General features: G+C 38.7%; 2 protein-coding genes and 1 long non-coding RNA gene across 3 annotated transcripts; 1 reads left to right on the top strand and 2 right to left on the bottom strand.

The window, feature by feature from the left end:
* Window positions 1-12,040: 12,040 nt before the first annotated feature.
* On the top strand, window positions 12,041-20,546 carry LMOD2 (leiomodin 2). Its single transcript, XM_040472088.1, has 3 exons — window positions 12,041-12,466; window positions 17,833-19,173; window positions 20,180-20,546. Exons 1-3 carry the CDS (start codon window positions 12,194-12,196, stop codon window positions 20,204-20,206), a joined length of 1,641 nt encoding a protein of 546 aa, XP_040328022.1. The 5' UTR covers window positions 12,041-12,193; the 3' UTR covers window positions 20,207-20,546.
* A 17,420-nt stretch (window positions 20,547-37,966) lies between these two features.
* WASL (WASP like actin nucleation promoting factor) lies at window positions 37,967-101,659 on the bottom strand. The gene is made up of 11 exons (XM_040472083.1): window positions 101,413-101,659; window positions 69,443-69,577; window positions 67,559-67,645; window positions 66,235-66,331; window positions 62,883-62,906; window positions 56,131-56,299; window positions 54,821-54,863; window positions 53,655-53,808; window positions 47,506-48,026; window positions 43,052-43,160; window positions 37,967-40,612 (listed from the first exon to the last, which is right to left on the bottom strand). Exons 1-11 carry the CDS (start codon window positions 101,527-101,529, stop codon window positions 40,551-40,553), a joined length of 1,518 nt encoding a protein of 505 aa, XP_040328017.1. The 5' UTR covers window positions 101,530-101,659; the 3' UTR covers window positions 37,967-40,550.
* LOC121028404 (uncharacterized) lies at window positions 95,006-99,032 on the bottom strand. Its single transcript, XR_005789216.1, has 2 exons — window positions 96,189-99,032; window positions 95,006-95,956 (listed from the first exon to the last, which is right to left on the bottom strand). It is a non-coding gene; the product is annotated as an uncharacterized LOC121028404 (long non-coding RNA).
* Window positions 101,660-144,179: the final 42,520 nt, after the last annotated feature.

Here is a 144,179-nt window from a genome sequence, read left to right as displayed (position 1 = left end):
TTGAGTGGCCTGGGTGGTAAGGGGAACTAATTTCTATCTAATTAGGACTCTGTTTCTCCTAGGATATGTCACTTTATCTGGAAGAGGGCAACAGCTGCTTCTCCCTGCTGAGGCTTAAGAGAAGACAAACATTCTACAGTGGTGCCTGTTGAACCACTGTGGAATTGACATGATAGAGTTTTGATGACATCGCCCCATGCTGCCAAGATGTACATGGTTGTTTTGGTCACTGTGGATTTTGTTTTGTGTTCTACAGGGAGCCTGGAGGGAAAGGAGCAGCTCTGATCTCTCATTTGAGTGTGTTTTCTTTAGTTTCTCAGTAGGCAATCCTTGAAGAGTATTTCCATTTCTGACTTAAAATAATTGTATGAGCACATGGAAACCAAGTGCTTGCTGAAGAATGTGGTTCAGTCATTTTCGCTGGTCACAGGACATGTTTCTAGGCAATAGGATGACCGCGTAAAAGACGTGAGAAGGATTGCATTCATGTTGTACAGCAGATATTCATAGGTAACCCTCCCTTTGATGCAGGCTTTCAAAAAATCCGTATCTGTAGGTCAGACAGCATGGAGACTACAAAACAAAAAAAATGGGGTCTTTTATGACACAGAGAACACGCTTTAGCCTCGTCATTGACCTCTTGCCCCACATTCCGATCCACGTTTTGGTTTCAAGTCACATTACTCTCATGCGTATAGTCACCTTCCAAATCAGAAATTACTAAGGACATGTAAAAACTCTAAGCTGCTTCAAGTTTTTTGTGGGTCAAAATGAAACACTGCATGCATATATCTATACTTACATACAAACAGTACATATATATGACATATACACATATGATATACACACATAGATACATACATACATATGTTGTGGTGTGGGATTTTAACAGTGCCATATGTACAGGAGTTAAGAATATATACTTTGTAATCCCACAAACCTCATTTTGAACCAGGCTCCACCAATTATTAGCTGCTTGATTTTGAACAAGCCATGAGATAAGTATATAAACACTACACCTAACCTAGAGTAAGAGCATGTGCAACTCAAACTGTCAGCATTATCACTACATAGTGGGAGAGCCAGAGCCAATGCTGCAAAAGCCAGGAACCTTGGTCTCATGATATGAGTGCAGTTCGTCATGCTTACGCGTGAAAATATGAAAAATAAGGTTAGAGATGTGTATGGCATCTCACTACCATCTATAAATACTTTGAGAAAATTCACAGAATGAAAACAACAGAGGATTGGCCCAAGCACGCAGAACCCCTTCTCCGCTTTTTACTCGTAAATCCCTGATCATCAATTGTTGGGAAAGAAAGACTCCTCGGGGGAGAAGATGTGTAGAAAGAGTACTTATTTGACCTCAGTGGCCTGTGTTTTGCAACCTCAGGGAGTGCTAGAGATGTCTGGGGATTTGCTGTTTTTGGAAGGGGACAGTCTAGTAATTTGAATCTGGATACTGGGAGCGCCTGAGTTCTAATATCAGACTGGCCAGTGATTCCACCAGAGGCACTTGACGGGTACTCACATTCTGTGCTTGAGATTCCAGTAAACTGGGAACAGCCGTTTCTCCGGCCTTGGAGGTCTTCCATCCCAGATCTCCCAAAGGATTGGAGACAAAACTTCTTGGAAGCAGCCCATAGTGTTGAATAAGGTAGAAGGTGTGGAGGGTGCTAAATGTGGTACTTACCTTGGGATTGAGTGGGTGTGAGACACCAGTATCTGGTTCTTTCTGTTTGAGGCACAGTCCATACTGCCTTCTCAAGGAAAGTAATTTTTTTTATGCCTTATAGAAGTCAAATACCTAGACATGACATTCAGCGGTCAACATTCCATATATTCCTGAATGTCTGAATTCCCCTGATGGTCTAGTTACCCCAATTGGTTTAGTGTTGTTTCAATGAAGCGACAAGTTTAATCACCTTTGACTGGAGGATGGTAACATTTTCTTAGGTTTGGCTCATTGGAAGCCCCTCAACCTGGCTCAGCTCTGCACCCAGACCCTCCATCAGGGTTCTGCCCTTCACAGTCACCCGAGGTGCCCAAGAGGCTAAATTGAATTTGTGCATTGGAGGATTCCCTGATTAAATCTGAACTTCAACTTTACTGAGTCTTACTTCCTACAGTGATTCTAGGATACCTGAAGACCCTCTCTTCAACAGGAAACAAAATCTTTTACTTGACAATCAAAAGTAAGGTTTAGAGTGCAAGTAAATTTAAAAGAAGTGGAATGACACTAAAACCTTACTAAATAACAGTCTTCAAAAAGGAAACGGTGGTGAGAACCCCAAGTCTGTAGAAGGAAACCGGTAAATATTTCCTATTGATCGAAAGTTTAATCATTTGTTGTATGAAAGTAGAAAGAATCTTGAGAAACACCTAATTTATTTTAATACATTCTAGAAAGGCAACATCAATAACAATGCCTTTTATTTGTCCCATGTTTTAGAGTTCACAAAGCATTCCACGTACATCATCTTACTTGATTTTTACAACTGTTTTGAGGAGCAGGTCAGGGAATGTGTTAATTATCGGCACTCTATAGATAGGGAAAGCAATCTTTTTTTTTTTTTTTTAATTTTTTTTCAACGTTTATTTATTTATTTTTGGGACAGAGAGAGACAGAGCATGAACGAGGGAGGGGCAGAGAGAGAGGGAGACACAGAATCAGAAACAGGCTCCAGGCTCTGAGCCATCGGCCCAGAGCCTGACGCGGGGCTCGAACTCACGGACCCCGCGAGATCGTGACCTGGCTGAAGTCGACCGCTTAACCGACTGCGCCACCCAGGCGCCCCATAGATAGGGAAAGCAATCTTACAGTTAACTGAGGTAGTCAATACCAGAGCTAGGACTCAACGGGAAACTCCCGACTCCAAATCCCAAACTCTCACCACCCCATCATTTTTAGTTCAGATTAGGAGGGCCTTGTTCATAATAGCCAAAAAGCGGAAACAATCTGAATGTCCATAAACTGGTGGACGAATAAACACAGCATGGTTTACTATTTAGCAACACGCTACAACATGGATGAACCTGAAAAGCATCACATTAGGTGAAAGAAATCTGACACAAAAGAATACTATTGTATGAGTTCATGTATATAAAATGTCAAATATACAAAACAAATATATTGAGACAGAAAACAGATCAGTGGTTGCCTGGGGTTGGGTGTGGGAACAAAAGTTGACTGAGTGGGATCTCTGTGGGGCACCGGAAATGGTCTAACTTTACAATTTGGTGAATGTACTGAAAATAATCACTGAGCTTCACACTGACAGTGAGTGAATTTTATGGTATATAAATTAATCTGAATAAATTGCTTTAAAAAAACAGGAGGTGCCTGCCTCTCACTGACAGGTGATGCCATGTTTACAGCTTCACTGAGATAGCTCAGCTAAACAATGGAATCATCTGGCTCCGAGAAAAGCACTTGGTTCTTGTGCTCGGGGCACATGATTTATTAGTTTTGCTCTGCTGATAAGACCATTAGAAGCAGATGACACAGCATTCAAGGGCAGCGCCATGTTCACTGCCTTCACCAGTCTTACTGGCTCTCAACCCAGGCAAACATAGCCTTTCTGCCAACGTCTGACACTTTCATGCTTGTTGTAATATAGCTTTCCCACTTCTTGTTGTTGTTGTTGTTGTTGTTGTTGTTGTTGCTATTTATAAAACATACAGAAACGTACAGATTGGAGAGCTCAAAAAATGAAGATTTCCTGTGCTATTAAGGGTATGAATTGGCAAAGAATCAGGTTACCAGTGGGTTGGGGCTTTTGTAACATCCTTGAAAACTAGCTCCGATTCTCTGGGGATGGGGGTGGGGGTGCAGTGAAAAGGAAAACAAGGAGGGGGGGTGGCATTTGGAAATGAGTGCCTGGGGAAAATGAGAGAAGGCAAACATTCAAAAGGCTCTGAATCTCACGAACACAGACTAATCATGGAAGTAAAAGTCAGTGAGGAACTGCGAGTCTGTGTGAGAAGACAGTGCCTTTGATTTTCATGAGAAAATTGCAAAAAAAAAAAAGCTCAGTAACCAGATTATTGGGTACCATTATTGGGTACACCGAGTTTCTATATTCCTCTACTTTCACACTGAATTTACCTTTCTGGCCCCTTTTCATAGCAGGGGGTCAATTTTTTTCTGCCACTTCCCTGCAGGACTTGGAGTTTTCTAAAGTGACATCTGTCACGCACCTGAGTGGAGAGCCATCCCAAGGAAAAGATCCACGTATTGGGAGCTGACCTTTCACATTATTCTTCCCGATACCACAGTGAGCAAATCTGTCCAAAATGGTAATATCAACCTTCAAGGTTACAAATATCTAGCTGCTGAAATGAATGGAAGAGTCAGCCCTTCCAGATACCCCAAGCAAATTCCCTTTATTAGAACTTCATACAATACACATCAACTCTGTTCTTGTTGCCCAAGTAGAATTCCATACTCACGATCTGCCGTATAAAACGAAAGACCTGACTGATGAAGTTCAGCTATTCATTCCTCACTTGGGAGGTTTTTTTCTGGAAATCTTTTTTTTTTTTTTTTGTCTTTATCGTTTTAACATTATCAGTGTGTCTTTCTATTTGCTTGCATAGAACTCATTTTTACATGTTTGAATTAGTTCAACAAATGAAAATCGAACCTACTCTACATAAGGCGAAGCATCAGATGCTCTATTAAAAATTTCTTTCATCCATCTGTCTTTTGTTTCAGTACATTTTGAAATGACAAACGAGTAAATCTCAAAATGAGAAGCAGCTTGGACTTCTGATACATAACTACAATTATCACTTACTAACTGGGTATACTTGAGGAGATTTTTTTAAATCTCTCAGAACCTCAGAACCCATCATCCTTTGTAAAATTAAAGTAATAGTATCTATTTCACCAAGTGTTGCCTTCCACGCAGTAAATGGTAGCTGCTCACAATTAAACGGAGATCGTATTCGTACGCAAGACTGGCACATAGTATGCAAAAGCAGTTTGTAAACTACGAATGTTATTCGATTACAAGATATTATTTTTATAAATAGCTCTAATAATTTTAAATTTGACTCATGCTCACTACCGTAAGCTGGCATAGCTTGGAGATTTGTTTGGCCACCGGGCTTCAGAGCGAAGACTTGATAAGGGTATTGCCAGCTCTCATCTGGACCCTGGGGCCTGTTTGGTTGTTGTCTGTGCAGAGCCTGACCTTTGCCTGACATTCCCCCCGGGAGCCATCTGAGAGGCTCCCAGCAGACACACAGAGAAGTCGGAAGCTTAACTTCCTAAGGGGTCATTACATTAGTTCTGCAGCCTGATGACAAGCCATCCGTAGGAAATGTTGAAAATCCAAATCCTTCTGTGTAAGTGGGAAATATGTTAGACTTAGCTCAGGAAGCAATCTTGCACCTGTACATTGAAAAAGATTAGATAAGCCTTCAAAAAAAAAAAAGAGGCAAGGATAGAGGGAGAGTAAAAGTGAGGAACAACTTGTTAACAATTGAAAGACGATTGACATTTGTGAGAATAAGAGAATTTCCAGTTTCCCAGTTCTGCAAATCATGTTATCGCATATGATTTCTGTTTCCTCATCAGCCAATTGAAGATACTTTCAATAAGCAAGGTCTCCACGAAATGAACAAGAATGCCATCATGAGACAGGAACACTTCAGTGGGCAGTTGGGCTTGTTCATTAGTTGGAGGCCACGCTCAGAAGCTTCTGGGCCCCTGTGAGTATTGGGGTTCACTAGAGTAGTGGGGTGTCGATGGTGTGGGGGGTGGGTAGAGAAGCTGGGTTACAAATACACAGCTCTTCTCTGTAAGCAGTTTCGGTAACCCGCTTAAGGCAAGCTCAGAAAAAAGAAGCTCAAATCACCTATTCTATTATTCTTTGAATAATTCTATTCTATTATTGCTTTGAATGCAGTCTCACCTTCATAACTAATTGTGTGTTTATAATGTCATATTGTTATTCTTAAAGAGGGCCTCAGCACTGTATAATCTTCAGGCTCTATAAAACTTGGATCCACTCCTGCCTACAATGCAATGTATCTCGTTTGGTTTTGTTTTTAGCCATACTTCTTGAACACCTAATAACTGTGCTAAGCCTTGGTGACAGTCAGTGGGGCAGGCACGGCCCCTGCCCTTGGAGAAAACGCCTGTATGGCAAAGATGTCTTGAAACAAGACATCCCGGGTGGGATGCTGCATGGAATGCAGTTTGTGGGAGCTGGGACAACTAAGCTGGCCTCGGGCATCGGGAGAAGCCCCTCCCTAAGTGTTACTTAAGATCTGAGCCTGTAGAAGAGAAAAAGGCATTCCAGGCACAGGGAGGAGGGAGGACAATGGCTTGATAATGACGGAGCAAGGGTGGTGAGTTCAGGAGCCCAGTGTGGCTTGGGTGTGAGAGTGGCAGGGAGTGACCCCAGTTGAAAGATGGAGGGGTCAACAAGGCTTGATCCTGGTGGGGGGGCTAGAAGGCATGTCAAAGATTCTGTCTCAAGGATAATGAGAGACATTCAAGGATTTTAAGCAGAGAATGACCCAATGAGATTTGTGTTTTTAAAAAGTTACTCTGTTAGGGCGCCTGGCTGGCTCAGTCGGTTGGGCTTGGGCATCTGACTTCAGCTCAGGTCATGATCTCACCGTTCATGAGTTAGAGCCCCGCACTGGGCTCTCCACTCTCAGTGAGGAGCCCGCTTCAGATCCTCTGTCTCCCTCTCCCTCTGCTCCCTTCCCCTGCTCGCTCTTTCTCTCAAAAATAAACTTTAAACAAAATTTCTTGAAGTTACTCTGTGAAGAGTACACTTATCTTGATGAGCACTGAGTAACATATAAAAGTGTTGAATCGCTATTGCACACCTGAAACTAATATCACACTCATGTTAAATATACAGGATTTGAAAAAAACAAAAAAAAAGTTACTCTGGCTATATCGTGAAAAGGGGAAAATGTCAGTCTTCCAAGAAAACGAGGACAGCAGCTTAGATTCAAATGGAGATAAGGGGGAATAGTCAAAAATGAAGCAGGAATTCAAGAGCTGTTTGAAATCCAGGAGTCCAGGCCTTGTGATGGAATATGACCGTGCTGGTGAGAGGGAGCCAAAGGTAACACTCAGGCTCCAGCAACGGGATGGACGAGGAAGCCACTTTCGGAAATGTGGAAGGCTGGGTGTGGGGGAGGAGAGGCAGGAAAAGGGAAATCAGGATACTGGTTTGGGGCAGGTTGCATTTTAGGTGCCAGTGAGACACCTGGATACAGATTTTCTAGGAAGTTTCATGAAACATTCTTGACCTTGAAGTTACAAATTTTAGCTCAGTAAAATAACATGTCATTGGGGTCCTTTCACAGCACTGAAACTACTCATATTAAATCTGTGGCTGACAAAGGCCTATTGTAGAATGAAGCAGAGGACTAGGGGAATCTATTTTATTAAATAGATTCATACAGGGGCTCCTGGATGGCTCAGTAGGTTAAGTGTTTGGCTTCGGATCAGGTCATGATCTCACGGTTTCTGAGTTCGAGCCCCTCTTCAGGTTCTGTGCTAACAGCTCAGAGCCGAGAGCCTGCTTCAGATTCAGTGTCTTCCCCTCTCTCTGCCCCTCCCCTCTTGGGCTCTGTCTGTCTGTCTGTCTCTCTCTCTCAAAAATAAATAAACATTAAAGAAAATAATAAAAGGGCAAACTATAGCTATGGGATACTGTTGAAGACTTCCATTTAACAGTAGACGATAATAAAGTCCAAATTCCTTGACACGGCCTTTCAGATAGAAAGTATTCAACATCTATATGCGTCTACCATGATGGTGATGGCTGCTGAAAAAAAAAAAAGAATTGAGGCTGGGCGGCAAGATACCAAGGCATTGTATTGGAAATAGTAGATGAGCCAGGGTCTGTTTCTACCCATCTCTACCTCCTCTCCATCCCTTTATGGAATAATGCATGAGTTTTTGTTTTTATTTTTGCTTTCATACTCCCATGTATTTGCTCAGAGGCTGCTATCTCTGCCTGGAAAGCTCTTTATCAGCTTCTGTGCCTTCTCCAACTCCACCCACGTGGCCGCACTGCTTCTTCATCTGTACCCCACTTCTGTCCTTTTGCTGGCACCATGGATGAGCTGTCCCTGTGCTGTGTTACTGTCAGCTGTCTGCCTTCTCCCAGGAGTGTGAGCTCCTGAGGGCAGGGACTAGCTCAATTTCTATTTTTCTGTTCGTAATCCTAGCTTCCAACACAGTACCTGTCCACCCAGCAGGCACTTGGGTAAATGTGTGTTGAATAAACAAACAAATGATAGTATTTTCAGGGGGAAACCAAAAGAGAAAAAAGAATGAAAAAGGAAACTCTGTTTTCACTAAAAAGGAAATTGCCAATATAATGTAAAATCATGTGTATGCAATTATGAATTGAGAACCATGGAAATAATTCTCCCCGTGATAGATATTTTTTTTAACAAAAGATGCTAATTGTCAAAAGGCTTGTAGTATTATTGACTCTAAAAGCAATTCTATTCAAAAACACAATGTAATCAAGCAAAAACCCTGAAATAGAAAATGTTGATGCCTGGAACACATTTGATTTGATCTTTTTCCTCAAAGAGAAAGTTTTGTGGGTTTTTTTTTTTTTCCCTCAAGGTTGACAGGGTTGCAAAGCAATCTAAACTATTCATCATACTGTTAAGTCTGGCCAGGGTGAGGTGGCCATGTTTAATTGCTCAACAGAATTTCATCCAATGGATTTAAATTTTGTGGAGATTACCCAGAGGGGGATCCAGTGAACTAAGATCATCTGTGAGCTGTGATTATTACAGCAATCAGAGTGATTAGTAGCATATACACAAAGATATCTAAGGACCATTGTTCTTAAGGTATTGTCCTTAAGACGCCCTAATTTTTTTTCCAGTGATGCTGTCATAGAGCAACACTCTTCCAGATTCATTTCCAAAGTCATTCATCAGCCATCCAAGATTTGGGAGAAGAAACTCACATGAGACTAAATTTATTCTGGATTGTTCCAGTGAGAAAACGAAAATATATGGGGTGACTTTTTTCAAGAGACCAGTTACAACACAATAGAAAACCATTGTTTTTAATGATTTGAGCCATCCAACAATGAAATGAATTTTTGCTAATGTATAATTATACATTATCACTGAAAGTGTTCAAGCAAACTCTAGGTGACCACTTAGGCAGTGATAGAGTACTTATGTATTTCAAAGTCCCTTTGAAAGCCTAGAATCTGATTCCAAGAATATCTCAGTAATTATTTTATAGTCACATAAAATATATATTAAAATCTGCATGCATCAAGCCTTTACTTCTCCAGGTGTGTGCTCAAATGTCACCTTATTATAGAGATCTTACCTGCATGCAATATTATCCCCACAACCTTCTCTCTTCCCTGTTACCCTGTTCTATTTCTCTCCATAGAGCTGCAGGATATGGTTTGTGTTTATTTGTTTATTTATATTATGTCTGTTTCCTCCAACTAAAGAATGTAAACTCCACAAAGGAAGGGATTTTGTTGGTTCTCTTCACTACTCTAACCCCAGCACCTAAATAGGAATCTGGCATAAAGTGTGTGTTTAATCAACTGTCAAATAAAAATAATATTAAAATGTTACAGAAAAATTAAACAAGGGAGGGGGGTGGACAGGAGAAAGAGGAAAAACACAATTCCACAATTTTTTTTGTACATAATTACATACCCCTTGTATTTTCTTCTCATCTCTTTGCTTTCAAAAAACACCTAGGTTTTTATACAGCTATAGTCATTATTTTACCTAACATGTGTTATACAGCTGAATAACTCTCATCTCATTCACCAAATCTGGCTATTGTGATTTGATGTCATTCCCAAAAATCAAACCCATTTTCACATAAAAAAAAAGTGTGTGACCAGTGAGGCTACACAAAAGGTATATGCTACAGCCCATAAAAAACCAACGAACTCACCATTTCTAATTTCATAATCATCGCTCTCATCAGTATCATTGAAGAGTCATAGTTATTTTTGGAGGCAGAATACCATCATGAGTGAGTTAAGATCATATTAGCCAAAACATTCTTGCAAAAAAAAAAAAAAAAGTTGGAGAACTTACAACGGGCACTACAAGTCCATAGCAATTAAGACAAGGTGGTATCTCATAAGAAATAGACATATAGATCCATAGAACAGAACTGACTCTCCAAGAAACTAATCCTTACATTTATGGCCAATAAATTTTCCACAAAGGCACCAATGCAATTCAATAGGGGAAAGTATAGTCTTTTCCAAAAAAGTTGCTAAGCCAATCAGATATCTGTATGCAAAAAGATGAACTTAGACCCTCACCTTATACATATGCAAATGTAAATTGAAATGAGTAACAGCCCTAAATATAAACACCTAAAACTATAGAACACTCAGAAAGAAAACATAAGAATGAGAATCTCTGATCTGGGGTTAGGAACCATTTCTTAGATAACACCAAGAATTCAAGCAGTAGACTCTTCAAAAGACACCAGTGGGAAGAAAATATCTGCAAACCATACACTTGCTGAAGTCCTGAAAATGTTATAGAACTCTTACAGACCAATAGTAACAAGGCGACCCAACTTAGAATGACTGTAAGATTTGTCCCCAAAAATACTTTATCGAGGTAAAAATAAACGCATGTAATGGTGCTCAACATTACTAGTAATAAGAAGAATGAAAATTAAAACTTCAGTGAGACCTACTTAATACCCACTGAAATGGCTATAATCAGAAAGATGGGCAGGAACGAATTAGGAGGTAGAGAGACTGGAACTCACATCATGGCTGATGGGAATGTAACTGGAGGCAGCCATTTTGGAAAATAACTGCATTTTCTTGAAAAGTTAAATGTAAATATGCCATATAAGTCAGCAATTCTACTGCTACTATATACCCAAGAAAAATTAAAACATATGACTGCACAAAGACTTGCACATACATGTTCACAGCATTATTTACAACAGCCTAAACCTGGAAGTAACCCAAATACTCACCAATTGCAGAACGCAATAAACAAAGTATGGCATATTATGCATGTATTAATAAGTGTATATTTCTATGCATACACATTTTAACAGCTCTTTATATATATGTATGCTAAAATGATATATTGATGAACTCCTATAAAGTATGTATATATTTTTTCACACTCATAAGAATATGGACAAATATATAGATATAATTTCATGTTAGCATCCCTTCAGCTTTCAGCCCACGCACCAATCTGGGTTCAAATTCTAGTTTCACCACTTTTTTAGCTCTGTGGCTGTGGGCTAGTTACTTAACCTCTCTGTGGCTGTACTGGTAAAATATGGATGACAAAATACACCTGACAGGACTGTGGGGTTAAATGAGATAAAAACATATAAAGTGCTTAGCACTAATAAACTATACCCAGCATTGTTATTTGTCTTTTTGGAGTTTTATTTGCAGATCTAGTTATGTACTAATACTTCTGGTTGAAGAGAAAGAAGCCATTTTGTGCAGTAGAGAAAGCCACTTCTGTACTTCTAGCTTCCAAGTTTTCACTTAATCTCTCAGAGCCTCAGTTGCCAAAATCTGTAAAGGAGGGTAATCTTCTCATGGGACTTGTTATGCTTAGTGGCTTGTAAACTGCAAAAACACAATGAAAGTTTAAGCCTCTATATTATTATAGCCTTCTGTTACCATCAACGCCACCCACGATATGATTTTAGAAGAACCTGAATAACTACTTATAGAGTGATGTATAGTCATTTCTCAACCTCTGAGATTGTAACCAAAGAATCTTTTCATGGCCATGGTGGTGGGAGCAAGTCATTGTCAAAATAAATTTCATTCTCCTGTTGTCTGAATACAAAGTGAGGACTGTGTTACTCCCTATCTGCAACACTCCCTGCCTGTCCTCATGAGCTATCAGGCTCAGCTAAATATGTCCCTGGCCAGTATGTTAATAATCCCCGCTGGTTCTGAGACCTCCGTCCACCACCGATGTGACATTCTTTGTGTTCAAATGTCTAGCTGACGTCTGCTGCTTAAAACAGCCCATGCTTTCACCCCCTCTCTGCATTGTCACGGCCCTGTATCACTGCTCTTAAAAGGCCACTCTGAGCTCCAGTTGCTGACCAGCCTGCCTACTTGCCTCTCTGCCTGCTGCCGGCTGCCTTGAATGCCTGGTTCTCCAAGCTCCTTGTGGGTCTGACAAAGCAGGGACCATGTCTACCTTTGGCTACAGGAGAGGACTTAGCAAATATGAATCCATCGATGAGGATGAACTTCTCGCTTCCCTGTCAGCTGAGGAGCTGAAGGAGCTAGAGAGGGAGTTGGAAGACATTGAACCTGACCACAGCCTTCCCGTGGGGCTAAGGCAAAAGAGTCTGACCGAGAAAACCCCCACGGGGACATTCAGCAGAGAGGCACTGATGGCCTATTGGGAAAAGGAGTCCCAAAAACTCTTGGAGAAGGAGAGGCTGGGGGAGTGTGGAAAGGTAGGCTCTCGGGTTTTTTCCTTAGCTACTCCTACCCCCGACCCCCACCCCCAACCCGGGAACCTGTTTTCTCTAACTTTTTAGTCCTCTTCACTTTTCTTTCCTCATAACCCATTTGCACCTGCTACTGAACAATTCCTCAGGCCACCCAGGGGAACATAATATGTAAAATTCTTAGCTGGGATCCTTCGATTGACTTTTAGTCAATCAAGATGGCATTTTCAAGAGGAAAATAATTCACAAGCAAGGCATGGGTTTAGATATATTGCCAGACATAAGTCTAATTTCAGTTACAAGTTGCTGATGTGGCATAGTGTGTGTGACATTACATATATATTGCAGTTAGGTAGATTTACTCCCTTCTATAAAGACAGAAGTGGGTACTCTGGTTGCTTTGACTGTAATGGTGACTACAGTAAAAATGATTCTTTTTTTTTTTTTTTTTTCCAACACCGAAAAGTGAGCAGTGGTGGGAAATACGCAGGACTGAGAGCCAGGGGGCCTTATTTCGAGTCCCTGTGCTGTCCCTAAGTTGTTAGACCTTGAACAGATAGTCCATCTCTGCAGGCTTCTCTTTCCCACCTGTCCATTGAGGGAGTTGAATCTAGGGTTTCTTTTGTAAATCAAGAACCCCTTTGAGATTTTGATAAGTTACAAAACTTCTCCTGCAGATACTGTCCGTGTCTTGTGCATACACACACAACCTTTTACATGGCATTTCAAAATGACGACCTGCATCCCGAAACCCACCTGGGGACCCAAGTTAAACATGCCTGAGTAGATAACCTCTAAGATTCCTTCCTGCTTTGTAATGGTGATCCTGAGACTGGGAAATGTGCTTATATTAGAGCTCGGGTCTTTTAAGCTCTTGTGTTCTGCCCAGTAAACAGTTACTTCGGATTTGCCTTACAGATCGTTAAGAGAGGAAAGCTCAAAAGACTATGCTCTGGGAAAATAGCAATTTGAATACAGTATAATAAATTCCTGAACCTGTGGAATAATACAGGTCAGGAGCAACAGTTTAAAACCTGTGGGCTACACTAGAATCATCTGAAATCAAAATGGCCTGAATCCAATGGCAAAGACTTCCACAGTACTAATCTAGGCACTGTTAGATGATCTTGATGATAGGGTGTGTGGGCCACATTTGTAGCAAGATATGTGTGAGTCTTGTTCATGTCAATCATTGCGGGAAGGGCCACTGGGATCAAGCCAGGGTCTGCCAAGGCCACGGTGTCTGCCTGCACTGAGGGGTGGAAGGGGAAAGTGAGGCCAGGATTGGGCTGGTCAGTTTCTCCACAACTATGATTTTCAGAGATCCTTTTCCCCTCCTGATGTGGGATTATGTGTCAAAAATCTGATAAAATATATAAACTATAACATTTTGATTATAGTTCTTAAAGAATTTCCTTGATAAAAAGATGAAAACTGCCACAGAATATCCAGGACAGATAGCCATCACAGCAGTAACCCAACAAAGGCATTTTCATGTCAGAATGTCTTTATATCTGTAGGAATCAAAGGGCAAAGCCTGTTGTCCGTTATGATGGAACCCGTCCTGATCCTGCCAAAGGTTTTGCTGATCCCTGCCAGTGGCTTATCAGCTCAATTAGAGAGGCTGTGTGTTGATGAACTTCGATTCCCTTCCGGGTAGTTAACTTTTCTGCCACTGCACTTTCCCAGCCGGCCAGCTGTCTCTGTAGTCACAAGGGGGGTTGAGCAGAAGCCTCGGAGCCTGTAAATTCATTCCCACACAGGACAAAGTTCAAGGCAGCTGGCAGGTGGGTAGGGGAGGGAGTGGCCATGTAAGTGAAGAACAGTGCAATATGGACCACAAGAAGGAGATGGGGGTCTTGGTTATGAGGCCATTGGCTTTGAAAGGCTTATGAAAACCATGTTCAACTCCTATTGAATGACAGCCTCTGTCCACTTGGGTTCACACAAACTTAGGCTGCATTAAGCTCCAAGGGGCCTTGGAGGCCAGAGGGTCTAGCCCCCCTAATTTGAGTATCTGCTGGGTCTCAGGCATAGGTGCCAATAAATTCACTCATATTATTTAGTTGAATTCTTACTCTTGCACATGAGAATTGAGACTAGGAGAGGTTAAGAAATTCAGTTGAAGTTAACAGTTTATTAGGAGAGCTGACATTCAGACCGAGGTCTGCTGATGCCAAGACCACGATTCTCAAATTGTGAGTGCCCAACCCATCGGCATTACCTGGGAATTTCTTAGAACTGCTCATTCTAGGGCTCCCCCAGATCTCCTGGGAGTGGGGCCCAGCATTTTGTGGTCTCACAAGGCCCTCAGGTGATTATGGCACACACCACAGTTGAGGACCGCTCAACTGTACTGAGACCTCTCAGAGATTTACTGATTTGACTACAGTCAGCCAGCTCTTTAGGGGTAGACCCAGAACCAGAACCGAAAACCAAGCCTCTTGCCTCTCTTGTTCATGTAAAGATGCCAGGGAGGTGATCAGGAGACATGGTTGGCCACTACCTTCTTGTTGCCTTATTTATTCCCCGAGAGTGCCAACATTCATGTTCTCTCTACTAGCCCTCATGCCTCACCCCATCCCCACCTTCCCACCCCCCATTCTCACAAGGATCAAGGTTAACTCCAGAGTACTGGCAGATAGCAGACCTGGAACAGTGCAGTCAGTCCAAAAGCCAGATAACATAGGAAGTAGGCAAAGATTATTTTTTCATATCCTCTTAACTCCGTCTCCAGACACTTTTCTCCCTTCTGGTGTCTTTGTTTTAGGTGTCCCCCACCTAGGGTGGCTAACCATCTCAGATTGTCTGGGACTATCTAGATTTAAGAACTGAAAATCCTGCGTCCTGGGAAACCTCTCAGTTCCAGGTGACTGGGGACAGTCACCCGCTGAGCACTGGACCCATCCTGTCAGCGGCTGGTAGCCAATGTCAATTTAGATCGTTCAGCCAACAGATATTTATTGAACTCCTACTATATGCTAAACACTGCACTAGGTAAACAAAAGAGACAGGATCCCTGTCCTTACCCAGTTAACAGTCTTTTGGGAAAAATGACAAACAAGTAATTAAAATAGGTACTTGGGGTGCCTGGGTGGCTCAGTCAGTTAAACTTCCGACTCTTGACTTTGGCTCAGGTCATGATCTCACGGTTCATAAACTGACGGCAGGGAACCTACTTGGGATTCCCTCTCTCTCTCTCTCTCTCTCTCCTTCTCTCTCTGCCCCTTCCCCGCTCTGCTCTGCCTCTCTAAATAAATAAATAAATAAATAAATAAATAAGTACTTCACTGAGGGAAGTACAGTGCCCTATATGGCAAGGATAATATGAGGGGATAATATGAGGAAGTGTCAAAGAAGGCTTTCTGGAAAAAGTGTCATTTAGATGTTACATTAAGACTCATTGCTGGATAACAGTTTCAGATATTGTCTCTCAGACACATTTTTGCTTGTTTGTTTTTATTTATTTATTTTTGGGACAGCACAAGCAGGGGAGGGGCAGAGAGAGGAGGACAGAGGATCTAAAGCTGGCTTTGCACCGACAGCAGTGAGCCCACCGCCAGACTCGAACACAGGAGCTGTGAGATCATGCCTGAGTGGAAGTCGGACAGTCCACCAACTGAGCCACCCAGGTCCCCCTCTCAGATACATCTTGAGGGGAAAACATCTCTTGCAGATAAGAGCCTGAAGGTCTTCCAGGGGATAGGGGATAACATGTAAGGCTGGCATGAAGGGCAGTTTACCTTACATTTTGAGAAGGTCCCTTTCCTCCAAATACCGAAACAGCTAAAACTTCACACAAACACACACACACACACACACACACACACACACACACACACGCACCTAGTATTCCCCATCCTCCTGCTCCTGAAGAAGTAAGTAAATAAAGACCGGATAACCATCCCAGGAGTGGCTGACCCCTTCCCCAGGCCATCGCTTGGTGCCTGCCACTCCAAAGAAGTGGATAACTGGAGGCTATTTTGTGGTAGCAACTGGGCAAACAAACCTGGAGACGTGCACAGTGTTTTGCAAAGCTCATTCCACATGCCTCAGGCGGCAGGAGCCCTGGGGGGAAAGGGAGGGCTTGGGGCCTTAGAAGAGATAAAAGAAAGGACTAAAAAGATAGCATTCGGGGAAATCAGACTCTGTTAGCAATTCCCAGAATTTTTGATTTTTTTAATCAGAAAAGATAGCAAGAAAAAGAGAAAGAAGGGGTCATTCAGGCTTCTTAGTACAGAGTCTTGTAAGCAGGAAAGACAAAGATAGCATTGAGACTGTGTTTGCCTGAAAGTCTTTCATAATTGATACATGGTAAATAATTTAAGACCATGAGGCCGGGGCAATGGCTTGCTTCAAGATTTTCTACTGTTCTCTGCTGTGTCACGTGATGGTTGGAATCCAGTTAGGGCCAGGGGCCATTATCTTTCCCACCTGCTGTCTTCCGCAGCCCATCTCATTTAACCCTGCCCCAGCGTGAGATTTCAAGTTGATTTGCTGCAAAGGGTGACCTGAATGTTTTTCTGCATCGAGCTAGGTTTTGACCTGCAGCTAGGAACAGCAGCCCTGCCCCCTCGGCTTCTCTTCCCCACAGCAGCAACAGGGACAGCGGCCACTCTCAGGTGGTGCGGGGCCTCTGAGACCCTGTGCCAGTCCCTACCCCAGAGGTAGGTTCTCGCTGGAGAAGCAAAGGATGCCGCTGCCTCTGGCTTCACTGAGACAAGCCGGGGCACAGAGCACTCCGCGGCTGTCGCAGCTGCTTCTGGAGGCAAATCGGGGGAAGAATTTTTGAGCGTTCAGAAAGGGAATCCATTAACATGTGTATTTTCGTTGTCATTTGTTTCTTCGGGATGGAGAAATAAGGAAGGGCAGAGGAGTGATTCCAGAAGGGAGGGTTGAATTTGCTAAATTCTAAGTAAACAAGGAGTCACATAGTTCAGAGCAAGTTGTTAAAGAGAATGAGAAACGCATCAAGGGTTTTCCAGAGCTGAAGTTCTGACTCATTTATTCAAATTGACAAAATGATAGTCAATTTTAATACAGTGTATTGAATTCTAGATATTTATGCTGCAGAAAACAAATGAAATGTTTGTTTATAAAAGCTCTTGAAAGATATGCAATGAAAGGTTAACCCTGATCACCCCAACTAGAGAGGTCAGAAGCAGCAGAGTGGTCTTTTTTCCTTACATGCTTTTGTATTACTTGCCGTGTGTTATTTCCCTTTTTTACTTACTGAGATATAATTGACATATAACATTGTTTTGCTTTTAGATGTACAACATAGTGATTTGATCTATTGCAAAACCATGTGTTACTTTTGTAAATTTTTTTAAAATGTGCTGACAAATGACCAATTTACTGATGCTCTTCAGGTTGCAGAAGAAGACAAGGAAGAGAGTGAGGAAGAGCTTGTTTTCACTGGAAGTAACAGTGAGATTTCTGAGGAGGTGTATACAGAAGAGGAGGAGGAGGAGGAGGAAGAGGAGGAGGAGGAAGAGGAGGAAGAGGAAGGAACAGCTGATAAGGAGAAAGGTATTAATGGAACTGTAAACTATGATAGCACCGATTCTGATAACTCTAAGCCAAAGACATTTAAAAGTCAAATCGAAAACATAAATTTGACCAATGGCCACAGTGGAAGGAACACAGAGTCGCCAGCTGCCATTCACCCTTGCGGAAATCCTACCGTGATTGAGGATGCCTTGGAAAAGATAAGGAACGACGACCCTGACACCACAGAGGTCAACTTGAACAACATCGAGAACATCACATCGCAGACCCTCGCCCGCTTCGCCGAGGCACTCAAGGGCAACACGGTGGTGAAGACCTTCAGTCTGGCCAACACACGCGCGGACGACAGCGCGGCCATGGCCATTGCGGAAATGCTCAAAGTCAACCGGCACATCACCAACGTCAACGTGGAGTCCAACTTTATCACGGGCAAGGGGATCCTGGCCATCATGCGGGCTCTGCAGCACAACACGGTGCTCACGGAGCTCCGCTTCCACAACCAGAGGCACATCATGGGCAGCCAGGTGGAGATGGAGATCGTCAAGCTGCTCAGGGAGAACACCACGCTGCTGAGACTGGGTTACCATTTTGAGCTCCCAGGACCAAGAATGAGCATGACGAGCCTCTTAACGAGAAATATGGATAAACAGAGGCAGAAGCGGATGCAGGAACAAAAACAGCAAGAGGGCTGTGATGGAGGAGCCAATCTTAGGACCAAAGTCTGGCAGAGAGGAACACCTGGCTCTTCCCCTCATGCATCTCCCAGGCACTCTCCCTGGTCATCCCCCAAACTCCCCAAGAAAGTCCAAACTGTGAGGAGGAGCCGCCCTCCATCTCCTGTGGTCCCACCCCCTCCTCCTCCCCCCCCTCCCCCCCCTCCCCCTCCTCCCCAAACGCTGCCACCTCCTCCCCCACCCCCCCCTCCTCCACTCCCAGAGAGAAAACTCATCACTCGAAACATTGCAGAAGTCATCAAACAACAGGAGAGTGCCCAGCGGGCATTACAAAATGGACGGAAGAAGAAAAAAGGGAAAAAGGTTAAGAAACAGCCAAACAATATCCTAAAGGAAATTAAAAATTCCCTGAGGTCAGTGCAAGAGAAGAAAATGGAAGACACTTCCCGACCTTCTACCCCACTGAGATCAGCTCATGAGAATCTCATGGAAGCTATTCGGGGAAGCAGCATAAAACAGCTAAGGCGGGTAAGTAACCCAAGAGCAGATTTGGGGCACGGATGTGGTAAGTGAGGGGGCCCCTATGACACGATGGTACCAAAATCACCTCTCAACATATTTATTTAAAAAAAAAAATTTTTTTTTCTTTCAACGTTTTTATTTATTTTTGGGACAGAGAGAGACAGAGCATGAACGGGGGAGGGGCAGAGAGAGAGGGAGACACAGAATCGGAAACAGGCTCCAGGCTCCGAGCCATCAGCCCAGAGCCTGCCGCGGGGCTCGAACTCACGGACCGCGAGATCGCGACCTGGCTGAAGCCGGACGCTTAACCGACTGCGCCACCCAGGCGCCCCTCAACATATTTATTAATGTTTAAAATATTGCAGCGTGCAAGAGCAAGCATCCACATTCGGAATACCAGGAGCAGGTGACCAGTGGGCACATTTCCACTGGAGAATGAGCCTGGGCCACCTTCTTAGCATCTCGGTTCCAGAAGGGCCAGGCCTATTTTAAGGCACTCCAATATATAAAAATCCTGATTTCCTTAATAAGAAAATCAGGGAATATAATCTATATTCCAAAAAAGATTATCACTTGTCAAAATTTTTACCACAAAGTTTCAGGTGATTTAAAACCTAATTTACAATATAGAGGCACCTGGGTGGCTCTGTAGGTTGAGCATCTGACTCTTGGTTCCGGCTCAGGTCATGATCTCACGGTTTGTGGCGTCGAGCTCCACGTCAGACTCTGTGCTGACAACTCGGAGCCTGCTTGGGATTCTCTCTCTGCCCCTCCCCAACTCGCGCGCATGAGCCCTCTCTCTCAAAATAAATAAACTTCAAAAAATAATGAAAATACAAATAAATGTTAAAAATAAAACCTAATGTATCATATAAAATTTGAATATCACACAAAAATAATCAATCTATATCTGAGGTAGTTTCAGAGAACACTGCTCGAGACGTGCCCTACAGATAGTTTTCGTTTTATCATTTGTGTTGTTTTATTGAAAGAAAATTCCCCATTCTTCTAGGTGGAAGTTCCAGAAGCTCTGCGATAAAAACATGATCTTGAGAAGAGGATGCAGAATCATTCAGCGGTATTAAATCGAATGCATTGTGACCTGTTTCTAAAGTACCTTCTTCAGTTTGAAATGTTTCCTGACTTTAAAAATAGCCTCACCCATTAATTCCAAAAAGAATTTTAAGAAACAATCAGCATGTTTCTTCTGTAAATATGAAAATAAACTACTTTTTTATGTTATGAGATTTGTATTGGCAAGAAGCAGTTTATTTAAAGATGCTCTTATATCCCTGGATGTGTTGGTAACTCCGAGCTGTTGTGAGTTAATGAAATGTGCTGTTATTTTTGTAATCCCAATAAATTTGGATTGAAGTTTTTGGGTTTTTTTAAAACAAACTAATTTTTGTGTGTTTGAGTTGATGCATATGTGAGGTGTGTATGTAACATTGCTAAATATTAAAAATATGACATTCTTACCCAAAAAGGGCTTGGGTCCTTAGCATTTTCCTTTCTTTGTTTTCTCACATCCAAGAAAATTCGATCAGAGCTCTTTCTAAAATGTCTGAAATCAAAAATTTTCTTCAAAGTCTTCTTGGTAGTGAGATAAAAGCTGTAGGAAACTTCCTGAAGTGGCCATCACCATCCTGGACGCACTGATGTTAGACCCATTCCCAAAAGGCTGATAGGTACCCAGGAGTCAATTCAATCATTTACAATTAAAGTCAACTATTTCCGGAGGAAAGAAAAAAAGTGAAGGAAAGCTTCTTGATAGAGGAAATCGTGTTAGGGGAATTCCTGGAAAATAAGCCCTGAACGCAGAGTTATCTTGTAGCCGACACTGAAGATTCACCTCTCAAAACTCCCTTTGAACTTTCCTTAGATGAGCCTTAGTCCAGTGGACCTCAGCCTTTGTGTGCCCTCCACAAACGGTGACGTTGACGTCCTCGACACACATCCGGGGACAAAGGCACATGTATTTCTAATCCCCAAATATCACCTCCCCGTCACTCAAGGAAGACCTGAAATCAAATTAGAGAAAGACATATCCGAGACTTCCTTCATCTGGCTCCAGTGCTCCACTCCAACTTACAAAAGCTATAAATCTCTTCTAAAGTCCTTTGTCTTAACTATGATTAGCAGCGTTTCCTTTGTGTCCTACAGAGTCTAACAGTGGTCCTGGCAAAACTCTCTGGGCCACTCATTCAATAATTGTTTGCTCTACCTACAAAGCTTTGGATTATCTTCAATCAAGCGGATTTTGTTTCACTAGAATATTTCTCCAATAGTTCTTGGGTCCGTTTCTTTTAGTCTGTTTCTATTGTTCTGCCATTGTCTTACTCAGAGAGAACGGCCTATATAACCTCTGAAGGTGGGTGCCAGCGACCTCCGAGGTAGCTGGCTCCATGTGGGGAGCGGCTGACATCTTCTGAACTATCCACATTGTCTCATGAATACATTTCACGAAAACGTCACAAGGGGCTGTCCCCATTTTAGAGATGAGGAAACCATTCCGGGAGGCAGCGGGCTCAAAGAAGTCAAGTTTGCATGTGACCATGCGTATCTCTGACTGTACAGCCTGGTCCCTTTGTACGTGACATCACCTCCCTGCTTCTCTCCAGACTCAAACCTCCTAAAGGGTCCCTGTTCTCACAACAGTGATGGGGATTTCAGTTTCTACTTTCAGTGACTTCACTGTTTTTATTAGTGTTCACAATCATGCCCATTATTAATATGCAAACAAACAGAAAGCTAAAACGCAGGTTCTTAAAAGACGTGTGTCTGTGTGCGTGCGCACGTACATGTGTGTTTATTTAGAACAGAAAGCCAAGGCCAAACCTCTTTTCCCATCCCCCTTGTATATGCATGAGAACAGGGCTCCTCTAAATTGGAAATACTTCCGACTTCATCATGATGAGGCCGAGGGGCAAACAGTTGCTGATAAATCAGGGTTGACAAAACCACACATGAATCCCAGAAAGCCGGTGTGGAGAAATTCTCTGGAGTGAGGAGAAGAGGTTAGTGATCTGGGCGGCCGAGAGCCATATGGCTGGGGACACGGGCCAGGCCTTCTCACCAGAAGTGAGTGATTGGCAAACAGATATGCTGACCTTTGCATTTAAAAGTCTATGTTGCTAGGGATGCCTGAGTGGTTCAGTCAGCTGAGCATCCGACTTCAGCTCGGGTCACGATCTCACGGTTCCGTGCGTTCAAGCCCTGCATTGGACTTTGTGTTGATAGCATGGAGTCTGCTTGAGATTCTCTCTCTCTCTTTCTGCCCCTCTCCCACTTGTGCTCTCTCTCTCTCTCTCAAATAAATAAACATTTAAAAACAAATAAATAATAAACAAACAAACAAACAAACAAATAAAATCTACCTTGCTGGAAATGTCTGGGCCCGAGGAGAGAGCGGCATGCACTTCCTGGGAACTTCACAAAATGTAAATAAAGACATGGACCCTCAGACTCAATCTACAAAACAAAATGTTATAAAGCCCACCACAACACAGGTGTGACAGGATCAGAAACTGAGTGGGTATATTTAGCATTCAGGAAAACCCTTTCTAGAATGTTGTTTCGGAATATAGCACTGTGAACATTTGTGGTGTTAGGACTCTCTCCATTCAGCACAGGAGAGGGATTCTTAGTTTACCCTTCCTGCAAACTCATACAGTTTGAATGAACACTAATTAGTTCATCCTCTAACAAGAGCTTTCAGCTCACTGGGAGAAGACCGTCCAAGGCCAGATGAAGTGTTTAGGCTATGATTTATATTTGCACGTTAATCTCCTGAGGTACACATCATCCCGATTTGAAACAGAGCCAGGATGCTGCGTCTCACTCTGCTTCGAGAGCCGTGCTGCCACAGGTATTTAATAACTCAGTGTCAGCAGGATGTTGATTTAATACCTGCCCTGACGTAGTTGCTCTGAGTGAAAGGAGGAGGTACCAGGCTGCAAAAAGCCTATATTGAGATGCACCGAGGAGTAGGGTAGATCCACTGGTTCTTGAGAAGGCCTCTTAGCCGCTTCCTTCCGGGACAAACTTAACACTCGTTTCTCTGTTTCTCTGAGGGTTGGGAAGTGGAGTTTTATTCTCATTAATGATCAAATAGCATGGTCTGAAAGGCTAAGAATTGATCTAAGAACTAGAAAACTCAGAAATATGGGGCCAACATTACTGTACTTAACGACTTCCACAAATATTTTCCACGTGCCTACCACGTTCCGGATGCTTTTCTGGATGCTGAGGATACCCAGAGATAAAATCCCTGTCCTCATGTACCTTACATTCCTTTTTAAAAAAATTTTTTTTAAATGTTTTTAATTTAGTTTTGAGGAAGAGAGAGAGACAGAGTGCAAGCGGAAGAAGAGCAGACAGAGGGAGACACAGAGCCCGAAGCAGGCTCCAGGCTCTGAGCTGTCAGCACAGAGACGGACGCGGGGCTCAAACTTGTGAACCGCGAGATCATGACCTGAGTGTAAGTCAGATGCTTAACCAACTGAGCCGCCCATCATGTACCTTACCTTCCAATCGAGGGAGTTTAGTTTAACGCCGTTCCTGCAAGCATCATGCATTTCCTTACCAGATGCTTCCTGTGTTTGAGACCCTGTGCTCAATGCTGGGGAGACCAGGTTCAATTAGAAAGTGTCCTCCACCTCAAAGCGATGGGAATGCTGAGAAAACCATCCCTTCCCGAATCTGCGGCAAGAACAGAGTTAGAGGCAGGTGTAGGGTCCTGGGCGGGCACTGAGGAAGCCTAATCATCTAAAGTCAGTGTCAGCGAACTTTTTCTGTAAAGAACTAAGGAGTAAATATTTTATTTCTGGGCCATTAGGTATCTGCCAAAAGTATTCAACCCTGCCCTGTGGGGCAAAAACAGCCACAGGCAATACAGAAGTGAGCAAAGCAGGTCTGTCTTCTAATAGGACTTTATTTATAGACACTCACATTTAAATTTCAGATAACATTCATGAGTTGTGAACTTTCCTCTTTTGATTTTTTCAACCAGTGAAAAATGAAAACACTCTTCTTAGGTCACGGGCTGTACAAAAATAGACGTTAGGTGGATTTAACTTGTAAGCCACAGTTCACCATAGACCCTTGACCAAAAGCAGAGAAAGGGTCAAGAAGAGCTTCTTAAGGAAGGTGACACATGAATTGGACTTTTAAAGAAGAGAGAAGGGGGCGCCTGAGTTGCTCAGTCGGTTAAGCGGCCGACTTCGGCTCAGGTCATGATCTCGCGGTCCGTGAGTTCGAGCCGTGCGTCGGGCTCTGTGCTGACAGCTCGGAGCCTGGAGACTGCTTCTGTTTCTGTGTCTCCATCTCTCTCTCTCTGCCCCTCCCCCATTCGTGCTCTGTTTCTCTCTGCCTTTCAAAAATGAATAAATGCTAAATACATACATATATATTATACATACATATTATAGATATTATAGATATTAATATGTATTATGTAGATACATATATATATATTATACATATTATATATATAAGAGAGAGAAGATGCCAGGCTAAAAAAAAGGGTCACATGATGAAGTCAGGGAACAAGGAAGGATATTTAAGTTTGTGGAAACAGAGCAATCTAGAAAATAGTTGAAAATCACAGGGTTTAATGTGATTCTGTAAAAACAAGGATTTGGTCAAGAGTTAATATTTCAGTCTTTTTTTTATAGTATTGATGATTTTGGTGAATTGAAAATATAACTATTGTATAGTTTCTGCATGGCCTAGGTTTTTACAAAAATAGTCTGTGATCATCAAGAAAAATCAGAGTATACAGATAAGCAAAAGAACCTAAAGAATCCCCATAATCCTGCCCACACAGAACAACCACTGATGACCCGTTAGTGTATATGCTTTTAGGTTCTCCTTGAAGCATATTTAAATATACATATTACTTTGTTTTTTTACAAAAAGGGGAAGATAGCATACATACCTTTATATAACCCACCATATTTTATGTAAGAAAGTTCAGTGACTGTTGGATAATTAGGTTATTTTGATTAGTCCTCTGATGTTGGATATATAGTTTGTTTTAACCCATCCCTTTGAGTTATTCTGACTTGCAGCTCTTCCAAAAAGCCCTTACAAGAACTGATTGACTGAATGATTGGCAGCTAAAAAGCCATCTCCCAGATAGACTGGGGTTGTGACCCATCATTGTGGTACACCCAAACTGGAAATTAGGTTTCAACCAAATTATCATGTTTACCAACTTTTTCGTGGCCAAATTATATGCCTATCTGAACCGCAGAGGCATGCATTAGTAAGATGTCTTTCAAAAACTTCATACTATTTTCTACTTATGAATAAAAAAAGCTGGGATGAACTGAGAGTTACAGGAGCCCAATCTGAGTGACTTAGTGCAAGCTAAGGAATGTGGACTTAATTATGAAAGTCTTGGGAGCATCAAAGAATTTCAAGAGGAGGAATGACATGATGTTTATAAAGGTTTTGAAAATATGACCTGTGTAACCAAGAGAAGGATGGATTCCGTGAGGTCCAGGCTTGTGGTAGGAAGACCAGTCGGGAGACCATTGCTATCATTTAAGAACAAAATGATACAGGGGCGCCTGGGTGGTTCAGTTGGTTAAGCGTCCGACTCTTGACTTTGTCTCAGGTCATGATTTCACAGTCTGTGAGTTCGAGCCCCATGTCAGGCTCTGTGCTGACAGTGCAGAGCCGGCTTAGAATTCCCTCTCTCTCTCTCTCTCTACCTCTCTCTGGCCTTCTCTCTCTCTCTTTCAAAACAAATAAATAAACCAAAAAAAAAAAAAAAAAGAATGAAACGACACAAATTTGAACTATGAACTCTGTGCAAGTGTAAAGGAGTCAAAACAGAGCAGAGACTAAGGAAGCACATATTCCACAGAATTTAGTAACGGGCTACACGTAGGGGGCAGGGAGCAACAAAAGAGAGGAGTCTGTGTCGACACTTGTGTTCCTGGCCGGGCCATTTGGGTGGATAGCAGTGCCACAGAGTGGGACAGGAATGCAGTCGAACAGGTGCTGGAGGAAGAAAATGACTTCAGTTTTAAATACATTGTGACTGAAGTGCCTGTCCGTTTGACTGTGTGGGCGGGTCTAGAATGATGGGGATGAGATTCCTACTGGAAATGGGAGCTTGGGGGTCACATGGTATGAGTGGCATTTAGAGATGGCAGTTTGGGTGAGGACGGTCAGCGAGTGTGGAGAATGCAGAAGCATTCTGAGTGTAACCGGTCAGAAGGAGAGGAGAATTGTGTGGCAGAGCACAGAGTTGCCCCAAGGAAGGTGCTGTCAGTGCCGTAAAATGTCTCAGCAAGTTTTGTCTCAGCCTGAAGGGGGTCACTTGAACTGGTGGTCTTGATGAGAGCAAATTCATGGGAGCAGTGGAGATGGAAATCGATTGTAGGGCTAGGGTGGGACATTCTCCAAGATGAGTGTAGTTCGGTGTTTCACTAAAGGGTCTACTGCTGGTGGACGGCCAGAGGGTCCCCAGACCTCAGAAGAGAAAAGGCACATCCTCCTGGTATGTCATTTTCACTTGACATGAGAAATTAAAATTATATTTTAGACACACACACATACACACACACGTAATCATTTTTACTTGATATGAAAAAATATTTATATTATTTACATACTTATATATAAATTTATAGATATATGTCAAGTAAAAATGACGTATGTGTATGTAGATATATATATATATATCTATACACCCTGATTTTTGAAAGTTTGCATTATACCTCTTCACTTTTATGAAAGACCTATGTTAGTACCCATTTCCATCGACCAAAAGGAATCCAAAGAGGATTTTCCTCTTTGAAAAAACCCCAAAAACCCAAAACCGAGAATAGCATTCAGTGTTTGTTTTGCAGTGAGCTAGTTAAGGGGTAAAGCACACCTCAGGCTGCGAGAGGGCCCAGCCAAGACCCCTCACCAGGACCTGTGCTCAGCATCTCAGCACCAAGCCTCCATAGCTTTGAACCACGTCTGTGAGCATCTGTGCTTTATCTCAATTTATTTCGTGCATTTGTTAGGAAGTTGTGTGCCAGAAAAAACTAGGAGAGGTTATTTTTTGGATCTGGGAATACTCACAAATTTTTCCATACAAATTAAGTCATTGCTTCTTTGCTTTATGCCATTTCTGCTTATGGAAGTTTTTATAGGAACACTCTAGGATAACTTTAGGGGGAAACTGCATGTATGTTCTAGATAAAGTCAGTTGGAAATCTCATTCCATCTCTGTGACAGGCCACGGTCTTCTGCAAGATTTCAGAGAATTCCTGGGATGGAGGAGAATTCCTCCTCATAGTTGTCTCTGGGTCCCTGCTCCGAGCCTGCATCTACCAAACCTATGATTTAATGGCCCTGGTGCAAATTATACTGACCTAATGTGGCGACTGACCCATGGCAATCAGCCCTCCTTCTTGATTTCCAAATCCCCAACATTGCATGAAAATTGGGGAAGCGAAGGAAGGTTGATATTAGAGCAACACAAACGACTTCAAACCAAACAGGAGACCTTACTGTTGTGAGAAGTCCTCTGTCTAACTTACCGTCAGAGATTCCCTCCCCCCGCACGCCCCTGGCTATTTCATCCCACTTAATAGTCTGTGTTTTCTTGCTAGCGTATCACTTCCTTCCTCTTCTGTCATGCTTCTGCATCACTACTGTCCCCCCTACATTACTTTCGGGAATTCAAGATTTGTTTCTCTCTGGTATGCACAGCAAATTCAGCTCTCTCTGGTCCCATCCCAACAAGAAGTTCGGGTCTACCTTTGCACCTCCAAGCTAATTAGTGTGATGCAGATCCCATGAGCCCTTTATCTAACAGGAGCCACCCTAAAGTTATGGCTGTGAATAGAATTTCTCCCCCCTGGAAGATGCTATATGTTCTCCCAGAACAACACAAAAACCCTCATATAGTCACTCACAATCTATTATCTGGACTGTCACTTCTGAACTGGTTTCTTCCTGACTGGTCGCTCTGCTTCCATTCCCACTCACCCCAACTTGTCTTTAACATGCTAGAGTGATTGACATTTGTCCAAAATGCAGTTCGGATCACAGCAGCCACCTTTTGAAATTCTTCAGGGGTAGCTCATATTCTACAGAATAAAATTCAAATCCCTTTGCCTGGCAGACATGGCCCTGATGATCTCTCTGCCTCATTTCCACCGCTTGTCCACATGTGCTAACGCCGTCCTGAGCAACCTGCAGCTCCCTGAACAGGCGGTGGCCCCTCTTGACACACCCCTTTTCGCATACTTCTTACCTGCCTGGAATTCCCCTCCCACTCTTTAAATCTGGATAGCACCTAATTCATCCTGCAAGAGACCTTGAAAGACAAGTAGCTTATTGACCCAAGGAGATGGGAAAAAGGGCATCCTGCAGAAGAGCCTTGTTCTCCACAGTCTCCCTGGGTGACCTCATCCAAGCTGCTATCTTTAAATACTACTCATATCACATGACCTCCAAATCCTTACTGCCAGCACAAATAAACGCCCCCCGTGATTCTGAGCCCACACATTCACATTCAGACATGATGTATTTAAAACTGAACTCCTCTTCCTCCTTCCATACCCACTCCTGTTATATTTCATTTTCCACAGTCTCACAATATATTTCGCTTTGCGCTGCGTACTATTTGTGTACATGTCTTAATCTTCCCACTGTCCTCCTGGACTATATATCCTGGAGACCAGAGACTATATCTTATCTTTATGCCTAATAAACAGCTAGCACTCAATACACGTATTTGAATAGATGGAGATATCAGCTACTCAGGGACAATGAGGAAGCAACGTGACAGTGTCTTCCCATCGTTCCTCCCGGAGTGGCCAACAGTGGGATGGGATCAAAAAGGAACATGGTTGGGAAATGAAGTTCTAGAGGAAGATTGGTCCCAGGTTTTAAGACAAGTCAGGACCTACACATGGAGGCTTAGGGGCTCCAAGGAGCACCCAATGATACCATTTCTTTGTGAATATTGTAAGGCCAGAATTCTAAGAATATTAGCATCCTCTCTTGATGCCCCTCCTCCCTCAAAGCCCCCATCCCTTTTCTCTGTGTGATCTGGGAGCAGAGGTCAGGCTACGGTCACGAGTGGCCGTGCAAGCTATTGTCAGGAGAGCACTGGGGCCAGCCAGGGACTGACACTGGAAAATGAAAAGCCCTGCTCTCTAAAAGGACCATCTTGAGGTAAAATTAGTATAATCTTTAAAACCCTAAAGACAAATTTGCAGTCTAAAGTGGAGGGTTTTACTCTGATACATTCTCTGTTTGCATATTAGCTATTCTGCAGTAATTTTCAGACGACTAACCACGTGTTCCGGATGGAAACATTGTGCAATTAGCTATATAACCTTTATTATAAACTAAACAGTTTCTTAGCAACACAGCTGTCATGGGGTTATATATTTTGGATTTTTAAAAATTAGATGTGTCATTGACAAACATACAAGCTGTGGTCCAAATACTGCTGTCACGAGCACAGACCGCTAAATTTCCTCTCCTCCTGAATGAAATCTCAGATGATCCATCTGAGTGATCACTGTTATATAAACACAAAAACAGACGATCAAAAGTCAGTCTCAGGTTGCACTTTGCAAACTGCCCTCCCTGAATTTATCTGGGATTAACTCCTCTTCCAGCCCAGGGCTTGGTGGTGGCGGCACGCAGATTAAAAACCCGTGAATCCACGTAAGCGAATAAGCCGACGAGTGGCCGCTCAGAGGAACCCTTTGCAAACCCTTCAGCAAAACTGGGAACGTTAAACAACATTTTTTGGACACTTGGGGTTTTTTTTTTGAAGGAAGAGTCGGGGGGGGGGACTGCATGTATTTATACATATTTATGATGGTCTTTTTAGAAAGTTTACCCTGGTTTTCTGCAGCTTTTGGTTCATCCACATGACAGCAGTGGGGGTTGTGGCTCCTACCCAGGACCAGCACAAAGCTGGAAATACCACATTCAGGAGGAGCAAGGTAATACATACCAACCCCCTCACTTATTTTTCTCTAAATGCTGCCAAGAATTTCTGGTGACTCTTTTCAGAGACACTCGTAGGACGTTTAACAGGAATCTTGATTTGTTAGGATGGAGAGCTATGCTTGTACTCAGAAGCTATCAGTGGTGAACGTTGTTTTTAACGGCATGCAAATTTTTTTAACATAAGCCAAAAAAAAAAAAAGACAAAACAAAACCAGTTTTGCCTCCACATACGATATTCATAAGTTGGAAGTCACCGTTGGGGTGGTAAAAATATGAAATACATGGAAAATGCGTAAGGAAAGGAGACGCACTGGCACAGGTCACTTCAAGTTCAGAGAGAGGACTCTGAGGTAATTCCAAATAAATCCTTATGTCATCACTTATTAAGCATTTGGGATTACTCAAACGTGTTAGTTACCTAATCTAATATTTCAAATGGAAAAAAAAATATTTTAGTGCCGGTGGAAGGGGGGAAATGGGGGTTGGGGATGAGCAAACCAAAGATGAATTATAAAAATACTATATTCTATCCACTGAATACTCCCAAAATATGAGACTGCACTGATCTCACAACGTGCCTTGGCTTGCTTTAGTGGCTGCTGGTTGAGCTGCATGATTATAACATATTTTCCTTTTGTTGAATTTTGTGTGTGTGTGTGTGTGTGTATGTGTTTTCCTGGAAAACAGAATGAAACAGTTCCCTTTGGGCTTTTGCATGTGCATAAGCAGAACAATCCCAAGCTTTCTACTTTTGAAATGAAGCTATTGGAATAATATTTTTATTTTTTACCCAGACTATCACTGGTGACTTAATACACGTGGGAGGCAGGGAACTCTAGTGGTTAAAGACACAGCCTCTGTATTAAGACAGACTTAAGTCTGTGACTCAGCTCTGACAGTTAACAGCTTTTTAACTTTGTGCAAACTGTTTAACGTGTCTCATTTGCCTTAGTTGAAAAATTGGGACAACTTCCTGAAGCAAAATATTTCATGCAGTGTCCAACACTTAGTAAGTGTCCTAATAAATACTGGTGAGTATTAAAATGGATGCTTTTAAACATGACTATTCTCAAAGGAAAAACATCTCAAAAGAAAAATTATCTGGGGATGGAGTAAGCATGGCCATGAGGCTTTTGGAAGATCCCTTAGATGGCTTCGTTATCAAAAAGTAGCCCAGTCTGCAACTGGATGAGTGCCCACATTACAGTTCCCTCTGCAGAAGGGGACAGGGCTGGGCGTGAATCCTTGAGGAAGTCAGAGAACTCTGGACACCAGGAAATGCAAACTAAGTGATCAGGTGTTTGCTGTGCCCTCTGGGAAAAGTGCTTATGAGAAAAGCGTTCGTAACAATACTGGAATTAAAATTAAAACTTAATTTTAAAAAGTGAAAATAAAACAAAAACAAAAACAAAAACACTTGTATGGGCTGGTAAATGTATTGCCAATATTTGAAGGTGTTCTTGCTATTACTTCCATGAAGTTCCTGGGATCTTTGCTGGACTCCCTATTTCCCAATATCAACTCACAAGTTTCAAGAACACAAACATGCAAACCCAATCCTCTTCTGTGCATTGTGTATTCCCAGCTCTCTTAATTACCTGTCAATTACTGTTCATTTCAGTTTCCGGGGAGGAAAGTAGCAGGGAATGACAGAAACCATAGAACAAAAAATTGTATTGGGTAATTTCTAGGAGGGGTGAGCCCAAGGGAGATTGTTGCCACAATATTAAGACAAAGAGTAAAGCTGGAGAGTGATTGAAGGGGACGATGCTTTCAAGAGAAACAGTACCTCAGATGGGGAAACAATCTCCGTAATTTTCTGAAAATTGTTTCTTCTGCCTTCCTGTTCAACATGGTGCAGTGGTTTCTATCTTTGAGGTAGATGTTGTGAAAAATTGCCAATGGGAATTTAAGTCTGGAAAGCAAGTAACTTGAGAACAAATTTTCTACATTTTGAACTGGACATATTATTTTCGTTCCTCCAGAAGACTTGCCAGAACAGCTCTGCTAAGTCAATTAATACCACTGTCAAGGTCACATTAATTCAGGCCAGTTATTTTTGAAGGAACAGATAATAGTCTTAAGTATTGCTAGCACCTACACATCACTGAATAGCATGTTGGATATTGAGTCTACATGCCCAAAATTCCATGCCTAAGGCCTGGTTCTTTTTCCCAATTGTGAGGGGAAAAACAGCCATGGAGAAATCTTAACTTAGCACTGACAACTCTTGAAGGGTCAGTGATTTATTCAAACTCTTGCCATATGTATAAATTATACAGTAGTCCAAATTAACAACCCTGCTTTCATCAGCCTGTAGTCACCAAATCTTGAAACCAGCCCAGTCGAATCTTGAAACCATTCGACCCATTGCCAGTCTTGTGGATAATGATTATAAACATAAATCTTTTCCTTATCTTTTTGTTTCTCCCACATTTTCTCATTAGATGCATTAATGTAAACTTTCTAAGAATCATGATGGCTTCACGATGGCTAAAATGCTATTTCTCCACCTAAATGGAGCCAGCCAAGTACTTGTGCACTAATTTCTCCTCCTTGTACCTGGGCAGGTTGTTTCTAATTTCCACAGGTCAGGGTGGTTCCATAAATATATTTGTATACATCAATATACGTAAATGTTCCTGCTCATGCACACCCATACAAAGACAATTTCTTTTTTTTTAATCTTTATTTTTGAGAGAGAGAGAGAGAGAGAGCAAGTAGGGGAGGAACAGAGAGAGAGGGAGACAGAATCTGAAGCAGGCTTCAGGCTCCCAACTGTCAGCACAGAGCCCGACGCAGGGCTTGAACTCAGGAACCACGAGTTCTTGATCTGAGTTGAAGTCAGTCGCTTAACCAACAGAGCCACCCAGGCGCCCCCAAGGACAATTTCTTAAATGACATTAATAATGTGGCTCCAAGGCTGCATCTCCAGTGACCTGCTAGAACAGACCTTGTATTTTTAGACAGGTCTGGAAGTGGTTCACATGGCCTCAACCATTGGTAGCCACACATATGTATCTCCAACATTTAATGTCAAGGTTTTTCCAGTCTCCTTTTCTGTTTCACCAATGTGTGACTTTTGGCCACTCTTTTGTTATCAGTCATGAGCATACCTTCTATTCATTCCTAAGCTGTTCCTAAGTGTCAAGGTAACTTAATAAACTACAAAAACCTGTTCAAAGCCGGCAGGGGAGGTGGAGAGCCTGATTTCTCAATGGGTCTTAGCATTATGTGGCCACATGAATTTTTATTATCTTAATCTAGAGATATATTAGTACAGAACAACAGATTTGTTTTATTCTGGGGTCTACTTCCAACTTACAGTAACAGTTTTTTTTTTTAATGTTTATTTTTGAGAGAGAGAGAGAGAGGGAGAGAGAGAGAGAGAAGAGTGCAAATGGGGGAAGGGCAGAGAGGGAGACACAGAATCCAAAGCAGGCTCCAAGCTCCAAGCTGTCAGCACAGAGCCCGACATGGGGCTCGAACTCACAAACCGTGAGATCATGACCTGAGCTGAAGTCGGACGCTTAACTGACTGAGCCACCCAGGCATCCTCAACTTACAGTAACAATAATCATTTTAAGTAGTTTGGCTAAGTATTAGGATAATGATGCTTGCATTCAAGTGCACTCACCTAGTCGTTCCAAAAATATGATGCCTGGGGATTTTTGAAGAGCCAGGAACTTGAGACAGGAGAACATTTCTTTCTGTTCCTGTTCCTACTTGCTTTATTCACCAATTAATATTTTAGATTAATGTTTTAATTTAATATTCATTAAAGTTTAATTTAAAAACACAAGTTTAATTTAAAAACTTATGTATTTGAAAGCTTTCTGGGAAAAACTCTCAAAAAATTCCTTTAGTTTTTATACTGCCCATCCCTATCTTCAATTTTGTGGTGTATCTTATCAACGTGAAGATACAGCAATGGTTTCCAAGTGTGGAAAGATACTTGCTTTACTATGTCAACCGGTTTGTGTGTGGGGTCATTACTGCAATTCTAACTTAACACACATCACAAGCTAAGACCAAGATACGAAGGCACTGCTACATCTCAGTGTTAACCAGCCATGCAGTGGACAGAATACAACCACATTTCCCCCCTACAAGTTACCCTAGCTTCTCCAATGACCCACCAAATCCCATCTGTGTTAAGATGTCCATTAATGATTACAAGTAAGCTTTACAGAGTCAAAACTAAACTCAAACGCAAAATGTACTTGTGTCTCCCTACCCTTCTCAGCGGCATGATGTTTGGCTCTATTTAGATAGTTGGGAAATGAAGATCTGGAAAACCAAGTGATGGAAGTGGAAAGTGAGAGGAGGATACTGGGAGGGCTCAGTGGTGCACAGAGCTCTGTGCATGGTCTCGTGGCACAAACCACATCAGGCTGACCCAGGGATAGTGGTTGTAAACTTTAGGGCTCTGGTGCTGGCCTGAAGCTATCATTCGGCTCAGAATCAACTCAAATTTCCTAAACGTTTTTAGGCAGCAGGTCCTAATAAACATGTTCTGTAGCGTCCAGCCATTCAACCAGGGGCAAACAAGGCCACCTAAATAGAAGCATAATGTGCTCCATTTACCGGTGGCTTGGTAAGAAAATGGTTGCAATCTAGGACTATGCTTATTAAATCAGACTCTCTCATAATCACTTACCTGTTAATGTTAACTACACCACAACTTTTGTCAAATGTCCACAGCAAAGTTCAGAAAAGTCTTTTAAAAAAGAAAAAAAAAAGCAATTGAATTTTCCATTTGAAAAGGCTGGTATAGATTTGTAGCTGAATATACAACTCAGAAAAAGCTGGCCCTTCTACATTTATACCTTTGCTTAATAAAACCAAATATCCTATTTTATCAACTTCTTTTTAACTGGGTATCACTCTCCAAAATGGAGATTTTAACACATTTAATTGCACTTGCTGAATGTTTACGCAATCCCAATCTTGAAACAAAAATCTGCTTGCAAACACTCTCCTTTCTATTTTCTGTCTCCTTAGACTCCCGCCCTAAAATGATAAAATAAATAAAAGTTGTCTCTTTTTAGGTTCAGAAGTGGAGTTAAGGAGCTAGAGTTCTTCACAGATCACTACAGAACTGAGACATTGTGAACACCTTTGTTTGTTTCCCTATAGTTAACTGGACCTGCTGATGCCTTTTCCTTTCACTTGTCTCCTTCAACACCACAAACACCGGAATACAAGCTTTACTTCCCTGCCTCTTTTCCGGGAAGGGTGAAGTATATGCCACTAAATTAGAATCTCCCCTGTCTCACTAATAAGAAAACCAGGAAGTTGGATTTAAAGTGTCCAGTTTGTCCTTGTCCTCTTGGAAGAACTCCCGGTCTTTAAATTGACAGTGCAGCTGTTGACTGAAAATTATACAGAAAGATTAATACATTCTCAAGCTAATTTTTTGTCAGGCAAGTTCAGTGTTAAGGGTTTACAAAATACTTACGTCTAGATACAGTCAATAGCTTTTACACCCATAAGAAACTAACAAAAATAAGTTGGATGTAGAATAAAAAGCTCATTTTTTTTTTAACCCAGTACGAAACGACAGGAGTGTCCTGTGATGACCGAATGCTTGGACAATGTAGGGTGGCCACCATCACTGAGCCAAAATATGATCACATGCTTCAGAGTCAGAGGCCGGCTCCTCAAAGCAAGCCAGCTTTCCCAGGCAGAGACGGGAACAGGATGCTGGTAGCTTCTATCAACACCCAGATGACATGTGAGAAAGGGTAAAATCTGTAGCCATAAATCTTTCAGAAACAAAGTAAATCTGCAATTTATTCATAATCTAAGAAAAATACAGAAGAATAAAACAGCATTAAGGCGCATGGAAAAGAGCAACTGAACTGGCAGCCTGATCGGAATTCCACTATTAGCTCCTTCTAACAGACCTCAGGCGAGCCCCCACTTTGATGAGACTTGGCTTCATGGAACTCGATGGTCTCCAGCTGTCTTTCAGTTGTGAAATAAGTAGTTCAGATTGAAGGAGGGAGGGGATCTACTTCACCGCAATCATATTTTAATGTCCATCACCTGTTTAGTCTTAATAAACAATTGCTTAAATATGGTGATATTGATGCTTACGAATTCTTAGACTTAACGCTTTGATGAAAATCTTCACACATGTAGCCATGACCAAGATAAAACTGAATTTAGGTCAAGACATGCCATCCAGGCCAAGATAGAAAGTAATGTCAATATGACACCTGGAACTTCCAGTTCCATAATGCAATCTGATACTGTTAAGATTAACTTCCTCTTGAGTAGAAAAATTCTTTAAAATCCTTACTAAAGTTAAGTGTAAGAAATTTTTGTGGTTGTTACAAAATTAAGGGACTTCAAATTTACTGGAAATACCCCAATACACGAAATGATTGTGTGTTATCCATATCCTGATTAGTCAATCTTGGTGGTACATATGACCAGTTAAGACTTACACTGGATGTGTGTGAAATTAAATACTGCCTCAGTAGTTAGGATGACCACTGATGTATGTTAAAAAAAAAAAAAAAAAAAAAAAGGAACGGCTGATTTATGTAGACATGTTTTGTAATAAAGCCAAAATTTTTAGTGGTCTCCTTCACGCAATGGAGGATACCATGTTATCATATGTAGAAGCAAAGGCAGTCTTAGCATTAACAGCAAAGTATGTCCCCAAATTTTCATAACAGCCACTTTATTACACCTTTTCCCAGTGGTTTCACTACAAAGCAAAGGTTAAAAAACATCCACCAATGAGGGGCACCTGGGTGGCTCAGTCATGATCTCACGGTTCGTGGGTTCAAGCCCCGTGTCGGGGCTATCTGTTGTCAGCACAGCACCAGCTTTGGATTCTCCCTCTGTCCCCCTCTCTCTCTGCCTCTCCTCTGCTTGTGAGCTCTCTTTCAAAAATAAATATTAAAAAAAAAAAATCACCAATGAAAGCCCAAGAGATTATGAGAATGCTGTGTTTAAGGAGGTAAGATTTAACAATAAAATAAGTGTGCCAAGTAAAATTTTTCTTTTCCATAGAGTTTTCTATTGTACTATAAATAGACTTTATCTCTATACTTGTCCTTTAAGAACTCCATTTCTAAAGGGCAGTAAGTTATTTCAGGAATTTCTCCTTTGATTAGATAAATATAATGTGACAAGCCCAATTCTGAGGCATTTGTCTCTTAAAAATCTGTTTTAAAGTTTGGTTAATACTTTCCTAAGTATTCACATTGTACAACAGAAAGGAATTTTTAATAGAACATATAAATTTGGCTAAAGCTCTTAGAAGGCATTTTGCAGCATCCTACACACTAGATTCCATAGCTCAGTTTAATCTTCAGACACCCACTTGTGCTAGAGTCAGAACAGAAAATTCTATTTATCAAAACTGAGGTTCCTGTTTAAAGTGCCATCTTGATACCATTTATGAAGAACCATTGAAGTCCCACGTGAACTGCTACATTTGGCTTCCACTGAAATTAGCGGTAAGCTTCAGCATCATTCTGATTTTAGGGAACCTCAACATTCTTGGTGTGCAAAAGAGCTGCGGTGTGACCCTGCGATGTGACTGCTCTGTGCCGCACAGCGGTGGCTTCCCGGGAGCTGCTGAGCAGCTGCCACGTTTCCCGGCAGAACAGGGAGGAACATTCTTTTGCCCACCGGTGTTTACTTCACGGCACACTCTCTCAGGGCATGCGGTCTGCTGAACACTTCGACCGTCATCACTCACTGCGCCATACCCTTACTCTAATCTACGGTTAAAATTTCTTTTTACCCATTTTAATCTCTTAACATAAATAAAGAAAAACGCTTTTTTCGCCTATTTGGGTCAAATTAATTTTATTATGCTCCATGATGAATTGCCACCAGTGCAATATCCTATCACTATACATTTCGAAAAAATTCACATACTAAACAAAATTTCAGTTGATAAATGGAAACGAATGATTGAAAAGTCTTTATGAATCTCACACATACAATATGTGGCTAGCTGAAATTGTCTATCACATAGCACTTAGATATAAAAAGCCTCATGCTAGTCTGTTAAATGCGAAGGCTGTCAGACAATCGTTTAGCTGCGGTGACCGTGGGAGGCTCTCAGACAAAGCACAGGTGTGGTGCCGCCCACAGAGAAGCTGGTGAACAAGCTGGTGGCTGGAACATGCGGCCTGCACACCCGCAGTGGGTTCAGTCTTCATGCCGGGACTGGACCCCACAGCTGCTGTGTTTCAGCCAATGGGAATTTAGACTTTGGGCAACAACAACAGAAAGCCTTTTTTTTTTCTTTAAGAAGAATGAACCTGATTACGTTTGGCAAATTTTATACCCATCTTACACGTTAAAAGTTGTGTTTCCAACTCAAGGAACTGATATCCTTTACTCAGAGCAGCTCCTGATAAATATAGATCACACCAAAGTTTGCCGGAAAACCCTGAATTCCTGGGCCAAAAGTTAAGAGAGATCTTAAATTGGCATTACCTTAAAGACATTTCCAGGATGTTTAAAATGTTTTTTTCAATAATGTCACAAAGAAAAAAAAAATGAAAAATGTTGAAAATTACTTAAAATAATTATAATGCTCTATTTACCATTTGCACAAATTCCTAATTCTATTGGTTAGTAGCTGTCCAGCCTCATCCACAGCAGACTCGGCGTCACTGAGCTCAAGCCACAGTAAAAATGAGAGTAAGCAGAAAAAGGTTTCCAGCAGCAGAGGGCACTGTTTTTGCAAGAAACAAAAAAGTCTAGAGTCTTTCCCGTGTTTAAATTACTCTTGCAAGAAAGGTAACATTCTTTGAATAACTTAACTATTTTACTGCACCACTTACTGCTTTCAGCAACAAAACCTTTTAAATTATTTCTTACGATAACTAGATGCATGATCACTAGAGATGATGTGATAACTGGTTAAAATTCAAGCCATATCTTGCAGGTCCAGCCTGTCAAGATCATGCCAATACTAGATTTTGGTCGGTACAATTCTAGAGAGCTTAATTTTTAGTTGGATATTGTGATTATAGTAATGAAATACATTTGGAACTACATTCTGCATATGACTCAATGTGAGAAAAATACGTGTCTGTATTTAAATCAGATCATTTTTCTACCTAAAATTTAAAATAGGTAGGTATGATAATTAGCACTATAAATATGAAAAAAACAACACCTTTAGGCAGATTAGTGTATTGTAGAGAGGCAAGGAAACCCTAATTTTAAGACATCATTTAGTATACATAACAAATGTGCAGGTTGTAAAGTTTTATTTATTTATTTATTTATTTTAAATCTAGCATTCGGTTATGTCTCTCAAGAAATTTGACGTTGGGACCACCAATCTTTTAAGAAAAATGTAACTGTTCACCTGACAGTTGACAAAAACCTTGAGAAATTATAAAAGAGAAAAATTTAAATAGTGTACTAAGTTCAGCATTACAGTGTTTACCTTGGCCAATTACATTTGTATGGTTGGTATTTCTGAATACCTCAACCCATACAGACTACCCGATAATTCCACATCATTTCCATCATGTTCTGATTTTATAGCGTACTTAACCAAAACTGAAGTGACCATTATGTATTGCCTCCTTCAGTTCATGGAGAATATTACCCCTAAAATCCCCAAACTGCAAAAACTTAAATAACCATCGAAGATTGATACCAAAAATATTTTTAAATTTTTGCCAAAAAGAGCCTGCCACATTTGCTATAGCATAAGAATAATCTCAGTCAAGTACAGGTAAGCAAGGTCTCCTTAGGATCCCAGCCTCCACATACCCCTCTGTACAGGAACAGGCAATACTGCCGGAAGAGGAGTGTTACGGGTTTTCCCGACTAGGGCCTCTGTAGTGGTCTTCCGTAGAGCATCCTGCTACAATTTGAGAACCTGCATCGGTGTAGTGATGTCTAGAGAACCGTGCAATGTGTCTGCTTCAACATTCATGTAGCATGGTGTTCAAAATGGAGGGGCTAAATAAACTAAGGTCTGCATCACTTAAAAAAGAATGTAGTGCTATACTAGATTTTAATAAGAAAATTTAGGTACAGAAAAAGTAGGGTATGAAAATAGTGTTTTCCTTCTGGCATTATAACTAAATTACATTAAGGTTTTTGTCAGTCTCACATATAATATTTAAACTCCCTTGTTGATGGAATGACAAATATTCACAAATTTAAGTGAGCATCCTGGTGTAAACTTGCACACATGACAGGGAGTAGCTTTGTAGAGGATTTTGACAAACCTTTACAGATTAAATGAGGTATTGCACAGATTAATAAAAAAAAAAAGCAAAAAGGCAACAAAAATATACAGCAAATTGGTAGAACATTTACATGATAATTTTACAGAATCCATAGACAGAAAGTAGTGTTTAGTATTTCACCTTAAAAATATATATATAATATATAGATCAGTCTTCCCATTCATCATCGTCCTCAAAATCTTCTTCATCATCTTCATCCTCATCTTCATCTAAAAGAAAATCATCAAGTCAAACAATCAAAATATATGTATAAATAAAATACCATTACAGAATTCTTGGGTGATTTCTCCAATCGTTTAACTTCTGACACACAAACCATTCCATTGACACACAAACCAATAGAGTGACTAGGGTAATTTAAAAGGAATCAAATACAATACATATAAAGGGTATGATGGTCAGTTGAAGATTAGAACAGGAGTTAAGAAGTAAGTCCCTTAGTATCTATGTAAGGAATTTCAACTAGTGCTTCTTTATGTGTAAACCCTCATTTGGGTTGGCCTCTCTGAATTTTAACAGATCTCAAATCTAAGAAAGGCCCATTTAATTGACTACCTTTAAAGAAAAGTTGTAAAACCAACAAACAAAAAAACCCCACCTGACTGAACAGACTGTTCGGCTAGCAATTCCACTTATAACTCCAGTGATAGGCAGGAAACTCACTGACACTGAGCCACTAAGGAAACAGAGCAGGTAGTCCAAATACTCAGCATCCCTTTCTACCCTCCTATTCTCGCCTGAACTCAGTAACATTGCTTTTTCCAGATCACCAATGACCGACCATTGCTAAAACTAAAGCTTGACTTCCTGTTCTCATTTTCTTGACCGATCATACTTTTGACCCATATCCTGACTCCTTCCTCCTTCAAACACTTCATGTGGCTTCTAAGATACTGCACTCTCCAGCCTTCAGAGCCTACTATAATCTCTTCTTCTCTATTTACATGCACTTCTTTAAGGATCCCAGCCAGTTCTGTAACTTTAAATACCATGCCTGTCTCAATGACATGCAAATTTCTATTACCAGTCCAGACCTCCTCCCTCAACTTCAGGCTCATAATCAAATGCCTGCACAACATCTACATTTGAATTTTTAGTAGGTATCTCAAATTTAGTATTTACAAAAACCAAACTCCCGATCTTTCCTCTCAAACCTGCTCCTCCTAAGTCTCATCCCACTCCATTAATGAAAATTTCACCCCTTTCATACTCAAGTCAAAAATCTTGGGAGTCATCCCTCACTTTCTTTTTTCTAAACTTCACTTCCAATCCATCGGCAAACCCAATTATTTCCTCATTCACAATATACCTAGTATCCAATCTCTGCTCACTGGGGCTAACAATCTCATTCAAACCTCTACTATCTCTTGCTTTGGATCATTGCCATCCCTCTGCTAAGGACCTTCCAATGACTTCCCATCACATTCATGGCCTCCAAAGCCTTACTACTGGCCTCCTGTACCTCTTGTACTTCAATGCCTTACTATTCTTTCCCCCTCTTCCTTACTCAGCCATACTGACCTCATCATTATTCATCAACCTCAGGAACTTTGCACTTGCTGTTCTTTCTACCGGAATGAACACACTTTCCCCAATTTTCTACATGGTTTACTCCTTGAACTCCTTTTGGTCTTTTCTCCAATGTCACTTCAGTTAGGCTCATCCTATTTCAAAATGAACTTCCCTCCTACAGCTACAAGTCCCTAGATCTCCCTTTTCTGATTTATTTTTGCCCTTAGCACATATCACCGTTTAATATCTGTTTTTCTAATTTATTTTATTGTTGTCTCTCCCTGAAATGCATGCTCCATGGAGGTGGGGATTTTTATTGTTTTTTAATTATTATCCTACAATAAATACCTACAGAATGAACTAGCCTATTCTATCTCTGTAACAGTGTTGGAATAAATATGTCTATTTAAAGAAAATAAATATTAGTAATAGATCTTAGATATGACTCATGAATTCCCTCCATAAAACAAATAAAAAAATTGAGGTCCACAGTGAATAAATAATAATTCAATAAGAACAAAGATCAGATTCTAGTACAGCATACTGGGGAAGCTCTTTAGTAAACCTCAAGCACTACATCAGCTAGACCAATTGCTTTCTCTTTTGAAAGTAACATCCATTTATATGGTGGTGTACATATGCTTAATAATGGCCTCAAAATAGAACTAGTTTATTCAAATAAACCTTTTAGAAAATGACGAAAAAGAGGACACAAAACACTTCAGGATTCTTTAGCAAACCCCAGAAAACCTAATTTCTCAGCTCAAATTCTTACAAATCAGGGAAACCTGAATTTCTCATGTCACAAGAATGTCACAGGAATGGGATCCAGAATCTCAAGCTTTGTTTAGAGGTTTGACAGGCATTCTATTAGTATTCCCAGCATAGGAAATGAAACTGCTACTTTTCTGAAGTTGTTCTTCCAATTTATGCTTATGGCTATGGTGTACTAGAATCCATTAAACATCAGATAGACTAATCATGGTGGCAAAAACTTTTAAAAATTTGCCCTAATATCCACATCAGTGTTATTCAATAGCAGGGGGAAAGCGAGCAAAGTCTACCATAAAATAAAAAGAAAACAGAACTTCAAATATTAAAATTAAATATAAATGCACTCATATAAATAAACATACCTGAAGAATGAATGGCTTTGCTCCTTTTCTGCATCACTTCCATTAATGCACCCACAATTCCTGAAGTGGGTGCAGGTGTTGGTGGTGTAGACTCTTGGCCATCAGATACCTTGGAAAAGAAAGTGAGCAAAATTTAGAACTAAATCCTTAGCAAACACTTTTTGTCTCCAGAAAGTCTTACTTTTTTAGAATCACTTCCTTTTTAAAAAAAGAAAGGGGGGGGAGGGGTGGAGAGCAAATAAGCCCAGGACAGGATTAACTAATTTAAGAAGAAATAAATTGTGCCTTAAAATAATTATTCAAAATATACGTCCTCTCCTTAATGTATAAAGCCATCAACACATTTCCAAATTTAAAATAACAAACCTTTTCCTAAATAATACTTGCCTTTGCAGTTGGATTACTTCTGTTCATTCTAGAACATAAAGCCTTAGCTGATGAAACTTTAAAACTATTATCAAGGATCAGCATTTTATAAAAAATTAAGGTATATTCAGATTCTTAGAGTTGTTAGGTGAGAAGGACACTTAAGATATCTAAGAGCAACCGAAGAAACTTCTAATCTCCTAGAAAAACTCAGCTTCGCTAATAAACTTATAACTTTGTATACTATATTTATAGTTCATATGGTACAAACTTATAAATATGTGTAATATATGTATATATATTATTATAACTCAAAATGAACTTTCCTTCTCATAGCATATAACTTCTCTTCAAGGAGCTCGGCCAGGTAACTTTCAAAATGTACCTACCTCACAAGGCAACCACTATCCCTAACTAAAATACTTCTATCTAGTATCAACTACTTTTGGGGCGGGGGAAACAATATCAAGGGGTCTCATTAAAGTCTAGTACCTATACAAAATACTCCAATTCCAACTCTCATTAAAAAAGAGAAAATACAGGAAATCTGTAGAGATTCAGGAAAAAAATACATAATTTGGAAATTACTGCTCTAAGTGTACTTTGACTAAAATGAGAGGTCATTTATCCAAAATAACTCATTTTGTTAATTTTGTCTCTGGACTTCCATGACCCATGTAAAGGTAGGATATTAGTATACTTAAAAATGAAATTGTACAGCTCTTTTACTTGGATTCTTATCATTTCCCAAAGAAAAACTACTTTTTTAGGACAAACTTTTTATTTTGGCCTTTACAGCTCTTCTCCTAATACTACTTGTCTTTCTGGAGACTTAATAGGTCTTTTTCTTTTAAAAATATTCAAAGTAATTCCCCCATAAGATACTGATTCATTCATTAGTATTTAGGTTTGGGGAGGCTGGGTATTAACTACTCCTGGTATAGAAGTGCCACAAATGAAAAAGACAACAGAAACAGTTTCTGAGGTTTGAAGGTCAGCATGAGGCTCTGAAAGAAGTGTAGCAGCAGTAAGAAGAAACACTTAAGACACCCTTGAAGCAATGTGAGAATACACGGCACAGACCACAGGAGCACAACACTGACACAAACACGTTTTTGAAGGTACTTACTTGGATGGTGCTATCCAAGGTACTATGAACATGGAACTCAAAATCTATGTAAGTGAATAGTTACACCCTTCCTGCCAACTGTGATCTTATGTTAGTCATATTCATCTGTGAATAAGTGATTTACATAGACTGTTTAAAGAAACATAGCTGGAGAAATTTCAACCACAGAATGGTTTTCTTAAAAAACGAGGTAAAGCTATGGACTCAGATCACATACAACATGCCAATAATTCACTGATTTATTCCTCTAGGATAATACTCTAAAATTAATTTTAAAAAGTGATTATTTAGGGGAAGAATGACCTACATTTAGAATAAAACATACTTTTCTCTCTAAAAGAAATGTAGAGAATGAAGAGAGTTGGGATGGGACGGGGAAGAAATGATGATGGGGAAAATAGGGAACTTAACTCAGTAATTTTTTTAATTAAGAAAAGAGGACAGACAAGGAGTGGGATTAAAAAAAATGAGAACACAATTTAATTTATTAAAAATAACCCCTTATGGGGCGCCTGGGTGGCGCAGTTGGTTAAGCGTCCGACTTCAGCCAGGTCACGATCTCGCGGTCCGTGAGTTCGAGCCTTGCATCAGGCTCTGGGCTGATGGCTCGGAGCCTGGAGCCTGTTTCCGATTCTGTGTCTCCCTCTCTCTCTGCCCCTCCCCTGTTCATGCTCTGTCTCTCCCGGTCCCAAAAATAAATAAAAAACGTTGAAAAAAAATTAAAAAAAAAAAAACAAACCCTTATTAGTAACAGCAAATGAGAGAAAGCAATAAAAGTTGATTGTGCAAGAGAGAGGAAATAGACAAGAGAAACAAAAAGAGAAGTTATGAGTGGCAGATGCAGGAATGAGTGACCCTGAGTCTGAGGTAAAGTCCATTAAAGCCTGCTACTCACCTGGGCTGTGGTCTTTTTTTTTTACATAAATGTTTATTTATTTTTGAGAAAGAGAGAGAGAGAAAAGGTGCGTGAGAGAACGTGAGTGGGAAGTGGCAGAGAGAAAGGGAGACCGAGAATCCAAAGTGGGCGGCTCTGTGCTGACAGCAGAGAACTCCATGCAGGGCTTGAACTCCTGAACTGTGAGATCATGACCTGAGCCGAAGTTTGATGCTTAACTGACTGTGAGCTACCCAGGCACCCCTTTAATTTTGCCACTAATTCCTCCCACTAACAACTATTTGAAATTCTTCAACTGTTCCTGAGAACCCTTTAGTCTAAACTAAATGGGGAAAGGGAGCAGAGACAACTGCTCACAGGTTGATCACATGGCAAGCAAAGACCTAGATACATTTTAAAGATCAGAGTTTTTAAAATCTGTGCTATGCCAATGTTCAAGCGTTTCCATTCAGTCAGCTGTGTTCCCTATCCATCGTTCTCCTCCTAACCAAGCGTCGGAGATTTAGTTACCATAATTCCCTACATCACAAAATCATTTTCAATTAGAATCTCCTTTCACCTTCATTTACTGCACAGAAAAATCCACCACCCTCACCAACCCAAAGCCCTGGAGAGCAAATGTTCCTCTTGGAACTGAGAGACCATAAGTAAAAGCTCGGGAGTATGTGATGTAGGCAATTCAGATTCTAGAAAAGGGGTGAGCAAACTATTGCCCATGGGTCAAATCTAGCTCATCCTGTTTTTGTAGAACTTTTTTTTCTTTAATTTTTTTTATCGTTTATTGATTTTTGAGACAGAGAGAGACAGAGCATGAACGGGGGAGGGGCAGAGAGAGAGGGAGACACAGAATCGGAAACAGGCTCCAGGCTCTGAGCCATCAGCCCAGAGCCCAACGCGGGGCTGGAACTCACGGACCGCGAGATCGTGACCTGGCCGAAGTCGGACGCTTAACCGACTGAGCCACCCAGGCGCCCCTTTGTAGAACTTTTAAAGTGAAAAACGATTGTTTATAGAACACAATCACGCCCAATTTTGCATCATGTATGCTGCTGCATTTGTAATACAAGGGCAAAGCTGAGTAGTTGTGACAGAGACCATACGGCCTGCAAGTCTAAAATATTTACCATTTGGTCAGTCCTTTAAAAAAAACCAGTTTGCCAACCTCTGCTCTAGAAGACTATATGATCACCTCTTCCAATACACAGGATCCAAAATTCTCTACCAACATTATCCAAAATTCTATTAGAACTCTTTCAAGTTTCGGGGCGCCTGGGTGGCGCAGTCGGTTAAGCGTCCGACTTCAGCCAGGTCACGATCTCGCGGTCCGTGAGTTCGAGCCCCGCGTCAGGCTCTGGGCTGATGGCTCGGAGCCTGGAGCCTGTTTCCGATTCTGTGTCTCCGTCTCTCTCTGCCCCTCCCCCGTTCATGCTCTGTCTCTCTCTGTCCCAAAAAATAAATAAAAAACGTTGAAAAAAAAAATTTAGAAAGAACTCTTTCAAGTTTCTGCAGAGTCGGATTGTCTACGAATCTAAATTTCAGAACACAGAAACTTTACAATATCGTTTAGTTTTCATAGTTAATGGTATGAACTTACCAAGATGATTATAATTGGTTACAAGCAGGGCTTTTACTTCTCCACAGTTTAAAGATTTATCTTTAAGTTCAAATAAATTTTATTCAGAAGTGAAGTCTAGAACACAGCAAACATACTATATATAATACCCCACTTACATGAAGTTCTAAGAACAGGCAACACTAATCTACAGTGATTAAAAATCAGATTAGTGATTTTTTTTTTTTTTTTTTTTTGAGAGGGAGACAAATGGAAAGAGGCGTGAGGGAACTTTTTCTGGGGTGACATCCTAATTATAGAAGTATGGGCTACACAGGTATAGGGTATAAATGTGTGTGGTTCTAGTTTGTAAAAACATCAGAAATTCAATGGGTTAAACACCTGAATACCAAGGGAAGAGCAAAAAATAAAGATTTTCCAAGTTGTCTCATAAATTACTTTAAAATTCCGTTAGGACAGAGCGTCTAAACTGAAACGAACAGATTACTTACAGATTTCAGCTGAATACCCTGTCGTATCTGGTCTAAAAGTGCATCCCTTCCGGAGCAGGACACAGGTCGACTGTTCTGTTCCACCTTTTTTAGCTGAGCACCCTCTCTAATTTGATCCAAAAGAGCTGCTTTGCTTCCTGCAGGAGGTGGAACCTGATGGTCACCGTCAGAAGGGAGGCCAGGCGGAGGTGGCGGCCCCGGGGGAGGCGGGGGCGGAGGTGGCGGGGGCGGTGCCGCTGAGCCGGCCAACGACAGAGGTGGAGGTGGCGGTGGAGGCCCCGACGGTGCTGAGGAGGGAAGGGCTGGAGGCGGAGGAGGGTACATCCTATTTGGTGGCGGTGGAGGGGCTCCCACACCTGGCCTGGACGGAGGCGGTGGCGGAGGCGCGGCGGTGGGAGCTCTAGAAGGTGGTGGAGGAGGAGCGCCTCTCCCCCTGGCGGGAGGGGGCGGGGGGCCTGAGCTGTGCGGGGGTGGGGGGGGAGGAGGCGGCCCTCCCCTAGACGGCGGTGGCGGCGGTGGCGCTGAAATAAAAACAGAAAAAAGAAACCGTGCTTTTCTCCGCCCCAAACATCACACTGAAGAAAAACTTACTTCAACACGTGTGAAAAGACATACGAGGGGGAAAAAAGGCCTCGTCTTTGTATTTTATTTTACAAGGACATGTGAGCACGGATGATATAATCCTATTTGGGAATACTCCTCTTTTCCTGTTTTTCTTGAAAAATATTAGCTGAAACTGTAGAATCTAGTTTTGAGGAATCAGCACCACTTCTGAAGGTACAGGAATAAACACTTCCTTATATAATAAAAACATCACAAAATCAAATACTGTGGTCAATTAGCATTATTTAGCATTTCAATAAAAATTAATGGATACCTTCCCTCTTTAAAAAATTGAGTTTATTTAATTTATAAAATTACTTTACATTCGGAATAAAATAGCTGGTGTTGCATAACCTATCAGAATTTATTCAAGTTAATCTGAGTTAAACCCAAATTGAATACTTTTTCTTTTAAAATTTAAAACTTTGTCACCTTACATTTATATTATATGGTCTGTATTTTCTAAAAATATAGTATATGTTATAATGAAATATACTATAATATGTAATAATATATATAATATTCTATATTTCCAGAAGATGGTCATTAACTCTAGTGATGGCAGTAAAGGGAGGCTGGTTGCTCAAGTGAAATGTTCAACTACTTATTCAGGAGATGCAACCAACTATTAATAAATTAACTGAGAATTTCTACATTGAAACACTGGACTAAGTTATTGATAAAATATTAATATTATTCTAGTATTAATGATTTTCCCATTCTTATTCTACTTAAATAAAAATAAGGAAATAAATTCAAAGTACACATTTATTATTTTTGGAAGTATGATTTTACTAACAGTATGTACAAATTTACATAATAATGAACTTTATTATTTCTCCATTCCAAGACTGAAGAGGCAAATTAACTATTTTTAGGAGTAGAGAAATCCTAGAATTCATAAAAACTCTTTGTGTTTACTGATAATAAACTATATCACTGATGGACAGTTCTATAATCTTACAAAATACAAATACCGATCTTAATTACAAATAACAACAAGCATCTTTAGATGTTCAATAATATGATGATACGGGGCAGGGGGTGGGGGAGCTGGGGGCCTCACTTCAAAGGAGATAAAATGGTATCTTTCAAATTAATTTGAGACGAACATGGGAAACATGCTATAAAAATATGCTATCAAATATAATCATAAATATTAGATAAAATATGCAGAAAGACCAATACTCACATTGTAAATGAGTAATACAATACTGTCTCCTTGTATACAAACTTTTACAAGTGAAATAATACATAGCTGCAAACAGGAGAGTTACCCTATTCAGGTGTCGGCCACCACAGAGGGAAGTTCCTATGATTTACATCAAGGCACCCTGGAGGTCTGAGTGTTGCAGGTTCATCCAATTTTCTCACTGGATCCAAAGTGAGGACACTTACACTAACCTTGCTAAAAGCAAAGTCTTTTTCTAACATATTTTGTAATAAAAGAACAAAACCAGGAGGATATGATATATATGTAATCTGTGTACTCTCTGCATAAGACAGTACCTCAAATCCTTCAAGCAATTTTAATCAGGCTAAGGTTTATATTTCAAATAGCTATGATTTACTTGTTTGCTAATCAAGAGGAAAATACCCACCCTATTCTACTTTAAAAAGTATTAGTAAATCATTTCTCATAGTCTCTTTGAGGACTCTGGATCCACAATCTTTTATATGTAAAATGATGTATTTCTTCAATAGAGAGAATAAAAGTTCTTTCAAACTTGCAGTAAGTACATTTATTGGAATAATATGGAGTCCAGCTATTACTCATTTAAACAGACACTAAATCACTGCCTAGGAAAAGGAAGCGTGAATTGATTGGGAGTAAATTATTATCTGGGTATAGCACAAGTTCAGCATCTCTACTGTCTTGAAAAGTGATGGAAAATGTCTCTATATTTTTGTGAGGAAAACATCTATTACCAACTTTGTTTTTTTATAGTCTGTATTATTTTTACATAAAAAGGTAAGTATGCAAAAGACATGCCATATCCTGATGTAAGAATATGAAAGAATTAAGAGGGAAGTACGGATGGCACAATAGGAGTTAGGTTTAGATGCACAAAAATGTCTAAGCAGACATCACGCACCATCAAGAGAAAATCGGATGGCTTACAGATTTGCAAAACTCTGAAAAGTCACCACAAACACCAGAATCAGAATGATAACAGTACTTAGATTTCTAAAAAATAAATAAAGTGAAACATATGAAACAAGTTACAACAAATAAAACTGTTCTTACTATCAGAGTTTAGTTAAAAAGGAAGAAAGACATGGAAAAAAATCTTGTCTTGATTGTATACTACAAAGAAAAGCTCCTATACTTAAAAATAATTATTATTGCAGATCAATATTAAGAATAATAGGTTAACTAATTTTCTAGATATGTGATATTTATAGGATTGGGAAGCAGAAATTATAAAATATAAATATAACTAAGGTTTAAAAGAAATATAGTATTATATAAAATTCAGGAAACATTCAAGAACTTCTCTCATGCACCCTCACCAAAGGAAAGCAAATAGAAAACTGCTATCTATTCAACACAAATTTAAATAACTCTGACTAGGCACATATAGAACTGTGTGTTTATGTTTAGCACCCCCTCCTTGACTCAAATTAATGTAAAAATCTAAGTACATTTCATATAGTTTACTGAAATGATGCTAAGTGTGAAAGGCAACCACTAGGAATGAGTATAATAAGCGACAATAAAAACAACAATGGTGCTGTGGTTAAGAGGTGTTTTTTAAAAATCCACAGAATTTCATTAGAATTGTCTAAACTATAGATGAAATATGAGCTCTGACTCATACAGAAATATATTTTTTTTTATTTTACCATCTATGTGCCCAAAACATTAGTTTGAGTGAAGGGCAAAAAAACCTCATTGTATGTTTAGATTTGGAAGCAGGATAAATGAACTCTAGCTTCTCTGAAAATAAACATATCGAAGCATGCATAATTTAGAGCACTGGGTCAAATAACATCCCACATATATACATACCACTGCATTGTGGTGGACCTACACAGCAGATTATTATGAGTTAATGGCCTTCAAAGAATTGCACAGATACACACAAAATACATTGGAAATCACAAGTCTACTACTTTTTATAAACCTGATTACATAATTTTATAAAATAAGTTTCAAGAGATTTGATTCAGTAGGTTTTACAAAATATATTTTTAAGACAACTTCATAGATTTCTCCTCTAATTTTTTATACTTCTGAACACATTATATGTTCTGCCTGAAAACATTTCCCTAACAAATCATTAATTTTTATTTTTTTATTATTTTTTTATTTTTTTATTTTTTTATTCTTTCTTTGAAAAATTTATCTTCCATAAAATCATTCTTTGGTGTCTAAAAGGTTCCCCACTGGGAGTTAGGTTCTTAAGTATGACAAGAATTTAACTTTGTTCCCAAAGCATGTTTTGTTTTTGTTTTGTTTTTTGTTTATTTTTATTTTTGAGAGAAAGAGAGAGAGAGCGAGCAAGCTCGTGCGAGCATGAGCAGGGGAGGGGCAGAGAGCGAGGGAGACACAGAATCTGAAGCAGGCTCCAGGCTCCAAGCTGTCAGCTGTCAGCACAGAGCACGACATGGGGCTCAAACACACAAACTGGAAGATCATGACCTGAGCCGAAGTTGGATGCTTCTTGACTCAGCCACCCAGGCGGCCCACCCAAAGCATGTTTTTTAATGTCTGTGTATTTCTTTGGTTTTAAGTAATTCAATTAAGGAAAGATCTTGCCTAATTTGATGCTTTAAAAGCAGCTAGAATAATAAGCAGTCATAATAAAGTTTAAAAACCAAATCAGGAGTTGGGGGGTGGGGAAAATGGGAAATGGGCATTGAGGAAGGCACTTGGGATGAGCACTGGGTGTTGTATGTAAGTGATGAATCATGGGCATCTACTCCCGAAGCAAAGACTACACTGTATACACTGTATGTTAGCTAACTTGAAAATAAATTATTTAAAATAAACAAAGATTGATATTTGTAACTTAAAAAAAAAAAAAATCCAATCAAGTTAATCTAGACAACCCTCAGTCACAGGTATTCAGGTGTGAGGGGACATATATGGGTAGCCCAGTAAAAGTCAAGAGTCATTTATAAATTTATAAATTCAGAGAGCTCAGAGAGATGCCAAGCAAAATTTGGTAATGTGAGGGTATGTGATAACCATGGAAAAAGAGAGTTGGGAAACACACTACCAGTAAACGTGACTTATTCTGGGAGCATTTAAAAACAATAACGGTGCTATGCCCAAGATGTTTTTATTAAAAATCCATAGAGCCTGGAAATGTAATTTTTTCAAAAACTAAAACAAATTAGCATCATACTAATTTCAATGAAACTAACATTGTGTTTCTGCAATAGCAATTTCTGACTATATACTTGTTTAAATATCTATTTCCACACTAGACTACGAGATTTCGGAGGGCAGAAACCTTTTATTTAATAAACATCTAAATATCCTGAGTGGAAATGAGTGCTGGCATAATGTTTACTGAATATATGAATGAATGAAAGATTGAATGAACATCAGTACTGAAAAAGATACAAGTAAGTCAAATACCTAATTTAAAACGACAGTGAAATTCCTCAGAATACTTTGATAAAATGGAACTTTTGCTCCGTACACAAAAGCTAGATAGAAGAAAAGCAATCTCAAATGAATAAGGTGGCAAAGAGATGATTGTCATATTGGAAAATTCAGTTATTGAATTTACACTTTATTGTTCAATTAACATACAACTAAAACAGAAGGTGCTTTAAATATCAGATCTTAAAAGGATGCAAATTAGTATACTCAAAGTACTAAATGATAAATTTTATTCTTTACCAAGAAAAAAATGTTTGTATTTCAAAATAAATAATTTTCATTATTTATATCCTTGAAAATGCTTATATATTACTGATTAAACAATGATTATTTTTAAATTACTACTTCTGAGTTGTAATAAAAACAACTTTAATGGTGGTTTCTAAGATTTGTTAAATAAGATATTACGCAACTATAAATTTTTATTCTAAGATAGAATAGCCAGAAGATTTTGTACGGATATTCATGAATATAAGACTTTTTAGTAAGAAAAACCTTACCAAATGTTTGATTTTTTTTTCTATTTTTTTTTTCATGTTTATTTACTTTTGAGAGAGATAGAGACAAAGCACAAGTGGCGGAGGGGCAGAGATAGAAGGAGAAACAGAATCCGAAGCAGGCTCCAGGCTCTGAGCTGTCAGCACAGAGCCCGATGCGATGCGAAGCTCGAACTCACAAACTGTGAGATCATGACCTGAGCCGAAGTCGGATGCTTAACCGACTGAGCCACCCAGGTGCCCCACCAAATGTTTTAGTTACATCAAAATAATGTAAAACAATACCCGGTCGAGTTAGTTATCTATAAATTCAAATATTCTGCTTACGGAAGGTTCACAGGAATGTGTATAGCTGTCTTCCATGAAACTGACCTCAAAATAGTCAAAAGAAAAAAAAAGGATTACAATGCTTAAATGAAAAAATAAATTACCTTGCCTTCGTAGTTCATTTTTAACAGCTTCCACACCTCCTGTTTTTTCAATGAAGTCATATATAACTTTCGATGTTTCTCGGTCTTTAAGTTGTGCCTCTGAGATTCCACACATATCAAAAAGATTCTTCAATTCTGGATCCAAATTATTCAGCTAAAACAAATAAAGTAACTAACTGTAAAATCGATCCCAATTTTTAAAAATAAGCATGATCAAATTTGATCCTCATCTTTGCCCTTTATGAAATTATTTTAAGTTGAAATATGGTTATTTATATTCCAACTAAACTTTCTTATTTAAATAAAACAGAAAAGGTAAGAACAAAGAATACATTTTTATTTTGTTTTGTTCCCTTCCTTCAAAAAGGGCATCTCATTTAGAGTTTTACTAACCCATTTATGATTCAAACATTTCCAATGTTCACCTATTCCTAAATAAAATTTAGATACATCACAAATAAACAAAAGAAGTAAATCAATTTGAAAATCTGAGGACAAGGACCTCCTTATAACCTCAGCACCCTGTACAGTGCCCAACACAAAGAAGCATTCAATAAATGTTGTAGAGTTAACACTGTAGTTATAACAAAAATAAACAGAAGGATTTTTGACCCCAATCAGAAGTATTTCTCTTCAAAATAATTTTTCCAAATCCTGATCATCTGGTCAACTGTGAAATACGTATTAATACGTAAGCAACCAAAAATACAGGTAAAATGTTAAAAACACATATTTTTGCCAGCAGTTTAACCTACCTTGCTCAGTGCTGTAAATTAAATAATGACGAAATTGCCAAGAAGAATAGAATGAAAAGACCTAGACAATTTAACAACTGGATAATTCAGAAATTGATTATTCTCCAGTAATTTGGCATACATTCCCCAAAAACGATCAGCTAGCAGAAATAGTTTCTTTCTCTTGCTGTCAACACACAAGAATTTCACATTACAGTATGTAAATCCAAGGAGTATAAAACCTTTGTCTTTAGAGACATAGCCGTAAATGACTGAAGAATACGAAGGTTTCAAACCTCAGTAGTATATGTGCATAAACACATTCAAATAAACGCCAGAATTCACAAAAATGAATAATAAAAATCAACACACAGGCCATTGCATTCCCACTTATTTAGAGCAATAATGTTTATGACTTGCAAAGATACTTACATCAAAGCCAGTATTTGGATCCCAACCAACATGTCCAATGTGCCTGAAGAAGTAGACAAAAATAAAATAAAAAATAGAAAATGCATAAAGAGCATTTAAAACATAACATACATCAAATCCAAACCACCCAATAAATTTTGGCCCTGAACTAATAGTTCTCACAGACATAACCATATTCAGGGGAAAACTGTATGATTCCAGCCCTGGCTATGCTACTGAGTCTTAACACCTTTGCACAATCTTTCTGAGCATCCATTTCCTCAACTGTCAAACTGTCATTAAGAATACAGGCATTTTATGGGGCGCCTGGGTGGGTCAGTCAGTTGAGCATCCAACTCTTCATTTTGGCTCAGGTCATGATCCCAGGGTTGTGGGACCAAGCCCCGCATCATTGGGCTCTGTAATGAGCGTGGAGCCTGCTTAGCATTCGCTCTCTCTTTTCCTCTGCCTCTCTCCCTAGCTGGAGCTCTCTCAAAAAAAGAAAAACAAACAAAAACAAAAACAAAACAACAAAAAAACCCCAAGAATTATATATATGAGAATATAAGAGTTTTGTCACGACCTAATGAAATGATGTATATGAAAATGCTTAAAATACATCAAAGAAATAGGGAAGGTTTGATGCCTACTATAGACTACATGTCTGTGTCCCCTAAAAATTCCTTTGTTGAAACCTAATTCCTAATGTGATGATATGTGGACCTGAGGATTTTAGGAGGTGATTATATTTTGAGGGTAGATCCCTCAAGAATGGGATTAGCACCCTTAGATAAAAGGCCCAAGAAGGCTTCCTTGCCCTCTTCCAAAATGTGAGGAAGACAGCTACAAGGCCACGCACGGTCTATGAACCAGGAAGAAGAATCTCACCAGACACTACATTTCGCCTGCCTCTTCCCAGTCTCCAGAGCTGTGAGAAATAAATTTCTGTTACTTATCAGCTACTCAGTCTATAGTATTCTTTTACAGCAGCCCAAATGGACTGAGACAGTGCCTTCCGGCAATTTCAAATACCATTTATAGAGAAAAAGTGAGAAATCACTATGTCCAACAATTATTTAAAGAAACAACTTCATCTAATTTTTCTTTACTGATGGGTAGAAAAGTAAATAAACGGTTAAGATACAGAGAAAGTCTACTGAGCCTTAAAAAACAAACAAACACCTCCCAACAAAATCTATAGCTAAAAAGGTACACAAATGATAAATGTAAGGGTCCCCCACCAATAAGAAAACTAAATTTTCTAACAAGTTAAAAATCAAGAGCAGTAATGAGTAAATCAAAAGATAAGAAAAACAAAAGAACTCTCTTACTGGAAATTGCTTGGTGTTCCAATATCTGCCTTGGTTAATCTCTTCTTTTTTGTTTTTCCTTTTTTCTTTTCTTTGGTATGGGAGATGTTGTTGACTTGTGGACCATAAAATCTATTGGTTGTGATTTCTGGATTTTTTATGTCAACTGTTGCCATGGGTAGATTAGGACCTGCAAAACAATATGAAAGGAATAAAACTTGAGATAACAATTATTACATTCCGATTATTTATAATTTGAATATCTTTCTCTGAAGTAGGACCACTTCATTAATATAAATTATTTAAAATTTAAACTTGCATGTTAGTCTTTTATAAATAAAAGATAAAGTACTTCCTAAATTTCAAAAGCCTATAATAAATTCTTTAAACACATTAGCATAGATGTTATTTGAAAGCAAACTTGTATTTTTATAATATTAAATCCCTTGGGAAACACATATTTTCAATAAGAATTTATATTTAATTGATCTAATCCCTTGAATTTGGACTACAATAGCCTGATACACATCACATCACTCCTTGGTAAAATGGTATATATCACATAACAAGGCTAATAAAAGTAAAAAAAAAAAAAAAAAAAAAAAGTACATACTTCATTTTAAATCTGACAAAGAAATCCAGTCATACTTCTTTGTTTCAACTTTATTAGCCCATGAGGGAACAAAGTAGTTTTACAATTATTAGTATTTTTTCCAAAACTACCATATTTAAATCCGGTAATATTTTCCCTATCATACATACACTTTGATTAACAGAAGTACAGGGCTCAAAAACAAAATGGGAACATTCGCAAAACACTCATCTTCCACAAGAATCAATAAAAATATCTCGGGCATCTTCAGATACTATTAATAGCATCTTTAGGAGTGACACTAAATATAGCATACAAAACCTGTCTGAAAATTCACAAAAATATTGTGGCCTTAAAAGCACGATAGTCTAAATGAAATGTATTCAATTTTAAAATTCCTTATAAATTTAACTAAAGAGCTTCACATGTTCCTTAGAGAGTCCATTTTAATATATGATACTCTGACGAAACCACTTATCAGACTTAATTCCTTTGAGATGAGTAATGACAACTTTCAAAATGTTGTCTACAATGTAACCACTACTGTGCAGAGAAAGAGTTGACACAGTAGGCCTGAGCCTGCCACTCTTAGAGTGACCTACTTGCAAGGTTGACACTCAGCTGGCATCTGGAAACTGGGATTCCAAGAGGGTTCTTACCATTTCCTGATAGGATGGGCTCCTTGTGCCTCAACTATTTGTGCTGACAATGTGCTTAATGCTAAACACCTGCTTTCCTCCTGGGAGTCCAGAATCTCGGTATGTGCTAGACAGAGGATGACTACGTGAGTAGCGCCAGATAAACCCCAGGCACTGATCCCTAATCAGTTTCTCCTTTAGTCAACATTTCACATGTGCTGTAACAATTTTTACTGGAGGAATGATGTGCATCCCCTGTGACTCCAGTAGGAGAAGACGATCACAAAGTTGGGTGTGCTTTCCCTCAGACCTAACCCCATGTGTCTTTCTCTTTGCTGATTTTGTTTTATATCCTTTCACTGTGTGCTTGGTCCCGCTGAGTCCTTCTAGTAAATCAACTAGGCTTTGATCTTGAGGATCCCCAACACCATCATAGAAGAGCAACTGGAAATCCCAAGAAATTACAGGCTAATGTATATTAGGTAACAACTAATTGCCAATTTGACTCTAATTCTTCACTTGCAGTAAACAGCTCAAATGTATCCTATTCATTAAAGTTACCTGAAAGAACAATGTTCATCTAAGTGGGTAAATTATATATAACCCATTTTCTCTCTCTCAACTCTACTATTAAAGATAAAATACAGTTAAAATAAATTTATGAAAGCCATCTGCCACCTTATCAGACAAGGAGACAATCTGGAAAGATGCGTATTTTTAACGTCACCAAAATTCAGCTATTTTTCCCTCCATATTCAAGGTCTACTTACATTTAGGTGTCTAAAAGTTCTACTTATATTTTCATATAAAATTCCATGGGAAGTTGCCCATAGTGGCAAGAAATAAATAACTTCTTATTTGAAAAAAATAAAAGCTAGTGAGTAAAATGGATAAAACCATGAAAATAAGCTGATTCAGTGTCAAGGAATAATCTAAAATAGCTGGATCAAAAATTAAAAGTTAGTTAAGCAATTAGGCTTATTAATAGTAGCTAAAGACTTAGGTTTTCAAATTTGTTCAGATAGCAGATTTCACAAAGTTTCACAAGTAGTTTCACAAAGGGACTAATCGAGAATGACCAGAATTTAAGTATTAGAGGTTAAATTGGTGTCATACACAAAGGCTTATCTAATGATCTGTTTTTACTTCTCATCCTTCTCTTTCTGCCTTCCCTCTTATAATTTGTCTTTACAAGTCAGTATCAGCAATACCATCCATGAGAAGCTGTGGCAAAGCACTATTTATTCTATCTTTATACTTAATACAATTCAAGACGTGACTTAAGACAGATTTAGGAGTATCAGAGTGAGGCACTCTCTTTAAAAATACCACCCCTCCCTGGGGCACCTGGGTAGCTCAGTCAGTTGAGCATCTGACTTCGGCTCAGGTCAGGATCTCATAGTTCATGGGTTCGAGCCCCGCGTCGGGCTCTGTGCTGACAGCTTGCTCAGAGCCTGGAGCCTGCTTCGGATTCTGCATCTCCTTCTCTCTGCCCCTCCCCTGCTCACACTCTGTCTCTCAAAAATAAAATAAATGTTTAAAAAAATTTTTTTTAGAATACCACCCCTCCTGAAATAGGTGTTCAAATAGTAACTATAAAGGAACAGCCAGATTCACCATTAAAAAACAACAACAAAACTATTATTAGTTTTTGGAAAAAAACAAAAATAACAATATTTTTATGCTGCTTTGGGTTATATAAAAGTTATTATTATTTTGTGGATATTCTAAACAGTAAGTAGAGTTGGCTAAAGGGAAGTTTAATAGCTTAAATTAGCTAATAAATTCTTCTCTGGGAATTTTTTAAAAGTTAAGATTCTTGTAAGCCTGATGCGTAAGTCGCTAGAGAAAATAATTCAGCCATCTCTGAAGAAAGTTCAAGGATAAAGAAGACAGGAAAAAAATATAAGTGGTATGTAGAATGAAAAAGTTTAACTCCTACTGTAGTCAGGCTGTGTTTCCCCTCCTCTCTCTACCCCAAAATGAGATGTGGATATACTGTTATATGTCTGCCAAGCAGTTTATAAAGCCTTTGAATTAGCTATTTAGAATCATTACACGTGAATTTGATTAGTACCAGTTAAAATATTATTTAGTTAAGTCTACACAGGAAAATCTAAATTATAGCAATGTATAGAAAATTAGTATTAGCTAGGAAATTAGACTGTTTTCCTAAACTTTTCCTTTTATAGATGGAAAATTAAGGTGAAGAGTCAGGTGACCTATCAAAAGTCACACAACTGTGACAAAGGCAAAGGTGAACTCTGCAATCTTGGTTCCTGGTCCACTACCCTTTCTATTAACTACTATTGTACTTCCTACACTAATGTCAAACCATAAGGTGATTGATAATGCTAACTTTACAAATGTCACCGTATATAATTTCCTTACCAATTTATTAGCTCTCTTAGTTTATAAACAGTTTATTATTTAATAAATATTCACTAGTAACTTTCAAAATTTAGAAAAAAGCTTCCTACGTATTCAAGGGAATGGGTACTTGGTTCTTTCTGTTGATAATAGTCATTTAGAGTTAGAAGGTGTTCAGAAATAAGTTTAAAATAGCATTCTAAAGCCCAATTAAATATTTGTTTCAAAAGTGACAGACTAAAAAAAGTAAAAACCTGTACAAGGCACAGAGTCATTTTTTAATAAAGTAAGGTTTATGGGAGATTTGGTAAGAGATTACAGAGATACTCTTAAATCACTTCTAGTAAAAAGTAATTTAATTCTTCCACTTACGAAATTATACTCATCCTAAGAACATATACTAAGTAAATATATAATGGAGGAGGCTGTTTCCGTTCTTTTTTTCAAAAAACAGTCAAATGATAAATTACCTTCTTCTGATTAAAGACAACTGTCACAGAAAAGGCTTTTTAATATTCTCACTGAACAGCATTTCTAGTTAATTTTAAAACTAAAAGAACAAACTAAAGTCCTCCCCTTAATTTCATAAAAAGCAGAGAACTCTCACCAAGGTAAAATAGTTGAGAAACAGGTGGCCCAGAGGCCTCTGATGTCAAGCAGTCATGAAGCTGAGAACAAATCATTGGAAAGCGTCTAAGCTAAAAGGTGAGACTGACCAATAAAGAAAAAAGAAAGATGTACGGATTAGGAGTTAGTGAAGAAGACACTGAATTGCATTTCAGGAATATACGTTACTTGTACATAAAGTGTCTTTTTAATAGTTACAATTCGAGAAAAGCCTGCTAAACTGATAATCTAAACGAGGGTGGAAGTCAAAGCACCAGCATGGACATCGCAAGGTGGTTATGTGTCCACTGCATCTGCTGGTCGGGCACCAAATGCAGAAAAGCAATATGCTGCCTCCAAAACAGCGGTCTCCACATGGAGAGCAAGTCTCCACAGCGGTCTCCACAGTGGGGAGAGCAAGACAAGGACTGCACATCAGGAAAAAACATGAAAACTTCTATTAATTATTATTTCATCCTTTATTATGTAATATATTAATACCATATTATATGTACATTTTATAAAGAAATATACAAATATTGGTTAGTGCAATTTTGCCTTTTAATGGTACTATTTTTATAACTGTCATTTAATGAAAACAAGTTTGGGATCACTGCACCTAAGGGTAAAAACTACAGGTCTAAAGATTTCAAAGCAAGAGCAACTGCAGAGAAAGAAACTGTATTTAATTATGAGTATCCTAACTAGAAGTAAGAAAATGGTGAGATACCACTGTCACATAAGGAACATCCAAATTCTTTGTATTCATGGATTAGGTGCCTTTTCGGAAGTATATTTTAAATGTACTGAAAAGATTAAAATTTTTAAAACCCCGTAAGGTATTTACACCCTTAACTTATATTACTTGTACAACGTCTACACTTTAAAATCTCAGGTTACTTTCCCCAAAGATGCCACTGTTAGGAAGCCTTCCCCCTGTATTCATACAAGCAGAATGCAGAATGCAGAATCACAGAATGCAGAATAATAAGTGCAAAAAGATTAAAATACTGAGGACACCAACAAGGGAGAGAATTCCAACACTGACGTAAAAGTTCACGGATGAAGGACTTCGGACTCGGCGGCTTCTGCCTCCCTTTGCCTCTGCCACATATTAGCCCCAGGACCTGGGGTACTGATTTACTCGGGCTAAGTCTCAGTTTCTCTTTCAAAATCTTCTGGACATGGCACAGTGGTTCAGGGGGTGGGCTGTGGAGTTAGACTGACTGCTTGAGACTGAATCCTGCCCTAGCACTTAACTAGTTCTGTGCCCTTGAGAAAGTTACTCACCTGTGCCCCTGCTGCTCTCCTATAAAATGGAAATAACAGCAGCTACTTCGTAAGATTGCTGACAGTGCCTGGCTGGGAGTAAGTAGTCAGTAAATAGGAGCTGCTATGATTATTGTTGTTATTGTCTTCATCGTGATAACTAATATTTACTAAGTACTATGCTAAGTACTTTGATTACTTCATTTAATCTCCACAGAAGTCCTATAAATTAAGATTTCCATTTAAAAGACAAAGTATATAATATTTGGCACAAGATAAGCCCTAAGGCTACCTAAGGCAGCCATTTTTTTTTATTACAATAAGGTAAATGATCCAAACGGTCATACAGCAGTATTTCATTCATGTTTTTATATCAGGAAAACAAATTTAAGGATAAATTCAGAAAGCAATATATGTGTTTAAAAGAAACAAACCCTAACAATCACCAGTAGTTGTCATATATTAAGAACTCTGTATTATTTGTTTCCCTGAATAATCTATCTAAACTCTGATGAGAGGATGTGAGATGCTTTTAAAAGGAAAAAGCAGCATTCTCCATTATATTGAAGGTTCCTAGAGCAATGGTTCTTTACCTTCACAGGATCGGGGACCCCATTTAAAGGTGACGAAAGCCCTGCATCCTCTCTCCCCAGAGAAAATATATACACTTAAAAATTTAACACACTATTTCAGAGACGCTTTATGGAGTCAAGGATGAGAATCTCTACCCTAAAGATCTGGGACTTTGTCCTTTTTATTTTAGTATTCTGCTTTTACTTTCTGGTATACATGTTTTGTTTGTTTTTTAAATGAAATCCACAACACTTCAAGTGTTCCCTATCAAACTAAGGAGGGTTAGATACAACTACTATTAGCTCTAAACATACCATTAAAGTCAGTGTTCATTCTCCCAGGGGCTAATTTTGCATTACAAGCGTGAAATTGTATTTTGAAATTAAAAGAAAAGACACATCTTAAAGTACGCAGACTGAATTTATCTTCCTTCTCTTCAAAGAAGATACTAAGTCAAGATTATAGTTTCTCAACTTAATCAGTTGTGAATACAGAATGAAGATATAATATTGACTGTCACCCTATGGAGACTTCCTTCATGCTACAAAAAAGTCACAGAATAGTACATTTCTAAGACTCATCTTTGTTGTTTTAAAATAACACAATAAACTACAGTAGTTGATCACAGATACTAAACATTAAGTATTAATGTATGATATGTTTCTAAAAAGATTAAACTTTAACCTAAAATCTTCTTGATCAATAATTTGTATCAAAGAGCTTACCATTTGGGGGATCTCGTCTTTTCTCTGTTAGAAAATAAATTAAAATAACATTATTAGGCATATGTAATATAAAAATCAACATAAAATATTAATTCACCTAAACTCTGTCTTAATTCCTAAGTCAACGTACAGGTAGCTAAGAAAGATTTCTCTGAGGAACTGACATCTGAATAAACTAAGAGAGGGAACAACATATTTAAAGGCCCTAAGGAAAGAATAGCATGAAGGAACATCATGAAGCCTGGACTGGAATGAACCAAGAGAAGAGTAAAAGGAGAGAAGTCAAAAGGAGACGGAGGGACTGGATCATGTAGGGTCCCACAGGCCAAGGTAAGGAATGTAGATTGTATTTTAGATATGAGAGAAAGCTCTTATAGGGTTTCCAATAGGGCAAGTGACATAACCTAATCTATGTTTTTAAGTTAACTTTGGCTACTACGTGGAAAAGAGATCATAAGGGGCACTGGGTGGTAGTAGAAAGGCCAGTGAGGGAGTCAGGGTAGTCTAGATGACAGAAGGTAGTGGCTTAGATTAGGGAGGCAGCAGCAGAGGTGGTGAGAAACAGATCCAGATTCTGTGTTTGAAGGAAGAGACAATGGACTCATGGATAGGATTTACAAGGGACCATGGTAAGCCAGAGTGGAACATTTTACCAAGTTGAGGAAGACTAGGAGAGGAGTCAGAATAGGTCTAATTGGGGTCAGGGAACATGGATCAAATGCTCTACTCAGATATGTTATGTTTGAAAGCTATTCTGATGTCCAACTGAAGTAAATTAGTCTGAAGGTTGGGGGGAGGGGTCAGTAATACAGATAAAACTTTAGAAGGTTTCAGCATACGGACAGTTTTCAAGCTGCAGGACTGAGTGAAAGCATAAGGGTAATGAAAATACACAGCGATAACTGAGCACCGGGACAAACCAAAATAATAACAAAGAGCTACAGCAGATTAGGAAGGAGTAAAACCAGGAGAACTACCAATCCTTTGTATTCATACTCTTACATACGAGGTCTGATATCATTTTAGATTTAAGAAATTCAAAAGTGGTTGAAGAATTTTAAACAAATAGAATTTCCAGGGATTTTCTAATATAGAGTTGTCCAAAATTATAAGCGAAATACCCATAAATGATGATATAATAAAAATAATTAGCTTATAAATAGCCATAAACTAAAATTAATAGGATTTAACTGGAGGACAAGTGAGAAAATCCTGGCAATGGGAAACATAAATGTATTACTCCATCTGGTGGTCTGATGAAGTAACTTTTTGAAACATTTGACGTAATCAAATTCTGTCTGTATCAATGAATGTCAATCTCCCATTTCCCAGGTGATGTCACCTCTGCAACCAGAGGAAATACTTCTTAAAGTGATGACAACACAGATATGGAAATATACTGAGATAAATATAAAGTTCAGAGTGTATATTCTAAAAAGTAACTTAAAAATAAGACGGTATCCTGGCTTGAAAGCCACACATATGAAAAAAAGGATGGCTTGGCTGAACAATGAATGGGAGGTACTAATGTGAGGTATTTGCTAAAACATTAGCAGGACAGTATTTAATCAAATCAAGAGATGTGTTTTAGTATCATGGAACCAGTGAAACTACTTTTGGAGTACTGTGTTCAAATCTGAACCATCTGAAGAAGACAAAAATCTACAGTGGATTCAGAGCTCAGTACTCAGGATGAGTCTATAAACTACATCATGTGATGAGTAAAAAACTGGAACTGGTTAAACTAAAGAAGTGAAGGCGTAAGAACACGATAGATGGCTTCCATTATTAAATGGCTACTGGGAGGAAAAGAAAACAGACTAATTTTTTGTTGCTCCAAAAGTCAAACTCCATGCATCTAAGTTAAAGAGAGGTGAAGCTGGAGTTTGACTTAGCATGAAGGACTACCCAAAGATGAATCAGCTGACTCCCTAATGTTGGGGTCTTTCTGCTTGTGAAACACCATGCTTAAATGCTTAGGAACTGCGTAAAAAGAAATTCCTATACCAGCTGAAAGACACCTTTAAGTGACCTTCCTATTTCAAAGTCAATTAGTCTATATTTTAAGAAACATTTTTTACTCACTTTGATTTGGAAATGCCACATATTTTGGCTAAAAGGAACGCCAGAAAGCTCCTGGCCAAGCACCACATGTCCCTGAAATAAGGTACTAAACCATAAATCATTCCATAGCTTTAAATTCTTCCCTAGCATGGAATCAAGTGGTAAATGTCCTTGATCCCAAAAAGAAGTAACAAAAAATAGGTCCCTAACAATTCTCCTATGTGCTCATTACAGTTAAGATATAATAAGAAGGCAATAGTGAGCAACAGCTTACTTCATTTTATTCTCGTTTTTACCTCACTTCCCTCTTGAAAATACATTAAAATACTAATGGAGAAGTATAAAATGGAGTACATGATTTTACACTCCAGTTTTCCAGATCCAATGTCTTATTTTTTTCATGGCTTAGTCCCTCTTATTGGTAAAGCACATCCCTGAATACAGTGGTAACATGTACCCCCAGATATACAGAAAACTTTCAAGGAGCATATGGCATAGTTTTAAGGATATCTATTTGCTGATCTCGATACCCATATGTTATTTCTCCTAAAACTGATTTGCATAAAACGATGATTTTGGAGAGGTTCACCTTTCCTAATCACCCTTCTCCCACTTCCTAACAGAAACAGTAGACTGTTAACAAATATTTCTATACCAATAAATTTAAAGTTCTACACTATCTTGCATCATTCTCTAATTATCTTAACGTGTATTAAAGTCTCATGAATTACACTGCGTTTCTCATGGTTTAATAATAGATAACATTAGGGACAAAATAGAGACAAAACAGTGTTTACAGATTATATTTGCAACGTGGCTTATTTGCTTCTAGGCTTGCCTAAAAAGTCTTTGTTCACAAAGTATTAAATATTCTAAGAATGTAAGAACAATGCCATAAAACTGCAAATTTAAGAGTCAGTATATATGGAATATTACCAACAAAAAAAGGTTATCAGAATGAGTTCTTCAGTAAACTGAAAAAAACTAGTTCTTAATATGCCTCTTAAGTAAGGATCATCACCTTTTTTATTTTTATTTTTTCTAGAGGGGCAGAGAATACACATTTTAGATTTTGTGTGTCATACAGTCTTTGTTGTAACTATCCAACTATTGTTGTGGCAAAAAGGCAGCCGCAGACACACTATACAGACAGTATGTAAGCGAATAAACATAGCTGTGTCTCACTAAAACTTCAGGTGGTAGGCCAGATCTGTCCCATAAGCCTTAGTTTGCTAGCTCCTGTTTCAAAGGATTAAAAAAAAAAAAAAAAAAAAAAAAAAAGGTTTACCAGATTTTCTTTGTCGCCGGCCCAACAAGTCTGTAACTGCTTTTCGGAATTTTTTTGCTTCTTCTTCATTGGCAAAATTAAGAGCAACTTGACAAGTCTGAAATATTTTTTTTTTTTTTTTTAGCAAAAAAGGTAAACAGCAAAACACATGAATTTAGCTTTATTTAATGAAAATGTTGATAGCCAACAAAGTACATTTCTGAAGAAGGAAAGCTGACTTTACTAACAAAGATTCAGTTTACCTTAAAGTTTTAATTTTACTTGAAAAACCTAAGAATGCTAAAAGCACAGAAAAAGCAAAGTAAAAGACTACATTTAGAAAAGCTGCCTATCACAGTGGACACTCAAAATTAAACTGAATACTTTATCTTCAACAACAACAAGAAAAGAAACAAAAAAATTTGATCCTTCAACAGAGCTCTATAAAATAATTTGGATTTTAGAAAAAGCAAATACCAGAAAAGTTGGTCAAATGCAGGCCAGCTCTATCTTTACTAGGGAATGTTTTTATTTTACAGCTTAACTGTAGGTATTATTTAAATTATAACTTTAATTCAGGTAAATTATTTAAAATCGTGGAAACACACTGACATTATTGATTATGGTACTTAATGCATACTTTTATATATTTACATATATCTATATTTTATTAAGAAAAATGTGGAAAACAATAGCTAGAGAAGAAAATACTTTTTGAAAAGATAGATCATCTAATCCAACCATCTTTTTTCTTATTATAGAAAATTTAGGAAATACAAATATGAAAATAAAGAAAATTAAAATCACCTATAATCTAGACACTCAGACAATCCCTGGGAGCAGATGGTATGGAAATCCTTCTAACAATTTCCCCAAGTATATGCTATAAATTTTTGAAATTCTGTTCTCCCCGCTACACACATTTACTTTATTTTAGTACTCTCCTAAGTCACGAACTATTCTTTTACGAAATAACTTGAATGGCAATATAATATTCAATGTTTAAAAGATATCACAGATTAGTGGGCAATTCAGACTTCATTTTTACAGAAAACTAAATCCCAGAAAGATTAAGCTATCTGCCCAAAGACAAAAAGATGATGAAAACCAAATTTCTTTTCACGTAGCAAGTTATATTCACAGTACTCTTTGAAATCCTTTTTGGTTTTTTGGCCCTTTAAAATCGTAGCCATTTCCTCTTTACTATCTATGAAGATGCTTTTAAAAGTAAAATCATTCTTTTTATTTCATACAGTGTTTACATGGAAAGCTCATAGATGCTTTCCACAGACAAATGTAAAAACAATTACATTAAACAGGGCAATAAAAAAAAAATATGACTTACATCTCCAGCGAAGGTATGAAAATATCCTCTAGGACTATTATATACAAAGTTATTGTATAGCTCTTGTTCCCACAATAGTTTCCCATCCTAGAAAACAACAGTTAAAATAAGAGTTAACAAAAAGATAATCTCTAGGAATAAACCAAAATAGATGACTCCTATTAAGCAAATTGTTTTTATTAATAATAGCTTTTACATGCACAGAAAACACAGATATGCATAAAATATATATAACATAATTTAACTGGTGTTTTCTTAATAAGAAAATAGTAAATTCTGGCTATTTCTTCCATAAAAACTACGTATCAAGTGAGCTTAATTCAGTATGCCAAGATACAATCTCCTTAGCCTGTATTCCCAAATATAGTTACCTGGTCAAATACGTAACTAGAACAGTTACTAGGTCATCGATGTCAGACAGAAGGAATAGAATACTGCTGTACGTGCACTGATGATCAGTGCCTAGTTCCACTGGCAATAGACCGTGTGCTATCAAACATTATAGGAACATTTCACGCTCTTTTCCTCAATTCTGTAAGATGCTGGGAGTGTCAAATATACCTTCTCTGTACTGTTCACTAACAGTCTTTGAACTCCTAAATTTTATACAGTGGCTCCCTAATACTACTAGTAAAAGCAGTGTCAATCATGTGCAGAAAAAGACCGATGATTTAGGTGCACCAAGGGTAAACTCTGGTTAGGAGAGGCATGGGTGACTGGATTGTCATATGTATGGCTGTAGTAGAAGACATAGAATTAACCTTAACACCAAAGGTGGCTAATTGCCAAGCATTCAGCAATGGTTATCTACAATTAGAAATCAGCAGTTAGAGGAAGATAAGTATTGCCCTATTCTGAAAGCAAAGTTCTACCTAGACCATGACTTAAAAATATTCAGAATTCACTATACACACAGGACCACCCATTCCTTTTCTCTTTGTGGAGTTATATGTGCACTTTACTTCTAAATAGTGCTTCTCATTGGTGATGAGAAGTATGTCAAAACAACTATGGGTTTCTTTCAAACTACTGCATGTTTCCCCATCCCCTAGAATCACTGCCATAGTTAAGCCACTGATAACAGGAGTACCCCACATCTCTCAGCTTTCTTGGAGTATGGAGAAGTGGATGCTAAGAAGCACTAAGTTACAAAGTACAGTAACTTAAATCTTACTTAATCTCAGGGAAACACTTTGCAATAGACGCAGATGGTTCTCGCATTTTATAAATAAATAAGCCAAGGCCCAGAGAAATTAAACATACAGAGGCTGACATACAATCTATCCGTAAGTATCATCCAGGAGAGTTCAAAGTCAGTGTTTTTTGGTTGTATTTATTGTCACATATAAATATTACAAAAGCCTACTTATAGAAAAGGTCTTAAAAGATAAATGGAGACTTCATCTCTGCAAAAAGGTAATTACTTCTATGGTAACTACAAGAAATGAATACCTGAGAATGGGCATCCAATCTAGGACAATGTGGATTTGTGTTTGAATGTGAGCGATACAAAGCTGTGAAAACGTAAACATACCTACGTTGAGAAACAACATAAGGAAAAATGGGTAGCAAATACATTATTATAGATACTGTATTATGCTTTAAGCCTAGGCTGAAGTAACTAACAGTACATACTAAACTAAAATATACTTTTATAGTTCCTTGAAAGGACTTTATATTACTCTGTATGGGACAAGATGAAATAGAAGAGTATCATTAGAAAGAGAGCATGTAGGGAAAGCCCAAGATGTAAAAAGTATTAAACTATACATACAGGATAAACAAAAATTACATACGTAACATACATAAATATATGTAAAAATCGTAACTGAAATAAAAAACCTAAGCACCTACAGTTTAAAGTGGAAGCAAAACAAAACTCACCTTAATATCAAATATTCTTAAAAAATAAGATCTCTGTGGATTGTCCTTAACGAGACAAGCAACACCGCTGCACTTCTTTGACCACATACAGTTACGATCTGCTGCATATAACTGTACCACCGCTGAAGACATAGTCTGGAAAATGTAAAATTTATAGCCATTAGGTTCAAAATAACATTCAGATGACCTCAGCCCCTGCTGACATCCTGAATGCAACCTCATGAGAGACATGGAACCAGAACCACCCAGCTATGTTGCTTCTGAATTTGTGACTCATAGGAACAAGGGGATAATAAACATTTATTGTTACTTTCTGAAGAAATTACTTATTCAGTAATAAATAACACAATAACTATGCTAAAAATAACTATGGAAAGGAAACATTTATTGCTGCTTAGAATGTATCAGAAATCGTGTTAAGCACTTTTAAATACAACTCCATTTAAATTTTATTACTATTATAATTTCATTTTATGCTTGAGAACCTCAGAGTTAAAGGGATACATAATTTACTCCACAAATCACACAGCTAACTGGCAGAGTTGAAATTCCAATCCAGGCAAGTTGTGACTTCAGATCCTGTACTTACTCCTTGCAAAATACAATAATCCCCAATCCTCCTTTATCCATGGGGAATACATTCCAAAACCCTCCAGTGGATAGCCTGAAACTGCCGATAGTACCAAATCCCATATATACTATGTTTTTTTCCCCTATGGATACATAGCTATGATAAAGCTTAATTTATAAGTTAGGCACTGAGAGATTAACAACTAATAACACAATAGAACAATTACAACTATATACTGTAATGCAAGTTACGTAAATGTGGTCTCTTACTCAAAATTATCTTATTGTACTATACTCATCCTTCTTGTGATGTGAGATGATAAAATGCCTATGTGAGGAGATGAAGTGGGGTAAAGGCATAGGCATTATGATGTGGCATTAGGCTACTACTGACCTTCTGACAATATGTCAGAAGGAGGATCATCTACTTCTAACCTGCCAATTGACCTTGGGTAACTGAAACCATGGAAAGCAAAACCATGGGCAAAGGAGGACTACTACACCATTTTCCAATAAAATGAACATTTAAGTAATGAAGTAGTAGTGTTAGTAAAGGCTGATGTCTGTATAGCAGTTAACTACTTTAGTATGGTACTAAATCAAACGAAAGCAAAATTTGTGGTTACTAAATTATAATGCTGGACACTTTGATCATACCATCCTGGAAGACAGATTCTAGTATCACCTTTTTCAAAGATGGTAAAACTGAGGGAAAAAAGATATTAAGTGACTTGCACATGGCCACTTAGCTTGCACGCTATACTGAAAACATGAAGAATTATTTGAGTGATCGTTGTGCCAATTTTTCCAAGGATATAGCTAACTAGTACCCTTTCAGACGTGTAAGAAAGAAGCTAATTGTTACATGCAAGGAACACAGCACATTAACTTCTACCACGTTGCCACCTCACTCATGACAGTAACATAAAATAATGGAAACTTTAGTTTAATTCTAAATTAAGTTTTTTTTTAGGGGCACTTGGGTGGCTCAGTCAGTTAAGCATCCATCGACTTTGGCTCAGGCCATGATCTCACGGTTCATGAGTTTGAGCCCTGCATTGGGCTCTCTGCTGTCCGCACAGAGCCTGCTTAGTTTCCTCCATCTCCCTCTCTCTCTGGCTCTCCCTCGCTGGTTCGGTCTCTCTCTCTCTCTCTCTCTCTCTCTCTCTCTCTCTCTCCCTCTCGCTCCCTCTCTCTCTCTCCCTCCCTCCCTCAAAATAAATACACTTAAAAAAAATCTCCTTTAAGCTTTTAAATAAATAAATAAATAAATAAATAAATAAATAAATAAAGTTTCTTTTATAGTATGATCTAGGAAGTAACTATGCAATTTTAGTTTCTGTCAGAATGATACACCACACTTACAAATCCTCTGAAAGTAATAATCATGTTTTTGGGTCTAAATCTACTGATTTCAGGGGCACCTGATGGCTCAGTCAGTTAAGCATCCAACTCCTGATTTCGGCTCAGGTCATGATCTCACAGCTTGTGAGATTGAGCCCCGCCACTGGGCTCTGTGCTGACAGAGCAGAGCCTGCTTGCGTCTCTGTCTCTGTCTCTGTCTCTGTCTCTCCCCCCCCCCCCCACCCTGCCCCTCACCTGCATGAGTGTCTCTCTCTCTCAAAATAAATAAACATTTAAATCTAGTGATTGCACTCCTAAATGGGAAAGCAAGGAAATAATTTAAAATACCTCAAAAATTTGTTATTTTTATATAAATATGAAACAAAATGTTTATACAAATATATTAGTTACAGTTTTTTAAATAAAAGGAATTTAAAAACCAGAAGTAAGAGATGACTTAAGTAATTACAGTATATCAGTTCAATGAATACTGGTCATTGTAAAAGGAAATAGACTACATTAGATTTAGGAATAAAGTTGTTTTGGGTTACCTAACTATGGCTGGGGAACTTTCAGACTCATATACACAGAGTTTATATATATTAGTTGTAATAATAAAGTCAGAAATGTAAGATGAGTGTACTTCTGGGGAATCCAAATTGTATAAAGACTTTCCTAACTAACAGTGCTCCATGTTATGTTTTTAACTTTTGTAGACCACAAACTCATCTTTGAATTTCTGATAGTCATTGACAGCACACAAAGCAGCAAGAAAATTTCCACAAGAGCCATTAAAAAAATGATAAAGATAGTTTGAAACATATCAAATGTATATACTAGGATGCTGGGCTTAAAAAAGGACACTATGCCTTTGGCTTGCTCAAAGCATACTTTGTTCTTCTCCAAGTATAACACATATCATTTTCTGCTTGGGCTCCCCGACCTCAAACTCCTCACACTGAAAACTTCAACCAAAAACAAATGGATTCTGCATATATGACCCAAAGGTATTAAAGAACAGACTGAAGGATTCAAAAATCAGATGAGTAAATTTGTTTTCTAAAGCAAATTCATATAAATTACTGTCATTTTAGTATGATGCTGTCAAAAGGCATTCATTTCTAAAAAGAAATTAGGAAACTAGATACCAAGAAAAAAATAAAAAAATCCTTTTACTTTTCTTTTTAACCAAAAGACAAGAAGTAACAGCTCAGAAAAGAAAAAAACGGATTATCAAATAGAGTCTGAAATTCCATTATGGAAATCCCCTTGCCAAATGACCAAATATTGACATGTAAAATGTATATGTGAACCTAAAAAAAAGTAACAAAAACTAAAAATCTACATTTAAACATTTATATAAATGTAAAACAAATTCTTAAAACATCTGCTTGAGAAATAAAGACCTGTGAAACAGTTTAATAGCATTCCACATAAACGTGGTTAGCAGAATAAACCTTATTCTAAAACAATTTATAGAATTTTAATACTGAAGAACCCACCTGTAATCAGAAGCTATTTTCAATAACTGGATTTTCAAATTTCTACTACAATCATACTGTCAGTATATGCCTCTTTCAGCCCTTTTTATCTTAAACTAGCAAAGTCTGAAAATTATATAAAGCCCTTTCTGATTAATTCAGGAAAATTATAGTAAATGCAAGAATAGCTTACACATATAAAATTTAATACATAAATGCTAGAAACATTAAAACAGTGACTATCCCTTAAGCCCTAGATTGACAGTGACTTAATTAAGCTTTTGGAAACATTCCTTCCATTCCTTTAAAGAAATTACAGCTACTCAACTCCGCTACATCTGGTCTCTCATAACTGAGAGGTATTATTGAAAAACAACCTAAGGACAAGTGCTTAGGAAAAGAAATCTATTTCTTATTAGCCCAATAATATTAGGGTTAAAATTTGTTAATTAAAAGGAAACAAGTAATATATCAGCTTTTGTAGAAACAGAACCTGTCCTATCATACACAGTCCTGATATTTCAGTACTAAGTTACTGAAATAACACATTCATCCTCAGAACTTTCATTGTCAAGAGCAGACAGAAGATAAAGGATGAACTCTGGGATGTGGATCTCTCCCACTTTCCTTCAATGGTGCACTTCTACCTCTCAGGCAGACTCTGCACCAGTCAAGAACTATTTCCCCAATTCCCTAGGTTAAATGACTGGTTTTTTCCTTCGCTTTTCTAGAGTATCTTCTTTCTGAGTATCTTGTGTAAATCTTATTGTACCACAACTTATTCTAAAATAGACTAATTTGCTGTATTGATTATTCATTTTAGTGGACTGTAATTCCCTTAAGCACCTGAACAGTTTTGCAAGAATATATATATTTTCACTTCACCTACACTTTGCTCCAAGTAAGCAAACATTTGTTAAATTAAAAATTACATATTCTGATTTTGATACTAATACTATGATAATGTCCTTGATTTTAGGATACACATTTGAAGCATTATAAAGGGGTATGATACCGGCAATTACTTTCAAGTGGTTCTGAAAATAACTGTATATATGTATGTGTACATACATAAGACAGAAGGAACCCTAACAAAATGTCATAAGTGCTTGACAAATCTGGATGAAGGATATGCAGGAATTCTTTGTACTATATTTGCAACTTTTCTGTAAGTATGAAATTAAAAAAACTCTAGAGCCCAAATGATTCATAAAAGTGTAAGACTCTCAGCCTCCTTCCACAGCCATGAGTCTTGGGACGGTGGTTCTACCTGTACATATACTAGCTACTACCACACTGACTCAAAACTAAGAAAATCACTACTTCTTCCAATTCCTTCTATACTCATACCAACCTTGTTACAGGGAGCTTCATCCTGAGTAAGAAAGACTTAAATCACAAAGATTCACCACTTCTATAGTTTACATTCTTCTCACATTATCAGAACGACCATGTTATATAACAGGTCAAAATAAGAATTTGAGATTAGGAAAACAGACGTTTCTTTTATTACAGGATCAGCTAATGACGGAAAAGACTGGAAGATACTAGGTCTTGTAGATCCTTGCCTGACCAACTGCCTACTTAGTACTAAGATGACTTAATAATGAACAACTGTCTACAAATATTATTTTAATAATCCAATAAATATACAATGTTGTTGAAGGAAATCATTTTTAAAGATATATTTTCAATTAATATCCAAAATAAACAGAGTGTGGGGAAAAAAAAATCATAGGATTGAAAACATAAGTCTTTCCTATGGACATGATAGTCTAGATTAATAGCCAAAACACTCCAGCTTTTGTGTGTGTGTGTGTGTGTGTGTGTGTGTGTGTGTGTGTGTGTATCCAAATTCCTAAAATCTAATCCAGGAAAATCCATCCTAAGTTTTCTTATTATATAAAACTGCTTTAAATGTTCCTAAATACTCTGACGATATATTCACATGAAATGACCCATTAGTATCATAAATATGAAATTTTAATATGAAACATAAAAGGAATTATAAAAGTAAAGAAAAAAAATTTGGTTATACTTCAATTAAGAAATTAAAAATCATGTAAACGAGGAATTTGATTGAACTCTTATAATTTAATTGTGCAGTGATTTCAAGGAGCAATTTTCTAAATAATTAAAGTATAACAATGCTTTAGTTACACAGCCACCTAAAAAACCCAACACAGAAACCAGCAATTTAAAAAAAATAGAAACAAGACTCCTGATTGGAAAGTACCAGTAAAAATTACCCAGGAAAAGAAAACACCGATAATTTACTCTGGAAAGGGCAGATTTTATCACCTGGTAATTTCCACAATGAGAAATAACCAGAAAGAGAAAGGAAAATAGAAAAAGGTAGAGATTAAAAAAGAATACATCAAAGACAGAAGACTCCAGAAGAAACCGTAATTTTTTAAAAAGCAAAGTTGGAGGATTAAAAGAGAAAGTGGACAAAAGCAGTAACAGAATCTCAAGTGTGTGTGTGTGTGTGTGTGTGTGTGTATGTATATAAAAGCCACAAGAAAACAGCTGCTGTCTTATGGATCAAGCAGAAATGGTGTTTTAGGCCTTAGTAGCTACTTAAGAAAAAGACCATGCTAGGCATATTCATTTACCAAATGTTTACTGAGCACCTACTATGTACGTGGAACTGTGATAAATGGGGGTGGGGGTGAATGAAAGTGAGGTCAAGCACAAAAATTTATTACAGACATGGTCCTCATGAAATGTGTTCTAATGGGCACAAAGACATTGTTAATGATTACAAATGCTATAAAAGAAAAATGCATCATGCAGGAAAAATGTAAAACCTATCCAGCATGGGAAGGCTGCCCAAGAGTAACAATTTACCTGAAGGATGAAACTGAATGAGTCAGGTGAGCAAAGGGGTGGAGGGAAGAGGAGAAGAAATAGCATTCCACTGCAGACAGATCAACAAAGACCCTACCATGGGAAAGTGCTAATCTGAGTAGGTAAGAAAGAGAAGAGTGGCATGGAATGAAGTCACAGACTTCATATTAAAATAACATCAAACATGGCTCACCTCTGTGGTTTAGAGAGATAAACAGCCATGTGCAGTTTGGAGACTTTGTCTAGAGATGTAGTAGAGTGGTTTATCATTCCTATAATGGCTTTTGATGTCTCTTAGTATCTCAGTTCTGGTATACTCTTCTTCCCCACCCCCACACCCCGCCCAAGGACCCTGGGTTTGTCCATATGATTTGCTTTGAGCAATAGAGCCTCAACAAATATAAGCAGAAGCTTGAAAACTACTTGTACGTAGTGGCTTGCCCTCCTGGAACTGCTGCCCTAAAATCTTGGGGTGAAAGACCATATGGAGAGCCAGCCCCATCATATTACCTGTCCTTGCCAAGCCTAGTTCCCACTGGACTGCCCACTGAATGCCACTGCATGAGTGAACATAGGTGACAAACTAGACACCCCACCAATCCACAGAATCATAAAATATAAATCAATACTGCTTTTAAGTCACAAAGTTTTCAGGTGGTTTGTTTGCAGCAACATGCAGGAGATTATTTTAATATAATAATAACATATTATAGATAGTTCTAGCTCCTTCCTCCATTTCATTTATACTGGACATGTGTTTAAAATTACCAGTAAAGTTTTCAGAAAAATTTTAATGTTTATTTATTTTTGAAGGAGAGACAGAGTGTGAGTGGGGAAGGGGGAGAGACACACACAGAATCTGAAGCAGGCTCCAGGCTCTGAGCTGTCAGCACAGAGCCCAACGCGGGGCTTGAACCCACAAACTGCGAGATCATGACCTGAGCCGAAGTCAGATGCTCAACCAACTGAGCCACCCAGGCACCCCAGAAATTTTGATCTATAAATCGTAGAAGTTTTAGAGCTCACTCTCACTATCAATGCACTTTCTTTTTTGGAATCATTGTTTAAATGCATTTTACATCCAAAAGCCTTACTAAAAGATATGTACTGGACAAGAGACTAAGCTCACTCACTAAACTAGTCATGGCCACACATCCATCTCATATGGTGTCTGTGATTTAAATTCATACATCAAAAAGCTGTAAATTATGTGGCAAAGATCTTTAGCATTACCTGCAATCAAAATTATAGATGCTAAAACCACAAATGGCAAAGTTTACCATCCTCTTAATTTTCTACTTGAAGGATAATCACACATAGATAAAGGTGAGAGGAATAGTGATCTCAATATAGACTGGGTTATGTTTACAGACAGGACACTGTAGTAGACGGGCAGCAAATAGGTGCAGCTTGCTCTCTTCTGCCTTTCCCTTCTCTGTAGCTTAAGTAGACATGCTTTAGGGAGTTTTTCTTCTTTCCTCTTCTGTGGGTTTCAATTTTTAGGGAATGAAGGTGCAGATGGGAAGGACGGTCCCAAGGATTACCACCTCAGCTGACCAAAGTTTAACATTTACCGGCTGCGCCCCAAGCTCTGGCAACAAGAAAATGCGCGCATGTGTGTGTGTGTATGTGTACAAAATACATTATAAAATATACAAAGTATATTATGCTATAATATAAAGTATGTTATATTTTAAGACCTAAGTATATTATACATTTTTATTATAAAATATATTTATTTATATATTATTAAATATATATTTTTTATTCTGCTACCACTTTCCTGTGCAAGTAACAGTTTGGGAAGAGAAGGTGGAAGGTTGTTACTTTGGTCACTGATAGGATTTCAGTGTTCCTGAACCCAGTATCATTTCACCATAAATTTATCCAGAGTATAATCCAATCCCTTCATTTTACAGAAGAGGTCAATTTATTTCTCAAAGTTCATATTGGTCAGCTCTGGATGAATTTCACAATCAGATGCTCATTTTATATTCACCATGCACTACTCATTGATTTATCCCAGTTACTAATTTGTTAGATTTTTGACCTATCACATCTAAATGATTTTCCAAGAACTATATATCCTTAGTATAATTTTATCCCTCTATTGATCTCATTTGGTTTACCTTATTTTGGAGGAGGGCAGGGGAAAGTTAGTGGCGGTAGCAAATAGAGGACTACTAGTGCATGAGAAAAAAGGATCTTTATGGAAAGAAAAACTTCAAACAGATGTAAGTTATACGACCTGGGGACATAAGCAGATTTACCAGGAAGCCAATTCATTTAAGTTTCAGAATCCTTTACTTGGAAGTTTCCCTTACAAAATTTGGTTTGTTCTCCTTTGGGGAGCACATGAAGGAGCAGCAACCCCAGCCGCATGCTTAAGGGCTCCTCTGTAGCTATTCTTGGAGGTCATCCTGGTACTTCCATCAAGGATGCACTACCTCGACATCCGTCCAGCCCCAGCAAATAACCTGTCCCTCTTGGAACACAAAATGCTCCCAGACCCAATCTTTAACCCCAAGGAAAAGGTATGAATGACTGCTATTTAGCACCCTGCTGGGGGTGGCACACTAAGACCAAACTTTGAACACTTCTGGGGAAAGGAGAGTGGTCCAGCCACCTAAGATCAAGAGCTGGAGTTTTTTTCCCCAGGCAAGAAGCATCCTCTAAACAAAGTGAAGGAAATTAAAGATGTACCAGTAACTAGTTTAAGGAAACTTCTTTGAGCTTCACAACTATCAATATTTTGATCAAACATACTAGAGCTGGAGTCTTTTCTATAAAATACCAGATAGTTAATATTTTAGGCTTGTGGGCTCTTTGGCCTCTTTTATCTCTGCTGCTATAGCGTGTGCAAAAGCAGCCATAGATAATTTGGAGATGACTATCCTCCAATAAAACTTCATTTACCAACACAAGCAGGCTATAGTTTGCTAAGCCGTGTGCAAGAAGAAAGGATCTCTCTATAGAAAATACAAAATTGTTGTCATGTAAAGAGGTGCTCAATGAATAGATAGCCAAAATAAGTAGGAAAAAAAATATCAAGAAAGTGTATCAATTAATAGTAATAGAAATGTTATAATAAGTAATAAGCTATTTTTCTGGATTTTGTGATGTTTATGGTATTTTTTTGTTGTTATCTTTTCTCATACTAAATCACCATTTTTATATTTAATTTTAGATTCTTTTTTTAAAGAGAACACTTCCAAATTATGTAAGTTTCAGGCCACAAAACGTGGATCAGCCTTATTTGGAGTAACAATATAATGCACCAATTGCAGAACAGGATTTTGTATCTAAAAAAAAAAAAAAAAGAGCTAACTGAATATATTCCTTTTGCCAAACCAAACTTAATGTAGTAACTTTTTAACATGCAGTGACTTTATCAACAGAAAAAAACTGCGGCTGAGCAACTTCAAAAAACCACTCAATAAAACAAAGGTTTGAAAGGTCACTGGGAATGTGTGGGTCTATGTGGATGGGTTGCAAGAGTCTTTATAGTTAACTTTCTACCCAAAGTAAGAATTCCTCACGTGATATTGTTAACAATTAAATAACATTTGCTTGAATGCTTGCTCCAATGGAGAGTTCACAACTTGAAGGGAAAAACTCTTATTCTTGAGCAACTCAGAAAATAGATACTGAACCTAAACCTGTTTTCCTGGCAATTCCCACCCACAGGTATTTAATCTTTAATCGTTCATTTAAATATCTGTTGAACATTTGCTATGTGACAGGCGCAGTGCTAGTTACTGTGGCTACAATGCTACAAAACTGGAGATGTAAACTATTCCCCCACTAATCACAGCATATCATGTATGTGTAGTGGCAATAACATTTTCATTTTCATAAAGATGTGCCCCAACAACCCTACTTCTCAGGTCATCTCTTTTTCAGCAAGAATTTGTTTTGGTCATTTCTCATCTGACCTGATTTATGGATACCTTATCAGTCTGGTTGCCCTTATCAGTCTATAGTTACATGTGGTCTGACCAGTGCAGAATATTAGCGAAATGATGGAGGAGATAATTTGTTCCCAATCACAGAAAGAAATGCATGTGCCACCTCATTCTCACCTATCACACTGTATACTGAAGACACAGGGCACCATCTTTCACTAGTCATTATCCTCTCTCATGTCCTGATTTTCCATTTCAGTTCTTTGCTCCCAAAGGCAAAACACCCTCTCTCACCCTCCCTTTACCTGGCTAATTCTGTTCACCTTTCAAACCTTAGTTCAGATGTCATCTATCATATCCCTTCCCTGACTCCCTCAAAAAGTGTTATAACTTAACCTACAGTTAATATCCTACTATTTATGAGAATAAGCAACATGAGCTTGCCTTACAAGGCACTTTAGTCCATTTCAGGAGGAAGCAGTTCCTCTTTTCACTAGGCCTTACCAAGAAGATTCTCTTCAAAAGTCAGTGGACTGGTTAGGTAATTAGACCCTCTCAAACTACACCAATGGTTAGGTTAAATATTTTTAGTGGACAGGAAATGCTAAAGAATAAAATGAAATCTAGAATTAAAAAGTCTACAGGAGGGGGGCCTGGGTGGCTCAGTCGGTTAAGCATCTGACTTCGGCTCAGGTCATGATCTCGCAGGTCATGAACTTGAGCCCTGCGTCGGGCTCTGTGCTGACAGCTCAGAGCCTGGAGCCTCTTAAGATTGCTTTGTCTGTCTGTCTGTCTCTCTCTCTCTCTCTCTCTCTCTGTGGCCCACCCCGGCTTGCACTCTGTCTCTATCTCTCTCAAAAATAAACATTAAAAAAACATTTTTTAAAGTCTATAGGAATCAAATATGCTGAGAAGTTCAAACTTCATTAAAAAAAAAAAAAAAAAAAAGCACAGAGAACACAGGGGCACCTGGGTGGCTCAGTCCCTTCAGTGTCCGACTTTGGCTCCGGTCATGATCTCACAGCTCGTGAGTTCAAACCCTGAGTTGGGCCCTGTGCTGACAGCTCAGAGCCTGGAGCCTGCTTCAAATTCTCGGACTCCCTCTCTCTCTGCCCTCCCCTGCTTGTGTGCGCTCTCTCTCTCTCTCTCGAAAACAAATGAACACTAAAAACAAAACACAGGGAACATAGTCAATAGTATTATAACAACATTGTATGGTGACAGATGGTGACTACACTTTTGGTGGTGAGATATGTTGTATACTTGAAACTAACAATCTGTGTGTCAACTCTACTCAACATAAATGAATACTTGGAACAGGAAAAGTTACGATCTCTGATGTAACTAGTACCAGAGTTTCCCCACTAGTACACGTCGCATTGGTACTAACAAAAATTCTCTGAAAGGACGCCTGGACAGCAGATCTGCCATAAATCCGCTGCAGTAGAGCCCACATACTCAAAAAAGTACAGGCAAAATATCTAAAAAATACTGAGATGAAAGGATCTAATAATTAGCAGGAATGAGAAATATTACATAAGCAAAGATAGCATGACATACAGTATGAAAGAAGAGCTATAACTGATTCACAATAACCCCCAAAAAGTTAAGTCTTAACCATAATCAAAATGGATGTTCATCAGATGAAGCATGATAGGCAATTTGCATCCTGTAATAATGATGTATTTCTTTTGGAGCAAGAAAATATACCAGAGTAAAATATATGGTACCTCAAATATTCACATAGGGACCTACTTTATCACATAGGAGTTAAAGTAAGTTCAGTAATGTGTTTGTTCTGTTGTACTAAACCACGGTAAAGCACTAACACATTTTAGAAAGACTTCCATCAAAATCAACAAAATATTTCAAACCTTGCATTTATTAATTCAGATCTTCAGAACCTTAATATTATCCAAAATTACTCAGGCAACTCGAACTTTCTAGGTCATCAAGAAAAAAACCCACACAACTCATTAAATAAACTACAATTTAGTTATACAATGAGATACAATACAGCTGCTAAAAAAATAAAAGAACGAAGAGGTTCTAAGTAATAAGGAAAAATCCTCAAGACACATTGTTATGTGAGAAAAAAGCAAGATGTAAAATGAAAGGTGTAGTATGTTAACATTTGTGCACAATAGCAAGAATCAATTATTTGCCTAGTATGCATAAAACTGAAAATGGACACAGTTGCTACCTATTTTGTATATGCAAAGGTGTTTTGTGAGGGGAGGAAGGACGAGGCAAATGGAAGATAGCATGGAAGAGAAACTTTTCTCTTTCATATATTTTGATTTTATACCATGTGAGTATTTGAGTTTTTCAAAAAATTAAATATTGATGTGAAAATACACACAAAAAAGAAAAAGACCTACTCAAGTCATATCATGGTAGAAGTCTGGGTGAAAAAAAGATCTTTGTGATCTAGAAACTGTAACCCAGGAAGAATTTCTTGCAGCTTTTAAGAAGCCTTCCTTTAAAAAAAAAAAAAAAAAAAAAAAGTCATTTTTGAGAGAGCGAGAGAGCACATGTGTGTGAGGTGGGGAGGGGCAAAGAGAGAGGCAGACAGAGGATCCAAAGCAGGCTCTGTGCTGAAAGCGGAAAGTCCCACATGGGGCTTGAACTCACACACTGTGAGATCATGACCTAAGCCAAAGTCAGATACTTAACCGACTGAGCCACCCAGGAGCCCCAAAAAGCCTTCCCTTAAAAATTCAGTGAACATTGCTGAAAATAACATCCTATAATATCTAAAGGCATAAAGTAATAAAAAGGCAAACTTTGGCTATTATAAAAAGATAGCCTATGTCTGTAATGAAGGCCAAAGTCTATGGCTTCTTTCATAAACTTTCCCTTTGAGTCTTTTGAACTCTTAACATGATTAATCAAGACAAGCAAGTTTAAATAAAATTCAGTCGATTTTGTCTTCCATATTTGTTATTCTATATGTAGCAATTCATAATTATCCAAGCTTTTAAAGACAGTAATAAGGATGTGTATACATATTACATGTATTATATAATATAAATAGAAGTATATAAATTATGTGTAATATGTATACACATTTCTTTTGTACACATTATATACCATATATTATATATACACATATATATATACACACATTTAATTTGCTTGACTTTCATATGTACAATCAAGGTGGGGGAAGAACATGCAAAGAAATTAATCTGAGAGTAAATGGAATTTAAATTCAACATACAACCTAAAGACTTTAGATTCAAAATTTGAGACTCATACATGATGTATAAGAATTATTAGAAAAGAAAAAAAAAGAGAGGCAAGAATCTTTCTTATTTTTTCAAAGATTTTATTTTTAAGTAATCTCTACACCCAGCCTGGGGCTTGAATTTACAACCCCGAGATCAAGAGACACATGTTCTACCGACTAAGCTGGCCAGGTGCCCCAAGGACCTTTCTAAGGTTGTTTTTACAGTTGTTACACTTTACAGTAACCAGATCTATTATGGTGATCCTTTTGCCATGCATATAAATGTTGAATCACGATGCTGTATACCTAAAATATGATGCTGTATTTCAATTATGTTTCAATTAAAAATTTTATCCCTTGTTAACAACTTCAGACTTAAAATTATAGTGTTAAACATCAGTAATGATCTACTCAATAATATGAAATCATTTAATAAACCAAATTTTATATACTTCCTCAGAAAGCTTAATGTTGCTAGTTTCTTTTTTTTTTTATTTAAAAAAAAATTTTTTTTTTCAACGTTTTATTTATTTTTGGGACAGAGAGAGACAGAGCATGAACGGGGGAGGGGCAGAGAGAGAGAGGCAGACACAGAATCAGAAACAGGCTCCAGGCTCTGAGCCATCAGCCCAGAGCCCGACGCGGGGCTCCAACTCACGGACCGCGAGATCGTGACCTGGCTGAAGTCGGACGCTTAACCGACTGTGCCACCCAGGCGCCCCATTGTTGCTAGTTTCAAAAGGCATTTTTTATTCAAAATGCATGAACCAATATTTCTAACTCCAGTTATCATTACTGAAACTGAATGAACATGCCTAACTAGATGTTCGATTGCAACCACCACAGAGGAGTAGGAAGCAGACTGTATTAAAATAAATGGTAGATCATGTTTTTTTTTCTTTTAAAAGATTTTTATCATTAATATACCATAAACTTGGGGGGCAGGGTTAAATGTTAGGATTTTATATAATTTAATTCTACTCTATAATGTTACACTAAGCACTATAAAGGCAAAAACAGCAAGCTAATAATTTTCTCTCTAAATGGAATGGGTGACTGGATCCCATGTACATATTTGGATACTTAAATGTTCTATGTTTTTAATGCATAAATTATTTGGGAAGAATTAATTTTGAGCCAAGGTGAGTGACTTAGGCAGGAGGTGCCTAAGGCAGGAAGTGAAAAGATGCTACTAGACTCCTTTTCCTTTTGCTCTTTGGAGCTGCACTGTCTAATAAGGAGCTCACTAGCCACACACAGGTATTTAAAACTGAAAATTCAGTCCCTTTGTCTTACTAGCCACATTTCCAATGCTCAATAGCCATGGATGACTACTTATTAAATGGTACAAATGCAGAATACGTCCACCATCATGAAAAGTTCCATTGGATAGTACTGCTCTGGAAAATCCAAGGGAGAGATTTTATATAAATACTTTATTAGAATAAGACATAGAATTTATAAGGTCAGGAGTGGAACAGAGTTGGAATCATTAGACAAAGGAATATTCATAATAAAAAGAATAAAATCATATTTATTCCAAAATGTCTGGCTAACTAGAGACTCAATTTGAATACAGTATTAAATTCAATTTAACAGATATTTATTATATACTGAAAACAGAAAAATAATTAAGGGCTGGTCTCTGTCTCCAGTGACCTAATTAGGGAGATATGCTTTAAATGAATAACAAACTATGCTACAAAATGAAAATGTACCAAATGAAATGTACCAAAATGAAAACAAAAATAAAGTGCTCTAGAAAGGCTGAGAAGCAAATGCTGAATTCTGACAGGACTGTCGACAAAGTAAGGGTAGAGAATCACAGATATCCCAGGGAAGAATAACGTGAGGACTAAAGCACAGATTCTGGGGTGGATTCCACCACTCACTTGCTAAGCGATTTTCGGTAATTATATACTCATCTTTCCAATCCATTTCCTGATCTGCAAAATGGGGATACTATTACTAACTTCATTTTGTGTTATAGAGTAAATTAGTTAATACATGTAAAGTGTTCTGAACAATTTCTTCATCATAGGGTGATTAAATTTAAATGAAATACAGAAAGTACTCAGAAAATTGCTTGTCATTGTATGTACTTCTTGAATGTTAACTATTATGATACTCACATTATCAGTTGCTATATTTCCAATCAGATCATTTTAAAGCTCTACTACTAGCTTACAGAAACTAGTAATTAGAGAACTAACATTTCCTGTTTTCAGCAAGTTGGTCAATTAAAAAATAAGGAGAACCAGGAAAAAAACCCAAGCCTGCGAAAACATGAAAGAAACCCTCACACCTTTACAGTCTGCAAATCTGGGATCAGAATTGTAACTAAAAACAACACCTTAGTACAGTAAATATTTTTTACAATGGCATCTAAAGCAGGTTTAGGTGAGTGACAGACCAAATAAATAATCATGTACTATATCTTAATAGAATTTTCACTAACTTTTATACACATGATAAACAGAACATAAGCAGGTACTGCCTGTCCCCCCAACCCTAATACTTCTGGTGTTAAAGACTCAGTTCCTTTCTCCAGGGACAAGTACCTGTGCTTATGCTCAATTAAGATTCTCTCCCTAAAATTTAGAATTCCAAACTGAGTCACAGGACTAACGGGTTGAGGGAAGAGATGACTGGAGTTGAGAGAAGTTCCACCAACTCCTGCTGTTGTTCTCAGAACTTCCCAGCCTCCTGCTGCTCCTGAAGTTTTATTGTTCAATTCTGTCCCGGATTCCATGGGATCCTCTGATAGCCAATAAATTCCTTTTTGCTTAAACCAGCCAGAACCAGTTTCTGTTATTTGTGCCAAAGAGCTTTAACTAACAATTGGTTTCTTAAAGTAAATATTTAAGTAATTCTCATACCTCCAAGTTCTTAATGGAAATCAATGAGAAAAGACACTTTATTCACTATACATATATGCTATTATATGCAATCATATAAATGTGGAGCTGAATTTATACAGTAACTTCCTTTGGCCTGATGTATTTTAATAGCCTGAAAGGACACTATTCTCCATAAATTCTTGACAATTATCTTTTTTTTTTTTTTTTTTAATTTTTTTTTTCCACGTTTATTTATTTTTGGGACAGAGAGAGACAGAGCATGAACGGGGGAGGGGCAGAGAGAGAGGGAGACACAGAATCGGAAACAGGCTCCAGGCTCTGAGCCATCAGCCCAGAGCCTGACGCAGGGCTGGAACTCACGGACCGCGAGATCGTGACCTGGCTGAAGTCGGACGCCTAACCGACTGCGCCACCCAGGTGCCCCGACAATTATCTTTTAATATATAGATTCATGCTCAAAACGGAACAGGTTTCTCTTTGGTAAGAATAAAGGGCAACTTTTTGGCAAGGATTCAAACTCTTTCTTAACCTGCGGCAATTAACAACTTCACCTTTGCCTCCTGCTATTAACCCAAGATATAACAGATGGCAGCCAAATAATCTACAAATGCCCAAACATACTATATTTCTCATCTTAACTCATTATGTTTACTCTGCTGGAATATTATGTTTGAAACTTGTCAAACTCCATATACCTAGTTCAAATAGCACACTCTTGATCAAGTTTTTCCACCATGTCCTCAAACACTTCTCCCTCTGCATAATCCCATAACGTTTCATTTACACATCCAATGAAGGACATATCATTGACTGACTTGTGACAGGTCCCTACATAGGGTGTTTCGCCAATGCACCATTCATCCTCTGAAAACAAGGGCCATGTATTCTCCAATTATGTACACTTAGTCCCAGCACAGTATTTATATGCATTTTGCATTCATTCATTAGCTCAACTAAACTGAAAGGAGTGTCTTTCTTAGAATCATATTATTGTTACAGTTATTTTTAGAAGAATGACAACAGTTCTCTTCTTGGCACTTCAATTAATCATAAACATCTATATGACATGGTGAAAACCCCAAGTTAATGCACCCCCATTACTAATATTTTAACGCCACCAATCACAGGAATTTGCTTCCACCTCAACCTCCATCCACAGAAGAGGGAGGCAAGCCTTCCTTATCCTCCATCACTGAATTGACCTGGAACCTTTTTCATAATACCAATATAACACTGATCTGATTATTATAGCTTTATTATAAACCTTAAAAATCAAGTGTGATGGACCAACATTTTTCTTTTGTGGCTATTCTTGCTCCTCTGAATTTCCATCTAAATGTTATCTATTTATTAAATTTTTTAATGTTTATTTATACTTTTTTTGGGGGGGAGGGAGAGGGAGAGAGAGACAGAGAGAGAGAGAGAGAGAGAGAGAGAGAGACAGAGTCAGAGAGAGAGAGAGAGAGAGAGAGAGAGAGGGAGAGAGAGAGAGAGAGGGAGAGAGAGACAGAGAGAGAGAGAGAGAGAGAGAGAGAGAGAGAGAGACGAATTCCAAACAGGCTCTGCACTGTCAGCACAGAGCCTGACGCAGGGCTTGAACTCCCACACTGTGAGATCATGACCTGAGCCAAGGTCAGAGGCTTACCAACTGAGCCACCCAGGTGCCCCTATACTTCAATTTTTTAATGTTTATTTATTTATTTAGAGAGAGAGCACGCATGAGAGAGCAAGAATGGGGGAGGGGCAGAGAGGGAGAGAGAGAGAATCCCAAGCAGGCTCCATGCTGTGGCTATGAGCGCAGAGCCCAACGCAGAGCTCAGTCCCACAAACCATGAGATCATGACCTGAGCTGAAATCAAGAGTCAGATGCTTAACCAACTGAGTCAGGCACCTCTACCTCAACTGTTTTAAAAGTGAAAAAAAATACCTTATTGTGATGAGTTTTTAAAACAAACCACCGAGCTAATTACTTCTGTTTGACACAATCTTGTTTGCAAGGTGGCTAAAGGGAAAGTTGCTACTAACAAATATTAATGCAACCTTTTTACTTCTTTTATTTGAAAAAACCCGTAATATCCCACTTTATAAGGGAGATACATAAACTCTGATTGTAAAGTACCTTGTTGCATTTATCTTCTCATTCATTAACTTTCATTTTAAAATTGAGAAATCTCTAAACTTGGAAAAATAAAACCCAAGATTCAGGAAAATCATACTTAAGAAATCAGAACATTTTTTATGGAATTAAATTAAAAAATTATTGCTATTTGTATTTGTTTAACGTTACTTAGGACTACAAAGAATATACTAGATTGTCATAAAAAAAGGCACAAATTATAGGTCAGTGCAATCTGACAAGATAAAATCCAATTTTAAATGCACTTATGCCAGGGCACCTGGGTGGCTCAGTCGGTTAAGCTTCCGACTTCAGTTCAGGTCGTGATCTCACAGCTCACTGAGTTCAAGCCCTGCATCAGGCTCCGCGCTTAAGCTCAGAACCTGCAGCCTGCTTCGAATTCTGTGTCTCCCTCTCTCTCTGCCCCCCATACCCCTATTCGCGCTCTGTCTCTCTCAAAAATAAACATTAAAAAAGATTTTTTTTAAATGCACTTATCCCTTTAAGCAATTCTATTTCTTGGAAATTATCAAAGTAAAATAACAGATCAAGTGTGTGAAGATAGATGGAATATATGTATACACATACAAATGTTAGGGGGAATGTTAGAATAAAAATAAAGAAAAGAAAAATAACTGTCTATTTCTAGGGAATTGGTCAAGCTTCTAGGATGTGCCCACTGAAAACAGTATACTTACTGACATGAAACAATGTCAATAAAAAAATAAACATCTGTGTTTGTCAGGGGGTGTTTGTTGAGAATAAGTACACATGTTCATTCACCATTCAATAATTCATGAAAACCAAAAGCTAGGAGGATATACACAAAAACATTAATAAGAATTAGTTCTGGATGATGGGGTTCATAGATGATTTCCATTTTTATCAATATTATTTTGAAAACTGCCTAATTCTGCACTTAGAAATATAATGTGAATCACATAAGCAATTTCAAATTTTCTACTAGCCAATATATAAATTAAAAGTGTGTAGAGGGGTGCCTGGGTAGCTCAGTCAGTTAAGCGTCTGACTTCAGCTCAGGTGATGATCTCATGGTTCATGAGTTCGAGCCCCACGTCAGGATCTGTGCTATCAGCTCGGAGCCTGGAGTCTGCTTCGGATTCTGTGTCTCCCTCTCTCTCTGCCCTTTCCCCACTAGTACTCTGTCTCTCTCTCTCTCTCTCTCTCTCAAAAGTAAATAAAACATTAAAAAAATTATTTTAAATGTAATGAATTAATTTTAACATATTTAACTGAATATATTTCTTAATTTGTAATTTCAGCATATAATCAATATTAACATTTTTTTTAAGTTTATTTATTTAAGCAAACTCTACACCCAACATGGGCTCGAACTCACAATCCTGAGACCAAGAGTCACATGTTCTTCTGACTGAGCCAGCCACGTGCCCCCACATCAAAATCTTTCTTTAAATATTTATTTTTGAGAAAGAGAGAGAGAGAAAGAGAGAGGGCGGGAGAAAGGGAGAGAGACGAGACAGAGGATTGAAGGCAGCCTGCTTGCTAATAGCACAGAGCCCTATGCAAGGCCAAACCCATGAACCGCAAGATCATGACCATGACCTGAGGTCAGACCCTTAACCGAATGAGCCACCCAGGAGCCCCTCAATATTAAAATCCTAATGAAATATTTTAATTTTTTTTTTTTGTACCAAGTCTTAGAAACAGAGTGTGCATCTCACATTTACTGCACATCTCGATTTGAACTAATGACACTTCAAGTGCTCAACAGACACATGTGGCTAATGGTTACCAGGTTCCATTATGGGACAATGCACTGTATTTTTAATGGGAAAGAAAAGTCATTTTTAAAATAATAAGTCACTTGACTGCTATCAGAGATCTTTTTCCAAAATCTAACACCTGAATATTACATAATACTTTTGAGTTATTCAGTTTCCTCGCATTCTGCGGAAAAATTGTTTTTAGAAATGAACAGGTTGGTCTGAGCTCAAAGAAGAAAGAGATACAACAATATAAGAATTAAATAAAAATGTAGCACTAACAGAACCTTCCAGGATATAGGTGGGTGTATGTATGCATAAAGCCAATTCCCTGATTTCCATATTTTCTAATAGTGAATTCCTGATGGTGAAATTGAATAAATATTAACTGATTAGCTATATACTATCAGCATTATTTTCAGGTCTTTCAATGTGAAATTAAGATCATTCTGAGTATGTTTAATCAAATAAAGAATTACAATAACTTATGCTTCTCAAACTTCTCTAAGTTCTCCTCAAAAATAATAAAAAGACCATAATCATTAGATGCATCAAACTTAGGCTTGAAAAATTAAGGATTCGGGGCCCCTGGGTGGCACAGTCGGTTGAGTGTCCGACTTCAGCCAGGTCACGATCTCGCGGTCTGTGAGTTCCAGCCCCGCGTCAGGCTCTGGGCTGATGGCTCAGAGCCTGGAGCCTGTTTCCGATTCTGTGTCTCCCTCTTTCTCTGCCCCTCCCCCGTTCATGCTCTGTCTCTCTCTGTCCCAAAAATAAATAAATGTTTAAAAAAAAAAAAAAGAAAAATTAAGGATTCATTCAGAATGATTTCAAATAAACCTAAGAATTCTTATTGGAGGAATTTCCTCCCTCTACTGGAGGTAAGAATTGCATCAAACTTCTCTTCAAAAAACCACACAAACAAGAAGAGAATGGTGTAAAATATTTAAAGTGCTAAAAGAGAAATGCACCAATCTACAATTCTGTATCCAGCATAATTATCCTCGAAAGTGGAAAAGTATTTTTTAAGACAAACAGAAATTGAGAGAATTTGTTCCTACTAGACAAGTAGTCTACTTGCAAGAAGTGCTAAAAATTCCTTAAGGTGAAGCAAATGATATAGGTCATTTGAATATACTTGAAAGAAAAAAGTTTTAGAGAAGGAATAAATGAAGGTTAAATAAAATCTTTTATTTTTCTTCTTTTTTTAATGTTTATTTATTTGTGTGTGTGTGTGTGAGACAGAGAGACAGAGACAGACAGACAGACAGACAGAGCATGAGTGGGAGAGGGGCAGAGAGAGCAGGGGACACAGAATCCAAAGCAGGCTCCAGGTTCTGAGCTGTCAGCATGGAGTCCGATGCAGGGCTTGAGCCCACAAATAGCGAGATCATGACCTGAGCCAAAGGCAGACGCTCGACCAACTGAGCCACCACGGTGCCCCTATTTATCTTCTTTATAAATGCTTTAATAGATAACAGCAACAATGTATTCAGTGATTATGGCTTATAGATCAGTGAAATGAATGACAGCAACATTATAAGGAATGACATAGAAGAACTGGGAGTTTTATGTTATAAAGTACTTCTACCACCCACGAGGCAATATAGTGTTACTGGAAACTGAACTTTGATTGATTATAAACATAGATTGCACAATGGAGGAAAACCACTAAAATTTTTTTTAAGAAGTAAAAACGATTATGTTGAGAGGACAGAAAATAGAATCATATAAAATGCTCAATTAAAACCAGGTGTGCCTGGATGGCTCAGTCGGTCAAGTGTCCAATTTCGGCTCTGGTCATGATCTCATGGTTCATGGGTCAAGCCTCACATCGGGCTCTGTGCTGACAGCTCAGAGCCTGAAGCCTGCTTTGGATTTTGTATCTCCCTCTTTCACTGCTCTCCCCTCTCAAAGATACACATTAAAAAAAGAAAAAAGACAGATAAAGAAAGGGGGAAAAAAGGAACAAAGAACAAGGGCAACAAACAGAAAATTAACAATATAGTAGATATTAATCTAATTATATCAATAATTACTTTAAATGTAAATGGTCTAAATATCCCAATTAAAAGACAGAGACTATCAGAATGGATTTAAAAAAAAGAGCCAAGTACATGCTGTTTACAAAAAGAAATTTTTTTTTTAATTATAAAGACACAGGCAATTAAAAGTAAAGGGATAGAGAAAAATATACTATGCTAACCTTAAATAAAAGAAAGCTATATTAATATTGGGCAAAGTGTGTTTCAGAGCAAGGAAAATTATCAGGTATAAGAGGGACATTATATAATGATAAGGAGACCATGTCCATAGGGAGATATAACAATACTTAATATGTTGCATTTAATAACAGAGCATGAAAATATGTGAGGCCAAAGCTGATAAAACTGCAAGGAGACATAGATGAATCCACTATTTAAGCTGGAGGTTTCAACTTTTAAACATAAAAGTACTAAGAAAACTGAGTAAATATTTTTGTAATTCTAAGCTAGCACATTATTAAATAAAAACTCGATATAACAGAAAGACTATTATATTTAACTTTACAAAACTTTAAAACCCCTGCAATGACCAGGAATACCAAATATGCTTTGTCAAAAGATAAATGACGAACTGCCAAAAAAATACTGTAATATACAATTACCATCTCTAAAGAATTCTTCAAATCACTAAGAAAAAACCCAATAGAAAAAGATTGTCTAAATACAAAGAACAAACAATTCACAGAAGAAATATCTATAAACAGACATAAAAAGATGTTTAACTTCGGGGCGCCTGGGTGGCGCAGTCGGTTAAGCGTCCGACTTCAGCCAGGTCACGATCTCGCGATCCGTGAGTTTGAGCCCCGCGTCGGGCTCTGGGCTGATGGCTCAGAGCCTGGAGCCTGTTTCCGATTCTGTGTCTCTCTCTCTCTCTGCCCCTCCCCCGTTCATGCTCTGTCTCTCTCTGTCCCAAAAATAAATAAACGTTGAAAAAAAATTAAAAAAAAAAAAAAAAGATGTTTAACTTCACCAAAAACTACAAACCAAACAGATATATATATATATTTTTGGACCCGTGAATCTGTCAAAATGAAAATTAGTTTTAAATCCTAGTGTTGATGAGAATATATGGAGTTTAGAAACAACTGCTTTAGAAAACAATTCAGCAGTATTTATTAACATTCTTAATGCTCATGCCCTCTGACATCATTTCTTAAGTATTCAATAGAATGACTTCAAAAGGATACATAAAAATATGTATTTGAATGTTCATTGTATGTTTAGAAACATATATGTTTCTAAAGGCAAAAACTTGGAGAGAAAAAAAATACCTATTGCTCTGGGCTGAATTATGTCTACCTAAAAGATATGTTGAGGAGTTCCTGGGTGGCACAGTTGGTTAAGCGTCTGACCTCGGCTCAGGTCATGATCTCACAGTTGGCGGTTCGAGCCCCACGTTGGGCTCTGTGCTGACAGCTCGGAGCCTGCAGCCTGCTTCAGATTCTGTGTCTCCCTCTTTGTCTGCCTCTCCCTCCACTTTCTCTCTCTCAAAAATAAACAAACATTAAAATATATATATATATATACATATATATGTTTTAACACTTATATCTATGAATATGACCTTACTTGAAAAGAGGATCTTTACAAATGTAACCAAGTTAAGATGAGGTCATTAGGATTGACATTAATCCAATGACTGGTATTCTTATAAGAGAAGACACAGGTAAAGAACACCATGTGATTACATATGTAGAGATTAGAGTCGTGAGTAAAGCCAAGAAACATCAAGGATTGCCAGCAATGCCAGAAGCTAGGACAGAGGCATGGGATGAAGTCTCTCAGTGCCTCCAGGAGGAACCAACTCTGCTGACACCTTGATTTCAGAATGCTAACCTCCTAAGTGAGCAAGAATAAATTTTGCTTTTTTTAAGCCATGCAGTTTGTGATACTTTGTTATGGCAGCCCCAGAAAACTAATACACCCATCAACAGAGATTAGTAAGTTACAAGAAACTCACAAAATAGAGGATGCAGTAATAAAAAGTATGCAACAGATATAAATGGGCATGGAAACATATGAAATATATATTAATAAACGTGAAAAAGTTAAGTTTCAGAACAGCATGTACAATACGAATTTTATGATAAAGAAAACATACCTCTCTGCCTCCAACTCCTCAATGAAACCCATCCTTCTCACGTGCCGGCCAAGGCAAATATGGGTTAGACTACTTCCCTCTGCAATCTTGACCTGCACTGACACCTTCACGGACTGAATTCACTCCCAAGGCCTCAATAATCAACACTCTGCAAAGGATTCCAAAAGCTCTACTCCTACAATCTCTACTATCTTGCTATTACCATCAGGAGGTTCTGTTGTCATCTGGAATTCACACAGCCAACTGAATATTGCCATTTTTTCCTTCACAACATTGCCATTATATAACCTCGGGATGGCAACTAGAGGTCATTCATCTATGTGAACCTGGACTGACTGGTAGTGGCTACCCGCACGATGCACTGCGTATTCAGGGACTGCATCTGGACACAGCAGAAGAAGTGCTATCGGCAACAGGTAGTGTCCACCATGTGCACAAAGACCATGTTACTATCCCTCATAACCCTTTTTTTGTTCTAGATGCTGCTACCATTCCGGTTCCTTAGCCAGGCCAGGTCAGCTGAGAGAATGAAGAAGATGTTTAGTAAACTTTAAACTCTTACTTAATTATTCTCATTATGAATGTAATTTCTAATTTTCCCCATCTCTAGATCCTTCCTATCTTGATACTTTTTTAATGAAAAATCTTTTTTTGCCTCTTTACTAGTAACTTAAGGACTAAATTTTAACCTCTAAGTCTGAAGTTCAAAGTCTTCCAAAATCTGGCCTCAATTTACCCTTCAAACTTATCATTATGTTCTGAAACAAATACTATTCTCATTTCTAGCCAAGCCAGTCTATTCAATGTTTCCTAACACTCCATGCCAATTTTCTACTCTAAACGTACATGTTTCCCTCTACTTGAACTCACGTGGTTCCTTGCTCCTGACAAATTGTATACCATTTAAGGTCCTCATGTTCAAGGCCCACAATGATGCAGCAAATGCCACAGTGATATATCTATCTTTCCTATTATTAATTTTTTATTATATGCTGGCTAGTGAAACATATCTTTTTATGCAAGATTTTTGTCCTCCCCAGCTACTTAGTAAACAACATAGTTGTAAGAACTGAATCTTCCTACTCCCTCCATGTATTTGAAGATACTGGGGGAGTGTTAGCATCTCAATAAATCCTCAATACTTGACGATGATATTTCATTAATAAAAACAGTGGAAATTTGGATTTCTGATTAGCTTTATGTGTTGCATACAAATCAATTAGCTCCTTTACTATAATGAAAATTTCTCAAGTATTTAGGTATCCTCTGATATTTTTATGGCAACATAAATTCACCATAGTGGAGGGAGAATTTCACTTAAATTTTTTTATTTTGGAACCAAAGACATGATAAATACACAATTTCACCTCTATTTTAATACTTAAAAATACTACATAGTTTTAGCTTCTCCAAATCTAATATAAGGGTTTAACTGTAAAATGAAACTTGAAAAACATTTCACTGTCCAAAGATTACTGTGTGCTTGGCTTATGATAATTTCTGATCTCATATCATCTTTAACAGCAGTTTATATTCCTAGATGTCTTTCATATTTCCATTTTGTTTCAATTTATCTGGTATTTAATGAGTTCTCCTTTTACAAAGACATATTTCTATACTAAATCTTCAGGACAAGTTAAAAATAAGTTTAAAAAATCACTATAGCAGAGGAACCCCTGAGTCAAGGATACTGAGAAACTAAGTAAACTATCAGAAAGCCATAGTAATTGAACTATGAAGTTACTACACATCTTTCAATTGATTCTATTTTCTAAAGGGTTTTTTTCTAAAAACGCCTCTTCAACATTACTCTACACCCAATTATTTGGTCTCTTTAAAAAAGGGTCACAATTCCGACATAACACATAAACTGCAAAGTGAAATTAACATTGTCTAAATAATCTCACTCTCCTATATTGATATTATAGTCACTAATCCTCCACTAATTTTATAATACTGACAGATACAATAGATAGAAACAGGATATATTTCTGTTATACTATATATACGAACAGAGTTAAGTATACTAAACGTTTCCTAATTACTAAACAATACTTAACCACTTAAAAATATTAGATTGTTCAGTCACACACCAATTAAGAGTTGTATTTACAGTTAACGATATATCTTACTGTGGACAAGAATGTATGAACTTGTTTTGCTTCCCATCTTTACAGTGAAAGTGACCTCTATACTAATGCTGGGTTCTATAAAGTCCTAAAGAGACTAATTTATAATGAAGCCCAACTCGATCTACTCTTTTAAACCTCAACTTTGGGGGCGCCTGGGTGGCTCAGTCGGTTAAGCGCCCGACTTCGGCTCAGGTCACGATCTCACGGTCCCTGAGTTCGAGCCCCGCGTCGGGCTCTGGGCTGATGGCTCAGAGCCTGGAGCCTGTTTCCGATTCTGTGCCTCCCTCTCTCTCTGCCCCTCCCCCGTTCATGCTCTGTCTCTCTCTGTCTCAAAAATAAATAAACGTTAAAAAAAAAAAATTTAAACCTCAACTTTGAATCAGTCTGTAAAATAACCAAGTTAGTTCACTATAACTGTTAAATATAACACTTAAACTAAAAACGTTTTAAAAATCTTTACACCATTTTTTCACATGCTTCTCCAAACAGCCAGAACACTCTACATACATTATAGCATTATTCTCTGAAACCCTTAAGCAAGCCCATCTTACAAATCTAAACACTAAGGCTCTTACTGGTTGAGAAATTTCCCTATATTATAAGCTAAGAATAACAAGAAATAAGGGATTTATAGCCCAGATATGCTGTATTCTTCTAAATCTCCTCCTATACTTATAGTCTACCAGACAAGACACTTTTATACTCACCTTTTTCCTCTATACAAGGTTGCCCTTTCAGTTTTGCATATTCCAAATCCCAAATGTTAACCTTTTTTCTCTTTCCATACTCAAGGTGAAATACATTCTCGGCCCTAACTTCCCAGCAATGCTGTCTTAACTCAGGCCTTCATCAAAACAATGATCCATCTAGGCACCTCTCCCTGTAAACCTATTTAAGAATTTAGAACAGAAACAAAGTAACAGTTGGACAGCTACTCTTACCACCTATATTAGTTCAGCAGCTGACTTAAACCACATTGTTCTTATAAAGGAAGATTTAAATCCAGATAAAACTTGCATCAGAAATTGAAGATTTTAACAACGTGATCAAGCAATGAGAAATGCTGAATCAGCTCGTAGGGAATAAATGAGTTAGCAACTATAATTAATAAGTATTCAGTGATCTGTATGCTAGATATTATAAAAATCATAGAAGACACGTAGGTATAAGGTCTAATCTTCCATAATTATATATAGGGTGAGAAAATAAGAAATCTAATGAAAGAATATAAGTAGGTTAAAACAAGTGCTCAGGAATCAAAAGAAATAAAGATTAAAGATGGTTAATAAAAATGGTTTTTTATGCACCACTAAATCTTGAAATAAACAAACTCGTTGAATGTGTCAGAGAAAAGCATCAGTCAACATTACCAACTTAATCCATTTGGACCACAGATGGTTGTAGAAAGGTAGTATGAGGTTTTATTTTTCCCAATCCTTAATTTCTTATTCAGCACTATATATATTAAACTCCACTTGGCAAGATGGCATATACTCTAGAGAAAGTAAGCTAAATCGCAGTACATGAAAAACAACAAAACTAACTACAAAACAAGACCTGATCTTGTTTTTAACTCTTCTTAACTGTTTTAAGAAAATACTACCAACTAATGAACTGCATCAGAACTATTTAGGTAAAAGTATATAACATATATTGACATATCACATATAACTCAAATGAAACCTCAACTTTCACAAAATCTATTTTTTAAACTGTGGCAAAATAGATTTACTTAAGATTCACTTCTTCCATGAAACCAATCACCAATCTAGAGTTTAATATACAGACATATTTCCATTTAGTGAAGTATGTATGTTTCTGCATCCTTTTTCTGCTGGTGGTTACACCTGTCTTTAACCCAATTCTCATCCCTCACCTGCTATATCTAAGGGGAATGAAATCCTACTAGAGACTTTTTAAATGTCCTGGAATTCCCACCAGCAATGCCTTAATTCAGGTCCTCATCATATCTTATGTGGACTGCTGTAAATATACCTACCTGATCTCCTTTGTCTCCACTGTTACTACCTTCAATCTGCCTTCTTTGGTGCTTTCACCTTTCTCCCAAACTTTCTAAAAGTCGTATCTGATCTTGTGGTTCCCCCACTAACTAGTGCAATACTTCCTCAACTGTATCTCTCTTACATCTATGAAATACACACTGATATCTTAACAGGTTAGAGAAAATCTGTAGTAAAACAACAACAAAAAAACCCAACTTCGTTTTAATTTAATCTTAACTCACAAAATATACATCCAAGATTGAAGGGAAACATATTAACATGTCAAATGTGTTTCAGGAATACCCTATCAGAAAACAGTAAACTTCAGCAGTGAGTCTCAAACTGTGATATAGGTTAAAGTCTCCTGTTGACCTTACTAAAAATAGAAATGCCCGAGTTCCACCTCAGGCCTACTGAATATTACCTAGAGATTCGACCTAGCAGTATTTGTAATCTCCACAATATTTCTAATGCATACCTAAGTTTGAGAACCTAGGCAGAAACTCTCCTTGCTCCATAACAAACTATTAGTAGGTCCCAACTTTCCAAGCTGTTTCATTCCTCTCATCCACCTGGGAGTTACCTACCAATCTTAAATATTCAGGTATCACCCATTCTAAAAAACTTTCACTCATCCGCTCTCCCACTATTCTCTTTTAATCTCCTAAACTTTTACAAAAAATAATAACATCCATATATTTATGTATGGTCCTTCTAATCCACAAAACTACTCCATAAGACAGAATCCCTATCTTAGAAATAAGAAAAACAATTCTACCACAGGGAGTTAAAAACAAGAATTAAAAAAACAAAAACAAAAACTTGTTGTAAGTGACCATCTGAGTTTGAACTCTGGTGTGCTGACTACAAAGCCAAGACATTTTCCATTGAGACATGCAGCCTCCTATACATCACTCTGAAGTATTGACTTACTCATCAGCTTACACATTTGTTTCCCTTTTTAGACATAGTAAGCTCCTTGAGGGCAGGCATCAACCCTGATCTTGACCTCAACGTTTAGTTACTCAATATACACGTGTTGAGTCACAGAAGGAATGCAGCTCCTCCAGAACTGGGACTATAACTGCTGTTTCATTTCTTGAATTCTTAGTTAGAGCTCTAAATACACTTCTTCCCTAACAAATTTGGTCTGACTTTTGACTTTTTCTTTTTATAAGACAATGTATTTCACTATTATTTTAAACTACAAAAAGCCACACAGTGGGCAAAGAGGAAAAAAAGGATTGTTCAAAAAACAATCGTTCTGGGGCACCTGGGTGGCTCAGTCGGTTAAGCGCCCGACTTCGGCTCAGGTCATGATCTCCTGTTTCATGAGTTCAAGCCCCACATCGGGCTCTGTGCTGACAGCTCAGAGCCTGGAGCCTGTTTCGGATTCTGTGTCTCCCACGCTCTCTGCCCCTCCCTCCCATGCTTGTGCTCTCTGTCTCTCAAAAAATAAATAAATGTTAAAAAAAAATTTTTTTTAAAAACAATCTTTCTTACTTTACTCTCAAAGAACTGGAGACTTCAAATATTAATCTTCACAAAAAATTTCATACCACAAGAGCAGGCCACTAAAGAGTGTGATTCTAAATGACAGAAATTCAAAAGGTAAAGGTGACTAGTAAGAGACAACATAAAGATATTGGGCACTGAATACGGACAGTGTATTCAGCAATCCACTTAAGCTAACCAGAAAGAAAGCTCTCTTTCTCAATCACAGTATTCTTTCAGATCTTTCACTTTGAAACGAGGAAACATTACAGGTAAGCATAAAGCAATCAGTCGGTGTACTCACGTTTAAATGTAATGTCCTTCCTGCCTAAAGTTCATGTGTCTGGTATGTCAAACAATACAACTACTTCCTTTCTGACACAGATTTCATAGCAAATGTAAATTGGCAAAATTTAAAATTTTTCATTTGCAAATAATGTAACATTTGAAAACCTGGAGATTCTCATAAATCAAAAATATACAAAAATTGGTGCTGCTTTAAGAATCTTACACTCTAATTTTATCAGGTTTTGGTGGGTAAAAAAAGTGATAATTCCTTTAGCACCACTTTTTGAAACAAATCAGTAACAAGGGAAGAAACCATTCTAAAACAACATGATGTAGTGGAAAGCACAAGAGACTAGGCATCAGGAGTCCTGGTTTCTAGTTTTGGTTACATTCCTAAATTGCTGTGTGACTTAGGGTTCACTGGCTCCGTTTTCTCATTTGTTTAAAAGGGGGGGGGGGGGGCTTGGTTATCTTTAAAGTTGTTTCTCAAAACATTGATATTAAGCCAGTCGTCTTATTTCATTCTTATCAGTAAAATGTAAAACACATTTGAATTAAATGTAATAGTTCAATCTCCAACAGGATACAAAAGGTTGATTCCTATGAAGTTAACAATTAACTCATAGGGTAACTTTCCAGAAATTGTCCAATCCTAACCTCTTAAACAAGCAGGTGTAGCCCAGTTGGGCAGATTTAACACTGCTAACAACAGTTGTGACTTTGCACTGCTCTGCTGACATTTCAGTCGGCGCTCCCGGGTTCCTGTGGCACATGCTGTGCAGGTGCTAACACGCAAAGAGGGGAGAAAGGAACCCCAACAGCGTTTCAACAAAATCAGCCAGGGTCCAACCCAGCCACCGCAGTCAGATGCAGCCTGACAAGGCCTACACCACAGAGCAGAACCTCCCCACCCCCAGAAGTGCCAGCAGCCAATGTAATGAATGCTTCCGTCAACAACACACATTCCCCTTCCCACAGCAGAACTGCTTGCTCCCAACCAGCCATCTGGGGTTGGAACAGGCCGCACAGCACCAACCTAAGAATCACTCTCAGGCCCCAAAAGGCCAAGAACTACTAGAGATTGCGGTTCCCCTGCGCATGGTTGTGGGGAGAACAGCACCTCCTCCCACCAATGCAAAAAAAAAAAAAAAAAAAAAAAAATCAGTGGGGAGGAGAGCAGAAACCAGGCCTGGTCGAGATTGCTGGAGAAATAAACGCTGTTTCTCTGCAATAGGGAGCAGTAGCATTTCCTGCTCTCATTCAGAACCGATGCACTAGACTTCACTCCCTCCTGAGATCCTAAACGGGTATTAAAAACCACATTCCGGTCCACTTCATTCATATTTGGGCTTCATTCCTCGACCTACTCACTCCTGAAACCTCTGCCATTGTGAAAGGAGGGGGGCGCCCCGCCCCAGGGGGAGGGGGAGGGGGGGGAGCGGGGGGCGGTACAGAGGCCCGGTTTTTAAGATCGAGGAGCTTGTGCAAGAATAAAATCCCCTTGTGGCCTGAGAGCAAAGTTTGAACCAGTAGCTAGGGCGCAGACCTGGGCCCGGCCAGGCAGGGTTCCAGGGCAGGCCTGCAGAGGTGACACTTCCCAGCTCACGGGCAACTTCGGGAGGCGGTGTCCGGCCGCCCCGGCCGGCACTGCCCAACACCCGGGGAGCCGGGCTGGCTGGAGGCCTGGCCGGGAGCCGGACCCTCCCCGCGCCGCTCCCGCCTTCTTCCCCACTCCCACTTCCCGGCCCACAAGCCCGGGCCCGAGAGGTAACGTCAGGGGTGGCGACGCGGGTCTCGGCCACTGACCACACATTTCTTGCCGAGGAAAGTGAAGAGAGACTCGTTCTCCTGCGGGGTGAGCAGCAAGGACCCCACATTGGTGACCCTCCGCGGTGGAGGCGGCTGCTGCTGGCCGGAGCTCATGGTTTCGCCGGCTGGGTTGCGAGTCCAGGGCCGTCTCCGGAGAGTAGGCGAGTGCTCTTTCCCCTCTCGGTGACAGGGGCGGGAGGAGGGGAATCAGAGGCGCAGCATCTCGCAGCTCCTCGGGCGCGGGGAGGAGGAGGAGGCCACGGGGAGGAGGAGGCCACGGGAAGGAGGAGCCAACGGCAGGCCGCACAGAGAAAGGGAAGCTCCCAGCTCCCGCCCGGCGAGGCTTTGGCCGGATGGTCGTTGTCCTCGTACTCCGGCGACTGCGCTAAACTCCCAACTCCTCCTCCAATCCTTCTTCGGCGGCGGCAGCGGCGGCGGCGGTGGCAGCCGCACAATCCAACATGGCAGCGGGGGCGGACGAGACCACAGGACGCAGGACGCGGGGGAGCGCGCCGGAAACGCGCGGCTGCGGGCCGGGCCCCGGAGGAGCTCCCCCCGCCAACCACGCCGCGGCCCGCCTCGCCGCGCCGGGCCAAGGCCCCGCCCCCTTCCGGCCGAGTCGCGGACCGCACCGTCAGACGCGGACTGGACGGTGAGACGCCAGGCGGGGGTTCCGCGTACCGGCCCACGGCTCTAGCCTCCTTCCTGCGGTGCTTGCGCCCGGTGGCAGCTGCCTGCACAAAAGAAGAGCCGCCCGCCCCTGTCCGCCCCTGTCCGCCCCTGTTCTGTGGACGCACACCTTTGCGAAGCGTCAGTGCAGACCCAGGTCCCCCTTCCCCGAAAGCTCTTATTTCTGGGGTGCGGAGGCCAGGCGTCTACACTGAGGGTTAAAAAGGTCTGGAATCTGGAGACAGAAGTGACGCTCTCCCCTGTGCTCCTCGGTGGTTTAGGTCAGAGCCGCAGGTGCCTGGGGTTTCTCAAACTTTGTCCAAACTTCAGCAGTGGAAGTGGAGGAACAAACAGGCCTCTCCCAGTATTGTGAAAGAGAGATCTTGCTGATGGATGCTACAAAAACCAAACGCACTTGGAAAAAAAGATTTCTACCCTTCGCCTGGAGTGTTGCGTGGGATACGTGTATTTGTAACATTTAAATTCAAGCTCTTTTTTCTCTGAAGTACCCTGAACATATTTTTCCCCGTTTTGTGAATTGGAAAATATTCTTTTTCCCCTTCTCATGTTTTTTTCTTCAGACCCCAAAGACCTTGTTTTCTTTTTATCCAAAACGAATATGCCCATTCAGGGATATTTCACACATGGAAGTACGTTGTCTGATTTAATCCTTAGAAGTAAATCTCAAGAATTTTTGTTAAATGTGTATGCCTCAGAAAGTTAACTAAGATAACCCCCTTTGTTCAAGTAAATTAAGTACTAAACAAATGTAAAATGAAGTTTTGGACTGAGGAAATGATAAAGAATACCCCCTGCAGTACTAAGCATCTGACTTTGCTGCTTTAAACTTTATTCATTTATTGTATAATCTCCATCACCAGGTTTACTAATGAATTTACATTCAATTTCAATAAACAAAAAAGTTACCATATGTTAAACTTAACATCCATGCTATGCCAAATGAAATTTGGTAAAACCATTTAATTTTAACATCTCTGATAGCTTCCAATACGACTCATCTATGTACTAAAGAGACTTATAAGCAATTATCAATGCACTTTGAAAATATAAAATTTTTAAATTATAGCTGCCCCTATGAAGCTAGCTAATAGGAATAAATCTAGAAAGGAAAATGAGATCTTGTAGTCCTGGGAGCCCTCATATAAAATATGGATATTTCAAAATTAAACTCGATTAATAATGTTAAGGGGAAAAGTGATTCAAGAAAATCAAACTGTAGGGATGCCTGGGTGGCTCAGTGGGTTGAATGTCCGATTTTTGATTTGGGCTCAGTTCATAATCCCAGGGTCCTGGGATCAAGGCCTGCATTGGGCTCCACAATGAATATGGAGGCTGTTTAAGATTCTCTCTCTCTCTCTCTCTGCCTCTGCCCCTCTTCCCCCATGATGCTCTCTCTCTCCCTCTCTCTCTCTCTCTCTCAACTTAAAAAAAAAAAAAGCTGACTTTTTATAAAATAATCAGGTTTAGGAAGCAGCAGAAATGTAAACCTGGAGTTGCCTCAGAATTACGAAGCCAACAAAATAAACCTAGACACTAAATCAGTTGTCTCTGGCATCAAAAGTGAGGTTCCTATAAATTAAAACCACAGTGACAGCAGAAAGCACTACATATTCTTGACAAATAAGAGAAATTAGAATCTTAATATTGTCAAAACTGTGAACCAGGGTAATAACAAATATAGGCTTCAGATCGGCCTAATTGTGAATTCTTGTTCGGCCATGCAGATATATAATTTCATGGGCCTTAGACAAGTTGCTGCTCTGAGTCGGTTTCCTCATTTGTAAAATGAAAATAATTTCTATTTAATAAAGGTGTAGCATAGAGATAATTAAACCTACTTCAAAGTTGTAAAAATTACCAACAAAGCATATGTGAAAGGCTTGATACGTCGTGGTTATTCAAATATTGCTTGTTCATCATTGACCATCCTTGCCTGTGGTCTCCTTGCTTTTTCCCTTTGCCTAGGGTCTGCTTGCTGTCACTTAACTAACAATCAAGAGTTGAGGTGAAATGTGTATTTTTATTTTTGTTCTGTCTAAGCCTAATAGGTCAAAAACTGTCCTTTGCATTTAGAACTCTATGCAATTCTCCAAACATAGTGGTGAGTTGGGGGCATAATTTCTTTGTTCGCAGAATTTCTAATTAGGCAATAGGTTATGCCACATGGACGATATATGTGCCAGTATGCCAAATTTACAAAACTTTTTAAAACTATGTATCTAGAGACAGAATCCTATTAGTTTCTATAATTCTCTTTACAATAGATAATATTTTATGCTATTACATTTTCTAATGTTAATCTTACTAGTTAATAAAAGCTGAAAGTAATTTTTATGTGAAAATGCCAAATTTTAAAAGCTTATAGACCACCAAACTGTTTTGAAGATGGGGGAGAGAGATGTGGAAAGGAGCTATGGGAAAAAGCAGACGACTATGAGAGGCTAGTTGAAAGGACAGCAGCTATGACTTGAAGTATCCCACGCTCAGACCTACTAGGTTCTAATCATTTCACAACCTCTTGGTAGCCTAGACTATTGTTTTAATTGTTTTTTTTTTTCTTTCAGAAAATATTAAATGTCTTATCTAATTCTAGATGCAATTTTTCTTTTTGCCCTTGTTCTTTTTTGTTTAGAAATGATGATAGAGGGGCGCCTGGGTGGCGCAGTCGGTTAAGCGTCCGACTTCAGCCAGGTCACGATCTCGCGGTCTGTGAGTTCGAGCCCCGCGTCGGGCTCTGGGCTGATGGCTCAGAGCCTGGAGCCTGTTTCCGATTCTGTGTCTCCCTCTCTCTCTCTGCCCCTCCCCTGTTCATGCTCTGTCTCTCTCTGTCCCAAAAATAAACGTTGAAAAAAAATTAAAAAAAAAAAATGATGATAGAAAATTATCACCACCGTAAACCTTTTTTTTCCCAAGTCCAAATCATTTCTTTAGCTTTGTCTCAGAACTTAAAATGTGGTTATTTTGTCCACAAAATTGCAACCTAAGTTCTTATTTTCTACTCCTTCATTGTTATTTTTTACTTTTCTTTGACCCTTTTCCAACTCCCTGTTCTTAAAATGTGGAAAATGCTAGTGTGAACATTACCTTGGAAATATGACTTCCTTACTCTTAGGAGCATGTGAACAAGCAATATTTGGGGTTTTCCCTTCTGACCATGCATACAAGGATTTTACTTTTCCATGTTCAGCCTGAGACCAAACAGTACCAGCTTGATTTGTTTCAAAGTCTTAGCAAGTTTCTTCTTTCATTCTTGATAGCATATCCTCTATTTGGCAGAACACAAGATATCTTTCTTTCTATTTTCTTTGACAAGTTATTTTCTTATCTCAAATTCTTTTTACCCAGTTTGAGAGATTGGAAATGGTCCAGGAAATAAGGAGGATTCTATTTCCCTTCCACTAAGTGTCTTGAAGTTTATCTGCTAGGTTAAGAAGACCGTAAGGATTTTATTTTCATATATATACAAAATGCATATGCTATATTAGAATGTCTATGAATGTAAGTAAAAAGAAGACAATTCTTTAATTTCTTCCATTTGACTTTCCTTGACTCAGAATCTATTCTACTACTTTTATTTTCATCTTTCTTTGCTAGGATTCTTTAAGGTAAAGATCTCACTTTAGCAGAAAACATTAGGGTAGCTTATGTATAGAAATGGAGGCGTATTTTCAGATAGATTCCCTGCCATTATCTTTATACTTTGCAAATTTCTCCTGTACTGGTCCTTTGTTAATCCACTTTTCTTCTTTACAATTATCATTGTTTATGTACTGTTACAAGTCCTCTGAAACACCCTGTTCTCCTTGCTAATGTTAATAATTTAAAAATGTAGTGACACCCATCATTGTAGGGGTATGTGGAGGTAGCTGCGTACTGGGATCAGTCGCATTCAGCGGCCAGCGTAGCCATAATTACCAGTACTGACGTCCTGCTTGAGTTGGCAGACCTGGGTTATAGAGACAGAACAACAGCAAATCGGAATACCGCAGAGCTGATGAATGTCACTTCTACCATGCAACCTCCAAGTGCATTCGGTTTAAAATGTTCACGTTGTAAAATGTCTCTGTACATTTTCATGTAAATGTTGCATATAGCAATGTTTAAGAGAATTTGTCCTAGTACATCCTCTTGTTAGATGTTGAATGTTTTGTTTCTCATGAACTAAAATTATCTACTAAAAAATCTTAAAACAGTAAGCTAGCAAATGATTTTCCCTTCCCTCTTCCTTTTATATTCATTTTGAGTACAAGCCTCTCTGGGGCTTACTTTTTAAGAAATAGATAGTTTATTTACAATGTATTCTGATTTCTTATTGATGTTAGTAGAAAATTGCATTCTTATTCATGCTAGTAAATTACCAGTGATAGTCACTACCACTACATGGCAGAGTCTCCACATACCTAATACATACCTTTATGGCAGAAATTATTTGAACAGCTAAGTATGTTATAGTTCCCAGGTTGCCGCTTCCTGGCTTTTTCGCCATGGTTCTCTGACGTTAATGAATATTCAATGGCCCTCGGTTTAATTATTTCAGATGAGAAGGGAAAAACATTGGCTCCTTTATTATAATGTGCTCAATGTCAATCTACTTAGATTGAATTAGTAGGCAGCTTGGATACTTGTGATGATTTGACAATGTCATGTATCCCTATTAGCTCACGAAAAGTATCCGGGTGAAGGATATGGTCTTCTCTATCATGTAACTCGTTGTTGTTGTTGTTGTTATATTGGTCAGGTTTATTTGATTTTCTATTTCAATAATTTTTGTATTTTATTGCTCTCTTCTACTTCAGGCTTAGTAATTTGTAGTTCTTTTCCCATTTCAGAGTTGAAATCTAGGTTTGTTTATTTTTTTATGGAGATATAATTGACATTGATGTAATTTATGAATAGCTTCTTTGCCAATCCATTAAAATTGCAGTATGTCATTTTAATATATCATAATATGTTGTCAATACCAGTGATATACGAATTTTCTATTTGGAAAATATAATTACTTTGTAAATGTCTGTCTCCTCCATTATTAGCCTGAAGGCTCTCTGAAAGCTGAGATCATGTCTTATTCATTTTGATATCTTCTTATTCTCAGCACTGAACCTATACAGTAATAAATGTATATTTCTAGATCAAATGATCACCTCTGATTCAAGGAACAATATATGAATACTTCTCATAAATATAGAGATAGTTATACATGCTCTGAAGTCAAGACAAGAAAACTCATTGCCTTATCCAAACTCTTCCACACAGTAATAATTATGTAGTATTCTAAGAGTGTCTGGAGAGAAAATACAATACCCAGAAATCGGCACACAACCTAGTGGGAGCAGGGAGAGGGCTTATAGCTCACAGTAATAGACAGAAGCGAGCCCCATTGTAGGTGGCCCAGAAAACTAATTCAAGTCCAGAGCATGAAGTGATTTTTTCCCCCCCTGAGCAGTATCCAGGAACCTACCTAGTTCAGGAGAAATGTGGAGCCTGTTGTTAGGGATTTCTGAGAATAATAGGTTTTAGCATGAATCAATTGCTAGAAAAGTAAATCAAGGCCTGACCTGGTCTAGGAAGGCAACTCTGGAAGCAAGGCCAGTACCCAGTCCTAAAAACCAGTAGAAGGCCAGTATCTAGTCCTAAAAACTAGAATACGGACAAGGACCAGGACAAAAGGTCAGTAGACTGGCCATCCCTAGGGACTGGGTGAGATAGACCAGTATTTCCCAAAATGTGGGCCCCTCAACCAGTGGCAAAAAAATTACCTGGGAACTTGTTAGAAATATAAATTCTCAGGCTTGGTTCTTGAGTTAGAAACTGAGCCAGAAACAATGGGGGCAGAGCGCATCAGTCTACATTTTAAAAAGCCCACCTGGTGTTTATGATGGACTGACCTTCAAGAGGACATTCAGAGGGTTAAATTTACTTCTACCAACAACTACTTCCCTCGCCCTCCCCCAGCACATAAGAAATATAGCATTCTGCACACCATGTCTGAATCCCATTCCTTTTGGGGGAGGGAACTATAAAAACCACTGGAGGGGCGCCTGGGTGGTGCAGTCGGTTAAGCGTCCGACTTCAGCCAGGTCACGATCTCGCGGTCCGTGAGTTCGAGCCCCGCGTCAGGCTCTGGGCTGATGGCTCAGAGCCTGGAGCCTGCTTCCGATTCTGTGTCTCCCTCTCTCTCTGCTCCTCCCCTGTTCATGCTCTGTCTCTCTCTGTCCCAAAAATAAATAAACTTTGAAAAAAAAAATAAAAAAAAAAACCACTGGAGTTTATTCTCGTCAGTTTAAAGCATAGATAGTGTAGTATCTGTAGGCACAATGTCTTTATTGTTCACATCTGGCAAAACAGCTGCTAGGCCAAATGAATTAGTTATTCTAATCTGAGTTCTGATATTAACTAGCCATGTAATCTTAGTAAAGTCACTCGACTTCTGTATGCTTCCATTTCTGATTTATGAAATGAAAGGAATGAATTAATGATTGCTAAGGTCCTTTATAGCTTAAAACTATATAAAAAATTCATATTTTTGGTTTGAAAAGGCATCCAGCTTTTTTATTTATTTAATTTTTAAACATTTTATTTTATTTTATTTTTTTAATTTACATCCAAGTTAGTTAGCATATAGTGCAACAATGATTTCAGAAGTAGATTCCTTAATGCCCCTTACCCATTTCACCCATTCCCCCTCCCACAACCTCTTCATATTTAAGAGGCCCTTATGTTTTGTTCCCCTCCCTGTTTTTAAGTTAATTTTGCTTCCCTTTCCTTATGTTCATCTGTTTTGTATCTTAAAGTCTTCATATGAGTGAAGTCATATGATATTTGTCTTTCTCTGACTGACTAATTTTGCTTAGCATAATACCCTCCAGTTCCATCCACATAGTTGCAAATGGCAAGATTTCATTCTTTTTGATTGCCGGGTAATACTCCATTGTATATATATACCACATCTTCTTTATCCATTCATCCATCGATGGACATTTGGGCTCTTTCCATACTTTGGCTATTGTTGATAGTGCTGCTGTAAACATTGGGGTGCATGTGCCCCTTTGAAATAGCACACCTGTATCCCTTGGATAAATACCTAGTAGTGCAATTGCTGGGTCATAGGATAGTCCTATTTTTAATTTTTTGAGGACTTCCATACTGTTTTCCAGAGTGGCTGCACCAATTTGCATTCCCAGACTTTTTTTAAAAGTAATGGATGGGGCGCCTGGGTGGCTCAGTCAGTTGGGTGTCTGACTTCAGCTCAGATCATAATCTCACTGTTTGTGAGTTTGAGCCCCGCATCAGGCTCTGAGCCTGGAGCCTGCTTTGGTTTCTCCCTCTCTCTCTGCCTCTTCCCTCCCCTGCTCTTTCTCTCTCTCTATGTCCTTCAAACATAATAAATAAACAGTAAAAAAAAATTTTAAAACTCTCCCACCCTTTAAAAAAAAAAGTAATGGGTAAAAAGGCAGTGTGTAAGATAATATAAGCAATTTTTGCATTATTATAAATGCCCTTTGGTGGTATAAAAATGAATATAGAAGCCCTATTATAAGTCCTCCTCTACTGCAAGAGGGGCTGGTAAGAATTTCAATGCCCTGAGCATAAAAATTCTACTTTTAATTATTTCAGCAAGAAAAGAGTAGCTAATTAGTGACTATGGTTTCATGGAAATAGCACTCTAATGTGTATCATTTATATTCAAAACTAGATTGCATAAAACTTGATAATTACTAAATCAGTCATGCTTCTCAATTTCCCATGGGTGGGAGTTAATATTACTAGTTTTTTGTTTTTGGTTTTTTTTAATAGATCAGGAAAAACATTGAATACTCACTAATTTAGCCAGAGTCAATGGTTATATTAGAATACATTCCTGATTCCCTGTTTGGAAATCACACAGCTCAAATCATTGTATTAGAGATGGAGGGGACCTTAGCAATTATGTAGTTCAAACTTCTCATTCATCTATGCCCAAAAATGTAAAAAGCAAAAAAGTATAAGAGAATATGTGAATATACCAGCCAAAGGCAGTACGAAATTTCTGGAGAAGGGAGCAAAAGTGAGCCTTTAGCAGGCAACACTTTCACCACTGGGAGCTATGTGTATGGACAGGCCGGGAGGGGGGGAGGGGGTACGGGCAGGTACACCAACAGTATAGTTCCTTTCTGGAAGGTTTCTAAATCCATGACTTTGCCTTTGCACTCACAGCATGCCAGATACTAATTTCTAGATTTGTATGAGCTGAGATCCAGTTCACACTCTGTAGCCATGTCATGGGCCCTGACACCCAGAGGAGACGCTTTTTGCTAATTCCCACAAAAGCACTGAATGCACTAGTGACAGCCTAGAAGGTGCAAGTGAAAGGCCTCGGTAACTACTGCTCAGCAGGACATGGAAGGCAATACTGACAAATGTTTAAGAAAAAATAACACTTGGGTACCAATTTTCCTTTCATCAAAGCCCAATCATTGTTTTTCTCTGTTTGGTAATCCATCCCCTAATCTTGATTTCACTTGTTACCAGGGATAAGTAAAAAACAATCATTTCTTAGTCTCTAAAGCATCTGGAGGCTTATATTTTGTTTGGGTTTCGACTCTTGCCCTAGGCTCTGACTCTATAGTACTGAAACCTCAGGGAAACTTCGGCAATCGAAAACCCACAGAGGGGCTCACATCCGTCATGGTTCAACTAAGGAATCATAAATTAAGTAATTAAGACAGAATGAATTTTACCCAGGATATTGTTTTCACAGGTGCTAGGAACACTGAAAAACCAAATAGGGGACAGCAGACACAGAGATTAGCAGTAACAAAAAGTCACTAGAATTTTGAGAGTGGAGGGACTAAGGGAGAGGGAAGAAACAGAGATATCTAGAGGGAGCTGGCTCTTCAGCTGGCCTATTGAGTGGAAGCTCTCTACTGTCAGGCCCTCTCAGGAAAGAGAAGGGAGAAATTTCCTGACTTCTCTCTTTCTCCAGTCCTCCAGTCCTGCAAGTGCCTTTCAGTAGCCGAACCAAGCTGAAAATCGGCTGGGTTGGAAGCCAGGAATTGTACCTTTTGCAGGAGTCACCCCCTCACAGTACAGAACAGGACAGAACAGAACAGAACAGAGGAAGGCTGAGAAATTGTTTGACAGCAAATTCTCAAGAACAGGTATGATGTTTATTTGCTAAAATAACCTTAGAAGGTTGCATGTAGACTTCTAAGTTCCCAGTCTCTGGGTCTCCTTCAGAGATAGCAGGATATACATATTTCTAAATTCATTTTCTCCCGACTGGACTTTTCTCACTCAGAGTTTCTGCTCGTTACTAGCTTTTACATAATTTACTGATAATCAGATTCCACATACTATCTTTATTCTTCTATATTTTCCCGTAATAGGTAACTGTTTTTCTTCAAAAGCTAATGTCCATACTCCTAAGTAGTGGTAGCTACTTTTTATATTTTGTGACCTTGCCCTTAAAAGGTCACATCTAAGGTCTAAGACCCTTCTGAACATAGACAATTGGATCACAGCAGAACACCTAATCTCAGCTGGGCCGATCGAATTTGTTTCCTGAGATCTGGGAATCCTATGTTCTAGATGTTAGTATGTGCGGATTGCATGAACTTGGGGCACATAAATGCAAGGAATGCGGGGAGGTCGTTTTTCTACTGTGTACATGAAAGAAGAGAAAGCAATTTGCAGAGAGAAATCAGAATGAAGCCGACTTACAGAAAGAAGCACAGAAAGATGGGAGCACGTAAGACCCCCAGAGAGGGAGATCCAAGGAAGAGTAGCCTGCTTCTCTGTTAATCATCCAGTTCCTAGTTGAGGCCCAGGATGGCTTCCTGCTCTTGGATACTGAGAGATAGGCCATTATCCTATATAAATAACTCTTTTTTGCCTTATTCGGGGGTGTGGGGTAGGGGAGGAGTGGGGGGTTCTATTTCTTGCGACTAAAAGATGGCCTAAATTAACATTTTAACTAGTTTAAACAAGGAGTTTAAAAATTGTTACATCTTTTCTTTTTCATGTTTCCTTTGCTTCTCCTTTAAGGTACTTAGGAAGATATGCACATGGAATACTGGTACTTTTTTTTCACCTGGTACGCTTCACACTGAAGCTATTGTATTTATATTCAGTTAAACTGGGGCTTTGAACCAGTGAAAGAGGAAAGCTCTAATAAGCATCAAAACTGACTCGGTGTGTTGATTCACTTCCTACATAATGACGGTATCTATATGCATGCACATTATAATGTTCTGACACACACAAGAGTGTGCCTCCCTGTCGTAATTTCCTGTTTTAATGAAGGTCCACACAGCATCCCACATCTTCCCGAGGCTTTCCAAGCACCATTGGATGTACTGCGTTAGAAGAGACGATTGGCAGACCACCTCAGGCTAAACTTACTGGTGAGCCTTCTGTTACTCTTGGCTCCACTCCAAGATAGCAGTTTGCAACCACTGGATAAATAAATCGAAACGAGACGCTCAATTACATCTACTGTCATAACCATCCAAAGAGGTCCACCAAGCCTCGTTTTCTACTGGAAAGACACGTGAGGAATGGCAACATGTTCTTTATTCTGAAGGAGATATTTTTACGTGTCCTCCTGAGATGTCCCGGAGGCATCAGGCTTCTGTATTTGGTGGTATTCATTTCCCCATCACATTCATTAATCTGACCGAGGCACCTGGAATACTTGAAAACTCCCAATCTACAGGTCAGTTGCAGTGTCATATTATTTTATGCAGTGAACTAGCACTCGCAGGATGAGGCAAGAGGCAGAGAGACTGTCATTCATATTCTAAATTGGGAAACTAGCAGTGAAACAGCCCTACCTTATTGCCTATGGTTATTACAATCTAGAATCTATTGTGATTTTAGAAAGCTTTACAGCAGGGGTCAGAAAACTATGGCCAGGGCCCAATCTGGCTTGCTACCTGTTTTTGCAAATAAGGCTTTATTGGAACATAACCATGCTCATTCTTTTAAGTATTATCTATGACTGCTTTCATGCTATAAAAAGCAGAGCTGAGTAGTTGCAAAAGAAACCTGTATAACCCACAAATCCTCAAATATTTACTATCTGGCCATGGACAAAAAAAAAAAGTTTGTTAACCCTTGCTCTGGGTAATTAAATATGTATATTTTTGCCATCAAATAATAGAGGTATGAAGAATTCAATAACTGTGAGATAGCATTGAATAAATTAACCAAAGAAAATGACAAACTCTAGTCTATAAATTCCTGCCTCAGAGCACAGCCTGATACTTGGGAACATTCTGTGATAATTCTGGGGGGGAAATCTATCTTGGATCATTATAGGATTGAGTTAAGCAGAAGTGAAGCTCATAATTTCATCCAGGGTTGCTGAACTGACTTATGGATTAGACTATCTTAGATACTTTGTATTAAGATAGGGGTGACCATTAAAATTACTTATGACAAAGAAACTCACTGGTTATTCTATTCTACATTTCTTACAAGAATCATTGAACTTAGGATGTTGCCCCATTTTTTTTTCTTTTTTACAACATAGCTCAAATTCTATCCTTCAAATGACAACAGAGGTAACTCAATACGCATTATGTCTGGCATCTGTATGCTCAGTGAAGCACAGCATTTTCTTCCTAAAACCTTCTGCTTTGTCGCACTCTATATTTCTCTGTAAGCTTACTCCATCAGTGATTTACCCTCTTTCCTGTATTTTAAATATTTTCTTCTCCATTGGCTTTCTCCAATGAATGTATAAATAGGCTCAAACATCTCTCAAATTAAAATTAAGATGACTTTGATTGTTTAGTTACTAACCTGTATCTCTCCTCTTCACAGTCAACCTTCTAAAAAGAGTGGTACACATTCATTGTCTCCATCTCTTCCTTTCTCCTTCACTCATCAAGCAATGCGAGCTTGTTTCCACCCCTAACGTGCCAAGTGACTAAATTCACCAATATCTTAGTAACTACTAAATCCCCCCAAACATTCTTTAGTTATGTGACACGTTGGTAGAATTTGACATTTTCTCTTCTTTGCAGGCTCTCTCTCATACCATCAGCCAGTATGTTATCTCTCTCTCCTATTTGTGAATCACTCTATATTCTCTATGGGCTCTGTGTCTTAAAAATATTGATCTACCCAAGGGGATGCCTGGGTGGCTCAGTCGGTTAGGCATCTGACTCTTGATTTCTGCTCAGGTCATGATCTCCCAGTTTGTGAGTTCCAGCCCTGCGTCGGGTTCTGTGCTGATGGTGCAGAGCCTGCTTGGGATTTTCTCTCTCCCCTCTCTCTCTCTGCCACTACCCTGCTTGCTCTCTCTCTCTCTCTCTCAAAAATAAATAAATAAACTTAAAAATATATATTGATCCACCCAGAATTCTATCATTTTGCTTCTTTTCTTTGGCCTTGAATATTGTAGGAATCCAAACAAGACCTGGTGAATAGATTTTGTTAACCCTATTCACCTGAATCATATAAGCAGGCACGTATTGAGCATTTATTACATGCCAGGCACCTTATTGAGTGCTTTAGATACATTCCCATTTGATTTAATTCTTTCCTGGCTTACGGGAAATATTTTTAACATCTCTTTTCACATTTAGACGACTTGCGTGAGTCAGTGAGAGTAAAAGCTGACTCAAAGCTGGCTATTTTGACAGATGGCCTATGCCCTTAACAGTGACACTATGCATGTCCACGGCTTTTCACTACATCGTCTTTGTGATTCCCATATATCTCTCCAGACTTCTCTCCTGAGGCCTAGATCGGTAGCTTCAACTGATAAGCTCCTCCAAGTCATCATGCGCAAATCTGAACTCATGATCTTTGTTCCAAATCTTTCCTCTTCAGGTGTTCCCTATCTTAGTGAACAGCAACTGCCATCTACTCTTCCAGTCAGAAACTTCAAAACCACCCTGTTCTGTCCCTCACCCCGTCCCTGTCCTCTACACTCCAGTCACTGTAGCGTGTCAATTTTACCTTCTTTTAGCTCTCTATCCATTACCCCTTTTCCACCTCTTCTGCCTGTGTCCCCCATCAGGCCATTCTTGACAGCCTTACGAATATCCCTGTTTTCAGTCTTCTGCCCTGCCCCCAATTCGTCCTGCACGGTATTGCTAGCAAGCGAGCGAGAAGCTGACCATGTTCCCCTCCCTACTAAAATTCCTCAGGGGTTCCTCATCGCTCGCGGGGTAAGATTGAAGTTCCCTCACTCAGATGCAAAAGGCCCTTTAGCGTCTCTCCCTTCCCACCTATCCAGCGTCATGCTCCGGTGGCTCCCCCTCCCCCACCCCTCACACCGCACGCTCAGTGCTCACAGCTGCCTAAACAGGCCGGGTTTCTTACACCCTATTCCCTCCGCTTGGAATGTCCTCTCTCCTGTTTCCTTGTTGGTCTGCGTGGCAAGCTTTCCTTCAACAACCAGGTCGAGTGTTGACCACTTTTGTGAAGCCTTTCCTCAATTTCCCAGGGGGAGGTGCCCCTTTCTCTGTGCCCACATTGGAACTTGCATGCAATGCCAGTACAGCTTACAATGAATTAAATGTGTTTGTACTTGTTTCCTCAGTTGATTTGAACAACGTGGATCCTGTATTTTTACATGCATATGTAGATTTTTTTATATGCACGATCCCCTATTGCCTGGCACAGATCCTCAACAAATATTTGTTGATTAATGATTAAAGAAACATAAAAGGGAAGGGAGGCAAGAAAGGAAGGAAGAGAGAAACAAAAGGAGGACCCTTCAGAGCTGTAAGAAAAGACTCCAGATTCCTTGTAATTCTCTATCGCCTTTTCTTTTAAGTAATCTTGGCCCTGGAGTGTTTGGGTGGCTCAGTCGGTTAAGCTGCTGACTTTGGCTCAGGTCACGATCTCAGGGCTTCTGAGTTGGAGCCCTGAGTCAGGCTCTTTGCTGACAGAGCCTGGAGCTTACTTCAGATTCTGTGTCTCTCTCTCTCCTTCTCTCTTTCTCTCTCTCTCTCTCTCTGCCCTTCCTCCATCAGCACTCTGTCTCTGTCTCTCTCTCTGTCTCTCTCTCTCTGTTAAAAATAAATAAACTTAAAAAAAAGTTTAAATAATCTTGGCCCTCCCAGTGTTAAGTATCTGAATCATGACTAAGACTTCTGTTCTCACCCATTTGGATATAAATACTGAAGCCACCCTCTACAGCCAGGTAGGCTCCTTCTAAATTTTCCTCCTTATTGGAAGATCTTTTGCCAGCTACCAGCTTCTTCTCCAATCTTACTTACTTCTTTTTCTCAACACTCCTGATTACATAACAATTTCATAAACAAAGAAAGCAACATTTTCTTTTGAAAGTGGCAATGACTCAATAATAGCACCAGACTGACCAGGAATCATGTATTATATTTAAATAATTTGTCTGAATATATTTCTACTGCGTAAAAACGCAACATCAAAGACTTAGAAGCTAACCGTTCTGAACATTTTATTCATCATTCAAAATATACATTAATCCAAAAAACTTGTCAATTTCTCAAGGAAATTTTGGCATTTTGTTTCCTTTCAATTTTTTTTAACGTTTATTTATTATTGAGAGACACAGAGACACAGAGCGTGAGCGGTGGAGGGGCAGAGAGAGGGAGACACAGAATCCGAAGCAGACTCCAGGCTCTGAGCTGTCAGCACAGAGCCCGACACGGGGCCTGAACCCACAAACCACGAGATCATGACCTGAGCTGAAGTCAGACGCTCAACCGACTGAGCCACCTAGACACCCCACATTTTGTTTCCTTTGAATTAACAAAGCTATATGTGATAAATAAAGTCAGTCGTCACTCTGAGGGTGAATGGAGACGATAACCAAGTGGTGATGTTGCCCATGTAAAACGATCTTTGGCACGTTGGGGTAGGGGTAGGGAAGACAGACCATGTCTGTATAGGTAAAGAGAGAAATTGACAGTATACAGTTGCCAAGGACGCAATGTGTTAGGCAGTTTTGCAAGTCAAGGGGTTAAAACGTAATCACTAGGTGGAGAAATCACTGCTCTTAACATATGACAGTACTGGGAATCCGTTAACTCGATGGGAAATACGGTCAGAAAGGAGATTACAGTCTCTTCCTCTAATATTTTGCACTTAATTCCCTTGTCAGTTTTCACACACTTCTCAAAAGTAGTATCTGCTAATGAAATAGTTTGTCTTTTCAAAATTAGCCCATGAGATAGCAAATATTTATGTAAGTAGAAGAAAACATAACTTTTCAATATTTAAACGATCAAAAACTAAGACTGAAGGGAACAATTGCTTTTGCAGTCCCTCTTTCTGTGGTCAGCTTTCCTTCAGCTAATTCACTACCAAAATAGAGCAGGTCTTTATCTTAGTCTTCATATTTATTTAAACCAAGGCTATGACTGAAACAAACAATATTCTCTTCCTGTTTCCTTAGTGTAACAAAACATTGTCCCAAGGAGGTTTATTCTCTGGACATGCTCTCTCACTCTCTCCTGTAAGGTCAGGCTTCTTTTTTTCTTCTTTTCTTTCTCTTTCTTTTTTATCATTCTACTCTTCCTTTAGCTACTTTCCTTTCCTTCCGGAGATACGCTCTCCAAGGCCAACTCCCGATATTTCTCTCATTTGCCTGTTGCTGTGGTTCCATGACATTACTTATTCTTCCTTCGACAGGTTAAGTTTCCCACTCTCCAGCTTCCGTTCCTATTGTTCCCGATTGCAAGTATAGTTTGGATTACTAATAACTTTTATTCTGTTCTGAGGGACGTTATGTTGGTATCTTACCTATTATGAAAGGGTTCCTCATTGTAGTTGCTGCAGAACTCTTTGAATTACAAAAAGACTTTTCTCTTTCTTATCAACAATACTTGCCTTCCGTTCTTTTGATTTTCAAAGCATAGGAGCCTGTCCTCAATTAAAAATATAGAACATCAGTACTCTAAAACCACTCAGGCAGCACAAACCATAATTTTTTGCTATATTCAGCTACTCTCAAAACCCATTAAGACATGTGAGATTTAGAAAAGTTTTCACTGGAACTGCTCCCCATTGAAGTCCCTAAGTAACCTAACTTTTATTTTTTGCAGTAAATTCAATTCCCGGGAGACTACATAGTTGTACCATATTAACTTAAACCTCTTATGAGATCAGAATACACTAAGTTACAGTTTCAAATGCATTAAGTTACAGTTTAAAAACTCTTGACTTCAACAGAAGATTGTTATAAGAAAAAATATTATGAATACACTTTTATTTTGATTATAGAATTGTTGTTTGGGGTATTTTTCTCAAGTAATAGGAGTTCGTAGCCTCTCTATAAAAGTGCTTACTGTGGGGCGCCTGGGTGGCGCAGTCGGTTAAGCGTCCGACTTCAGCCAGGTCACGATCTCGCGGTCCGTGAGTTCGAGCCCGGCATCAGGCTCTGGGCTGATGGCTCAGGGCCTGGAGCCTGTTTCCGATTCTGTGTCTCCCTCTCTCTCTGCCCCTCCCCCGTTCATGCTCTGTCTCTCTCTGTCCCAAAAATAAATAAACGTTGAAAAAAAATATTTAAAAAAAAATAAAATAAAAATAAAAGTGCTTACTGAGAAATTTCTTTTGGAATTTAGTTGCAGGGAATAGGCTCTTGGGAAATGTGGACACAATTTCTCTTTTCTGATAATAGCTGTAATGTATTTCTACCCCACCCTCGAAGTCCCCATCTGCCCCACCGCAGGCTAGTAGGATACTCAGGGGAAAATTTGGTACTCAGTCATACGCACTATCAATGTCTTTAAAATTTCTGACATGTGTATGATACCTTCATGATGTTTGCCGTTTGTTTCCTCGCCCTCCCAGAAAAATTTATATTCTCACCTTAATCAGATCATCTTTTTTTGCTTTAACAAATGTATTTAAAAAAATTTTTTTTCTTCTTTTCTTTCAACGTTTTTATTTATTTTTGGGACAGAGAGAGACAGAGCATGAACGGGGGAGGGGCAGAGAGAGAGGGAGACACAGAATCGGAAACAGGCTCCAGGCTCCGAGCCATCAGCCCAGAGCCTGACGCGGGGCTCGAACTCACGGACCGCGAGATCGTGACCTGGCTGAAGTCGGACGCTTAACCGACTGCGCCACCCAGGCGCCCCTAACAAATGTATTTTAAAAGAACGATTGAGTTTGATGTGGTAGGTACATTTTGAATTCATATTCAAATAAATAGTAAGCTATTAGGATAAAAAGTTATTATATGCCTCATGCTTACAAATCATCTCACATGCTATCAGTGGTATAATTATCATATTTTGGAAAACATCAAACTGTGTTAAGTTCTAGGATTGACTTATTTTGGTTCTGATTTTCTATTTAACAACTTTATTGTATATGTCTTTTGTTGCCTCAAAGTAACTTGCTAAAAGGGACTTGACCACAGATGGTAGAATTCTAAGTGCAATAAATTTATGCAAAACAAAACAAAACAAAAGAAGAAAAGTAGAAGAAGAAGGTGAAGTAGAAGGCGAAGAAGAAGGTGAAGTAGAAGGCGAAGAAGAAGGAGGAGGAGGATTGGGTTTTTGGTTCTCATAGTTGAAAAGTCTAAGATGGACTTCTTCTTTTTTTTTTTTTTCCTAAATGTTTATTTTTGAGAGAGAGAGAGCATGGAGAAGGGGCAGAGAGAGAGAGAGAGAGAGAGAGAGGATCCGAAGCAGGCTTTGCACTGACAGCAGACAGCACGATGCAGGGCTTGAACTCATGAACTGTGAGATCATGATCTGAGCTGAAGTCAGACACTTAACCTACTGAGCCACCCGGGTGCACCAAGAGAGACTTCTTAAAGCTTAGCTGGATCTAGGGCTCATTGACATCAGTGGGTCCCAGCCCTTTGTTATCCACATTTCAACTTTATTCTATGTAGCTGCAGTTCACAGGCAGTTTCTATCCATGCGCTGGCTCCCTGCAGCTCCAACACTTAGCACCTACCAGCTTAGCAATTTCAAGAAAAACTCAACTGCTTTGTTCCTACAATCTGAGCAGAAGTCTTCAGTCTGACTCTCATTGCCCCCAGGTTCATGTGCTCATTACTTAACCAATCACTGTGGCATGGAGGGTGAAGTGCTCTAACTGGTAAAGTTTGGACCAGGCACCCAGGGGAGATGGGTCAGTTCTACCCACACCATATATTCTTATAGAAAGGTAGATAGTTTCTGAGGTGAAAGAGAGGTGTGGTAAAAGAGCTGATATGAACTCAGTGTTTGTATTGGCTCATCCCAGGAAGACTTCTGGAGTTAAAATGGCTCTTTAGGGGCACCTGGGTGGCTCAGTTGGTTAAGCATCCAACACTCGATTTTGGCTTCAGGTCATGATCTCACGGTTCATGAGTTTGAGTCCCGTGTCGGGCTCTGCACTGACAGTGTGGAGTCCGCTTGGAATTCTCTTTCTCTCCCTCTCTCTCTGCTCCTCCCCTGCTTGCTTGCACATGCTCTCTCTCTCTCAAAATAAGTAAATAGACTTTAAAATAAAATCAAATAAAATGGCCATTTAGAGTACTCCCACAATGACATTAATTAGTCACTGGATATAAACTACCACAAAAGGGACATGCCATTGGGTAGGATTGCTCTCTATAGTGGGAGCAATCCCTGGAGAGGCTGGCAGCTGAAAGCTGTCTGCCAATAGCCCTCCTAGGGGCTGGGGTCACAAGTCCTCCTGGGAGGAGGATCCGAGTGACTTGTCACAATGTCCCCACTGTCCCCACCGCAGTTAACTGTCTCATGCAGAAGGTCGTAAGATACAAATATACAAATATCTATCTACTTCATAGCTTATACAGTCCTTTTGCAAAAAATCTCATGGAGTATTATAGTTACCTCAAAACCTTAAGGGGAAGAGATCTGAAGGGAAAAAAAGTGACCATTTACTAAAAGAAGGTAAAATGTGATAGGCAGATTTTTGGATTTCATAGACCAATGAAATTGTCCTTAAAAATTGAGATGACAAACATAAGCTTACCACCTTCTATATTTACCAAGGAGGAATTTTTTTTTTCACACATCATTAAAGAGATAAGTTATTTGAAACTAAAAGTTAGGATGGAACCAACACCAGAATAAAGGACAACTTATGTTTAAATTAATATACCTTCATAAAATTGTACTACATTGTTATGTATCTTATTCATCATGGACAGGAGAGAAGTATGTTACCAGCTGTATGATTGTTGACTGGTATTTAGGAATCATTATCATATGTGAGATTAAAACCAACAAAAAACAATCAAACCCAAACAACCTACTATGGAGGTTCCTTGGTAGCACATCCGGGAAAACTTTGTAGGAAAGGTCACATTAAATCCGGACAGTTCTGGAAAGCCAGGTAGCAGGGTGAGTCAGGGGAGAGGTTTCAGGTTAAGCGAAGAATGTGGGCAAAGACAAAGAGTAGGGCGCAATCACATAATGAAATGTAGTCATCCTGCTCAGGAGGGACATTAGTCATATAGAAGAGGGTTGAGCAATGAAACTAAAGTATGTTGGGACTTGATTATTCAGTAAGCAGTCAGATATATTAGAGGTTTTTGAGCTAGGAATTCACGTGATTAGGTTTATGCTTTAGGAAAAATAACTTATTAGTAAATAGGCTTTACTTATGAAATATACTTAAAATGGACCATATGGTAGAGAGTTTGTGTCTTGTTACAAGACTGTTGTTGTAGTCTGTGAAAAGTAAGAGGAAGAAGCCAATTAGGAATTTGGCCTTGAGAATATTAAGGAGGAAATGGATGTGGCAAATACAGTAGGAATAGAATCAACAATATTTGGCAATGTATGGAATGTGAGAGCTTAAGGAGAAGGAGGAGAATGATAGTGGTAGTTTCATTAATAGAGAAAGAGAGTGAGCAAGAGAGAGATTTTGAAAAAAGATAAAAAGATCAGTTGCAGGCATCATAAATCTCAATATTCTGTGTTTAGAGACGGCTAAGAGACGGCTGGAGAGAAAGTCTATTTCTAAAAAAATGCTTCTTCTTTCACGCTATCATATTGTGAATTGTTCAGTGTCAACCAACGATAAATGAAAGCAGCCTTTGCTTTGCATGTTAACTGCATCTTGTGCAAATCAGAACTGCTTCCTCACTGCTCACTGAGATTGAATCTCCGTCAACATGGTACCATGCAAAGTGAGAGCTCCCTGCACATAGGTGAGCCTCCCTATTTTTTCTAATGTTTTATTTATTTTTTGAGAGCGTGCAAGCAGGGGAGGGGCAAAGAGAGAAGTGGACAGAGGATCCAAAGCGGGTGCTGCACTGACAGGCTGACAGCAGTGAGCCCAATGTGGAGCTGAAACTCACGAACCGCAAGATCATGACCGGAGCTGAAACGAGACGCTCAACCGACTGAGCCACCCAGGTGCGCTGGGCCTCCTTATTTTTACTCCATGTTGTGATTATTGGCAAATTGCCCAGTTGATGTTTCATGACCAATGATGAAATGTATTGAATTTATTGCTTGTGCATCTGTGTCATTACCTCATAGATTCCTAGTTACTTTGCTCTAAAAAGGAGAGAAACCAAAGTGGCCGAATAGCAGGGGACTCTGTCACCTGCTGCCCTCACACATAATTCTATAGCCATTACTTATATTTGAAACTGTATTTGATTTCAGTCTACCTAAGTTTGCCTCGTCATTCACAGGTGTTTGTAATGCTGTATTTTTCCTCTATATGAATTCCAGAGCTAAAGTTATGCTATCATGTTTCACCTTTCCATTAGTATAGTAGTTGTAGTTTGGAAACTTTTGGTTGTTACAGTATTTTGGTGTTTTTGTTATGGGTACTTTGTACATAATACCAACTACCTGGATTTAGAGAGAAGTCACTGAGACCAGAAGCAGAGTGGGTTAGTGGGTAGAAGCCATGGTAACAGCAACATCCAGTCAGAGTGAAGGCAACAGTGGGCACCAACATGTAAAAGTGGGGCATCTCGGTGGGTGGCAAGAGCAAAATGAGACATGTGATATCTGACATCTAGACGCAGTTGCCATCTGAGAGGCTGGTGCACAAATCATAGGCCTTCCAACAATGACAGTGGTGTTTCTGGGACAAAATTTCAAACCCAGAGGCTTAAGTGTTAGAAATGGGCAACTAGGCAAAACATTGGGAATGAAGCTAAGGGTTCAGGACAACACAGGGGTCCAATTATTTGAATTATGTGGTGTAAAAATTGTGACTTAGGAATAGTAAATGAAACCAGTGGTGTGGTATCTTTGGAACAAAATCATAGAAAATTGGCCTAAAACCAGGCTTTGCCTAATGAAAGCTGCTTGGGTACTTACTGCCTGCAGTCAAAAGGAAATGCCATGGGGTGGGCAGATCGAAGGGCCTAGAGGATGACCTGCCATGTGATGGCCTGATGGAAACTGATAGCCGATGTCATAGTTTAAGAACTAGATTTGATGGCAGGCTATACAACACCCGTGAAAAAGAATTAACACCAACTACTGATGACACGCCGTGACATCCCTCAGATTCATTGGTTGTCCTGATTTGGCTTTCTTCTTTTCTATGTCATTAGAGCCTATATTCTCTCAGTAAAATATTTTTATGATGGTCTAAGTCTATTCTTGATTACGGACGCTACTGGAAGTCTTTAGTCTTTCTCGTGATTCTTGCTCAGACTTGTTCTTTGCTTTCTTGGATTGTACAATCAATTAAGAAGTTTTTGCTGTTAATAGAACAAATGGTCCATGTGCTCTCCTTGGATGAATTTCAGTTTGTTAACTTGCACAGGAAAGAAATTACACAAACTGTGCTTTATCAGATTTGAGTCTGCTTTTACATTTCATTTTTTATTTAAAAAATTTTTAACATTTATTTTTGAGAGACAGAGCATGAGTGGGGGCGAGGCAGAGAGAGAGGGAGATACAGAATCTGAAGCAGGATCCAGGCTCTGAGCTGTCAGCACAGAACCCAACACGGAGCTTGAATTCATGGGCCGTGAGATCATGACCTGAGCTGAGGTCAAACGCTTAACCGACCCAGCCACCCAGGCGCCCCTAGCTATACATTTTAAAGATTAGGTATCTACTATTTCAGTTTCTTAGTAATTGTATTTAAGAATAATAAGTTTGCGGGGCACCTGGGTGGTTCAGTCGGTTGAGCGTCCGACTTTGGCTCAGGTCATGATCTCAGTTTGTGGGTTCGAGCCCGCATCAGGCTCTGTGCTGACCGTTTGCTCGGACCTGGAGCCTGCTTCGGATTTTGTGTCTCCTTCTCTCTCTTCCTCTCCCCCACTCACGCTTTGTCTCACTCTGTTTCTCAAAAATAAATAAATGTAAAAAAAAATTTTAAGAATAATAAGTTTGCTTTGTTATTCTTAAGATAAATATAACATGATTACTATGTGAAATTCCATTATTGGTTTGTAAATTTCATATTAAGTTGTACTAGTTCAATATTATACTAGTGCAAAAAAAAAAAAAAAAAGACAACTACAGTGGGATTTGTATGCCCTGGGGGTAAATTTCATCACATAGAATGTTTTTACTTAGCATGTACTTCTCACATGCAATTAGCTTTCAGCAACTCAGTTTTACCTGTGTGTGTGTTCTTTTACATCAACCGACTCGTTGTTTGAGTCGGATCTTTACTGTTTGCTTTACTTAAATCTCCCAAGCTTGTGATTCAGAGCTCACCAAAATCTCAGTCTAGATGAGAGTTTTTAATTGTTCAGATTGAGCTTTCTTCTTCTTTAGCAATGTTCATTCTTTGTTTTAACCTCTCTCCTCAAGTTCTCTGCTCTTTATTAATCAATTCAGTCAGTCAATCAATAAATCTATATCCATCTGTTCATTCATCAGACACTTGTTTCAGACCATGCCATGTATGGCAGTTGGCTAAGCAGAGGAGAATCAAAGGTGAATGAGACTTGGCCTCATAAGCCGATTCTTGCCTCTATGCTTTGCTCACTCTGTGGCTTGCCCTTCAACTAGTGAGCGAACCCTATCAATTCTGACACTTTTCCTGCCAAATCTGTTCCTTGCTGCTCCTACCAGTCTCCATTAACATCATCTTAGATCAGATGTCTATTCTGTCTTTGGGATAACTGCAGTTGCTAATTACTTGAACTCTCTTCCGATTCATATTCAACTCTGCAGTCAGAAGATCTTCCTGAAATGCAAGTCAGATCTTGTCACAAGCTACTCAAAATCCCTTCAGTATCTTCCAGTCTCCTTACAGTGACGTCCAGATCATTAATGTTCTTTTCCGGATCTGGCTCAAGCATCTGCCTCATCCCTTGGCACTTCCTCCCTGAAACTCTGCAGTAACTTGAACATGTGCTCTTCTACCTTTGGGTCTTCTGATGAGCTTTCCCTTCTAACTCTTCACCTTGACATTCTTTATCTCCCCACTTCCTTCACCACCCTTTTCCTAGCTAATTCCAACACATACTTAATGTCTCAGCTTTGGTATCACTACTTCTGGGTTAGGTATCTCTTCTATGTGTACCTTTGCCATGGCACTGAAACTGCTTCTCATCTTTTTCTGTTGCCATTTATATCCCTGTCATCTTGTTGGTTTTTTTAAAATGTTTATTTATTTTTGAAAGAGAGAGAGAGAGCAGGGGAGTGGCAGAGAAAGAGGGAGACGGGGGATCTGACGAAGGCTCTGCTCTGTCAGCACAGAGCCCAATGCGGGGCTCAAACTCACAAACCCTGAGATCATGACCTAAGCCAAAGTCTGATGTTTAACAGACTGAGCCACCCAGGTGCTCCCCTGTCTTCTTGTTTTTATGTCTCTTCTTGTCTTTATAAGAGACAGGGAAATGTCTATACCACTCCACATACCTGGAAACTAGCTTAAGTGTTTGCTACATCATATGCGCTAAGTGCTTGTTGAATGAGTGGATGATTGAACAAGAGGACACCCCATCAAATATTTCAAGTGTTTTAAGAAAATACTTACAGGGGCACTTGGCTGGCTCAGTCAGTGGAGCATGCAACTCAAACTCAGGTTTGTGAGTCTGAGCTCCAGGTTGGGTATAGATTACTTAAAAAAAATTTTTTTAAATCTTTTACAAAAAGGAAATACTTATAGATATTTTTAAAAATGCCATTAGAGCCCATTTTTTATACTCCATACTAGGACAATAAATAGAAAATAACCAACGACTTGGTTGTTAGTTCTCACATCTGGAATAAGAGAAAAAGTAGATGTGGGAACGGAGTCACTATGCTTTGTGTCATGTATAAAATGCCGAGTGCAGCCGATTTGTGACACGGACTTAGATTTAGACTTCTTAACTCGAATCTCTGGATTTCATTTTCTTTTTTCTCCCCATTAAATGACCCACAAAAGCAATCTCTCTCCCACCTTTTAAAAATCATTCTCCATACCAGTCTTTAAAATAGCATACTTCCCTAGGGAACTGAAATAGTGGAAAGCCACTAAACCAGGGGTGTAAAATCTGAAAATAGAGGGGACCACATTTACCTCAAGTTCAGGTGCATACTAGTCAAGCCACTTTATTGATCTAGAAAATTAGAGGTGTTGGATCACCTAGCACTTGGCGTTCTATAATACATTTTAAATAGGAGTTAATTTCCAAATTTTCAACTTCTATAAAAGTTGCAGTAAAATACCGACTTCATAAAGTAAGGTATATTTCTATATGCCTCTGCATTCAAATTACCTTAGCTTGCATGTAAATCCTTCTATGACAGGAATCTCTGCTTTAAACTGGACTGGATCCACTGCAGGAATTTAGGCATAACTGGACCTTTTTGAAAGCTAGTGGGATAAGTGTAAGAAGATCCTGATTTTTATGGATAGATTGTCACAAGGATTTTTGTTTTGCACTATCAGAAGTCGAGGAAGTTTTGTGCCTGGGTGCCTGGGAGCTAGACATAAATGTTATGGTGGGCAACATGTCTCTTTCCTGACCTCTTATTAAATCAGAGCCTCTTGGGGGAGAGGTGCTTTGGGTGGAAGCTGAAGAAGCATTTTCATAAGAGAAGACAAGGTTTGGGAGAAGAACATTTTCTACAATTCGTGGCGGGACACATTGCCACACAGGCACAATGAGTTGTTACTGGAATGTGGTACCATTTCTGATCCCTAAACTGAAGATTTAGGACACATTGAGAGACACAGCTCTTACCAGTGATCATATGGCCCTTCAAAGGGCTTCTCAAGGGAGATGGGAAAGGGGACTGGTGTGAACACGGGCAAGACACCCTTAGAGACTGAAAAAATACTGTGGTGAAGAATTTTGCAACAGACCATTGTCGCATGACATACAAAGGAAAACAACAGGCTCATTAAATTTGATTAATTGTTATTAATAAAAACTCCTTTGTATCCCCAGGATGATGAGACCTAGGAAAACTTGGATAAAATTTACAAAAGGGTCACGTGGATGCAGTTTCTAAGCCATACGCTGCTATTGTGCTATTTTTATGGAAGAAACTTACCCATCATTCTCCCATCTCCTATGCATGCTCTGTGCAACAGTGTAGCCACAGGCCATAATGGTCTGTTGAGTATGTGAAATGTGGCTGATCTAAATTGAAACGTGCTATAAATGCAAAATACACACTGATTTCTCAGACTTAGTATGTTTCTTTTTACTTTTTAAAATGTAGCTACTAGAAAATTAAAAATCACATATATGGTTTGCATTATATTTCCATTGGATAAGGCTGCCCAATAATTCATATTTGGACACTAAATCATATGCCATTAATTTCACTTTTTAATTCATTCATGCAAAAATGTTTAGCTTGATAACATTATAAGGTCCTGGGAGGATAGGTTCTAAGTTTCTAATTTGTATTTTTCCAGATACTTAAAACACTGGTAGCATGTGATAGTTTTTACTTTATACTTGTTGATTTAAATTGATTTAAGAAGACTGTTTATTTCCATAAATCTGTGAACTACTTTCATATTGTGTCCTAGATAAGTGCATTTTGATTATAAACAGCACTGTATTATAAAAAGTATTCAGTTCAGAAAATGTGCTAATGAATAACAGAATTATTTTAATTCCATCATGAGCTCATTTTTCCATTTCTTGTTTTATATTTTTTAAATGGGAATTTCAAAAAAGAAATTAGGACAATTTTCTTCATTAATGTATTTATTTCCATAAGCCTTTGATAATTTAGTTTAAGTGGGAGGAATGTTAGTTGAATTTCTAAAATTCCAAATTATGATTTTTATTTTTAACTACTTATTTGAAAATAATTTTCCTGCAGAAGACTTGTAAGAACACACCCTTCCATCAGACTCATCATTTATATTTGCCACATTATATTATTGTATTTCTTTAAAAAAAATTTTTTTTTTAATGTTTATTTATTTTTGACAGAGAGAGAGAAACAGAGCATGAGCAGGGGAGGGGCAGAGAGAGAGAGTGAGACACAGAATCTGAAGCAGGCTCCAGGCTCTGAGCTGTCAGCACAGAGCCCGATGGGGCTCAAACTCACGAACTGCGAGATCATGACCTGAGCCCAAGTCGGGACGCTCAATTGACTGAGCCACCCAGGCGCCCCATATTATTGTATTTCTTTATCCCCCCCCAAATACTTCAGTTAGTATTTCCTAAGAAAAAGAATATTCTCCTGTAAAATCATAGCACAATGACCAAAGCCATGAAATGTAACGTAATCCAATGCAATTATCTATCATACAATGCATATTTTTTTTAAATTTTTTTTTCAATGTTTATTTATTTTTGGGACAGAGAGAGACAGAGCATGAACGGGGGAGGGGCAGAGAGAGAGGGAGACACAGAATCGGAAACAGGCTCCAGGCTCTGAGCCATCAGCCCAGAGCCTGACGCGGGGCTCGAACTCAGGGACCGCGAGATCGTGACCTGGCCGAAGTCGGACGCCTAACCGACTGCGCCACCCAGGCGCCCCCCATACAATGCATATTTAAATTTCACCAGTCATCTTTCTGTTATTCCTCCCTGCCCCACCCCAGTTTAGGGTCTGATTCAAGAACATGCATTGCATTCAATTGCCATGTGTTTTTTAGTTGCCTTTAATTGGGAACAGTTCCCATGTCTTTTTTTCTTCTTTCAAGGCAATGATATTTTTAAGGGTCTAAGCCAATTGTTTTATACTGTATCCTTTGATGTGAGTTTGTTTCCAAGTGATTCGAAGCAGGTTATGAGTCTTCGGACAGTAGTACAGCGTAAATGATGCTGTGATTTTCTCAGGCACCGCATCAGGAGAACGTGGCAATGTCCCACTTTGGTGATATTAGCCTGGTAAATGTGGTATCCTCTAGGTTTCTCCACTGTAAAATTGCAAATGCAATTGTAAAAAAAGTTACAGCTTTTAAAATTAATTTGCAATTCATAAATAATGAAGACAGAGATACTTCATCTATATATCTTGTTCTTCTTCAAATGGTCACCCAATTTTTAGTCTACATTGATGATTCTTACCTGAACTAACTATACTTCAAATTCAACCAAAACTGCATATCGCGACAGATTTAATGCAGAAGAAGATAATGAGGATCCAGATGAATTCTATCTAGCAGACACTAAGAGATTTGTAAAAGTGTACAGTCATGCCACTCTTCTCACTAGTTTATTTGTGGTTAGAAAAATAAAGCTATTTCCATGCAAATATGTTATTCACAATAACAAATTATGGGTTTATGATTCCACATTTCAACTAAACTTTATTGTTATTTAAAAATGGATTGAGGGGGGGCGCCTGGGTGGCTCAGTCGGTTAAGCGTCCAACTTCAACTCAGGTCATGATCCCGCGGTCTGTGAGTTCGAGCCCGGCATCGGGCTCTGGGCTGATGGCTCAGAGCCTGGAGCCTGCTTCCGATTCTGTGTCTCCCTCTCTCTCCGCCCCTCCCCCGTTCATGCTCTGTCTCTCTCTGTCCCAAAAATAAATAAACGTTGAAAAGAAAAATAAAATAAAAATAAAAATGGATTGAAACAAAGGATACAGGAGTGCTGATACATAGGGGCACATGTACCCCAATGTTTACAGAAGCACTTTCAACAATAGCCAAATTATGGAAAGAGCCTAAATGTCCACCTACTGGTGAATGGATAAAGAAGATGTGGTTTATATATACAATGGAATACTACTTGGCAATGAGAAAGAATGGATTCATGCCATTTGCAGCAGTGTGGATGGAACTGGAAGGTATTATGCTAAGTGAAATAAGTCAGTCAGAGAAAGACAGATATCATATGTTTTCACTCATATGTGGAACTGGAGAAACTTAACAGAAGAAGACCATGGGGGAAGGGAATGGGAAAAAAATAGTTACAAACAGAGAGGGAGGGAGGCAAACCAGAAGAGACTCATAAGTACAGAGAACAAACTGAGGATAGACATAGGGGTGGGGATGGGGAGAGGGGAAAATGGGTGATGGGCACTGAGGAGGGCCCTCACTTGTTGGGATTAGCACTGGGTGTTGCATGTAAGCAATGAATCATGGGAATCTACCCCCAAAACCAAGAGCACACCGTACACACTGTATGTTAGCTAATTTGACAATAAATTATATTTTTAAAATAAAATAAAATAAAAAATAGAAATGAATTGGAAGGGGTGCCTGGGTAGCTCAGTCAGTTAAGCATCCCACTTCAGCTCAGGTCATGATCTCATGTTAGTGAGTTGGAGCCCTGTGTTGGGTTCTGTGCTGAGAGCTCGGAGCCTGGAGCCTGCTTCAAATTCTGTGTCTCCCTCTCTCTCTGCCCCTCCCCTGCTCATACTCTGTCTCTGCCTCTCTCTCAAAAGTAAATAAATATTTTTTTAAAAGATTTAAAAAAAAGAAATGATAACATATTTCTAAATGTCTCACTATTAATTTGTGATGTAGTAAACATAAATATAACTCATAAACCAAAGGTCTAGGAGATCCTCTACAAGTTTGAGAGTGTAAAGGGGCCTTGAGAACAAATCTAGTCTATCTTTTGGGGAAAGGGGTCTTCAGTATCGGCCGAAGGTTTTCCACAGAAACTCCTTATCTTTTAGAGGTATGTAATGTAATATTGAGAGGTAAAATAATACGATGTCTGAAATTTGCTTGAAAATAATACCATGACGACAATGGTAGGTGTGGTAGTGATGTGGACAGTTCCAGCAGCGGTGGTGAGGAGGGTATAGATGAAATGAAACTGTGCTGTTAACTGTTGAAGCTGTGTGATTGCTACACGGAGGTTCATGATAAAGTCTTATTTTGACCAGGCTTGAAGATTTTCAAAACAAAAGTTGTTTTTAAAGGTTTCATCTCTGGATAAGCTTTTTAATGCTATGGATTTGGAGAGAATCAAGCTTAATTGCCTGAAATGTCACAATTATTTAAAACATGTTAATTATAGTTTCATAGATTTATGTAATACCTTTCTTCTGAAGGGTTCAAGCTGATTAACTTTGGCTGGTTTTTGAAACATGAATACTCATTATCTATTTCTTTGACATTTTGAACATCTTAGGGAAGTTTGCAAAGTAAGAGCAAACACGTTGAGTACACATCGAACACTATCGTTCCATAAGTAGTTTTGTATGTCTGGAATTAGCTGCAATAAAATAAATGCTGCTTGCATGAAGATTGTATTGTTCTCCTCCTAAAATGACATAGATTTCAGTTTGGTTCTTGGTTCTGCCACTTTATACTACTTATCATGACATTAACAATAATAGACATAATATACAAACAAAGCCAAAATTTACTGATCTTAATATGTGACTGGTTTTGTGCTAAATCCTTACATTAGTTTATTCATTGGATCCTTACAACAATACTGTAAGTTACTTTAAATTTTTTTTTTTTTTTTTTTTTTTTTAGCGATCTCTACACACAACATGGGGCTCGAACTCACCATCCCTGAACCAAGAGTCGTGTGTTCTTCTGACTTAGCCAGCCAGGAACCCCACTTTAGGTTACTTTTGTTTAGTAAATAACCTGCCAGTACATATTTGCTAAGGAGAAGAGCAAAAATTGGAAGCTAGGGCACCAATCAGCATCTCTTCAATCCACTGCATTAAGTTGTCCTATCTTACCAGCTAACTGTCTTGGGTAAGTTATTTGACCTCAGCCTTATTTTCCTCTTTTATAAAATAGGGATACAAATAGTAACTACCTCATAGGCACAAGGATTACATCAGATAAACAGATAACATACAATTGTACTCTATCCCCCTCTTAGAAATTTGTAATGTATACTAGCACTTGAGAAGTCATGTAAGAAAGAAAGTTGGTTAATTTTGTTTAACTCAATGTTTGCTAAGTTTACTTCATTATGGAGTTTCTTTGCTCCTGTAACACATACTAACATCCCACAGAACACACTTAAAATTAAACTATATGCAGAATTTTTCAAAGCTAGATTTTTGACTAATTGTTGCAGTTATTTTTATCATATTTAAATAAATAAACACCAAAGTTTTATGTAATAAACTTATTTGCCTTTTTCTAGAGTGTAAGTGACATGAGCAGATACCTGTTTAAAGAAATATTTTTCTTTTATTCATGATCAGAAAATCTGAGTTTCAGTTCTGAAATTCTGATTCAATTCAATAAATATTTATCATATGTCCTTTTTTAAAAACTTTTTAAAAAATGTTTATTTATTTGCTTTGAGAGAGAGATAGAGAGAGAGAGATTGTGCACATGCGCGAGCAGGGGAGGGCCAGAGAGAGAAAGAGAATCCCAGGCAGGCTCTAAGCCAGACAAGGGGCTCGATCCCATGAACCTTGAGATCATGATCTGAGCTGAAACCAAGAGTCAGATGATTAACCAACTGAACCACCCAGGTATCCCTTTTGTATGTCTTTTATACATCAAGTGCTGGCCTAATGCTGATAATCCAAAGATGAATTGGACGTGATAGTTATCTTCACATTGCACATAAATATATGGATTCATTTGCCTCCTCTATACAGGTACGTTCCTCTATTGTTGTTTGATTGGTTGTTTCTTTAAATAGTATTTCTTGGGGTGCCTGGGTGGGTTAGTCGGTTGAGCGATCAACTCTTGATTTCAGCTCAGGTCATCATCTCACGGTGGTAAGAGGTCGTGAGATCGAGCCCTGCATCGGGCTCTGTGCCAGGTGTGGAGCCTGCTTAAGATTCTCTCCCTCTGCCCCTCTCCTGCTCTCTCTCTCTCTTTCTCTAAATAAATATATATATATATATTTATATATATATAAATATATATATATAGTATAAATATTGTATATATATGAATATAGTATTTACATATATTGTATTTTGGGTTAGTTCTTGCCACATTTCCAAAAGTGTATAAATGTTAGTGGAGTTAATCTAGTGGTAGAGCACAGATGATTGCATTAGGTGCTATAACACAAAATGCATCGGTGCTCCCTCGAAAGGGAGGTATATGTAAAGTGATTTCCAAAGGTGGAAGGAGCTGTAAGACCAAAGACAAAGGCTGAGAAGTCCCGCTTGATAAGAAATAGTTTATTAAGAAGACTTACAAACAGAAGCGTGTCTTTCATGGCCACAAGAGGAGATCTCCACAACCCCACCTCCCATATGACATGCTTTTATAGCCCTAGTGAGTACATACTGGGGGGACCACCTCAGAGGGGAATGTTTGAGAATAGGTGTGTGTCATAGTCATATCTGCAGAGTAGATCAAGGACATTATGCTTTAATTGTGTACTTAAGGGTGTGGTTAAACAGAAGAAAAGAATGGGGTGGGGGCGGTGCTGTGCTCCGAAGGCTTCAAGTCATAGAGCAGTCATTATCACAGTGGATTTGTCCAAGATGGTGTTAGTCTGGTTCACAAAACAGGTATAAATAAAGTGTCATTAAAAATCAGAGTAACTGCTCAACTTTACCCAGTGTCACTGAAAAGGATTTTATTGGGGATGTGTTATGTGAGTGGAGAAAATTAAAATGCTGACAGACACAAGGGACAGAAGTATTTCTAGGCAAAGAGAATTGTACAAAGAAGTAATGCCAGAAAAGTCCACGTTTCACGCCAATAGGAGTAGGTAAGGGTGTCAGGCAAACAAATAGAAATATAAAAACATAACTGGGAACAAAATACGAAGGCTCTTTAAATATTATTTAAGGATTTTGAGGAAATTACCTGTGATTCTCGTAAGTATGACTTTATGACATGGGTGAGGACACTTCAGTGTCAGAAGGCCAATTCTTTAAGATCCTGAAGAGGAACTTTCATGCGTGTGTTAAAGTTCTACCAAAGAGATAAAATATGCTAAATCACTACTGCGCACAATAGCATTCGGCCACTATCTTTCAATAAAATACCTGTCATAAACTATGTAATTATCCTGTTTTTTTTAAAGTATGTCCAGTTTTGATTTTTTTCAAATTGTTTAATTTCAGTCTATTTCTTAAAACAAGACAGCAAAGAAAAACTAAAAGAAAGCACACACACAATGAAAAAAATAAAATTAAAGTGTTGCCAGATGCATGAGTCCAACATATTAGTCAGAAACTTAGCAGAGTTGTGCACTACATAACGGCAATATCATAGGAGGTTTTCGAAACTCTTGGCGTGTTGGTAATTGAGAATCTTACATTTTTCGCCAACAGAGAAACTGCTTAATTCAACTAGAAAGTGTGACATAAACCCAACACTGACCTCACTTAATGACTAGCCAAATAAAAACAGAAGTTTAGAGGTTTCACAGCTGCTGACAGAGTCCATGGAAAGAATTATTTTGGAATATTCTTACTGTTGCTAAAGAAGGAAACTAAAGAGGTCAGAAATAAGAAACCAGGAAGAAAACAAGCCTGTCAGCATTCAAAACTGATTACAAGGGAATTACTTTGTGGTTAAAAATCCACAGTGTTTCAGCAACTTTATTTAGGAATGTTTATCCCAGAGGACTTTCATTGCATGTATTTTGCTACAAATAAATTTGCTTACCTTAACTCCATAAAGAGCTTTATAAACCACAACTGGTTGGATTTGAATTTGCTAGTTTTCACAACTGCTACCAACTCCATTGAAAACCAAGAGGCTTTCAGGATGTGGGAGGGACCCTGGCAGTCACAGGGTCCAATTAGGTGGCTGTCCCTTTTGTTATGGTTCACATCTTAGAAGAAGTCAGATAATGAGGCCCAGCGCCCACCATTAGCAAGTAGGACCCTGTTAATTGTGTAGAGGGCCCTTATGATGAGTGTGACAAAAGGAAATATGGTGTTTTTCTAGCCTACACCAATTAGACAGTTTATTTTCATTCTATCTTTTGCTTTAATACTTGTGGAATAAATAATTATTGAAAAATTTAATATAATGATTTCTTTGAACAAAGAAAAGAATCTCTCACTTGGGTTGGATAACCAGATGCCTGTAATGTGGGGTAGTGGGCGGTACATCAGATGAGATTCAGGGGGCCTATGCTCCATTTTATACTCATTTACTATTTGATTACCCTTGTCTAAGGCTAACTTCCTCAGTACCAGCTTCATCATATTTGTTTATTATTATTATTTTTAATGCTTATTTTTGGGAGACAGAGCAGGAAAGGGGCGGGGGTGGGGTGGGGTGACGGGGACAGAGGATCCAAGGCTGGCAATCTGCTGACGGCAGACAGCCCAATGTGAGGTTTGAACTCACGAATCGTGAGATCATGACTTGAGCCCAAGTCGGATGCTTAACTGACAGAGCTACCCTGGTGCCCCAGCTTCATCATCTTTAATATGGAGGTGATGATGACATATCATAATGATGTGGGGATCAAGAGAGATTATGTATCCCAAAGTAGCTCATTAAAGCAATAATTTGCTATATTGCCTCAATTCTCCACCTTCCCATAAACACATCTTAACTTCTCATAGTTCCTTGAACTCAGAGTTAGATTAAGGCATGGCATGGACAGATTAAGCTGAGTGCCAACCTATAAAATTGCTGCACAGCCTTGGATTACATTGGAAGTATATTGCCAGATAATGCAGGCTTTGACCTGTCATCCTTGGCAAAGTGTAAATTTCTGGTTTCATTTCTGCCAAAAGAGGCATGCCTTCGAGCAGAAATAAAAATACAAAACTCCCCTTGCTAGAATTAGCTATCTATGCTGAGCTTTCTTTCAAACAAGCAGTTACAAACCAGCTACAATTCCAAGGACCAAAATGCAGGCCACAATGCTGCTTAATGGGGACATAATTCATCTTAAAAAAAAAATTAATCTATGGATATGTATCCCACTAAGTTGTCACATATTTTCAGAATATTGGCTATGCTTTGACCAGAAGTCAATCGGTGAAGAAATTTGTTTCTATGTAAAATCTTTATAACCCTCCATACTCTCTAAATAGATGCTCAACAAGAAGTTTTTGTATATTAGTTAAAAGGGGTGCCAATTCGCCTGCCAACATTGCTTGGATTTTCTCGCACTCGCTATACTTTTCCACATATTTCCATCTACATGCATGCTGTCTTTACACCACTTTGTTCACTACTCACCTTTTGAGTCAATTAAAAAATCAATTCCTATATGATACCTTCCTTTCCCCCTTAGTTCCCTAGAGGGAATTATGATATTTTTGTAATTCTAAGACATCAACTTTTTTTGGGTAAATCAAAACAAAACCAATAGAATATTAAAGATATGCATCAGTTAAAGACATGTTCCATCAGAAAAATGCTAAGGTGGTCAAACAAATTTTAACATCTAGAAAATACAGTAGTTGCTTATTCCTATGAGTATCTCTAGCACATAGAAGTATTTTAGTACTTCTCACACCATATATATTATAAGGGATGTAAATTTGCCACACGAGACTTGGGTAAACCAAAAGCTGTATTGCCTTATTTTAAAAAATCAAAATAAATCTTGCTCTGAAGTCTCTTCTCAACTCCTTTTATATTAATGACTACAGAGCCCTTCTTCAAAATTGTTCATGATTCCTGGGGGATATTATATAGATCATTCTATATCATCATAGAAGAAAGTATTCTTTTCCTTTCTTTCTTTCTTTTTTTTTTTTTAAGTAGGCTTCATACCCAGTGTGTAGCCCAATAGAGGCCTTGAACTCATGACCCTCAGATCAAGACCTGAGCTGACATCAAGAGTCGGGCACTTAACCAAATGAGCCACGCAGGTGCCCCATGGTGGAAAGGATTCTTGACTTGAGTTCATTCTAGTTACCGGGTTGTCTTGGCCACTGCTCAAGCCCATGTGACCTACCTGAAGGTAGGCTATTCTGTGGCTTGGGTAGTAACCTTTCTCCATGCTCAACTCAGACCCAAGGCCTGCAAGGCCACAGCAGTAGAGACTGAACCACCAGTCACTATGCATTCCTTACCAGTGATCCTGACACCTACTGGGATTCTGAACGGGAATAGGACCCTTGTCTCTACCCACCTCAGGAATTCAGTTCCAAACAATAATTCAATTCCTCTATCCACTCCCCTTCTGAGATAACCCATTATAATCGTCTTCAATTGGCTTGAATCCCAAACAATTGAACTTCCTGAACAGTTCTCTTTGTGTTTATTGGGTGGGGGAGGGGCAACTGCCATATAAAGAGAGAATAGACCTTACCTTTTGCAAGTTAGGAAAGGAGACCATTTATTTTACCATGGTGAACTGACAGGAGAGTACACTAAAAGTGATATTAAACAAACCAGTAGGTTTGGTTTGTATCTCCATCACCTCCCAATAAACAGTGGTTGTTTGGAGGGTAGGAGCTATGTTTTCTTCATGGATGGGTCTTTAGCATTCCACATAGTGCTACCATATGTTATCGGTCAATATTGGATCGATGAACTGCGTATAGTGTGAGAATCAATGAAATGAGAATAGTGTGTGAATTCTTGTCTTCTAGAGTAATTCTGGTTTTAGGAACTTTTAGCTGCATTAAAATGTGAAACTAGTTGTATAGAACTCAAGAACAAGGCTCTGTCCTCCAGTCATACCATTTTGATGAATTTCCCTCCAGAAGTACAAGGAATTTTGAATATCAAACACACTAAATTGCAATTTTAAAATTCGTGGCTCTAAAATTGATTTCAGCTCAGGGCACCTGGCTGGCTCATTCAGTGGAGCGTGCGACTTGGGGTTGGGGTTGTGAGTTCAAGCCTCATGCTGGGTGTAGAGATTAATTAAAAATAAAAAATATTTAAGATAAATAAATAAGTCAAAACAGATTTCAGCTCTGCTTTTTCCCCCTAAGAAGTCACTGTATCTCTGTGCCACTGTGTGTATTGACACAGTGTGAAGTTAGGAAAGTGTTCCAAATTTGGATGGAAAGTACACACTGTTCATTGAGGGCACAGAAGTATCTTTGAAAGTGAGATATTTGATGGGCACACAGACACTTGTACTTTGCTTTCGTTACATATTTAGCAGGGAGTTCATATCAGTGACAGGAACATGCCATGGGAGAACAAGGAAGTACCTTGGTTACTGTACAGTCACTGGAGTACCCTTGAAAGCCTGAGTGACTTTACTACCTCTGCTCATAAAATTCCCTCATTTAAAATGTCATTTTAAGCCAACTTTCAAGCTTGTACCTAAATCCCCATGCAGCTACTGCTCATTCCTTTACTACCTAGTAAATTCTCAGCACCAGACCACTAACCATACATAAAAGATTATAGTCACTCTGATAGAAGTTTCTTATAGGACTTGTTATTGCACAAATTGGAGAGAATAACTTCAAGTCCAGAGACCAAAATGACCCACAAAGTTTTATTTATGCAGCATGTATTTATCAAGACACTTTAGGCAAGGATCTAGAGCAGGCTCTGATGAAAACCATGATTTATTAGTGACCCTCAAGAAGATCATTATTTCTAGAGGTGGGAACAACAAAAACACAAATGACTATAATTCAGGACATAGTGTGATGAATACTAAAAGAGGAACGGAGTTCAAAGGAGGTAGTAACCACTTTCAGCTAGAGGAATTGGGCATTTCTGCATAGAAGGGTCATTAAACTGTGCCAAAAAGAATGGGTTACATCCCATTTGGACAAACAGTGATTGGGAAGGCAGGTCTAATGGAGGGAATGCCTTGAAGAAAGACACACACTCAGTCCCCGAGAGGCATATCAGCTACTCAAACAATAGCAAATATTCTTGTTTCATCATATTTCCTACTTGGGTGTATTAAATGTTTATATTTCATATGAGTAATGGAAGATATTATTATGAAATATACTCTATATTTGCTCTATAGTAAAAAATTGACCAACCAACAATATGTAGAGAGTAAAATAGTACTTCTGAAGTTCCTTTGATTGCTTTCCACATTTTTCTTGTCAAAGTAAGTTCTTCATTCAGAGCAGCTATTTCATTAGTCAGCATTCTCCAGAGAAACAAAACCAGTAGGGTGTGTGTGTGTGTGTGTGTGTGTGTGTGTGTGTGTGTGAATGTGTGTATATATGTGTTTATGTCAGATATACACATATGTATATATACACACATTATGTATACCCCATATTGGTTGCAGAGAGAGATTTATTTCAAAGAATTGGCTCATAATAATGTAGGGGCAGGTAAGTATGCTATTTGAAGTGTTGATGGGCAGGCTGGCAATTCTTGCATGGGTTGACTATAACCCATATAGTCTTGACTCTGAAGTCAGTGTGGAGCCAACATTACCTTTTTTGGTGGGGTAGGACTTCAGTTTTTTTCTTAAGGTCTTCAACTGATTGGATGGCCTATGCATGTTATGAAGGGTAATGTGCTTTACTCAAAGTCTACTGATTTAAATGATAATCACATCTAAAAACTACCTTCACAGCAACATCTAGACTGATGTTTGATGAAACAACAGATCACAATAGCCCAGTCAAGGTGATGCATAAATCATCATAGTTAACATGATCATGAAGATATTCCCACTAATGAAAAGAGGGAAAACAGTACCTTTCATTTGTTTACGGGCTTCATTATAGTTTTACAAAGATTTTTGCACATGTAATTTTAAAAACCCTGTAAGGAAAGAAGGGAGCATTATTATCAACAATTTCTAAATGACAAATCTGAGGCACAGAGAAATTAAGAATCTTGGAGGTTAAAGAGCTGGAAGTGGTTGGTGTCAGAAATAGAACTGATGTCTTCTGACTCATTACCCAATGGTCTTTCCATTGCACCATCTGCTAGTGTTCCAATCCAAATTCCTATAGCATTTACTATTCTGTAATACCCTCTCCAAACTTAAAGATATCATTATTGATATATTCTATTTCTCCAACTAAATTTTAAGACATGCCTCTTTGTAAATAACCCTGTTATATCCTACATATAATTAAATATCAGTAAGTATTTTTTAAAAATAAGAATGAATGGTGCTACACATCCTATTTATGTTGGGAGACAATCTGTTTATATAATGGATAAAAGACTCTTTGAATTAGTTTTCAAGTCATGCAGATGAAACTGTCACAGTGCTTTTTATAAGGTTGGCAAGTCTGAAAGGCCTAAATTCTTCATATTAAGAAAGACTTTGAGTTGTATCAACACGGGCAAGTTGCTCAACTTCTAGATCTAATTTCTTTATCTGTAAAAAGAGGATGATAATAGAACTTCAGGAATGTGTTGTGGGAATAGAGAGTCACTGCATATATAACAGGTATGAATAGTTCTGTGACACTCAAGGTGCAAGAGATGTCATGGTTCTTTATTTTCCAAATAAAACCATCTCCAAATTACAACTTAGCAACATCGATGAGTCCAATACCAGTTATTAACTGGGGTTTTCCTCATTGGAGCTTACGAAATGGCTTACATCTTCCTGGTTCTTGGTCATAGGATGGCTATTTCCTTCCTTGGCTCCATTTGGCTGCTACATACAGGGTTGTATCTACATACAGGCTGTTATCTCCAGAATGCAGAGTCTAGGCACTTGAGAAATCCACAACCCTCCCCATGTTTCAATTAAGGAATAAAATCCAGTGTAGGGCTACCTGCCCGAAGTCTCCATTTTCACCTCCCTTGGGACAGTCCGGTTTAATCCCTTTATGGCTGAGAACTTTGCAATGAATCCTATTAAAACTCTCTCTCCGAAGATAAGGGGAATCTAGATTTCAAGGGCAAACAGCCATCTTGTCATCATTCTTTGGTGAAAACAATAGAAAAAATTAAAATACTGATCAGTTTCTCAGTAAATCACACATTTGCACAGGCAAATCACTTAGCATATATTAGCATATGTTAATTGCTCAATGTATGTTGCTTTTTATCATTATTGTTTGGAGTATTACAAATGCATAGTGACTGCTCCATTGAATCTTTTATATCTTGAGAAGCTTTAAGGTATAGGGGAAATTCCTGGCTTTTGGAGTCAAACAGCTCTGGTGTTGATTCATGGCTCCGTCGTCTCTTGTCTCTGTGAGCTTAGGTAAATTATTTTACCCAGCTTCAGTTTTTCTTTTGTAAAGTTAATTGTGTAGGCTAATTGCACATAACCCATATAGCCTTGGGCTTCACCTGCCAGGACATACACTTGATATTCATAATAATATCCCGATTCTCAAGGCTTTGAGTCCACACCTGAGTGACAGTAGAAAATTTGGTCTTTTGGTGGCAGCCCTTCCCATTAATTTATTCTGTCTGGGAAGCCCCATGGGTGAAGGATTCTCATGTCCTTCGTTCTCATGTCAGACCCCTAGGCTGCTGTTCTCATGCTTCTTTTCCTTCTGAACAGTAGGGAAAATTCTTTAGAGTCCCATGATCAGAGATATTTCCATAGTTAGGTCCCCTGTGTCCCTGCATTTTCCTTCCATAGCACTCTCAAGTTTAGGAGAGGGGAAATGTCAGAGAAGATCGAGTACAGTCTTCTGCTGCCACTGCTCGCCTTGACATTCAGGCAAACTACCAGGCCTGTTCTTCCATATCTTCTCATAGTTTCTAAGGTCCCTTTCTCTAGATCACCCTCCTTCGGGGAAGCTCAGTCCCCTAGATTGGTTTCTGGATGACTGAACACAACATGTGGACCAGGTTTGCATTCTCTTCTACAGATATCCTGGGCCCGTGCAAAACAAGATGTGTGTCTAGACATCTGTTTCAGTCCTTAGGAGCATTCTGTGATGGTCACAAAGCCCCTGGAACATTTTGTCACACCAAGTTGTGCTATCAGGGGCAAAGAACCTTATGTCATGCTCCAACCTTGACCTACTGCAGAATATTCCTTTAAGCAACTAGTGTATGGTACACAGTAAGCTCTTAGTAAACATAATCCCCCTTTTGCCTTCTTTGCCTAAAAATGATTTGATGTATTTGCCAGATAGTTGACTATAAAACACATTTTATCTTTATGTCAAGCTAATTATTTTTTTAGGTTTATTTATTTTGAGAGAAAGAGAGAGAGTGTGAGAGAAAGCAAGTGAGTGGGTTGGGGGAGGGGGAGAGAGAGATAGAGGGAGAAAGAATCCTGAGCAGGCTCCATGTTGATAGCACAGAGCCTGATGCAGGGCTTGAATTCACAAACCATGAGATCATGACCTGAGCCACAAGCTAACTGTTTTTATAGTGAAAAAATCTGTGACCCAAAGTCCTCTGGGTCATGTTGTTATACAGAGCATCTCAGGACTTGGGAGCTTATTATCAATGCAGCCTACACATTGTAAGCATGACTGGCTTAATCAGAAAAACTATTAGTAGAATGTATAATAGCTACCGGGGAAGAGTCACGGCCTTGTGCCCTGGTGGAAGCCATTTCAGTTTGGACTCCTACAAGCAAATGGAATAAAACTAGTTCTTCAACTGCCTGTGACAGAGACACATAGGGTAGGATGCTCAGGTTAAGAAAGAATACCAAACAAATAAATAAAAACCTCCCCCACAGTTTATAAGTAAAGCAGGAAGTCAACTGTTTGCAAACTATATTGCAGGGAAATGAAGCTTCTATAAAGCCTTTATTCAGGTGAACTTTGAACTTTTGTCAATGCAAAGAATAAGTACTATTTAAAAATCCTTAGAAGGCACTGAAGAAAAGAAGTAACACACAGGATGGTGTGGGGGAGACATCATGGGAAAACAGAAAATGATTTGCAGAGCTGGGACAGTTGAGGAAGAGGTGTTCAGATCTGACCAAACCTGAGACTATTCCTTACGTCATTCTGGTTTAAGGATTCTCACAAAGTCTTTAAGGAAGAAAATCTGGAAATTAATTTAAAAAATACACTTAGATGATGTTTATGGATATATTATGAGCCTTTCACATTATAATTTAGTTAATCTTTAAAACAACCACATGAAGTGCTATTGGTCCCATTTTTATAGATAAACAAATTGAGGCTAACTTGCCTCCAAACATAGGGCAAGAAACAGAGCCAGAATTAAAAATCAGGTAGTCTTGATTAAAGATAGTGTTATCGGGGCGCCTGGGTGGCTCAGTCGGTTGGGCGGCCGACTTCGGCTCAGGTCATGATCTCGCGGTCCGTGAGTTCAAGCCCCGCGTCGGGCTCTGTGCTGACAGCTCAGAGCCTGGAGCCTGTTTCAGATTCTGTGTCTCCCTCTCTCTGAACCTCCCCCGTTCATGCTCTGTCTCTCTCTGTCTCAAAAATAAATACACATTAAAAAAAAAAAATTTAAAGATAGTGTTATCATATGATGTAGCAATTTCACTCCTAGGGCCTAGTAATTCTGTTCAGAGAGAAATGAAAACATATGTCCGCATAAAAACGGGTGCACTAACATTTATAGCAGCATTATTCATAATAGCCAAAAGGTGAAAATAATTCAAAAGTCCATTGATGAGTGAATGAATAAACAAAATGTGGTATATCCGTACAAGGGAATATTATTCGGCATACAAAGGAACAAAGTGCTGATCCATACTATAACATGGATGAACTTTGAAAAAATACTGCTAAATGAAAGAAACCAGTTACAGAGACCACTTATTATATTATTCCATCTGTATGAAATACCCAAAATAGGCAACTCTGTAGAGACAGATAGTAAATTAGTAACTGCTTAGGGTGAGAGACATGGGACCTGGGAGTGATAGTTGAGGGATAACAGAGTCTCAGGGGGGGGAAAAAAAAAACCACCCAGGTAATCTGGTTCCAGAGTCTGGGATTTCAACCCCTGGGCTATGCCATCTTTCTTGACCCAGAAGCCGGCTGACCAGAACTTTTTGCTGTGTATGCTCAGACATTTTAAAATAATTTATGGTTTGGATACACATGGGGAGAAAGTCAACTAAAAAGAGACCTTAAAGAAGATTGGCTTGA

The sequence above is a fragment of the Herpailurus yagouaroundi genome, unplaced genomic scaffold, assembly GCF_014898765.1.
Source record: "Herpailurus yagouaroundi ecotype Mexico unplaced genomic scaffold, PumYag 100, whole genome shotgun sequence".
Lineage (NCBI taxonomy): Eukaryota > Metazoa > Chordata > Mammalia > Carnivora > Felidae > Herpailurus > Herpailurus yagouaroundi.
This window is presented reverse-complemented; position numbering and strand designations above follow the sequence as displayed.

What these genes read in the sequence shown, in the direction of transcription:
- LMOD2 (XM_040472088.1), top strand. Translation starts at nt 12,194, where the DNA reads ATGTCTACCTTTGGCTACAGGAGAGGACTTAGCAAATATGAATCCATC. An exon ending in GGCTGGGGGAGTGTGGAAAG is followed by an intron (nt 12,467 to 17,832) that starts GTAGGCTCTCGG and finishes GATGCTCTTCAG; the next exon opens with GTTGCAGAAGAAGACAAGGA. An exon ending in GCATAAAACAGCTAAGGCGG is followed by an intron (nt 19,174 to 20,179) that starts GTAAGTAACCCA and finishes CCATTCTTCTAG; the next exon opens with GTGGAAGTTCCAGAAGCTCT.
- WASL (XM_040472083.1), bottom strand. Translation starts at nt 101,529, where the DNA reads ATGAGCTCCGGCCAGCAGCAGCCGCCTCCACCGCGGAGGGTCACCAAT. An exon ending in CCGGCGACAAAGAAAATCTG is followed by an intron (nt 62,907 to 66,234) that starts GTAAACCTTTTT and finishes ATTTTCTAACAG; the next exon opens with AGAAAAGACGAGATCCCCCA. An exon ending in AAATGAACTACGAAGGCAAG is followed by an intron (nt 48,027 to 53,654) that starts GTAATTTATTTT and finishes TTTTTATTTCAG; the next exon opens with CGCCACCGCCGCCACCGCCG.